At 49.4% G+C, this 143,295-nt stretch overlaps 1 protein-coding gene and 1 long non-coding RNA gene across 2 annotated transcripts; one reads left to right on the forward strand and one right to left on the reverse strand.

Annotated features, from left to right (window-relative positions):
- Positions 1 to 758: 758 nt before the first annotated feature.
- On the reverse strand, positions 759 to 107,904 carry ITGA11 (integrin subunit alpha 11). The gene is made up of 30 exons (XM_017666963.3): positions 107,569 to 107,904; positions 79,278 to 79,389; positions 58,860 to 58,960; positions 56,571 to 56,662; positions 53,981 to 54,095; positions 51,271 to 51,398; positions 50,069 to 50,217; positions 45,566 to 45,710; positions 44,939 to 45,104; positions 43,539 to 43,609; positions 34,855 to 34,999; positions 30,711 to 30,859; positions 27,017 to 27,157; positions 26,559 to 26,762; positions 25,735 to 25,865; positions 24,679 to 24,845; positions 23,222 to 23,364; positions 22,331 to 22,441; positions 18,957 to 19,042; positions 17,922 to 18,129; positions 14,907 to 15,005; positions 13,194 to 13,270; positions 11,436 to 11,525; positions 10,492 to 10,582; positions 9,771 to 9,884; positions 9,479 to 9,565; positions 8,000 to 8,110; positions 7,794 to 7,889; positions 4,359 to 4,472; positions 759 to 3,728 (listed from the first exon to the last, which is right to left on the reverse strand). The coding sequence occupies exons 1-30, from the start codon at positions 107,618 to 107,620 to the stop codon at positions 3,657 to 3,659; spliced, it is 3,567 nt and encodes a 1,188-aa protein (XP_017522452.3). The 5' UTR covers positions 107,621 to 107,904; the 3' UTR covers positions 759 to 3,656.
- Positions 27,167 to 30,846, forward strand: LOC140843197 (uncharacterized). Its single transcript, XR_012120757.1, has 3 exons — positions 27,167 to 28,055; positions 30,339 to 30,487; positions 30,726 to 30,846. It is a non-coding gene; the product is annotated as an uncharacterized lncRNA (long non-coding RNA).
- Positions 107,905 to 143,295: the final 35,391 nt, after the last annotated feature.

A 143,295-nucleotide genomic window follows, 5' to 3' on the forward strand; every position in this document is an offset into this window, starting at 1 on the left:
TGAGGTCTGGGGTGGAACTTAGTCTGTGGTCCTGATCAAGGTGGCTCTGGGATCCCAGTTTGAGAAGCTCAGCTCAGGATAGATAATTGCTTTACGAAGCACAACTTGTGCTTGGAGCTGGCATGCCCATACCATCTACTGCCAGAAAGCAGCAGCGCACTTGTCTGGACTTCTCCCTGTTCGTTCTCAGTTGGCCAGAACTGAGGGACACCGTAATTGATGTCCACTTTCCCGTGGGACACCGAGCCATGCCTTAAGGGTCTGAGGCCGCCCTTGGATCTACCCGAGGTCTGCCCCTCAGCGTCTCTGTCTTCTCTGAGGACCTGCCCCCATCCCACATTAAGTCTCACTGCGTCAGAATCAACAGAGAAACCTAGAACATCTTGCACTTCTCATTTCACAACTCCTCATTGGAACACTTTCCTTCTATTAGACAATGAGTGTAGAATTTAAGAATTTCTGACAGTTCATGGACCAAATTCTAAAATTGTCTTCTGTTGGTAATTTGGTTTATAAGAGAGACCTTGCTGTAGGCATGCTTTTCTCCTATGCATTGATTTGCTGCAGACTTGCTGAAGTACCATGCGGCCACCTGCCAGTTGAAGCAGCTTGTTTAGTGTCTAGGATGGGATGTTAATGCTTTTAAAAGACTAAACCATTTTTAAGTTAGTTACACTTCATGTTAACATACTGAGTTCAGTCCTTAGCTCCATTATAATCATTCTTATATACCAGTTAGAAATTGCTAGTAACATCCATCTATGAACCACAGTATGAGTTTTAATGTTGATTTGGTGTTGCATTTTGGGCTCCTTACCACTAAGTGCCACAATGGCTTCAGAGACAGCTGTTCCTCTCTCAGACAATAAATAGTAAATGTGCCCAACTCTTTGAGGGCGTCTTGGGCTCTGAGGACCCTGGAGAACTGGGTGAAACCAGAGGCAAATATGACCCTGGAGACTTGCTAGAACAAGAAAGTCTTCCAAACTCCAGGCTGGAGTCAAGTTAACTTGAGCAACATTATGATGATGGCACAGTTCTCGTTACTGTTAACCTCTTATTTGTTTGTTTTCTAACCAATTATTCACCCACATGTTGACCTCTACTCTCAGCACATTAGAGTCACCAGGGGTGGGTCCTTGCATAGGTATCTTTTAAAGCCCCCAGGTGATTATAAGGTGCAGCTAGGCCTGAGAAACAGCTCTAGCAGGAGGCTTTGCTCCCTATAACACACTGCTTCTCTGCTTGCCCTACTGGGCATTCTTAAGGCCAGTCTTGAAAATTTGTACCTCAGAGCAAATAAATTCAAAAAGGGAGAATTGATAAGAAAAAGATGAGATGAGAGAGACACAATGAGAGGGCCGAAGGCCTTGAAAATACAAGCCTCCTATTTTTTCTACCTTTTGACCATTTAGTTATTCTTGGTGTAGGGCTGGGGGAGGCCATGGAGGGACTGTGGTGTCTTGGGGATAAAGGCTGCCTTTGAGGGTCCAGAGGGGCAATGCAGCAATCATGGGGCTGTATCTGACCTGCAGATATATTTTGTTTGGTCTGCAGTATGGTTGCACATGGCAATTAAAAAAAAATGTGAATGCCATTCTCTGCAAGCCAGATTTCACATAAAAGCGTTTTTTAAAGCATTGATGGTTTGACAGGTGACTTGGTGCTAAATCAAACACTGCACTTTGAGTGTGGGTTCATCAATTCTCTTTCAGCCAAGTTACTCCATTCATGAACGTAATGACTAAACGAAACATGGTTTAAAACTTTTCTGATTTTGGTTTCAGCATTTGAGAAAAAGATGTTCCCATCCAGAGTTACTGTATATTAAATCCTTCTGCTCCTTCACTGAGGCCTTCCAAGGCTGGGCTAGAATGATAGTCTGGCTTGAGAGAGAGCAATCCTGGGATTAGTCTGGATTTTGCTGTGGAATGTAGGGTTATCTCTTAATTTCTTTGGTTCTGAGTGTCCTCATCTCTGGGGAACAAGATCAAATAATTACTAAGATTCTACTTCCGGCTTCTTGGGATAGAATGGGGACAACTTCGTTTAAGAGCAGCCTGTGTGTAAAGGTGAGGAAACTTGAAGTCGGGGTGTAGAAGGTCAGCACTGAAATTCTAGCCTGGAGAAGTCAGGGAGGCCTGAGAGAGAAGAGCTGGAAGTAAGAGGGAGAAGCCACAGTGACACAAGGGTTCCAACCATGCAAACTGGCCAAAGATAGAACGGGTGGTCTTGGAAGGAAGGGAGTGCTCCGTTACTGGAGATGTGCACCCCAGTCCGGGCGGCTACTTGGAGGGCCTATTGGAGGGAGCAAAGGGCAGGCAAGTCCCTTCCCAATATTCAGATAATGGGAGGGAACCAGGGAGCCCCTCTTCCATCTCCTGTCCTTCAAAGAAAACAGTGTGGCTGGCTAGGTGACTCTCTGCCCACAGAATGGGTTATCAGCACTTTGGTTGTTTTTAAGCACCGTATTTTTTTTTTTAATTTCTTAAAAATATTTACGACAGTAAAGGTCGTATTGGACGGGGACAAATGCCATTGACATATCCCCCTTTCACTGCTACCTCAAAACAAGGTTAAGGCATAAATTACTCCAATGGGCACCAGGCATCCCTCTTGTCCTCGGGGCTCTACCCCTGGACTTGTCCCATGGGCCAGCTGGTCAGCTCTTCGCCACCGAGGTTGCACAGGCCCAGGGGTCCCTGCACCAGCTTTATTCACTTCATGTCAGAGAGGACCCCTTGGCGCTGCAGAGCCTGCCATGCACTAGTGGGCGGATGGGAGGCTGTGTGCGTAGGCTCACGCGTGTGCAGGGAGGCTGTGGTGCAGGGAGGGAGAATCCCCACCCCTGCCTTGCTGCCCACCCTGCATCCAGGCCGGCGGGTCATGGCAGGCTGCTGGGAAGGCCACCTGGGAATGCTGAGCCCCGGGGTTTGCATCATCCCCATGATCTCGCAAGGTACCCGGGAACAAAAGTGGCGTGGAGGGGTGGCAGCGGGGGCTGCGGAGGGGCCTGTGCCGGTGGAGGTCAGCGTGAGCTGCCTCCCCAGCTGGTGGTGGCGCCCCGTATTAGTATCCTGGGTCCCACTGTCCATCTGTCAGATCTCCACGCCCCAGAGCCTTTCCTCACACCTAGGCAGCAGCTCACCACCTAACCCTGAGGTCGGGTTCACTCAGGTGGGCGTGACTCAGGGCCTTCGGCAGCAGGGGTGGGAGGACAGGACGGAATTCTGCGGGCCCACTGGGTCCTGTTGAAACTAGAGGCCTGGGGTGTGCAGAGTGGGTTTGCATTTGCAGTCTTCCTCTCTGGGGTTCTTCTGAGGGTAGGGATTCCTAGCACCTTAGTGGCTGGGGCAGCAAACCTCCCCACAGAACCTGGGGAAGGCTTTGGGCTGTGCCTTGGAGGGGCTGCCCCTTTAAATCCCTAGGGTTCTGTGTTGGAGGTGTCTTCGCCTCCCAGTAGAGCAGTCCCTCCTAAAACTGGTCTGAGTTCCCTTCAGAGGGAGCAGGCTCTGTCCATCTCTCAGGAGATGAGATCAAGTGCAAAGCGAGCTGGCGGTCCTCTCCACGCCAGCTCGGTGGGCCGTGGGCTGGGGCCTGCACCCTGCCTGGCCCTGCCTCCTGGCCCCCATCAGCTCGCAGCCTCCTCTGGAGCTTCACTCCAGCGCTTTGGGGGTGGAATCCAGGCTGGGCTCCCTCCTGCGCTGGGCACTTTTAAAGAAGCCAAGCTGTGGGGAGGCAAGGGGAGAAGTCTTAGGGGTGGGCAGGGTGGACAAGGCCCGGCTTCCCTCCCTGCTCTCCCCAAACCAACCCTCCTAAAGCTTCCCTCTGAAGCCTTCCCTGAATACCCCGACTAATCTGCGGACCCTCAGAACTCCCTTGGTGGGCCACACAATGGACCACTTAGGTTACGGGGCTGGAATGGAATTGATGGAGCCTGTGTCAGGGGGCCAGAAGTGTGCTGTGTGACCCTGCCCCAGCCAGTACCACTCTCTGGGCCTCCCTCACCTCAGGTTGAGACCAGGGATTCTAACCTGAGGCTCAGAGACAAAGAGGGCTTTGGTGGGGGTGTTGTTAACATCCTGACCTTGCTGGAGAAATTTCATGGTTGTCTGTACTTGTTCTTTTTCTGATAATTAGCCATAGGCCGAGTGCCCTCTGGTGGTCCTAGTCAATAGGCCTGCTGTGGTGAGGGTGCTCAGGTAGCAGGTCAGTTTCGGAGAGGAGGCTGGGTGGGTGCCAGCTCCCCTGGGGAGGAGAATGTGGGGACTGGCCCCAGAGCCCAGAGGCTGGAACCCCCAGCCTGGGCCAACCAGCCAGGCTGCTGCTCCCCAGCCCCATCCTTTAGGGGCCCTCACCTTCCACAGTGCCAGGACCAGCAGGGCCAGCAGCAGGAGGCCCCCCAGTGTGCTGCCCAGGATGATCCAGATGGGGATCTGTGAGTCTTCCTGCTTGGAGATCTCAAATGTGATCTGCACGGGGAGGGAGGGGGCCAGGTCAGCAGCACTACTGTCCTGGGGCCCGGGGGGCAGCCCGAGGAAGGACACAGCTGGCACCTGGTGGGAGAGCTGCATCCCTTCCCCAGGGAGATGTTGGAGGGACGGGCGGTGCCCAGCCTCAGAGCTCCCGGCCCCTGCACAGGGGACACCTGAGTTAAGCCCCCCAGGCGACCCTGCCTCCTCTTGTGAGCCACTTTCTGTCTTTGGCTTCAGGCCGCCCCATGCTCCCTGCACGAGGCCCACACTCCCTGCACGCTCCTCCTGCCGGGGCAGACTGTTCTTTCTTGTTTCCTCTGATGTGACCTCATTGTCTCCCAGACTTCGAACTGCTGGTGTTCTCTCTTTGCACCTCTTTATCCACAGTCACTCCCTGGTAACTCAGGACTTACCCCACAGGCTTGGTGGGCATGGTGCCCAGGGCCTACAGTACTTTTTAGGAGCCCATGAAAATGTTCTAACTTCTTTTAAAATTAGGAGAAAAAAATGAATACAGTCTTGCCTGGACTATATTTGTCTTTATACAGACATGGTCCTAAAATAATAATTGAACATTTTTTTGGAGGAAAGGTCCCCAGAGGTAAAAGCGCGCAGGCTGTGGAAGTTCCGATGCATCCCTGGACAGACTCAGTCGTAGGGCTCTCACCGTCCCCACGCCGACTGCCCCCCTGTGCCTGCCTTCTCCCTGGGCTTCCCACTGAATTGCAGACTCATATCCAACTGCCCAATTGGCCTGCCTGGCATATTTAGGAGGCTCCAAGACAAATCTTGATCCCACTCCTCCCTCTCAAACCTGTTCCTTCGAAGTCTTCCCCATCAGGGCAAATGGCGGCAGTGTCCTTCCCTGCCGCACTCAGGCCAAGACACCTTGTCTTTGTCACTGGGTTCTTGATTTCACACCCATGGGCACTCCAGCGGAGTCTGTCTCTCTGCCTTAGAAAGGCCAGAATGTGGCCACCCCTCCCACCCCCAGGGCGATCTCCTTGGACTGAGCACCCTCATTTCCATCTGGATTGCTGACTGACTGCCTCGCCCCACAGTCAGTTCTTGGCTTGGCAGCCGGAGAAGGCAGATTCACACGCCGTCCTGTTCAGAGCCCCTGTGTCTTCCCATGTCGCTCAGAGACAAAAATAGAGTCCTTGCCCCGGCCTGCAAGGTCCCTCGCCCGCTGGCCCTGCTTACCTCGCTGCTCTCATCTCCCGCTCTTCCCTGGCTCTCTGTGCCCCAGCTTGCCAGCATCTGGCCTCCAACATGCCAAGCACATGCCTGGTCATAGGGCCCTTGCATCACTGTTCAATCTGCCAGCAGGGCTTTCCCCCCAGATAGCCATGTAACACCCCAGTGTTCCTCTTAATCTCTGTCTGATGTCGCTTTATTGGAGAGACTTTTCTCAATCTCCCTGCATAACTTAGCACCCCTGAGTCTCCACCCATTATGTGCCGTGTTTTTCTGGGCAGATCTTATCACCACTTGACATTGTATATCTTTCTGTTTATTGCTTTTCTTCCCATCTAGAATGTCAGCTCCAGGACATCCTACCAGGGGCTTTATCTGTTTTGTTCATGGCTCTGTCCTCAGTGCCTGGAGCAGTGCCTGGGGACAGTAGGAGCTCAGCCAGTGAGTTGACTGACTGAACAAATGAACCGCTGGGGCAGCATGGTAGAGTCCTGGCTCTGCCACTGGCCCACTGCTCGCTTGAGGCAAGGCACTGCTACCCTTCTGCTTTATCTCACATAGCCTCAGTTTCCAAATCTGAAAAACAGGGGTTGGGTGTAAACCTCAGAGTGCTGCCAGGAGCGGGGAAGATGACACTGAAGTGTCTGTTACAGGACCAGGCATGTAGTTAGGCCCACCATGGGGCAGGTCCCACACGTACTCTCTTCCCATCCACGAGGGCTGCGACTTGCTCTCCTTCCCACCCTTGGCACCCAGCACAGAGCCAAGCCAACAAGGGCTTATGTTTTGGGTTGCTGGGGTTCCAAAAGTGAGGTATCTAGGGAGTATAAGAGGGATTTTTCTGGTGGTAGTGGGGGAGTAAAAGACCCATGTAGAAAGAGGGGTAGTTTGTGCATGTGTGTGGGTGCCTGTGCCGTGCATGCCTCTTCTCTCTTGGTTGCCTGGAGAGTTGCAACGTACTTCGCAAGAGTCAGTTCAAGTGGACTGTCTCCAGAAAGCTTTCCCTAGACATTCCTTCCTCTGACTACCCTCCAACCCCAGCAGCTGTGCTCACCCCAGATCACACCCATGCTTTGTTTTCCTCATCCCCTCGTCTGCCCAGTTCATCTCTGGGTGGCCTGAGTGACAGGAGGAAAACACACTGAATGAATGAGCAAATAAAACTGCTTCTTAGGAGGGTTCCGGAGGGCTGTTCTGGGCTCCTGCACCTGCTGTCCCTCTGTCTGTTTTCCCACCACCCTGTTCGTGGTTGATATTTGTGGGTTTTATTAAGGTCGGGCTCCCTGACCAGGCCTGTTTGCTCTCCAGTGTCTCCTGGGGTGGGGCTGGCGTTAACTGGGCGTGTAGTACAGGAAAGCTCGTTGGGAGCCCAGGCTGAGGTTTGGGGACATGACCAGCGGAGGGCAGCAGTGGTCCATGCCAGAGGTGCCTGTCTCTTTCCAGGGGACTGGACTTTTCTTGGAGACCCAACTTCTCATTTTCCCAGGAGAGCACCGCATGGAGCCTCACCCCTTTCCTGGACCACGATTCAAGCCAATCTGATCTGCTAAAGTCTGGTTTTACCCAATTCAAAAAGAGTCTCAGTACACGGACATCTCCTATCCCTTGATCTTTACAAATTCAGTTCACACCAGACTTCTAAAGCACATGCCATGTGCATTCCATTAGATTTGTGGTGTGAATGGATGGGGAGGAGAGGGGTGGGGTGGGGACTCTAGGCTGCCAGCCTGCCTAAGATGCAGCCCCACTGCTGGCAGAGCCAATCAGTGAGCCACCCCAAGTCCTGTGGGCTGGTGCTCCAGGTTGTTTCCTTTAGTGCAGAATACTCAGGCTCCCCTCCTTCCTCTGCCTCCGTGGGGCTGCTTTGCTGCAGAGCCTGGGGCCCCCAGCCCTGGGCAAATGCCTGCTTCTGGCCGCCTCCCCACTTCTGCCCCGAATGCCTATTTGTCTTGCTTTGTCCTCTCCTCTGATGCTGAACTAAGTGCAGGCAGACCTGTCCATCTCTCTCCTGCAGGATCACATGGGCAGAAGGTGTAGGGAGACTCTAGGGGAGGGGAAGGGGCAGCCCCTTCCCAGGCTGGCTGGCCCAAGGCCGGGTCTGCGGGGTTCCCAGGGGCTCACCTGGCGGCTGGGATCCTCTTCGTGGAAGATGAAAGGACTATGGAACTGCCTCTGCAAGGCTGCATTGATAGTGACTTTCATCAGCTTGTACTTGAGCTGTACAATGAGAGGCCTTGTCAGAGGCCGGCCCCTCCCCAGGCGGGAGACTCCCCACACTCACCCCTTTCCCTTTCCTCCTTCCAGCCTAGCCCAGGTGCTCTACTTACTGCTTTTAGGGACCTCAGCCACAGGTTCCCCAGCAGGTGGAAACTGATTTCCTGGTTGGGGGCCAGCCTCACGTTGCAGTTAATGGAGACTACATCAGAGTTGCTGTGGTTCTAAAAGAGAAGGAGGGTCTCGGGGGTGAGCACCCGGGCTCTGGGGAGCAGGGGGAGGCAGCTAGCCTAGCCGTGACCTGAGAGGTAAGCAGGGGCTTGGGCCTCCAGAGAGATGGCTCAGCTGCACTTCTTTAGCAAGTGGGATGAGCAGGGAACAGGAGAGAGGTGGGGAGTGGGGGACACATGGCTTGGGGCAGCCAGGGGGTGGCTGGAGGACAAGGTAAGGACAAGGTATATCTGATGCTCCTTTTGAAGTTGTGCATAGTTGGGTATATTCCAGGAACAGAACTTTGGTTAACATTAGGGAACCTATAAATGTTATCACCATACAGACAGATTAAAGGGGAAAGTGGTATGATTACTGCAACAGATGCAGAGAAAGCATTTTAGGAAATCCAGCTTCTGTTTATGATAAAAACTCCAAGGGAACTTCCTGTATCTAAATAAAGGGTGTTTATAAAACACCTATGGCAAGTGTCATATTTAATAATGAAAAATTAAAAATTATTCCTTTAAAGTCAGGATCAAGACAAGACTGTCATCATTTCTATTTACCATTAACCTGGTCTTAACCAGAGAAATAAAATGAGAAAAACAATTTTTAAGGATTGAATGCGAAAGCTAATACTATTATTGTTTGCAGGTGATACCATCTTAATAGAAAACCCAAACAGATCGTGGAATAATTACAAGTTACTAGGGAAAAGGTATTTGTGTCACTCTTCGGAGCCAGGCGTTGAGTGGAGTGCTCCTACCTCAGTAAAGCACTCAGAAGGTGCTTTGTGTGAGGCACTTGTTTGGGGAAATAAAACTGAAACAGCTAAGATTTTTGTCTGGGTACGGGGAGTGAAAGCACGCTTGGCACCTGTCATCTGGGGACTGAGCAGCCGTGGGCACATGAGCCCGGCAAGTAGCAGGTGTCCCAGGGAGGCGTTGGGAGGTGAAGCTGAGCCGCCCTTCTTTCCGGGGCAGGGGGGCCCCAGCGGACAGGCATGTGGTTCCGCCTCTGTAGGCCGCTCCTCCGGCTCCTTCCCCCTCCCCATCCCTCTCCTGGCTCTGCCCGGCCCAGGTGCACACCCACTGTCCCTGTTCCTTTACTGGGGGCCATCTGCTCCCACTGTCACTCTGCTGACACCTCCCGCAGGCTTGTTCCCTGGCCTCACTCTTGTGTCTCCTGCCAGATGCTTTGCTTGCTAAGGGCAACAAGTATCTTTTCCTCATGCTGTTACCTCTTGGTTTGAGGGTGGGCACCTATAGGTGCATGATAACTTCTTACTGACAAATACTGTCTGAGGAGAGGAAAGGCCCCTGGAACTAGGGCAGTGCTTGTCCTCCCAGTGCCCATGGCCGTGCTACGGGGACCCTCACCAGATGTGGGGCTCGGCGCAAGTCCTCCTCCACTGGGGCATGCCGGTACTCGGTGCTGTTCCCCCAGATGTTACAGGACGTGTTCACCTGCGTAAGGGACAAACACAGCCGGCCGCGCAAGAGCACGGGTGCCCTCAGCTCCTAGGGACTCCTTCCTCCTCTCCCCAGGGAAAGCCTGGTGGCCCCGGCCCTGGGCAAAGGAGCCAAGGTCTGAGGATCGGGTACATACCCAGGGGAATGTGGGTCTCTTTCTGGCCCCCTTCCCTAGGCCAGCTCTTGAGGGCGCGGGTACCTGCTCGGTGAGGAAGTCCCTCAGCATCAGCAGGCGGTTGCCACCCCTGGTGGCGATGGGAATGGTGATCTTCACTGTCACCCCGTGGATGGGGAACAAGCCCAAGTTTTGGATCTGTGGCCGGAGAGGGGAGGTGTCAGTACACCCAGCAGCAGTTGGGGGTGTGGAGGACAAGGTCCAAAGGGACAATCTCCCAGCCAGGCCTGGGAACTTCAGGGCCCCTGGCATGTTCCTTGTAGGAGCTCTAAGGCTCTGCCGAATCATGGCTGGGGTGCTGCGCAGTGACATTTTGTAAAAGCTCTGAAGGAAGGTGGGCTCCTGGGAGCAGAGGACCAGTCAGTGGGGGCAGGAGCAGGAGGGCAAGGTCACTTCCATCTTCAACCTCCTGTGGCTGTGGGGATTTTGTGGCCTGGTGCTGGAGCACCCTGGACTTCTTTATGGGAGAGAATAAACCCCAGTGCATTTAGACCAAAAAAACACAAATTATAGGCAGCCACACTTTATCTTCACTGATACATCTTCCCAGTCCAGCCCTTATTTTCTGCATGAGGACTGAAAGGCCCAGAGATGGGAAGGGACTTGCCTGAAGTCACACAATGAGTGGGTGATGGGGGTGAAGCTGAACCCCAGGCACTAGTAATGATTCCAGATTCCTCCCCTCCCAAGTGCGGGAGCCACAGCCGTGTCCGTCCCTCTCTGCCTGGCTCCCCTCCAGCCTTACCTTGAAAACACAGTTGAAGGGAGGCCCAATGCTGTCTTGCCTCTCCAGTGAGCTACTGGGCTTGACCTCATAGTGGCTCGGGCTGCTGCTCCTGCAGGGACAGAGGACAGGGCCACCGTGAGCTCAGTCAGTGTTGGCCAAATGGATGAATGAATGAAAGAGGGTGTGGGCATGTGCCTGTCTCCCACTAGACCATAGAAATAGGTTTCCTCTTGTGTCCATTGGGAGTGCTGTGTTGGGAAGGATTCTGAGGCTCAGCAGGCATGGATGCTGAGATCAGTCAGCAGCATCTGCCTCCGGTGCGGGGTGGGCACGAATAAGAGGCAGTTCTTTGGCACTCCAGCCCTAGCTTCTGCCCAGGGGCATGGCCTCTTTGGAGCATGAATCTGTCCCCTATGCACCATTCCAGTCTCCACTGGTGGCCGTGGAGGGCCTGAACTTTCTGTGTGTTGGCTGTTACATCCTGACTTTTCCAATTGCCTGGGAGCTCTTAGAGGACAGATGGGGGGGCCAGTGGCATACCAAGGGGAGTGGACGCTGGCAACAGCCTGCCAAGTGTGGAGTCTCACTGGCACTGTTTAGAACTGCTGGTGCAAGGTGGTAATGAAAAGCAGATGGACTTTCAGTAGGTTTTTATTACTATTCTAAAATTCTCTCCAGACCAGGTCCCCACTTATTGCCTGGACCTGGGGTGGATGCCTCCGGATGTCTGGCTCTCCCCGTCCGGCCTGCTGGGAGCTCCGTATTTGATACCACTTCCCCACCACAGACGAGGGGGCTGCACCCTGACCCCGCAGGGACACACTTGGCTCCATCTCACGTGCCCTCAGCCCGGGACCCGGCCACCGGGACCTCCAGCTCTGATGGGGCCCGAGAAGGCGCCCATCCTGCTGGTGCATCACCCCTCCCATGCCTCCCCCCTGGGGCCCAGGGCCACAGCCCACCTGGTGAAGAGGATGTCAGCCTCATATTTGAGGTGGAAGCGCAGGAGGGCCGTGTTATCTCCCTTGGTGCTCTCGTCCTCGTCACTGTCACTGCGAGGAGAGCCAGGCAGTGGTCAGGAGGGGCCGGCCTGCCCTCTGCCCTGCTCAGCGGGCTCGTCCGGATGGCCCTCTGCAGCAGGAGGGCCCTGGGTCAGACTGACAGGGCACATCCTGGCTCTTCTGGGGCAGCCGCAAGGGGACCTGAGGTGTGTGCTGGGAGGGGGCAGGCCAAGAGGGGCAGGGGGACTGCTGGGGAGTGACCTGAGCTTCCCTGGGGCCTGTCGGGCGCCAGGCGCCTGGGCTGGCTTCGGAGGGGAGGGTGGGGCTGGCTCAGCCACCGACTGCCTGTGTGTCCTCCGTGCTGGCCTCCTCATCCACAGACGGCAGGCCTGTGCTGTGGGCCCGAAGGCAGAAGGCGCCCATGGGAGAAGGGCTACAGCTCCACCCCGGGGAAAGGAGAGTCAGTGAGGGCTTCGCAGTAGCAGAGTTTATTTGCCCCTGAGCGCCCCCCCTGAGCTGACTGTGAGGCGGCTCCCACAGGTTGGCTCAGTGGAGGGAGGTTTGTCAAATACGTTTCCATTTGTATCTGAGACTCTGCCCTACCACGGGCAAATCATTTTAGACATACAAATATATGATGTCTGCTTGTTACACACACTGAGTTTTATTTTCTTTGGAAGACTTACCCAAGATAGGTGATAAGTTAGAAAAGGGATACCGGACAGGCACAGATGCCCCAGCGACCCCCTCAGGACACGCCTAATTCACCCCCTGGGGTCAGAGGCAGGATGATGCAAGTGCATTCATTTTCCCGTGAGAAGAGGACTGATTGTGTCTTCTGGGAGCAGGGAAGAGCATGGGGAGGCCTTAAGATGTCAGTGCATCTTACAAACTTTGTCCCATGTCAAGTTCAAATGAGAAAGTCAGCAAAATGCACAATTTGTTTATAGCCGGGATGATCCCCAGTGCTTCCCGAACCACTGACACGTGTGTGCGCACGTGTGTTGGAATGCTGGTGTTCCAGGGGCCTGCGGGATTTATGTCTCAGTGCGGAGAAGTTCTCAGGAGGCCTCACAAGGCTCCAGAATAGCCAGAGGCCCTCCCAACCCCCAGTGCGTTTACTGCCGACTAGGGGTGACTCACGGTGTCAACCTACAGGAAGGTATCTCAGGAGGGCTGGGAGACAGAAAGACAGACGGACCTGCACAGAATAAGGGAGGGCTTTTAGAAATGGAAAAATGTCTGAAGGGAGACAGGATAACATGACAGAAAGAGCAGGGATAAGGAGTAGGACAACCAGTGCTCAGGTCTCAGATGTATTACTGTTTACATGCTGTGTGTTGGGAAATGCACTCAACCTCTCTGAGCCTTTTTTTTCTTTCCTGTAACTTGGGAGGAAGGGGAAATAGCCCCTGCTTTGCCTATTTTAAGGGTCTGCTGTGAGGAATGACTGAGGTATTTTAGGTACAGTGTTCTGTAAAGTGCTATATAAAGGTAAGGGTGGTATTACATATATTCCAGCTGCCCAAGAATGAAGGACTATGGCTGTGCAGCAGGCAGCAGTTTGGCCCACACTTGGGGACTGTCCCCAGGGTCTCCCAGATAGGGACAGTGTGGCACAGGGCTCGGTGGGGGAGTCAGTGTGGAGAGGTGCGGTCCCCAGCGGCAGAGGAGGACCCGGATGAGTGAGCTGGGAGGGAGGAACCGTGAGGTCCTGACCTGCCCGCTGTAAGCTGGATCTCCAGGTAGTGCGAGAAGACGGATTTGCTGAACTCGAAATCTAGACGAAAAGCCACCTGCAAGGAAGAAGTCACTGGAGCTGGGGTGGCTGGGAATGGTGCATCCGGCCATTGTGTGGACCTGACCTGGCTCACCCCTCCCAGCCGCTGCCCGCTCGTGTGGGCTCTGCTGGCTGGCAACGGGTGGGGGAGGGAAGCTCAGGTGCTGGAGCCACGTGAGCCGAGCTTGGGCGCTGCTGAGGTGACAACAACTCTGATGGGGCTTCCTGGCTGTGGGGCCAGCCCTTCTCTCCCTTCTCCTTTTTTGTTTTTAACTACAGGTAGAAGACAGCAAGTCCAACTTCAGACGCTTGCTGCAGGAATTTCTGGGTGAGGGGCTTGATGGTGGGAAGGGGGCATGGCCATCACCGCATTCCACAGGCTGCAGGAGTCAGCGGCCAGTGGGAAGCCCGCCTCCTCCAGTGCTTGCTCTGCTTGTGGTGGGGACTGTGGCCAGGGGAAGGCTGAGGATTGCCTTGGGCCACCTGGCAGGTGGATATGGCCCCTGCTGCGGTGTCCAGCAGCCCCTGGCCACTCTGATGGCCCAGATCTGGAGGTGGCCCAGATCTGATAGCCCACCCTGGCAGGTGGATATGGCACCTGCTGCGGTGTCCAGCAGCCCCTAGCTGCTCTGATGGCCCAGATCTGGCGCTTCCCCTAGCCTTTGCCCAGGAGCAGGACCTGGGTGCCTTGACTATGGCCCTATGACAGCTGACCCTCTTGGCTGCCCCCGGCGCCCCACACCCCCCACTCCCAGCCACTGGGGGCATTTGCACAGACCCCTTATGCATTTCCAGGGCTGGCCCTTAGGGGGTTTCCCAAGGAGATCTGGGCCCTATTTTCCCAGGCAGCGGCTGCAGGTGGGGTGGGGAAGCTTGTGCCCTGTGCTGCTCCCCTAGGTCTTCACTCTAGAGCTCCTGGGTTTGTTAGCATAGGAAAAAATTACCAACACTTCACTGTGTCCCCTGGGGGAGGTTCCCACAAGGAGCCCGAATCCCCTTTCCCATGTCCTCCCCCACCCCAGCCTTGCAGACCCTGCTCCCAGGAGCAGACTGCTCCTCTCTAGCTGCTGCCTGCCTCAGGCTCCCCTCTGTCTGATTCCTGCTTTACAAGCAGCTTGACTGCGGTTAGGTTTCTCTTGCTTGAGAAACCTCAGGGGCTGCCCACCGCCCAGGGGTGATGGGCAAATGCCCCACAATATGGAGTTTACCACCCTTTCCTGACCAACTGGTTTCTCCCTTCACATACCCTACACTCCCTCACATGCACTTTTAAGCACATGGCAGGTGTTCAAGAGATGTGAAGTTCTTTTCCCCACCTCTCCCTAGCAGAGCACCACGACAGTGGCTGGTTGGAAGCACTTGCCATAAAGGACAGTGGGATAATTGGCCGAGCAGTGGTGGGAGGGTGGTGAGGGGAGAGGACAGGTTTCCCCAGACGTGAAGGGGCCTGGGTGCTCATGGGGCAGGGGCTGCCAGCCCTTGCGGGGGGCTGCCAGCCCTGGGGACAGTCAGGTCATCTGAATGCCATATTCTGAAAGAAAAACCTAACATACTTTAAAGCCACCCTCTGTCCTCTCATCCCTCCCCTGTTGTCCTCTGGGTTCACTCCCAGTACCCACCCTGGCCCCACCCATGCTGCCCTTAGCTTCAACCTTGGCCTTGGCCCGGAAGAAGGGGTAGCTGACGTTGCAGACTTTCCTGTGGAGTTTCCTCTCCTCGTTCACGCACTCGATGCTGCCGTCTGAGTCGTCCTGGGGGCAGGTGGGAGCAGGTGGGCCCTGGTTAGCAGGGCCGAGACCCAGGTCTGGAGGACCCCCTCCTCCCCCAGAAAGCTGAAGTTGCAGCACAGGCCCTTGAGAGCTGGGACCCGGGGGCCCTAGAGGCTCGAGTGTGGCTTGGTTCAGGTGTTGGAAGCATGGCGGGGCCCGCTGCAGGGCTGCATGGGGTGCTGAGGGTAGGCAGTGCCTGCTCTGTCGCTCCCTCTGCAGCAACCCCTGGATGCAGGCCTTGTCATGTGCCTTACAGGTGGCAAGGAGCCAGTCAGAGCCCTAGAGTGCAGCACAGAGCTGGGATGGAAGGTTCCCGTCTCTGGCTGCTCTGCCGCCCTCTGGCTTCGCAGCCCTTTGGCGGACTGTGCATCTTCCCCTCAGAGGGATCGGAAGGGGTCTCTTTGAGTCATGAAGCGAGGTTTCCGGGCCTCGCCTGCTTTGTGACCCAGGATAACAGGGAGCAGCCTGTGCGCCGACCTCCTGGCGGGGACTGGTGGGGGACTCTGCTGAGGCTCTCTTTCGCCTCCCTCCAGGGCAGGGCCGGCGGCCGTCCCTCCACCCGGAGCTCCTCTGGAGCCTCCAGCGGACTTGCAGGCGGGGCTTCCTTCTCTTTTCTTTCTCTGGGGCTCCGCCCCCTTCAAACCCTCCCACGCCTGGTTCAGGGCACTCCACAGCCGCTTTCCACTGAGGAAAGGCGGGCAGTTGAAGGGAGAAACACCACCAGGCTCCTGGGTCTGTCTGGAGTGCAGGCCTGCTGGGCTGGCACAGTGGGCCCTCATCGCAGGTCCTGAGGGAAGGGACTGTCGCCGTGACGCTGCTGGGCAGACCCTGCACTCATTTGCTTGGGATTCATTTTGCTCCTCTCTTAAATGGGGACGATAGTACCTACCTCATCTAGTTGTTACGAGGATTAAGTGATCAGTGTGTATAAATAGAGTGCGGAGTTCAATGCCCAGAACAGTGTAAGCACTCCACACACGGCCCCTATTGTTATGATGATGATTTGTACCTGCTGTGGGCTCTGCCTGGTTGGGCACCACAGGGACACATACCTGTGTACATCTTTGGGCGTGCATATGGATGTGTGGATGTAGAGGCACGTCTGTGTAGGCACTGTGGGTGGTGGTCTGCATGTAGGTGCACGTGTGTGCATGTGCCTGGTTGCATATGTATGGAGCATGTGTGCTTCGCTGGATGTATATGTAGGTTTGCAGGTTTTGCATGTGTATGCACAAAGTATGTTTGTATTTGGCAGAAAGGGGTGCTTTTTCCACTAGTATTTTACTTGGCCAGATTTTGGGGGAGTGGAAGGGAAACTGGAGAGGAGCTGATCTCCAGCTGTGAGCATCTCCTGGGCTGGGGGTGGACAGGGAGCATACTGTGAAGGGGCCAGGTCGCCAGTTAGCCCCACACGCCACCTATCGCGGGTATGGACACAGCCCTTTACAGAACATGTTCCCCACTCCTCTTTGCCTCCCCTCAGTTCCCAAAGCCCTTCTTTGCTGCAGAAACAGAGCCACAATTCCTCCCGCTAGGGTTATGAACAGGCACAGGATTTTAAAGTCTGGGCCAGGGAAGCAGTGAAAAGAGAACCCAGTTTGGGGGCTCAATTTCCCCTAAATACTTAAAACTCAGGCAAACACAGAGTCTCTGGGCAGGAGAAGACCTCAAAGATCTCCAGATGGGCTGCTCCCCTTCACTCAGGACAGCAAAGGGCCTGACAGGGCGACCGACAATGGGGGTTCTGTGGAGGATGTGAGCACAGAAGGGCCCCCCACCTGCCCTGCCCTGCACTCTGCACCCCACCTTGGCACTCTGAGATCCCTGAGGACAGAGACTGTGTCTGGGGGGACCTGGGATCCCCCCCGCAGCCATACATGACAACCATGTCCTAGGTTTACTAATGAACGTGTCTTGAGGGACTTGTATGTGCCCTTGTGCTCTGGGAGTTCGGGGTCACACAGGGCAGCATCAGACACCGACAACTTCCCCAGAGCATACACAGGGCGGCGCCAGAGGGCTGTGCCGGGCTGCAGGGCTGGTGTGGCCTCCTGGGGCTTGGGGAAGGCACCCCAGAGAGCGTGAGCCAGGCACTCTGCTCTGCCATGATGGTGTAGGCCCAGGAGCCGGCTGCCGGGCGGGAATCCCACTCTGCCCCTTACTAGCTGGGTGCTCCTTTTCAGGCAGCTTCACCTCTCTCTGTGCCTCAGTTTCCTCTCCTGCAAATGGTAATTGTGAAGGAACAGGAGGGGGGAGTCCCAGGCAGGGGGCTGTGGTGGGCAGCGCCTTAGTGTGAAGAGCAGGTGTGCTGGGGAACAGGGTGGCCAATGGACTACGGGTGTGGGGAGTGGGGGTGAGGGAAGAGGCAGGTGGTGGGTGGTGGGTGGAGAAGCAGGGACAGGCCTTGAATGCCACAATAAGGAGTTTGGAATTTGTGGTGAGAGCAGGTGGGAATGATGGGAAGCTTTAAAGTGGGGGGTAACTGGTTCTGACAGAAGGAGCCTTTCCAGGAAGCCTGGAAGATGCAGAGGGTGCATGTGCCCTGGTGGGCTCACACCTGGGGGGGAGGCAGTGTGTGTGTGCATGTGCCCTTAACGAAGGCCAGTAGCACAGGCTGATGGACATTCCCGCTCGTGTTCCTGACAGACTGACTCCCCTTTGCTGGCGGCCCTCAGCCATGGCTGCACCCTGAACTCGCCTGGGCGGCTTGAAAACCACACCGGTCCAGGCCCCACGTCAGACCGGAGCATTAGAACCTCCTGGAGAAGTCTGGACACAGGTATTTTTAGGTTCCCAGGTGCTTCTAATGTGCAGACAGCCAGTCTCCCTGTCTGGACCCCTCCTTTCCAGCTTCTGCCCCTCACCTCGGGCAGGCTGGGTAGGTCGCCCAGGTCTTACCTTCTGGATCAAGCTGGCAAACTGCAGATTGGTTGATTGTGAAATATTTAGGACTGTGCTATAGGCGTTCTCGCCCCTGTTCTCCAGCATGGCCTCCACCGCCACCCGCCGGCGCATGCTCTCTATGATGAAAACCGTGGTGTCAAAGGACAGCGTGTATGTGGAGCAGTCCTGCACAGGCTTCCTCAGCACCCTCTGGCAGTACTCCCTGCAGGAAAGAGACCACTGGGGGTCAGGGAGATGGAGTGGCAATGCAGGGGGAGACCTCACTACTCATGTATCACCTCTCTACTCTGCGTGTTCGTTCCCCTTTTGGCTTTGGCTGCCAGGAAGCTCAGGGATAAATGTAGAGGCAATCCCCATTATTAGCCTAGATGGTTAGAATATTTGCTTCTTCATCCTCCCACAAGGTTTGGACGTGCTACTTCTATTTACTGTGTATGTTATGGTATATATGTCTTCTACCTAAATCATCTCATAGTTGGGTGAAAGTTGAGCATAAATTATTTGAAAATATGTTACATAAGTTTAAAATAGGATATTGTTCATTATTTTTCCTTGTGGGCTAGTTTTTTTCCTCCAGGGGACTGTGGGCACCCTGCTCCTCCTCTGCTAGTTTCCTTTGTATTGAGCTCAAGTGGACAGTCAGTGGGCCTTAACGTCCACCTAGTCAGGGGGCTGGAGAACGAGCATCCTGAACTGCCGGTCCCTGGTCTCCACCTTTTACCTGTTTTGTAGTATGGGCTCTAAGGAGGGGATTCCTTTTTCTAAACAAAGTTTGAGGAAGTTGGATTAGCCCAGTCATGTTCATTTTGCACAGCAGGTACCAGAGGCCCAGAGAGGGAAGGGACTTGCCTGAGGTCACACAGGAGTTAGAAACAGAGCCTGGGCTAGACTCAGGCTTCAAGTTCAGTGTCTGATCCATACTGCCTATGAGGAGAATATTCAGGAAATAATCCAGGGCCCTGGGAACCTCAGATCCACCAGCAGGGAAGGAAAAGGAGTCAGGGGAGGAGTAGGGAGACGCCAACTCACATGGCTGTGGGCAGGTCACTGTGCGCATCCAGCAGGAGGTCGGGGACACAGTGCTCGTCCTCACTGCAGCCATTCCAGAAGGGCACCTGGGCCAGGGAGAGCCAGGAGTGGGTGGCTGGAGTGGGGACCCACAGCCTCCAGTCCTTCTTTGCTGCAGGACTTTGCTGCCACCACAGCGCACCAGCTCCTTGCTCAACCACGCTAGATGTGGGCTTTGTCCTCTCTGCCCATTTCACAGACACCACACTGCCTTTTCTCACATGTGTGCATAGACGTTCCCTTCTTTAAAATGTGGCTCAAAACTCAGCTTGTTTTGGGTCCTTTTCAGTTCTTGACTGAGCTGATAGCACACAATTCCCATTAACCTAGCAGAACAGTTCCAGCCAACATTTGTTGATCATCTACTGTGTGGGGGGCGAGGTCTTTGGTACCGGGGATATGGGATGAGGAAGACACAGCTTGTGCTCTCAGCTCATGGGGAAGATTGGTGTGTGAACAATTATAGTGTGAAATGTATAAAAAATAAAAAAGAAATCTATGAGGACTAGAAGAGGCAGAAAGGAGGAAACAGTTATTTTGGCCTGTAGATGGGTAAGAAAATGCTTTAGGGAAATGACAGTAGGTCAGAGTTCTGAAGGACAACCAAGTTAGCTGGCTGAACCAGAAGGAGAGGGAGTGTGGGAGGAAGGGTGAACCTGTGCAAAGGTCCTGAGGTATGAAGCAGCATGATGAGCTTGAGAAATGATGGGTAAGGCGTGGAGGACATGGAGAGATGGGTGAGGACAGTTCTTACAGAGCCTTGAGGTTATGCCTGGCAACTGACAGGGCTCATTGACTGTTTCAGGCATTTCAAATATGCTTTAGGCACACTTCAACCCAGATATTGAAGGCTCCCTTTGGCTGCTATGAACTGGAAGAATCAAGGCTGGAGTCAGGGAGCCCATCGAGGAGGCTGCTGCAACACTGACGCAAGAACAACAATGGTATTGATGTGGGAGTGGGTGTGGACAGAACAGGTTAGGGACCTGAGAGGTGGGATCAATGGACCTGGGCTGTGTCAGGGCTAAGGGAGCAAAGGGTCCAGGATGTTGCCCAAATTTCTTTCTTAGCATCTGGAAGAATGGCCTCACCATTCACTTACACTGAGTTCACTTTTGGGGCATGTTGAGTTCAAAGTGCCTGGAGCCCAGCCCGAGGCAAAATGCTCAGCTGGCAGTTGGGTATTCAAGTCTGGAGCTTGGTAGCAACTGTCCCTACTGAGAGTACAGCTCAACCCCAGGGGAAGGGAGGCAGGTGTCACAAAGGCCATGCATTTCTGACATTCATCAGTTTTTCTCAAAACTGAGCTCCCAGCCTCACTCATCCACTGCTTGTATTTTAGACATGTTTCTTTCCAGCACGCCCCTCAGCTTCCCATCACAGGGTGGATGGCAGCTGGAAGCAGGCACACAGCAGCCAGCAAAGAAGGCAGCAGAGCCACGTAAAGCAGGGCAAAGAGATGGTCAGTGAAGGGACAGAGTCCAAGACACGTTGGTAGCCTTCGCTGTGGGCTAGCCCCGTGTCCATCCTGGTGATTGCAAGTCTCCAAAACTCCCCCCACCCCAACCCTTGTCCAGCATACTGTTTAAGAAATGTGAAAACTGTATCATAATCTTCAGAAAAATTTCTATCCAGATGATTAAAACATTTAATTTAACGTGACAGCTGCTGTTACACTCAATTCTATATGGAACAGGTCATCCCACTAAGAAGTGGAATATTGCCGCCCTAGGACAGTGCTGGGCGCTGAGTAGGTGCTGAATAACAATTTGTAGAGGAATAATGGGAAAGAATGTTTCTAACTTGCTGAGGGATAAAAGCCCAGATTTTTAGGAATTTGGCTGCTATTCAAAGTCCTCAACACTATGCCCTAGACTGTCTTTTTCAGCTCAATTTCTCACCTCTTCTTTACACACCCCTTCACCCTGCTTTTTCCCACTTCCGTACCTTGGTCAGCAATCCTTGGAATCAAGACACAACCTCCCCATCTCTGGCTGAATGCTGTCTCTGCTTTAAGGGCCAACCAAAAGCTGCCTCCTCCAGGAAGTCCCCCATCCTACCACTGATTGCTTGGTGATATTTCCCCTGAGCTTACTCCCGTCTTCCGCCTGGCCTATGACCCCTATCACCACCCTGCTATCTGACATCATGTGTGTCAGGGCAGAGAGCATCTTGAATGTCAACCTCATCATGGGCTTCGGGGTGCCTGCAGAATGAGCCCCACATCCTCATTCATTTGCTGCAGTGGTTTTCTAATTACTGTGATGGGGAAAAAATATTAACGACTAGTGCACCCAGCTTTTCTCCTGTCCTGGCTCACTGACGGGGATTCCAGCTCTGCCAGTCCATTCTTCCCCTTCTCTTGAACCTCATATGACAGCCTCTCTTACCATTCGTGACACAGAATCCAGAGAAAAGAGGGAAGTTGTGAAGGTCAAGGGCTGGGCAGTGGAGTTTGGGAGGTCTGCGAGGGGTTTTCTGGAGGAGCTGAGGGTGATGGCGGGAGTGACTGAGGGCAGAGGGGGTTTCAGAAGGCCTGCTGTTGACTATCCAGTCCTTTTGCGCTGGAGAAATACAAGTCAGAACATAGCTGTGGGATTGCTGTTTTCTGGCAGGATTCTGTATAGTTCTCAGAGACTGGACCTCACAGGTCATGGTCTTAAAAGCACTGTGGTGTATTTTAAAGTTGTATCCTAAACCTTCAGGGTTCAGGTATTATTAGATATTCCATTTTACAGATTTTTCCCACTCTTCAGTATAGCTCAGACAGCACTGACAACTGTCTGCAGCTTTCTCTGAGTGGGCTTTGCATGGAGTCACAGATGCAGGGAGCATCTGAGTGTCGGATACCAGAAAATCCTGATGTCCCTAGAGCCAGGGGTTAGAGAAATATGCTTGGGGGATGGGGTGGGACCACAGCCAATGAGGAAGCAAAGCCCCCTTATTTTGGATATTTAGGAGAAGGCTGGAGGCTTGTCTGTTAATCAGTCAGTCATTCAACAAGCTGCAGACCAATGGGCAAATGAGGAGGACGATTGGGAGGGTGACTGAGATCTAAGGCCCCTTCTGGTCCTGCAAGTCACCGGGATCTGCCCAGTGCTCACCCTACGCTGGGACATGGGAACTTCGAACAGGGGAAGGCCTGATCCTTAACCTCAACATATGGCTCAGCACGGGTCACAGGGGCGGAGGGAAGGGCCCTGGTCTGGGTGTGCTGGGTGTGGTGGGGAAGAGCTCCTCTGTACCGGGCACACTCTGGGTCTGGGCTTCTGGGAGGAGGACAGGGTGGGGGGTGCACTATGTGCCGAGTGGCAGGCCCTGCTGGCTGGGCCTACCGAGACTCTGAGGGCAGTGGGCCAGCCGTCGTCCAGCATGGGGCCGTGGTCGGGGTCCTCCAGGGAATACTCAACTGAGAAGGTCACTGGCTTCACGTAGTCAGCGGTGTCCTGTGTGGGAGGGGATAAAGACCGGGTGAGGGTCGGGGCCATCCGTTTCTGGGCCAAGATCACTGAGGCAGTGTGTGCTGCTCTAAGCAGGGTCAGTCCCGGATGGAGGAGCTGCCTGGGTGGATGGAGGTTCCCAGCGGGGTCTGTAGCTGAGGCGTGCGCCTCGTGGGAAGGGGCCTCTGGCTCTGCACATGTCAATCCAGCCACCTGGGGGTTTCACCAAGCTCCTGCTTGTCCTCCAAGGCCAGGCACCTACACCCCAGCACCTCAGCCTCCAGGGAGCCAGGGAGCACTGGCCACCCGCCCCTTACCCCATCTGCACACTCTGTCCACACCTGTCACTCCCACTCCTCACATGGCCTTTGAACTATTGCACTGTGTCTGTCTGCCTTCCTGAGAAGTCTCAGTCCTAGCACTGTGACAAAGGCTTCACAAATGTGTTGAATCATTGAATGGACAAACATGTGAACATAGTACGGGGTGACTGAGGTTGGTCCATGTATACATGGCAAAGAAGGGGATTTAAAAAACCACCTAAAACCTCCCCCATGGGCCCTAAATCCTGGCCTGAGTGGCTCCTTTGTATTAAGGCAGTGGCTCTCATACTTGAGCTTGCATCAGAATTCCCAGGAGGGCCTATTAAAATGCCGAGCACTAAGTCCCACCTCCTGGAGTTTCTGATTCAGTGAGTCTGGGATGTGGCTTGAAAACGTGCATTTCTAGGAGGTTCCTGGGTGGCAGGGATGCTGCTGGCCCAGAAGGCCATGCTTCCAAGCTCACCAAGACGTGGAAGCTGATCCGCTCACAGTGTTCCTGGCCGGAGGAGAGCAGGACAGCCCTGTTAGTGTATCGGTCCCCGCCCTCATCCAGGTGTGCCCGTGGCGTGTACCGCCTCTCATCCATGGTGATGTTGTACCTGATGCCTAGAGGAGGGAGAGGGCACGATGAAGGTGGAGCCACATTTCCACCCAAAACTGTTTGCCTCTCTTTTAAAATAGCCTCTGGAAAGTCAGCCTCCTTCAGGAAGCCCTCCAGTGTGGCTAGGGAAGAGCAGCTCCTCTCTCCTCATGAGGCCCAGTATGGGTGGAAAGTTCTATGCAGATACAGTCAGAAAGGGGAAAGGAAGGAGCTAAAGAGAAGAGAGGGGCAGAAGGAGGAGACGTGATGAAGAGACAAAGGGAAAGAGAAAGGAAGAAACGGAGGAGAAACAAACGTGCTACAAGAGAGGACGAGGGGTCAGGGCGATGCTCCCATTGAGCCCCTCCTGGAGCCAACGCTCCTTTCCCTCTCTGCCTCCACCTTTCTGGGCCTTGCCCTCTGCTCGGGGACGCCATGAGGTCTGGGCCAGCGCTCTGCAGGGGCCAGTGCCATCACACTGGGGAGCTCTGGCCAGGCTCTGCCTGCCCGCGCCTCAAACCTAAGACTCTGCTCTGGGTTTTAAGGCCTGCAGCCTCCTCCCTTTTGACCACACTCAGCTTTTGCTAAATCCTGGAAAGACTCAGTCTCTTTGCCTGTACCCTAGCTAGCTCTCTGGGTGCAGCAGCTTCTAGAATCTTCCCCTTTCATAGACAGAAACTGGAAGAAGAGCACAGCCCCTAGGCCTGCCTTTGTTCCTCCAGGCGGCTACCCCCATCCCTCTGGTTTGTCCTGCCTCTTGGCTGAGAAGCTCTCTCAAGTCCCAATTTCCTGCGTGGGCCAGCCCGGTCCTGGAACTTCCTGGGGCTGCCTGGGCCCAGGGCTGTCCTGGGAAGGCGTCAGACACCTGGCTGGAAGTGAAGGACCCTCAGAAGGCAACCGCCCTGCCACAGACTCACACCCACTCTGAGCACTGACCACCACTGTCGGGGTCTTCATCTGCCCAAGCCCCTGCTTTTCTGCTCCCCCTTCTGGGTCCGACTCTTCCTCTGCACCCAGACTTCACGGCTTCCACACCCGGTTTGCTCCACCTTTTCCAGTCTCCTGTTCTGATCTAAACTCTGCACCTGACCATTTCCCGTTCCCTGGCCTCTCTGTCATTAGTCACTGCTGCTCACTGGCCCCCACATCCTGGTATGATATTTCGTCTGTGCCCCTTGGGATTACAGCACCAATGGGCATTTAGCAGTCATCAGAGGTGGCTCTAGGTGTGATCTGGCACTTAAAACCCATTTCAGTGCAAGCCCTGGTTTTGAAACAGAGCGATTGCAAAGTTCTCAGGGAACATTGGAACTTGGGGACTGGGGAGGGGTCTGGTTTACCAACTGTCCCCAGTTGGAAATGGGGTGCCAGGAAGACAGGCGTGAAGCAGAGGAAGGCGGCCAGGCAGGTGGCATCTCTGCCGGTGCGTTTGCAATCCCGGTGGAAGATGTTGATCTTGGGTGGCTCAAAGTGGAGGCTGGCATTGATCTGAATCACAGGGCGGGACCTGGAGCAGAGGGGCGAGTAGCTGGGGTGGGCAGGACGCAAGGCTGTCCACGGTGACCCAGGGGAGCCAGATGGGAATGGAACCTGCAAAGCCATCACTGTGAGGCAGGGTGGGGACAGAAAGGGACTCCAGATGTTAAAGGATTGGGCAAAAGGTGCACCGGTGGGTTAAGGGGAAGCTCAGGAACTTCATAGCCCCCAAGACAGCCCTTCATCATTTCCTGGGGGCCGCACTTGCTGCAGAGCAGGCTGACTTCCTTTTACCTCCTCCTCACTGTCAGAGCAGTGGTTCCCCAGCCTGGATGGACATTAGAATAATCTGGAAAGCTTTTAAAAATCCTGTTGCCCAAGCTGCCCTGGCAGGTCAAATCAAATCAGAACCAACACCAACTTGCCTTTAAAGCAGCTTTTCAGATTTTAAAACATTTGCTCATCTCCTGGGGATCTACGGAAATACAGATTCTGCATTTCTAGCAGGGCTTGGATGGTGCGGATGCTGCTCCTGGACCACATTTGGAAGAGCAAGGTGTTAAAGCTCCACAGGCGATTCCAGGGTGTTTGCCAAAGTGCAGAACCGCCCACTGTTCTAGCGATTCCACACCCTCCCACCCTCCCCCACCCCATTCAGGCCTCTGAGGAGATGCGCATTTACGAGAGGCTTTCTGACATTAAATTGCTCTATGATCTTAGAACTCCTCCGAGAAGAGGGATTTGGACTTCAGAATAACTTACAGTGATTCCATAAAAAGGAAGATTGTAATCACGATGGGATAAGAGCAGCGTGAGTTTTGCTGACGATGATTGAAGACAAGGGACAAAGATCCCAAAGGCTATCTGGTAAACCCTGTCTCCATTGTGACGGCGCAAGTCAAGAAGCGTGGGGCACCAACCACAAAATCACAGCGCTGCCGAGGGCGCCCACCGCTAGGTCCACAAGCCCATCCTCGTTAAGGTCCAACTGCCCATGGACGCTGCAGCCGAAGTACTGGAGGCCGGGAGCCAGCTCTGAGGCGGTGATTCTCTGCGGGCAGTGGGAAGGAAAAGCAGGGTGCGGTGCCGTGAGCACAGGACAGGCAGGGCGACCCTCAGCGTAGATACAGTTGGGAGCCGGGAGAGGACCTGTTTGAAAGCAGCAGGAAGCCTCCCCGGCCCAGAGCTATCTCCTCTCCTGGTCTATGTTGGCACCTGAAATTCCTGCCAGTATGCCATTCTTTTGGCTTGAGATACTGTGTCTTCAAAGAGTTTCCTGGTGCGTGTAAATGTTACCCGGCAAGTAGCCCATCAGTGTCTCTAACCATGGTATATTACGCCATCTTACCATTGAAATGTGTAGGCAAAAGTGATGAACCTAAAGGGATGGGACCTGCGCTGGATCACTTTTGAGGTGAGCAAGGTGTCTAGCATGAAGGCTTTGCAGAGGAGAGCAAGCCCAGATAGGAGGGTGCAGGTGGAGGGGGTGTGAGGTTCAGGTCCCTGGGGTTTCGTTGTTAGGGAGATAAAGTTAAGCAGGGAGAGGGAGCCCAAAGGGGTCATGAGAGGGTCCTCAAGACAAATGCAATTATTTCCAAAATTATGGCTGGGGGCAAGTGGAGCTAGCACAGATCAGAATCCTCTCCTGTCCGAGGACCTGGGAGAGAATCCTGAACTGTGTGAGTAAGCGCGAGTGACCAGGACGCCTAGGCCCAGCTCCAGACACGGGCTGGTAGATCGTTACCTGCTTCGGGGTCTTTAGGATGTTGCCTTGGAGACCGTGAAAGATGTAGATGACTCCCCGGTGGTTGTCCTCCAAAGGGGCTCCTACCACCACGTCATTGTAGGAATCCTGATTGAGGTCGCGAACCGAGGTGATGGAGGACCCGAATCGGGCGTTCTGGTAACTGCGGGAATCCTTCAGCGTTCCATTATAAACAAACCGATTCTGCAAAACCAGGGCAGGAGAATGGCAAGCGCCCTCTGGGTCCTGCTCGCGTGTACGGTACCCTCTCCCCACCCTGTTTCCCCAGAATCGCCCTGTCTGGCTACCTAAGCCGGGTGCCGGAGGCCATCCTGTTCTCCCTGGCCTGGCAGCGGGCGTGTACTGGCCCCACCAGTCACCCAGTTTCCCTCCTGGAGACCTGAGTCAGGCAGGGGTGAGGGGCCCCTGGGAAGCTGCCCGGCCCCACGCAGCAGTACCTGGCTCAGGCTGTAGACGTACACCCTGCCTCGCTCTCGGCCCTCGCTGAAGTACATGGGCGCGCCCACCAGCAGGACGTCAGTCACTCCGTCGCCGTCGGTGTCCACCGAGGTGATCTCACTCCCGTAGTAAGAGCCTATCTGCAGCACCGGATGGGGAGAGGGCGGTGGGGCTGGGCTGGTGCTGGGCTGGTGCTGGGCATCCTGGCCTGGCCGCCGCAGGGGGACCAGGCAGGCACCCTTGCACCCAGAATTCTCACGCCCTCCCCCCTCCCTGCACGGAGCAGAGTCCCCTGATCTCTCGGGGCCCTACTGTGCCCTCTTTTCTCCTTCGGTCGTCCTTCCCAGACCCCACGCTTCTTTCTTTCCATTTTTGAATTTTATTGATTGCTATTTTGTTCTGTTTGTGATACATTATAATGGCCAAAAATGAGCAAAAAAAAAAAAGTCTTAAAGAAGAAAATAAGTTTCCCATAGTCAAAACATCGAACTAGAACTACCATAAACATTTTAGTGTATTTTCTTCTACTCTGTTTTCTCTAGAGTGTGTGGCTTGGTTGGTGTGTGTGTATACATGGTTTTATTTTTACAGTCTGGGATCATCCTTTATAATTTATATGCTGATTTTTTAATAAAACACTGGATCATGAGCATTTTCTCCCTGATGTATGATTTTACTATGAAATGATCATTGGTGAGTCTGTAATGTTCTAAATATGCATGTGCCAAGTGTGTTTAATCAATTCTCCATTGTTGGACACTTAGCTCATTGCAGTTTTGAATGTTACAGATAACTCGGGGGTTGGCACCTTGTATGGTGAATCATGGTTTCTTATCAGTATTTGGGTGCTCTGTTCCTCTCCCAGCTTCGGTGCCTGCTCCCCACTTCAGCGAGGGGCCCTCCTCCACTCAGGCACCTGAAAGTCCTCCACGGCTCCTCTCTCCACCTCTCCCACCTGCTGCCTCCCCACGGGTCCTGCCCGGTGTGTGCCAAACCCCTGAGCCCATCTGCTTCCCTCCTCTGCTGCTTCTGCCCCAGGTGAGACACCTTCCAAGGGCCCCTGCCTCCAGCCTGGCCCCGCCACCCACTCCCACGGGCAGCCAGAGTGGCCTCTCACAGCTGACATGCTGCTCCCTTGCTTTTGGGGGGTAAAGTCCAGACTCTTCAGCGTGACCCTGCTGGACCTGACTCCCTCCCTCCCTAGCCTCTGCCCCCCACCTCAGCCTCCCACACGCCTCCTGACATGCCTAGTGATTTTTCTTCTCCCAAAGCCCCAGGCCTGGCTGGGCCTCAGGCTTCACTCTGCACGTCCTTGTCTCTGTATGCCTGACCCCCATCTGCCCAGGTAATGGCCACCATCTCTCAGGTCCCTGCCCTTCCCCACTCTACTCCCTGCAACGGTGTCCCTCCTCGATGCCCTTCAGCCCTGACTCCTCCCAGCAGCCCCTGCTACCTCCACGGGTGCCTCATGAGAGTGGGCGTGGTGCCTGTCATGTCCCCTGCAGGCCTGCGTCTCCTGCCTGGCACACAGGAGGTACTCGGTGACTGTCTACTGGGCAGCGGGTCATTTAGGAAGGGGGAAGGAGCCCTTCCCATGGGCAGGCCTGAGGGACGTGCTTACAGTCTCGCGCTAGGCTGGGTGAGCCTCATGCTGCCTTAGGAGAGATCATTGTCCTCATTTCATAGGGAAGGAACTGAGGCTCAGAATTTGAGTCATTTGCCCAAGGTCCGAAGGCTGGTCATGGGCAAACCGGGCTGGGATTCAGGTCTGTCTGACACCCAAGCCAGGCTTCTCCCTCTCCCAGCCACCGCCTGGCTCAGGATGCTTTCAGGAGAAATCTATCCTCAGGCATTAAAAGCTTTTAACAGAGGGAAAAGATAAAAATACAGAAGAGAGTCATGGGGTAGGGAGGGAAGCCATGTGCCTACATAAAGTAATTAAGAGGTAGACAAAGAGCAAATAAGGGAGGAGGGAGGGAGACATGTGTCTATGTGGCCTCAGCTATGTGGGTCACAGCGATTTGGAATCCACTTAATTTAGCTGCCTTCAGCACTGCGGCTTCTCATTCCGATGTTGGAGGGGGAACATGTCATAAATTCATCAGCAAATTCCCTCCAGCTCTCAAGGTCTAGCCTTGGATTCCCAAAAGAGCTGGCCCTGGGCAGAGCGTGGGCAGGCAGGATGGAGGCTGGGGGACAGAGTAGCGTCCTCGGTGCGCCAGTGCCCTTGAGACAGGAACAGGAATGGTAGGATGATGGCTTTCTGCAGCTAGAGGGGTTTAGGTTAGACCCAGTGAGGAGCTTGTCCTCACGGTGACAGGCCACAGGCAGAGATGCAGGAGATGGGGCTGTTCCCAGGCTCCAGAGAGCTAAGGGCAAGCCAGGAATGACAGTCAGGGCCTGGTTAGGGCCCAGCTCCCACTCAGGGTGCCATGGATGCTAAGTGCTGCCAGGCAGGAGGGGCTGAGGCCTGGTTTTGTGGTTGTCAGAGGTCTGGAGCATAATGTGGAGAGCTCCCTTGTCCCCCAAGTGTTCTAGATACTGAACTTGGCCTAGCCGTGAACCCAACCTATAACCTTGGAGAAGCTATGCGTCTTAGCACCACAGTTTTGCCTGGCTATTGAAACGACTTGGATCAGAATCCTGTCTTCTGGCCTTCTTACCACTGGTGGCTTATCACAGCTTTTCCGTTTGTGCCCATGACCATCCAGCATGAGACTCTCAGCAACACGAGACTCGCAGTCTGGTTGCCCACCACCTCCCAGGTGGGGCAGTGGCCTGGGCGGCTGCACCATCCTGCACTGTTACCTTTCCAGGAAAAGGAAGAAGCTGCGGTCTTGGGCCCCGGGGCTTTGCTGTGGGTGGGAGCGGACCTCCTCCCACCTGCATCAGCATGGAGGTGGCTTGTGGAGCACACCCGTGCCTTCAGGAGCCCTAGGGCCCCTGGCAGCCCAGGTGGGTGAGCTGCAGCTAGAAGCTGCCTCTGGCCCTAAACTCTAGACCTGACCAAAGAGAAGCAGGCAATCAGGGGCAGAGGCCAGGCAAATGCACCAGAAACAAGAGGCCTTAGTGGACCTTTGAAACCATTCCACGTGGTAGGCACTATCTATGGCATGAACTGAAGTTCAGAGAAATTATTTTACCTAAGATTACAAGGCATATATATACAGAACTAGAGCTTCTCAACTGTAAAACCTGTGGTCTTTCCAGTTTACTTCACTTTGTGTCTGACTTCACCACACACAAGCCACATCATTTAAGGACAAGCTTTTCTACGGTGGATGTGATCGGTCATCTTTCCTCATTTTCTTTTATCTATAGATTTGGCCAGTGGGAGAGAAATCAACTGCAAGTGCTTAAACACATTGTCTGTCTCTGAGGAGAGAACTATCTGCCTGCAGCTAAGACCTCATTCTGATGGCCAACACATTGTCTGTAGCTCGGCTCGGGGTCTCTACCAATCCTCTCAGGTGCTCTTGATGCAGCAGGGACCACAGCCTGTCTTTCTGGGGGCAGGACAGTCCAGCTCCAAGGCTGGCGTGAGGGAGGAGGGAGGTGTATGCTCCCAAGCAGGAAAGATGTTGTAGTCCAGGGACAGTCTCCTGAGGGGGAAGGACAAACCCTAGAGTTCCCTCTAGCCCAGCCTTGCCCGTCTGTCCCTCTGCCCCCACCTCCAGCCTCCCCCTCCGTTACCTGCTCACCCCGCAGGGCCTGGTGGATGGTGAGACTCCGGTTGTTGTGCATGGTGAACAAGATGGCTTTGCCTGTGTGGTTGAACCGGGGTGCTCCAGCCACATACACCCACCCCTGCCTGGAGGACACGACCGACGTAACTGTGTACCCTGCCACAGGAGGAAACAGGCTGGTATCGGGCCCCACGTCCTCAGCAGGCCTTGCCAGGGGCCCAGAGCCCGCTGAGCTGTGCCTGAGGCCGGGGCAGGGAGTAGTTCAGGGCAGGCCGTGCAGATGTGAAAGTCTAAGGCAGTAATTCCCAGGCTTAGCTGGGGAGGCCTGAAAGAGGCAGGGCTCAGGAGGGGAGTTTAGATGGTGGGGACTCCCTGCACCCTATGCCCTGCTGCAGGGAATCCAGGAAGCCAGGTGGGGCCCCTAAAAGGCGTCGGTGACCTGGAGTGCAGGCATCCCCTCCTTTGCTCCTCCAGGGCGAGTGTATCAGGGAACAGGGAGGTGGGAGAGGGTGAATCATAACCATGCTTCATTTCATATTGGGAGGCTTTGCGCTTGATCCCACCAATTTTCTCTCTCAGGGACGGGACCAGCCAATGTCCTCTTCATTACCATGACTCCCTGCGATGTGGGCCGCAGAAAACTACAGTGTTGGCTGTGCAGATATAAGGGCTGGCTCCACTTGGCATCTGCACGGGGTTCCCAGGGGCTCTTGCAGCCCCAAAGCCCCGCAGACTCAAAAGAGGGAGCCTAGGCTCCTCGCAGTTCCACGTAACACCACGAAGACGGGAATAAAACCCAGGGCCTTTTTGGAAAGGCCACCAATTCATGTCCTTGGGATGGCTCTTCCTGGTCGCTGTGATTCTTGAGGTGCCCACCCAGCACTGGAGGGGGTGAGTGTACAGTGTCTTCTGAAAGTGAGCCCAGGTGTGTAAGGCTGAGTCTCACTTTCTGCAAGATGATCTCAGATACTGGATCCCAGTTTTCAGATGTGTGTCAGGCCTTATTTGCTGTCCCCAGTCTGTTTCTGGGGAACAGATGTTTCCTCTGCCTTGTTTGCGTATGTGCGTGTGTGCGTTTGTGTGTGTGTGTGTGGCGGGGGTAACAGTGTCACTCGGGCCCCATGAGTTGCTTCCACACGAGTGGCTGCAGGGTGTGTCGATGAGCTGACTCATCTACAGGGGCATGGGTGCAGGAGGGTGGACTGCTCTCATTCCAGACATATTTTTGACTCTTGGAGATGTATTCTGGGAAAAGGTCGGGAAGGCCAGGATATTGCCTGGGAGCTGCCAACATGGTGGTGCATTTAGGCAACCAAACTACATGAGGATAGGGCGGGACAAGCCTTGTGGTGTGGAGCAATGATTCCTTCTGAGCTGAGCCCTCAGGGGCACTCCTGAAAAGCTCTCAGTTGGCCCTTGGCTTTTGGGTTTCCTCAGAAGGAGGAAGGGCTTGGGGGCCGATGTCCTGGGGGCAGGTGTGGGCTGACTCTCAAAGCTCCGAGCGTTGAGAACCTCTGGCTTCCCACTGTCTGTTGGCTGTGGCCCCAGTTCCCCTGCAGTTTTTTGGTTACTAGGCAAGGCCATCCTGAAAGCTGGACCAGCCTCCCCGAGAGCCTGACAAGGGACAGAAGGCCTGACAAGGGGACAGAAGTCCATACGGCTCCAGCGGTGCGGAGGTGGAGTGCTTGGCCTCCTGGTCTCCTTCCTCCAACCCCCCCAGCCCCAACCTTCCACCTCCCTTGAGGCAATAGTGAGGAATCTTCCAGAGATCCTAGATGCTGCCCTCACTGGATGAGCCACAGAGGGAGGAGGAAGAGAAGACACTCCCTCAAGACCCCTACCCAGGGTGGTGACTGGTGACAGCAGCACCACGGGCCTCCTGAAGCTCCTTCAGCCTGGCTTCACCCGACCGGGGTCTTCTGGGAGGAGGAGGGTGGCTCTGCTGGACTGGGGTGGGGATATTCATCCTGCTGCCTCCCCCAGCCCCCACTCAGACACCCTCACCATCTCCCTGCCGCCAGTGTGAAGTATCTCAACCCCCGTAACCTGGCGTTCAGGGCTTCCTGCTGCAGCCTGCCCTGGCCTGACGTCCTCTTCCCTGTGCTAAGCTCCCCTGTGCCCCAGCCATGCCTGTCTGCTTCCAGTGTCCTGAGCTTTCCTAGGCTTCTTGCACTTCTCTTCTTTGCTTGCGCTTTCCTGGCTTATTCCATTCCCCTTGTCCTAGAGACCTGGCAGAGGCCCCGCTCCTGCACAGCGGCTGCCAGCGTGGGCCAGCCCACTGGGGCACAGCCTCTCACAGCATTTCCCCCACTCACTCAGTTCCGGGACCCTGAGGATATCTCTCTGTTATTTAACACGTTGTGGTACCTGCGTGGTATGCCCCTCTCTTGGTGACCTCACTTTTGGCAGAGTGCTGCGCACATGTGAGGATTTGAGCTAAACGGGTGCTAACCTTTGTTTTTCTGGCATCACCTCTAGTATTTGAGCCCTTGCTAAGGCAGCAGGGAGTCCAGTCTCTCCCTCCTCCATTTGTGCTTGTATCTGAGCTCTTACCTCCCTTGTGTTATAATTTACATCTGGGCACATTTCTGTCCCCTCTGGCTGGCAAGCAGCTTGAGGCAGGGACTGTGGCCTGCTCACCACTGCGCTGTCTGTGCAGTCCAGGTTTAACAGCTGTCGAGTGACACAGACCCCAGGACTTAGGGCCAGGTCCTCTTGGGGGAACTTTAGGGACCTACATCTCTGGATTGTCCAGAAAGTCTTGATTTCAGCATTCTGTCCTGCTGTCACCTCAAGGTGAGCAGCGTCCTAGGCAGGGCATGTGACTGAAGAGCTAGTGGGCACTGGGGGATGGTGTGGAGATTAGAGAGAAGACAGACGTGTGGACAGATGTTGTCAATTCTTCTTGGCCCAGGCTCACAGAGGAGTGGGGTGTGAGGAGGCATCCATGATGAGTGGCTTCACAGATGGTAAACTTGGTTTGGAAATTCGGAGAGATCCAGAGACCGTGGGAGCCCTGGACATTCACCTCCTGCTAGTCTTTGCTCTGGCTCAACCCTTTCAGGAAGGAACAGGCTCGCACAGATGGGCCTTTGTGTGGGTGGCCAGGGGCACTGTGCTTACGGATCTGGCGGTAGCTGCCATCAACAGGCTAAGGCGTCACAGCTGGAGCCTGTCACCATCAGGTCAGTGACTGGTGCTTATCTTTATATGTCCACTTCCAAAGTGCTTACCGGGAAGCAACCCTGCCTTAATTGGGAATATCAATACTTAAAAATGATACAGGTATTTTCTGCTTTTCTTCCCCTCTCGTTTTTGAAAGTGCCAGTTATGCCTCTTTGCTTTTATGAAAGACCTGCATTGGTATGTGTTTTCACTAACTGAAAGAAAGCTGAAGAGGATTTTCGCTTTTACAAAAAGGTGAAAAGTGAGAATAGCATTCAGTATTTGGTCTGCAGGGAGCCCTGCTAGAGGCGGCACACACGCCAAGCAGAGTGTCCCCGCCAGTCTCCTTCCCCCAGAATCACACTTAGCACCTCAGCATCAAGACACCAGGGCTTTGAACTGTGTGAGCATCGGTGCTCACATCAATTTATTTTGTGCAGCAGTTTGCAAGCTGCGTCCTAGGGCATAAGAAAAGTCTAAGAGAGGTTATTCCTTGGGTCTGGGAACACCCCAACATCTTCCATATACATTAACAGTGATTGCTGCTTCTCCTTGTGCCGTTTCAGCTTGTGGAAGGTGTCATAGCATCGCTGTACTATAGGAGTGTGGGGTCTGTACAGGTTTCTCCTCTACTTTATTTGGCCCTGGGGAAGCAGGCTCAGTGCACTTAAACCCTAGTCAGGGCAGAACGCTCTAAGACCCACCGGCAGCTGACCTAGAGTCTAGAAGCAACCACTGAAGCACTTTTCAGGTTTGGGTGCATTGCTTGTCGTTTATTCCACCTATTTACTGAGAGCCTATGATGTGCCGGGCACGGTGTTGGTGTGGTAGGTGCCAGGCTGCAGAGGCACTTGTCCCTGCCCTGGGCTTCCATCAGTACAGATATGCACAGGCAGGTGCCTCATCACATGTGTGGGAGGGTTCTGGATCCCCTGGGCCCCCTCCTTGCCCACCACCCGTCAGACACCCTCTGCTCTGGCTCTTACCTAGATACGCGCCGTGGTTCTTGAGCTCCTCAGGGAATTCCTTCAGGTAGGACTCTCGCAGAGGAATGACCTTCCCGCCGCTGGTCTCCTTCAACACGGCTCCATTCCAGTCATAGGCGCCAACGGCTCCCAGCAGAACCCCGTCCTGTTAAAGGGGAGGGGACACACATCAGCTCACGTCCTCCGGGTGTCTGTTGCTGGGAAGCCACACCAGGTCCTTGTGCCATGAGGCATCTGCCAGCCACCTTGGGTTGAATATCAACCCTCCCTGGGTTCAGTATTCAACAACCTAACTCCCGGCCAGGATTCTTGGCTTTTGAGTGGGCTGAGGACCCTCTTATCCATCCGATCCCTTAGCACAAAATGGGTCAGGCTGATCCCAAGGATGGGATCTTAAGAATGATGGGATCTTCTAGAAACAAACTCCAAATCCAGGACCAAGGAGCCAATTCCTTTTTGGGCTTCCAAACCCCTCTAGGATTCTCTTGTCACTGTCTCTTCCCTCTGACATTCCTCCGAGCTGTTCCCCTGCACTTGGCCTCCTTCCCCAGTCCTTTGCAGTGTCTGAGTTATTTCCCTGGGTGTAAATCCCACTTCTTTATTTCTTCAGTAGAAAATCACTGAGTATCTACTTTGTGCCAGGCACTCACTTGGTGCTGGGATACTGTCCCTGTCCTCACGGAGCTCAAAGGTATTAAACAAATAAGCAAATAAACATAAGAGTTACAAACTTCTAAGTGCAACGAGGGATGTGATAAAATTGCAGTGAGGTTTAATTTAGATTGAGATGGGGATCAGGAAAAGCACTTGAGTTGGGTGGGGACAACTTGTGCAAAGGCCCTGAGGCTGGAGAGAGTTTAGAACCTTTGGTGTCAGACGTGGAGGCTGTTGGATGAAGCTGAAGCCATGCGTGAGGGGACAGAGTGGCTCAGTGAGGCAGGATAGATGAGCCGTGGCCATACTGTGACGGCCAATCCCCCAGGACACAAGCTCGTCTTTAGTTGCAAGTGGTTAACGGTAAGTGGGTGCTGAGCGCTCTGGCTCCCCGAGGAAAGTCTCCATGTCCCTGACTCCAGTGTCCTTTCCTGAGGACCAGGTCCACTCCCGCTCTGGGCGGCCCCTGCTCCCGGTCGACCACTACCTTGCCTCCTTGCACAACCCACAAAACTAGTGGGTGCAGGAAGGTAAACTGCTAGCACTTAGAAGAGGGTAAGAAGTGACTAGGGGCAGTGAGAGCCTGAGGAGGGTGGTCAAAGCAGAGAGGCGCCTCCCTCCTGGGTTACCCTGGGGTGCAGACCGCACCCCAACCGTGGGCTGTTAGAGCATTAGCTGGTGAGATCCCCTTTCTCCCACTGAGCTTCCTGAAGCCCGGCTGCTGGTGGGATCTGAGGTTCTCCCATCACTAGGGGCCCAAGGCCCCCAATCTGCCTCACTCCCAAAGCCATGGTGGCAATGGGAAGATGTGATTCTGGCCTCGGGACACTCAAGAGCCGTGACTGAGCACTCGGGGTGGGGTTGGGGGGCGCCGTGCCCTGCTCTCCTTGGTGGTGGGGAGCAGGCACGACTGCCAATCTTAAACTGAGCTGACTTTTCTCCTTTACAATGTGTCACTGTAAAAAGTAAAGTCAATCTTATACAGGGTTAAAAAGTCCTAATATCCTAGAGGTGGATCTGACTGTAAATAAGCTGCTCCTGGGAAGGTCTGATGTGCTTGGGTTGCTGAATGTCATCCTTCCTAATTAGCTTTCTTTCTCTTCATCTGTACGAGCCTCAGCCTGGGAAGGTTTGACAATCTGCTGGGCCAGGATCGGGGCCAGCACCTCAAACACGTGCTGCCTACAATGTCACTGTCAGAGTTCCTCACACTTGGGGCATGTGTGCTCCATTCTTTGAGGAGTAGCTTCTCCTGCAGCTGCCCATTTGTGTGAGGCCAGCAGGACAGATGTTCATTATCTGCACTTGACAAATGAGCATCTGAGGTTCAGAGAGGGAAAGGGACTTGCCCAAGATCACACAGCGAGTCACGGGCAGGGCTGGGACTTCGGTCAGAGAGGTGGGTTGGCCAGAGGAGAAAAATCCCCATCTGCTTCCCTGAAGCTCCTGGATTCTGCTTCTGATTTTCCATGTGAGCACCTTCTGAGAGCAATGTGACGGTCAGGCCTCACCTCTGCCTTCCTTTCCTTCTCTCCACCAACTTTGCAACTGCAGGCTTCTTCGCTTCATGGAGAGGCCTTTGAAGATGGAATTTTGACTTTGTAGATGACCAAAAGCCTTTATGATGTGCCAAGGATTGGCTCAGCTGAGGTGCCTGGGATCCAACCGGAGCAGACCCGATGCCCACTCACCACACAGGGGGTTTGGGAAGTCCTCTGGGACTTCTGGATTTGGTAACTCTGGGCCAGCTGATGGCTCATGGGCTCTCACCTAATGCCATTTCACCCTGGCAGCAGCTGTAAGCTTGAGCTCCCAAAGGGGGGCCCTTTCCTGAGGGGAATATATTGGGGGTCAAGGGGAGCCCCTCTGAGGATGGGGTGCACACTAAGGAGAGGGTTGGCTGCGAGGGCGAGCGAAGGACACCAGAGAAAATCTCACTGTGTCACAATTTTTTCCTAGCTGGGGGAGTCCAGACATTTTGAGTTTGGAAAAAATCTGGAAAGCAGGGTAAAACAAGGGCCAAAGCCTTGACAGAGGAAGCTAGGCATGCAGGCCCCGCTGGCTGCAAACGCAGGGCGTTCCAAGGAAGAGCCCCATCCCACGCTCCGGGCCCGGCACCAGCTCCTTATTTATGGCCGCCTTTTCCTATGAAAAGCTCCCACCAAGACGTAACCAGGGTGAGCCTGGGTGGCCTTTCACAGATGGGCACAAGGTCACACAGCTTGCCACGAGCTGACTTCCTGGTGCTTTGCAGAGGCGAGAATGTGGTCCTGGTAGCTCACAGAAGGTCCGAGGCTAAGTCTATGCCCTCCCCGAGGATGACCTGTACCAACCAGTCCTTGCCCGGGCACAGCACCCACCGCCAGCCCCCTGCTCAGCTCTCAGCTGCCTTTGACCTGGCCTCCCAGCAGTTTTACCTTCCAAGCTGAGCTGAATGCTCCCTGGACATGTGACCTCATCTCCGCAGACTCTGTGCTCTAGCCAGCCCACGTCCCCAGCCAGGGTCAGGCCACATCCTCAGCGCTGCAAGCAGCACAGTCTAGGGCAGTGGCTCCCAAGTGGGGGAGGTTTAGCCCCCAGGCATATTTGGCAATGCCTAGAAACAGTTTTGGCTATCACAGCTGGGAAGGTGTTGGGGGTGCTGTGACATCCGATGGGTGGTGGCCTGGACACGTACTGTGCCCAGGATAGCCCCACAGCAAAGAATTACCGGTCCCAACTGTCAACAGGGCAGAGGTGGAGAATCCCGGGCCTGGTGGTCAGAGCAGGAACTCTGGAGCCAGACATCGCTGAGCTCTAGTTCCAGTTCTCAAGCATCTAGCTGGGTGACCTTGGGCAAGTTCCTCTCTGTCTGTCTGTCTGTCTGTCTGTCTCTGTCTCTCAGCCTCAGGTTCCTCAGCTGTACACAGGTTGTGTACATTAGCTTGTGAGCATTAGCATTTTAAATTTTTAGCATGATGCTTGGCAGCTAATAAGGGCTTGACACATAATAACTCTTTTCATTCATTAAGTTACCCACAAAGCACTCTTGGGGAGGCAGGAGTCAAAAATCAGATCTCACAGTCAAGTCAATGCTACAGATGAGTGATTGTAGCGGCCTGTGAGGAGTGCTCTGACGGAGGCAGGGACAGCCTGTTCTGGGGCCCGCAGGCGGGGGCACTGATAGAGAGGTAGGCGGGCACATGGTGGAGATAGAAAAGGATTTTAAGGAAACTCGATTTATTAGTGAGTCTCAAAATGCACACCTCCAGTTCCAAGCCTCAAGATTCAATTCCACAAATACTTTTCAAAGACAGAGGTTCAGAGGGGTTAAATGATTTGTCTGAGGCCACACAACCAAGCAGTATGTTCCCCTTGCCTGGAATGCCAGATAACAGCAATTCTTCTCGGCACTGGAGCAGCGGGGCTGCGGAGGCAGCTGGAGGTGGCCCTGGTGGTCCTGTGCATTTGTGTGTGGGGAGACCGCCGAGAGGGCATCGAGCACTTCCTCCTCCTCCAGGCTGCTCCATGGCTACCTAGTGCCTGCGTGTCCACATCAGAGTGACTGTAGAGGGGGCAGGACTCTGCTCCCAAGAGCCTCTTCTAAGGCAAATATATCACTAAGAGGATGGATTATGCTTTAATGAGTTGCTGGGATTCTGTCATTAGAAGACATGTTTTCAACAAGCCTAAAGTGGATCCTGAGGAAGGGATGAATTCCAGGATGTTTGGATGAGGTTGGGCAGGGAAGACCCAGAAATGTGTCCTCAACCTTTTAGTGAGGGGAGCCCCTCACCGCGTGTGGTGCTGGAGCCGGGCGAGGCACTCATTCCTGCTCAGGTGCTTGGGAGTCTCTGCTTAGACAGCCCAGGAGCAAGGCCCAGGGGAGTCACCACTGGGCATTGGGCACCAGGGTACAGCCTGAGGACATGGGGCTGCACACAGGAGGACCCCAGTGAACAGGAAATGATTCCTGCTACCAGGAGTCAACTTGCAAACAATCTGGAACAGCATGCCAGCAGACCTTGGCCTCCAAGTCCTGTAGCCAGCCCTGACTACTTGCCCTAGCTTGCCAGTGGGAGAGTCCACCCTTTAGGGCTACAGGGGCTCAGGAGGCATTTACAGACTAGATATCAGCCCCTCATGCCACCAGTATGGATTAGTTTCTTTCACTTTTGATTGAATCAGATATGCAAAACTAGTTCAGATGCTTAGGAAAGATTACAGCTTTAAAGCTTCAACAGCTAAGAACAGGGAGCTAATAGCCTATTCTTGGATAATAGCCAATAGCCTTAGCTAGCCAGTCCACGACCCCAGGAGGGGCCCAGGCTGAAGAGACAGGAGGGTGGCTGGGGCAGCTGGTACAGCGGTCAGAAGCTGCCCGACCTTGGCCTGTTTCTCACATAACTGAGGGCTGGTCCTGCTGGGTTATCACGTGTAGGTTAAAGGAGAAACGATCTCTTTCCATCTTGGCTGAGTCACCGAGGTTTTTGTGTAGACGGGATCCACTCTCATAAAACTGCTTCCCTCTGCAAACTTTTGGTATTGGGGGAGATTTACGGACTGCGGCGTAGAAGGTCCACGTGAAATTCTGCTGCTGAGCCCCTGAGTGGGAGCATTCCCTGCAGCTCCATCCGTCATCAACGGGAATCAGTTCTTTATAGTCCTCTTGCTCCCTCCACATCCTCCCCTGGTGGCCCATGGTGATTATAGACCCTTAGAATCTACACCCCTTTGAGGAGTATGGATCCTTTTTTCCAAGTCTCTGGCAGATTCTTCTAGATTATCCAGTCTGATAGGAGTTCACAACCTTAGCAGGCAGCCAGCACTAACAGAAGCCACTCCAGCTATTAGTGACCTTGGCATTCATTTTCAAATGCTAATGGAATCATTGGCTTAAAAATCCATTCTGGAATTTGACCATAGCTGGGATCCTGAGGGTAATTTCCAGGACATTCTCTTTCTGCCTTCTGCAAATTGTGACAGGAGTTGCCAGGGTTGGCTCCAGCTCCGGGTGGCCCCAGTGGCTCTGACCTTTGGCCACGAGCCTGGGACGCAATGCCTGTGTCCTGGCAATGCCATCAGCCTGGGACACAATGCCTGTGTCCTGGGGTCTCCTCTCCTGCCTCCGCTTCCTCCTTCCTCTTGTTGCTTTTATCCTTCCTAACCCGACGGCTGGTTTCCTTGCTAGGTGGACGGCAACAGACCAGGTGATGAGTCGCCGGACCTTTTCTCTGCTATTGGAGAACATACTGCTGGGTCCTTTCCCCAGCACTAGAGACCTTTCCTTCTGACATAACTAGCAGGCAGAAGGTTTCTTCCACACATTTGCAGAAAGTAGCTCTCTGAGGCCATCTGTGGAGCACGTCTGGAGGAGAGAGAGCCTGGGTGCTCGCCAGGCTCAGGACCTGCTCTGGTCAAAGCAGGAAGGCTGGACCCACCTGGCTGCAGCTCCCAGAGAGGTCCGACTGTCCCTGAGAGCTGCAGCGCTGCACTCTCAGGGACAGACAGCTGTGGCCAATTACTATGGCATCAGTGGCTGGCATTGAAAAACTTCCGTCTTTAAAATAGCAACCCAATGGCCAGTCACAGTGCCAGATGGCCCGCCATCATTGCACCATTCTTTTGGATTTAGGTCTTGTTTTTAAAGTATTCAGGAGTTCCAGATTCGGATGTCATCATCATCTCTTTAGAAGTCCAATCAGCTAAAAACTTCCAGATGCCTGTCCCTTGAAAATGAGACTCAAGGGCGATAGAAGAACCAGGGTCTGTATCTGCAGGATGGGGAGAGGCACCCTGGTCTCTCCAATTAGGGGAACAGAGGAAGAGCTGGTATGGTGAAGAGCTGAATGGGGGCAGTGCATACCTTTCCTAAATGAGAAGCAGGGGTTCTGGGCTCCTGGTTTCCCCTGTGCAGCTGGGGAACCCGTTGATCCTGCAAAGACTCATCTTGCTTGACACACTGAGCTGCTTGGACCATTTTCAGATCTCACCTCAAGCACCCCCAAATACCTGAAGCTCATCCTCAATTCCCCTTCACTTCAGATTCCCTGGTTCCGGGGGAGACATGGGACGTTCATGCTCACTGTCCCCGACATCAGGGCTGGTCCCTGGTGTGTGCTCAGATTTCTCTGTGTTGTGCACATAACTTCCTCCGTTCTCATGCTTGCTGCCATCCACGGCTGCAGAAATCTTCGTCATTCAAGGGTCTGACCCCCAGCCTGGGCCCTACCACCTTTAAGACCCTGATCACATGCGGCCTTGATTAGCTTCCGGTGGACGCATGTGGCCCCCTTCCTGGGCAGGGGGTCTTCTCGGGGGCTCCATGGACGGGCCCCTCCTGAAGCGGAATACTTTTACCCAGGAGAAATCCAGAGTTTTGTTCCTCCTACTCTCTCAACGCTGAGGTCTGTGGTTCCGGATCATTTGCAAGTTCCCTCCTGAATTCAAGACTGATTTCTGGTCCCTTTTTGTATCTTAGTTGCATATGACAAGTGCCCGTTGAATTTATTGATGCATAAAATTAAGATTCCCTTCTTGCATTCTCTAATGAGGCCTGATCCCAGGGTCATGCCCTACATGACTTGCCACGTGACCCTCGTCTCTCCTGTGCCTGGCTCCTTACCCTCAGACTGAGCTCTTGAGGGCAGAGATCTGGCCTCTTCCTCTCCTGGGAGCTAGCATGGGGCCCAGTACAGAGAAGACTGGCCGATCTGACTACCTAAAATGGGACGGCTACTACTGCCTGCCAGCCTCGCAGGGCTGCTCTGAGCGTGAAATGAGGCACAGGAATTTCCTGGAAGAATTTCACGAGCCCTGTACACGTAACATGACTCTTATGGGCAGCCACATGTATGTCTTGCTGTGTTCAAGTGGGCATGAGGTTGTCCAGATGCAGCTCAGGAAGAGCCGAGTGTGCATCGGGTTTCCGTCCATTTGCCCGCTGCATGCTGTGCATGGGACCCTCACCCACCCCCACATCGGGATCTCTGACGCAGACCCCTTTGAATTTCACTCTCTCTCATAGAACAGCTGCTTGGTGTGGGAGAGGAGGTGAGACTAATCTTTCTCTCACTTCTGTTACTTCAGCAAGTCACTAAAATTTTCTGTGGCCCTGTTTATTTATCTGGAAACTGTGAACAAGGATTCCTGCCCGGTTTACCTCACGGAGGAGTTGGGAAAATTTAGTGGGATGGTGAAGGTGATATATACATAGGATAGACTAACCTGCCCTTCCTGGCACATTTGGAGGCTTGAGTCCACCTCCACGGAGCCAGGCCGGGCAGAGAACACTTAGGGCACTTGTCTGTCCAACGCTCGCCCACAGGGCATGTGCTGACTTCCCACCCACGCAGGCTTCCGCCATGTGGTGCGCCCAGGCAGGCCTCTACAGTTCAGCAGCGTTTCGTAGATCGAGAGTCCTCTGCCCCTTTCTCAATCCTGTGAGGCTTCTGCCTCACTTTGGGAAACAGGACCAGGAGGTGTGAGTGGAGGGAGTGACAGCCTGAGGCCTTGGGCGTGTGCGCCCCAGACACGACTCGCTGCTTGGGACACCATGTGCCCACCAAGGACCTCTGCAGTCTGATGCCGTGTCCACACAGAGAAGGGCCTATGAGGGCCACCTGCCCACATACATCTGGCGCATCTGGACTCCTTCTCAACGTCAATGCTGGGCTACACTCTGCACCACAGGCGCCTCGGGCTTGGGCACGGTTAGAGCACGTGCAATCGGTTTTGCCTGTTGCTGTAGTTTTTACACTAGGCTCTGCAGACTGAATGGAACCCTTAGTCCCGGGGGGATGTGTCCCCATCAGCACCTGCCCAGGGAAGGTGGGTTTCTTATTTGTAGCCCACTCCCAACTGTAAAGGGCTCAAAACAACTTATTAAAAGTCAAACATCTTGACTTTCCTTTTCCAGCCACAGAAAACAGGAGGCCAAGAGACCCCTAAGAAAGAGGGAAAGGGGGCTGAGAGGGAGCTCAGGAAAGGTGGGATACTGACCAACAGAGGGAAGCAGAGGGGGCGGGAGGGCGGCCCCGGGGCCTGCGTACCTCCACCACGTGGGAGGAAAAGCCCGTCTGTGACATCTCCAGCCCGAAGGAGGTCTCATTCTTGTTGGTGCCTGAAACGGAAAGGGACAGAAAGATGCCAGCCTCATGCCTGTTTGCTTACTACCAGATACACCTGCAGCTCAGTCTGCAGTGCCTGTGACCCAGGGGACACCGTCAGGGTGGTGAGAGGGACCCCAAGTCAGAGCCCAGCGGCCATCAGCCTCAGCTGCCCTGAGCGGCAGGCAGCCTGCACGGGGAGGCGCCAGGCCCTTTCCAGGTGGTCGCATGGGCTTATCATTAGTAGCCACTCGCTGCTGAAAGGGCTTGGGGTGAGTTACATCACTGGGCATGTGCACCATAGAGTCTGGAAATAGGGGAAAGATTAAGGGAAGTTCCTGGAAAGAAATAGCCTAGATTCTTGGCAAGAAATGGAATGCCCCACTTTGCTCATTCCTATTATTCACCAGATTTGGTTCTAGATGCCTCTGGATGATTCCTAAACTTTAAACTGACTCTCAGGAGGGAGACACCACACGTTTGAGCAAGTCCCATGTGTGCTGGTAGCCCCTCCCCACCGAGGGCCCCCCTGAACCTGGCAGCCGGGCCACGGTTCTCAATGCTCAAGGCAACTGATTCTAGGAGAAATACACTGAAGTGAATATTTAAGTTCTTGTCTGAGCATCAGAACTCAAGTTCATACATTCTGTTCCTTCTTCCTTGTTTATAAGGGCCACTTTTGTCTCTTTTCTTGTGTCTGTAGCTCAGACACTGCCTTTTCTCCCCATTTACAATTGTCCTACGCAGCAAAGCCCAGTATTGGCAGGGCCCCGCGATAGCCGTGCACGGTGCAAACAAGATCTGTGCACATCAGAACTGGAGCCTGAGCCATGAGAGGGGCCGCCTGAAGGAAGCCAGCACATGTGGTTCAGTGGAGCAGGAGGCGGGGGGAGTGACCGTCTCCGGCTCAGAAGTCAGGCCCCTGGGTCCAAACTCAGGTTGCCAGAGAAAATATAAGATATCCAGTTAGATCCAAAGTTCAGGCAAACTGAATAATTTTCACATATACATCTGTCAAAAACATGGTATTTGATATTTGTAAATTTGGCGACCCTGGTTCAAACCCCAACTCCTTCCCGAGCTGTGGAAAGTCACTTAGCTCCTCCAAGCATCTGCTTCCTCAGTGGTCAAAGGAGGAGAAGATCAACAGAGCCATCTTCCGGGGCTGTTTGCAAAGTGCACAGCCTCACGTCTGGCACAGAGCTGCTCAAGTGTGGGCATCCAAGGATGGCTCCTGCTAGACCATTCCATGTTGCAGGGTTGGATTTTGCTCCATGGGGTTCACCCGATGTCACCTGATATGAATACAGGGGCGTGGACCCCTCTGGGTAGGTACTGCTCACCTTCCAAGCTGAAGATCCTGTCCCCCAGGGCATCAACAATGTCCTTCAGGGCTGCCTCATCGGTGACATTGAAGAAGTGCTTGTCATCAGGGTCGCTGGCGATGTATTTGATTTCATTTAGAAAAGTTTCTGGATTGATCCCCCTGCGGTTGTAGTAGCCCAGGACCTGCCAGGGAACAGGGGGCAGGGGCGACAAAACAGGACATAGCACAGACTTCCCCACACATGCATGGCCCTGATCCCAGGGCCCCAGGGCAGCTGGCGCCACTGTTTTGGTAGCTGTGAGGACAACTCATGCTTCCATTTGACTTTGAGACAGGCCATCTTGTAGGGGCCAGGGGAGGCCCCTGCTCTAAGTTGGGGCTCTCGGGCCAGGAGGCTTGGGGGTGTTTCCTGGTTTCCTCAGGTTTCAGAACCTCCCTGGCAATGGAGACAAAGAACCCATCACTGTCGTGGGTTGGTCTGGGCAGTGCAGGAAGAAAAAACTCTCAACTTGCTCTTCAGGAGAGGATGCAACAAGGAGAGGCCTATCTGAGGGCCTGGATAGCTTGAGTGCCATCCAGGAGTCCTTGGGAGCGTGGGGGCAAAGCCTCTGGAAGGCAGCTGGGACAGGAGTGCAGAACTCACGGCCACAGCGTATCTGGTCACGTTGTCCCTCTCGCTTTGCTGGATCACCTTCTCCAGGTCAGGGGTGTCGTGGGACTCGCCATCCGTGATGACGATCATCACCTTCTTGGCGCCTTTCCTTCCACCCTTCTGGAAAGCCTCTGAGCTGGAGCCAGAGCACAGGGCTAGGGTCACAGAGGGAGGTGGGGATGGGGCAGCCCCAGGAGCCAGGGCCATAGCCCTTGGCAGCCCTACCAGTGCTGGGACCTCCAGCCAAAGGACAGCTGAGCTGAGGTGCCCAGGTCACTCATTCACCTGCTGCCCAGATGGGTCTTGTATCTGTTTGTCTTTAAAAAGGCCCTCTAGGGTCCTGACCATATTGTTGTGGGCAGGCAGAGAGATGGGGTGGCCTGGGAGGAGAGTTCGGGGTCAGATGGGGACTGTAGAGGCTGTAAGTGAGCAGTTCAAAAACCCAGCTCCACATTAGAGTCTCCTGGGGAGTTACCAAAAAATGTGATGTCCAGGCCCCACCTGGTCTCATGAAATCAGAATCCCTGGGCTGTGGCTGCGCGTTGGTGTTTTTAAAAGTTCTAATGAACCCCCGAGTTGAGAACCCCTTCCGTAAGTACTGGAAAGGTGATCAGTCAGAGTAATTCAACACCCAAACAATAGTAATCCATAAAATACGTGTGCTGAAGCCTGACTTGTCCCATGAGGACTACTTTGATTCTATTTTGGGAACTATTTAATATCAAATTCTATGACAAATACTCCTCTCTCTCACTTTCTATTTTGTTTCCAGTGCCTGCTGAAGGCACTTGGCCTGCCTCTTGGGCAACCCAGCGAGGGGACGAGTGTGGGGCCTGGCACGCTGACCCGAGACACTCTGGAGAGGTTCTCGCAGCTGGCAACCTGTCTCTCAAGCACAGAACTGGTTCTTGAACCATCACTGGCTCTTGGTACCTCTGTGGCCTATCTTTCTTTAGACTGGGTGGTTTTGAGAAAGACAGACATGGTCTGGCCCAGGAGTCTGGCCCAGCAGGTAGAATTTTCCAATAAGGATCTAAAAATAAATGTTACCCTTAGATTTTGTGGTGACTCCTCACGGGTCTGATCCACAGGTTTAAACTCCACCTGCCAGGTTAAAGCTCGTCTCTGGGCCACATGGCTTTGTGTAGCAGGGTATCTCTTGCTACATGGCGAGCTGAGGAGCTGACATGCATGGTTTTTTAGAGGAATTCACAAATCCTGAAATAAGTTAGTTCAGAGCATCTTCAAGCTACCAGTTAAGAGAAATAGACTACGTGCCATTCTCCAAGCTCAATGATATTGTGGATAGCTGACTTAAACAACCCTCTAATTTTAGTGTGAGCCATGACTGGAGGAGGGCAGGGGCATGCATGCCATGACCAGAACAGATACTGAGCTAAAGCCCGATGCAGCGGGGGAGAACTCTGCCAGTCCCTCAAAGGAGAGTCTAGATGTTTCTATGCTTCATTGGAGGGTCAAGCCCAGGAACAAAACTCTATGCAAAAAAGTGTGGCAGGGGGAAAACAGGTTTTATTTATATGGAGCCAAGAAAAATATCAGGATCAGATTTCCATATAGTGGAATAGTGTGAATATCTGTTTGAACCTGTAATATTGACATGAATATTGTCATGAATCATCACATTTAAAACTGTGCAGAAAGACTTGGATTTGTTTCTTTGTACATCAGATTATAAGTTACTTGAGAGTGCTGAGAGCTTTATGTCTCTATGCTAACAGAAGTTTCCATGAAGCTGGAAGCCAGAGTGATCCTGTGGAAAAGTAGGTCACGTCATGTCTCTTATCTGCTCGAAACCAGCCCCGGCTCCCATTTCTCTGTGATCCTGACATTGGCCCACCAAACCCTTGCGATCTGGTCATGGTATCCCTCTGAGCCTTCCACTTCCTCACTCCCCTCCACCCACACTGGACTCTGCACTCCTCCTGGAACCACGTGGCACCCTTTGTCCGAGCTGCCCCCTCTGCCTGGAACGCTCCCCGCAGGGATCTGCTTGGCCAACTCCCTCACCTCATTCCAGCCTCCACTCTAGTGTCAGCTCCTGGTGAAGCCTGCCCTGCCTACTCTGTTAATGCTGATTGAATACCTGCCTTCTCCAACCTGCTTGACCACCTTTATGATGCTCTATATCCCACCCCCGCTACCCCCTGCTGTAGCATTTATCCCCTTCTGGCATACTGTGTTATTTGTGTTTTTGTTTATAGCCTCTGCCTCTAGAATATCAGCTTCATGAGGCCAGGACATTGATCTGTTTTGTTCACTGATTTATCTCGAGTGCCTAAAACAGTGTGAAACACATAGTAGGTGCTCAATAAGAAGTGTTGAGTGAATTAAGGTGGACTCACATCATTGTCCCTGCAGCCCCTCATCAAGCCAATATGTGGCTGCGAGATTCACCCTCACGCGCACATCTGATGATAACATTCTTGTGCCCAAGAACCTTCAGTGGCCACCCACACTGGTTTCAGCTACAGCCTTATCACCCTCACAGTGTGGCTCCAAGCCCTCTTTCCAGATGCATGTCTCAGTCCCTCCCAACATGAACCCCATATCATGGTCAAAAGCACTGTAGCTCTGAACATGAACATTCTTTGACTTCCTCTCCTCTGCCTGTGTCAGGGCTGAATGTCTTCTGTGGAATGTTCTCTCTACCTCTCCCTGATCGAATCCTTGGGTCTTCCCAGGACAGGTCAAATGCCACCCCCTCTTGGCAGTCCTCCCTGGCCTCTTGCTTGAAGCCCCCCTCCCATTCTCACTGAGTGAGGCTGATGCTTGTCAGACCTCCCCAGGTGGGTGGGAGTCTACAAGTTTTCACCTCTGTAGCCCCTAAAGTCCATGGCCTGGATCTTTGTACTTTAGTAGGTGCACAGAAAAAACTGCATTATAAATAACCAAGTGAGAAGAAAAAACCTTTTACCTTAAAAGGCACTAGCTATAACTTGGGACTTGACAGACTGGGAAGATCAGATTTCAAACTTCACTTGGGGTGTCAATTGCATACCTCAGTGGTGCTCGTGAGTCGCAAACGGTTCAAACTACTTAGTGGGTTACATGCTTATAGCTGACCTAGGATTGGTGGACTGTGAAACACGGATGCAATAGAGACTGCATCCCCGTGTGAGTCAGTTAGCTTCACACTGAGGAAGTGACAGCTTCCTCCCTTGCCCTGGTCAATTTGCAAGGGGTCTCAGGGGTTCACTTCAGTGATGGCAAAACAGCACAATGGCCTTTTCCTTGTGAGAACGAGTAAAAGCCACCTTTACAAGGAGGGACGCTCATTTAGGAAAAAAGCTTGAGCAACTTTTATCCGCAAACAAATAAAGTAGTGAAGCAGCAACATAATCATAAAGAATTGTGAGGTTGGAAAAAAGTCATTCGAAATCATGTTTCTACTAAAAAGCTCCCACATTGTAGAATTCCGTTAACACACCGACTAACTCTGTATGTGCTGGAATTACAAGAGAATGGTACTGTGGTCTCAATGGACACAGCAGAGCTCATATTTGTAGGTGTAAAATTTACACATTTAAAGTCTAAACACCTTGGCTGTGGTCATCTTAGGGGTTTAGGCCTCCACTTGCAAGATCTTGGGGAATCACCTCTGAAATTACCCACTGATGGCAGCACAATGTTCTGAGCAGTGGCAGCGCCACTGAAATAAGCACCGGCCATCTGTGTGGACGACGTCTGGAGATAATATTCAGTATCATTGCGAGTGAGCTCTGGTGCGATTTTTAAGGAACCAGCCTTGTAAGGTTGTCAGGTTAGATTTCATTCATCAGATGTTAGATTTGACTCTGTTCCTCACACTCCACCGCTGATCACTACTCCACTGGAAGAAGCTGCCCTCATGGAAGCCACATTCTCTGTGGCAGAGGGCATTTCCCAAAGGTGGCTGCAGCCGTACCCCCATCCCAGTGCTCTTCGGCAGGGCAACCTGGCCATTCCTCCACCAAGAGGCAGAATAAACCTTCTCCTCCCCTTGAATCTGGGCCGGCCTTAGTGACTTGCTCGAGCAATGGCATATGGCAGGTTTGTTCGGGTATGTTGGGGGCCAGGCCATGGGCAGCCAGAGTTCCTGCCCGAGTGTCTTGGAGACTTGCTCTTGGGTGGCTCCCTCTCAGGGCCCAGCCGCTACACCACGAGAAAGCCAAGCCACGTGGCCACGTGTGGGCGCCCAGGTGGCCGCCCCCAGCCGAGCTCCCAGCCAGTAGCGAGGTCAACCACCAGCCGAGCGTGCCTCTTTGGACATCCAGTCAAACCCTCAGATGGCAGCAGCCCCAGCGGACACCAGACGGCAACCGTGTGACAGACCCCAAGAGAGAACCAAACAGTTGAGCCCAGCCAACCTCCACAACTTTAAGGGATTAATTAATTATTATCTTAAGGTACAAAATTCTTAGATAGTTTGTTACCCAGCAATATATAACTAGAATAGTTATCTGAAGATTTTAAAAAATTATTATTTTTTATTACCGAGCAAATTCGATGCCAAATGCTGTCCGGGTCTCTGTTCCTCCTCTCTGCTCAATGTGGCTGGCAGCTTCCACCACGTCTTTTACAGACCTGTAGTCATTCAGGTGAAATTCATGTACCACGTCTTCTCCATACTGAACAACTCCAACCTGTGAGTTAGAGGGGAGGGCAACAGGACATCTTGACCCCTGAAACACGGGCCTTTGGGGGTGAGGCTCCCTGGAGTCATTGCTCTGTCTGTGACTGTATATATAGGAGTTGGGAGGGCTGGGGACCTTCACAAGAGAGGGTGACTAAGCTGCAGAGTTCCAGGAATGCACGGCTGGCTTGCTGAGACAAGTGAGAGGTGCATCTCCAGAGAGCAGACTGTGATGTAAAGAAAGGCCTGACAGATTAAGTTTCTTGAGCATAGAACTGAAGCCCAAAATATTAGGAACAGCATGGGTGGGGGCCATGGCACTTTTCACCAAACTCCGGGGCTACGGTTCCTTAAAATTTGAAAGAGAAGAGCTTCTTTTATTTCTGAGGTTCATAAAATATAGACAATATTAACAGCCTCAAAATGAACAAAAAACCTTGAAGAACTACAGTAGGACTAGAATGATGAAACGTTACGGTTGGATGGGCCCAAAGAGTTTATTTGGTGCCCTTCTAATGCTGGATTTTCACCCATGATATCCAGAAATGATCTCCCAGGGGGGAAGTCAGTATTGTGGGAGAAAATGTACTCCCTGTTTAACAACTCTGTTGTTACAGAATCATTTCTTAGATTGACTTGCAACCTGCCACCTTGCAAGTTCTGTTCATTGGTCCTTCTTTGGCCAAATGCTGTGGGATGGGCCTTCCCCGTCTTCGCTGGAGCTGTGACCTCCTCCCGTCTTCTCCCCAGGTCACTGTGTCTCACTCAACAGGGCTCTGATGCCTGCTCACCTTTTCCTGTCTTCCTCCTCACTCTTTACCTGGTTTAAGCTTTTCTTACTAGGGGGTGTCTATCCCAGAACACAGCATGTGGCCTGTGAGGTGAGGCCTCCCCCAAACTGCCCCTTGAAGAGCCCAGCAGAGATGGGTGTCCCGGGCCGCAGGGCACTGGGCTGGCCCTTACTGACACTGTCTCAGCATATGACATGGTGCTTCTCCTACCTCAAGGCAGCATCTTCTGTGGGTTTGGGGGGCCCAGTAAGGAGGGTCCCAGGGACACTCACCTGAATCTGCCCAGGGCCAATATAAAATTTCTTCAGGATGTTGATGAGAAAGTGCTGAACCTCCACCCAGGGGTAGATGCTGTTGGAGCCATCCAGGACAATGATGATGTCCATGTAGGTCTGGCACCCTGGGAAGTTGGGACACGGTCATGGCTTCAAGGAACCAGTGTCTACAAGTATGTGGTTCTCCAAGGGACAATGGAAGGACGCTGTTTTATGTGTGTAATTTCCTGGGCTGGGAAGCCATCTTTGGGCTGGGCATTTATTTGGGAAACATGAATGATGAGCCCAGACAGAAACTCTGGCTTGGCTCACCTGTTCTGTGCTAGCTGTTCGAACAAAGCTTAAATTAGCCTGATTGTCTCTCCTCTTCATCAGCGACTGAGAACCATCAGCTGGCCACTGTGTCTGAGGCAGCCATCCTGCCCAAATCAACATCCCATTACCATTTGTTCTGCTGAGATGAGCAGGTTAGCGTTTACCTCCCTTTCAGAAGGGTCCTATGGTGTGATGACTAGGAATGTGGAATGCGCATCAGACTGCTTGACTCCAGGCTTTGCTGAGCACTAACTGCGTGACCTTGGGCAAGTCACACAGCCACTCAGCATTGGTTTTCTCTTCTGTAAAATAGGTGTGATGACAGCAGAGGATTACCATGAAGAATTAAGGAGATGATGCAGCTAAAGGGCTGTGCACAAAGTAAGTGCTCAAGGAATCTTTGCTGATCTTATTTTGATTTTTTTTTAAGCAAACCACTTTGTTAATGTGTCATTAACAACAGCATGGCAATCTCTTGTCCCTTTATATCTGCTCTGAGCATAAAGGTTTCTCTATATTATTATATTAACACCAAATTAAAATGAGTAATACAAACCAACCTAAGAAAACTAATAAAACATTGATATCATAACAACTGCAAAAATCTTTTAAAATCTAAGTAATTTATTTCTGTTTGTGATTGGTTAGGGCTACTTTGAAATAACACATGATATATACCATACTATATTATATCACACTGAAATATTAGGCATCTGCTTATTTTTACTGGAGAATTTTCGCACTGCTATAAATTCTACTTAATAGCAATATAGCAGGACCTGCTGTGTGTTAACCAATAACTTCTGCATCACGAAGGTGCAGAATGTTGAATTCAGTGTTCACCAGAGAAAGGGAGTGGTGGCTCTGAGCCCGGTGCCTGTCAGAGGCTTTGTGATTGGAAGAGCTTTTTAAAAGCACTTAGATGTTCACAGAGTCATCTCTGCTTTTTGGGAGAAGTTGTGCAGACATTCTTGTCTCACCTGCATGCCATGTATGGCATGATGGGCCTGTACTCCCTGGCCAACAGCGCCTGATAGCTTTGTCCTTTTTCATCATGGATTAGCTCAACACATGTGTGCTGAGCGCCTGCTGTGTACTGAGGCCCTGAGGGGTCTGGGCGGCCATGCAGGTGACCAAGACAAGAGGTCCTTGAGTAAGGGAACTTTCTCATCTAGTGGTAGGCTTCTTCAATTTCTAAGCCACTTTTATGATTAGAATGCATTTAGTATTCTGATCTCTTTCGTGCCATTTCAAATTTTTCTTTTTAAGACACTTTGGGAAGGAACTTGCTTTGGGTCTGTGATTCTGAAGCATGACTGAACACTCCGTTAAACACACACACACACGCACACGCACATGCACACGCACACGCACACGCACACGCACACGCACACACTCTGAGGCTTACCCCAGACCTACTGAATTAGAACCTTGGCAGAGGGTGCTCTGGAATCTGTATCAGCTCCCAGGGTACTGCTGCTGGTCAGCAGGTGAGGAGGCCCCCCCCACAGAAGGTTCCGGGAGGCTCAGATGGTCACGCCACGGCCCAGAAGAAACAGCAGCCCTTGGCGGTGACCGATGTCAGGCTTCCTCCCGGCCCTGCCTTTCCCTCTGCCATTTTGTGAGAATAGAATCAACATTTCTTCATCACCTAAAAGGACCACTTGCAGCCCCTCCTGGACTGCTGCTCCTTCCTCCTTCCTCGAGCACCCCTGTTCCATCCCTGACTGGGCCCTGTTGTTTGAAAAGAGGCTGCTGCCAGCCAGAGGTGCTAATCCCCTCATCCTCAGTAAAATGGGCAGCAGCTGCTTGGTGATGGTATTTAGCCCAGAGGAAATAGCGAGGCTGGTGCCAAGCAGTCTGGGCTTGGGAGGCAAGGTCTGAGCATCACTTCCCCCATATTTTCTTGGTGGGTGGGGAGTAAGTAGGAGATTGTGCATTCCGTGGGACTCTGGGCAAGCTGAGCAGAGCCTCCCGATGTCCAGGAATACTGAGCACATGGACTATTGCCGGGGATATTCCTGTTCTTGGCCCTTCACCTACAGGGCAGCTGCATTGGGTAAGATCAGAGGGCACCATTCATACTGCAGTCTGAACGAACAATTCAGCCCCCAGAGTCATGCAGTGCACAGCTTGCCTGCTCTACGTGGTGGTCCAGCAACAACATCTTCCTTACGCAGGGTGGGTTTGCCGTGAGCCTGCCTGGCTGCCAGGATTGTAGCTCATCTGCCTCCTCCCCCATCACTCTGGGTTATGACCCCCGACAGATTACCCAGAGAGCTGAATGAGCTAGAGTCCAAGTGCTGCTTTGTAGCCGCAGGTTAGGGATGATCAGGGCTTGGAGCGTCCCACGGACTGTCTGCCCAGCCTGAGTCTGCAGATTTGGACTTACGTTGGAGAGCTGGGGCCACGGTCTTGGAGAACCTGAAGTTTGAGTTGACTCTTGAACACATCCCTGTGGTGTAGTAGGAACTCCCACACTCATGGGACCAGAGCGGGCTGCAGGCCTGTGAAGTGCAGCACAGATGCCCCCCCAGTCAGCGGAGGGCCTCAGGAAGGGTCAAGGCCTGATAGCCTTTCAGCCCAGCCCCCAACTGCCATGCCCCAGATAGACATCCTCTATCTGAATATTAGTACACCAAGGATTTAGAAGGTCTTCTTTGCATCTAACTGAACTCTCTCTTGCTGTAACATGTGCCAATTCCCTTGGTTTCACGTGGAGAGAAGAAAAATGAATCTTAGAGTCCTCCGATGTTGTATTTGAAAGGGTGCCATTCTGCATCCCGTCATCTAGGTCTGAGATTCTCCTTCACCCTAGCTGCCCACCTCACCCACCACACAGGATCTAGAAAAGCCTTTTCATCCGTGGGAGTGGACCTTCAAGGTCACAAGAAAGGACTCTCTGAAGAGGTCACTTGAAGGTCCTCACTTGGCAAACTCCTGGCCTAGGTCCCGACAGCATGTCCGTTGCTCTCACTGGGGAAATTAAAAAAGAATGTCTCTACTCTTTCTATGAAATTTGCTACCAAAAACATTGATGTCAGCTTGTCCTTTACTGGGCGATGAGTTCTCCTCAGTCAGGATCGTTACAAATGAAAGCTCAGCTACATGCCTCCATTTTTGTCCTGTTGCCAGGAAACCCAGGACTAAAAGTTATGCTGTTATTTCCTTTGTTTTGGAAGAGGTAATTATTCCACTTCCAACCTCTTTCTCTAACTGGCTTTCTTTTTTAACTCAGATTTTAGAAGTTTCATTTTATATGTATCCTTTATTGAAGCTGCTATAAATTAAATCTGGAAGTAGGGGTAAAAATGAAGAATGGGAGAGTGGGTAGTGGATGATGGATGGGTGGATGGGCGATGGGTTGATAGAAAGATCACGGATGGATGAAGGATGATGGATGGGTGAGCAGATAGATGATGGATGGATAAATGATGGATGGGTGGATGTACGGATGGATAGGTGGGTGGATGGGTAGGAAGATGATGGATGGATGGATGGACGGGTGGGTGGATAGATACAGGAATATACGGATGGAAGGATGGATGATTAGATGGGAGAATGAGGGGGTGGATCAATACAGAGATGGATGGATGGATGAATTAACAACAGTTGCTATTTATAAACTAGGGACTTAACCTGCCCAGAGGTCCCAGAGGTGAATCACACCATCCCTTTTGGGCCTTTATCCCACCTCGCGAAGCAGGTGAAACCAGGTTAGTAGAAATGTGACAAGAAGCCTCAGAGGGAAAAGGGAGCGCCCCCGAGAGGTCCATGTGTAGATAGGGCTGGGGGCTTGTCTGGGTGGGACGATGAACGGCTGCGGGCTGACTGTACATTGAGGCATCTCAGGACCTTCCTGGCAGAGCCACTATGCTCTGCTCAAGCTCCCGAGCACCCCAGTCAGGTCATTGCTCTGGTGTCTGGTGCTCCACACCCCTGAGGTCTCATCTGTCAGCAGAAGTGGACTGATGGACAAGATGAAGAGTGACACAAGCCATGCCCCATCTTAAAGTGAGTGGTGAATTGTATTGCATTTTCTGGGGGAATTTTGATCTGAAATCCTCTGATTTGATCTGATCCCCGAAAGGATCCTGGTTTGACCCCGTAGCGTTTCCCAAGCTATGGTGGCTCATTTGAACTTGGCGGCAAGATGGCCAATCCATTGCACTGCCCGCCCTCACCCACGGTGGGCAAAGCTTGCCTAAGCCGCCCAGGCGGGGCGCAGAGGCCTCCACGCACAGCCTGCTGCTGCCTTTCTGTCTCTGTATCATGTTCACTCATTTCTTATGGTCTCTTTCCCAACCAGGACATAGGCTCCAGGGGGCAGGGGGTCTGTGGACCACTGAGCCCCAGAGCCCAGCACTGGGCTCAGTACATTGCAAGTGCTCAAAAAATCTATCGTTTAATTGGATGTATGTTTCTAACACATCAGCCCAAGTACCCCCTCCTTTTTCTTCCTTGCTAAGACTGGTCTTTGCTTTAAAATAAAACAGCAGCCTCCTCTTGGAGGCCTTCCCATCTAATCCTGCACAGTCCAGGTGGCCTGTCATTTTGTGGCCCTTCCCTTGGTTGTAGTAAATCTGTGTTCACACATTTATGGCTTCTCTTCAAAGTCTTAGGGTGTGTGACGTGTCCTGTTTCTTTGATCAAACCCCAAGCAGAGCGTTGGCCTCCACCTCAGAAATCTGGCTCTCCAAAGAAAGGGGCAGGCCCACCACTGGACTGCTGGCTTTCCCTATTTATGCCATCTGCACATAAAAAGGTCAATATATTTTCCTGCCTAGATCATCCCCCCCCAAATATTTAGGGTGCAGCAGGCAGAACGGCACAGGCAGGAAGCTGCTCCCTGCATGTGTGTGTGTGGACAGCCAGCCTGGGTGACAGAAGGCATGTGGTGCCATGCCTCTTCCTGCCCCAAGCAGAGAGTCCGTGAGGCAGGAGGGGCCAGGCTCAGGGGGCAGGTGAGCTGTGGCTCTTACCAGGAAGCTGTTGTCCTTGGGGTTGGAGGCCAGGCTCAGGCCAAGGCGCATGTTGTCTTTCCGCTCAGACACGTTGGACAGGGTGACCCTTCCTGTGGTGGGAGGGAGAAGCTCAGCCTGCAGTCTCTTGCTGCCGGCCCTCTGCCCAGAGCCTGCTGCTGTCACCCGCCACCAGAGAGGCCAGTGGCAGGATGGGGCTGGGCAGAGTCCCTCCCGATTCCTCCTGCCCCTTTGGGCCCCTTGCCTGCATGTTGTTCCAGCCCTTCATGGTTTACTAAGGCCTTATCCAGATACAGTCTCATCATTTCCTCACCATCCCTGTGAGATGAGCAAACTGAGTCTCAGAGAGGCCAAGCAATCTGCCCAAGGCCACACAGTGAGCACAGGACAGAGCATTCCATCTCCATCTCCACAGGCCTTCCTCCTCCAGGCAATCTGTTATCAAAACTTACCAGTCCCGTGTCCTACCCTCTCAGGGCCTGGCTCTCTGCTTATCTGATAAACTGACATGATAATGATTCTCTCTCACAGGAGCAAAGAGCCAACTTAACAGGAGCGGTACACATGCAGCCTCCTCCAGCGGAGCAAGCTTATTCCCACCTCAGGGCCTCGCTCGCCTGCTGGAATGCTCTGGCGCTGCCCGGCTCCTTGCCATCGGGCCTTTGTTACCTGCGTGGAGAGATCCTCCCTGGCCACCTCTCTGATGTGGGCCCCTCTCCGCTCCTCCCACTCAGCCTCCCTTGTCACAGCGCCCCAGTTCATTGCACTCCAATCCTGAGATTATCCTGCTTTCTCACTGGCTCCCTCATCGCCCTTCCCAGCAGAGTCCCTGGCTTCTTGTTCCCTGCTGGGTCCCATCCCTAGTAAGTAGCACAGTGCTTAGCGCATGTTAGGTGCTCATTAAAGGCTGGGGGACATACTCGACTTGGCATGGGTCATAGGGACTTGCAGCTCACTCTCCTTACTGTACACAGGGGCCAGTGGAGGCTCAGAGAGAGGTTGTGAGCTCCCTATGGACACACAGCAAAGAAACTGTGCCATTCGAAGGAGAAATCCAGCCTGGCCTATTTTGGAAGCCTGGGCCCTCAGCGTGGTGACGCCTGGGATCTGTGAGCCTCCAGCCAGGCTCCTGCCTCTCTTACATTGTCCCCTCATTGAGGTCTGGGCCCTGGCTGTACCGGGGTTTGAACTTCTCACCCGTGGTGCTGAGGCAGATGAGGACAGCGGGAGCGCCCAGCACCATGTAATAGGGCAGCTGGCAGCTCTGGGCCCTGTGCTCTGGGCTTTTTCTTTGATGTGGGCCTTTTCATCCATCTGCTTATCTCTTGAATCTCTGCCCTCTTCCCCCACTGAGTCCCTGTGCTTCCCATATCTTCCCAGGGAGCCCCAGCCCACTGCTTTAGGAAGAGGGGGCGGGGGAACACCCAGGGTTCTTGTCCTTGGGGAGGCCAGTCCTCAGGCCAAGGCCCCGAACTGCAGCTTCTCTAAGTAGAATTTTGCTCCATTCTGGGAGCCAAGTGCTGGTGCTTGGTATTTGGTGCTTTGGAAAAAGTATAAGTGCTTTTGAGGAGTAGTGTACGTGCCTCTGTGGACACACACACATGTACATACACACACACACGTAGATTTTATAAGCACTGAAAGATCCTTGAGGCTGTTCTCAGCATCTCTCCGATGCCTGAAAGCTCTTCAATGAGGAACAAAGCCTGCATTTTAGGAAAGCAGTGCTGTGCAGTGGCTGAGGGGTGACTGTGGACCGCCTGCTTAGAACCGTGGCCTCGCTACTTATCAAGTGGGTGACCCCAGGCAGGTCCCCTCCCCTCCACATGCTGTCATTCCTTCCTTTATTAAAATGGTTAAATCTCATATAATTATGGGAATTAAATGAGCCAAAATACCTAAAAGTGCTTAAACCAGTGCCTGGCATGTAGTGAGGTTATACAAGATACAGGATTGTTAGCCATTGTTATTATGTCAAAATCAGAAAGAAGGCAGGAAATGTTTATCTCCTGCTGGGAGAGGAAACCCCTTATTAGGGGCAGTAGCTGAATCAGAAAGAGCAATGGCTTGGGACCTAGAGGCCTGGGCATGAGTCTTGGATGGCCCCTTATAAGCTGCACAGCTATGGGAAGTGGCACCCTCTGTCTGGCCTCAGCTTCCTCATCTTTTAAATGGGGCAGTGACATCAGCTGTGAAGAGCCAGGACACCGTGGGCATGGACATGCTGCAGAGCCTGTCTGGCCCTAACCAATGGCTGGCCTCCTCGTGGGAAGCCAGTGGCCCAGTTACCCAGGTTGAGCTTGGTGCAGTTCCCATGGGTCACCGGACACTTGTACACGTCTCCTGTCTTCTGGTGGCCATTGGTTTCCAGTGGAGCGCCCACAACCAGCCTGGGAAAGAAAAGAATGTAGGTGAAGATATTGGGGGAGGTGCTCCGTCTTGGCGGAGGATGGAACCTAGAGGGTAGTGCTGAGGAGAAGATGGGGTATGGGGGAAATACCGGAGGAGCGGCCATGTGCAGAGTCTCAGACTCAGACCTTCACCTCCCTGGGGGTGGGAACTGGGCTTCCAGAATGAAGTCGTGGGACCTGCGGCCAACTTCAGGCCCTTGCCAGCATCTGGCAACTCAGAGATGAGAGCACCTGTGCAAATGGGATGAGGCAGTCCTGGGGAGAGGGGGGCAGGGCAGACATCACGGAGGAGCTACGCCTGAGCTGTGTCTTCATGGATGGACTTGAGTTTGTTGAATGGTGGGAGGACGGTAACCGTGGTCATTCAGGCGGAGGAACGGTGATTTCGGAGCCCTCTGTTACTACCTGGGGTGGGAAAGGTGCTCATTCCTCATCTTACATGACAGTCTTTCTGCTGGCGGCCCAGGGGCTGAGGCGTGTCGTATCACGGTCATTCACAGCTGTCGCCTGAGCCACAGCAAGGACTTGTTCAGGGAGGACGAGGCAGCCAGCCAGTGGGGCTAAGGAATGACCAGAGTCAGCTGCCCAGCTGCGGCTTCTGCCTTCCGCCTACGCCTTTGTGATCTTATTTGGAAAGAAGGGTCTTTGCAGTTGAAATTAAGAATCATGGGATGAAGTCACCCTGGATTACTCAGTGAGCCCCAGAGCCAATGATAAGCACCCTTATAAGAGACACAGAAGGGAGAGGTGCAGATTGAAGCGAAGGCCATGGGAAGACAGAGGCAGAGCCAGGAAGGATGCAGCCACAAGCCAAAGGATGCCCGGGGCCGCCAGAAGCTGGAAGAGGCAAGGGAGGATCTTCACCTCGGTCCTTTATAGGGGGCACAGCCCCACTGACACCTTGACCTTGGACCTCTGGCCTACACAACTGAAAGAGAATGAATTTCTGCTTTTGTAAGCCATCTAGTTTGTGCTAATTTGTTATGTGCCCATTGGAAATGAATATTCTTGCCTACACGTACATGTATTGCTACAGAATAATAACCTGGCCCAGCCCTGCCTGCAGTGCTGCCTCCCTGGAGACCAGGGAGACCACCCCCACCCTGCCAAGCCCCCTCCATGCCTCATCTCCAGCTCAGCAAAGGGCAACACCATTGGGGGTGGCCCAGAGCGGCCCAGGGCAGTTGCTGGAACTCCAGTGCTGATGTGAAGTGAAACCCTGAAAGGGGACCAGCTCTCCCTCCCGTGCCTACCTGCTCACTCTGCCAGTGCCACCTGCCTCTGGTACATCTGGAACTCGCTTGGGTGGCAGTCCTGCTCTCAACCAGAACTGCCTCCTCTGCTCAGGCCTTAGTGTTAACAGTGATTCAAGAATGGAGAGCTCCCAGGGAGCTGTGCTGCAATGGCAGGAGGTGCGGCAGCACACACAGCCCTAGAGGTCTCCATGCCCTAAGGGACAGAGAATAGACAATGATGGAGCTTGAGGCACCAGGACAGGTGAGAGACTGGAGTGAGGAGAACTTTCTGGAGCTGCCACTTCTCATCCCCAACAACACTGCCCAAAGAAGCAGCAATTACTCGGTAGAGAGGGGTCGGGCCTGGAGGTTCAGGCCACACAGGACTTCAGCAGCTTCTTGCGGTCAAATGTCCCCTCCCCCTGCGCTTACCCACCTCTTGGTGCTGTCAGGAAAGAGTGAGGTCTGAAGTGGGAGTGAACAGAGCTCTGTTTGAAATTAGTCTATGAAATAAGAGCCGAGGTCTCTCCCCTGGGGACCAGATAATGACAGATTCTAAATATATCCACTTATTAAACTGCCTATTTTTGACCTGCCGGAATTAATTGGACCCATAAAATCTGTTTGTCTAGACGATGTGATTTTTGGCCACTTAATTCTGTGAGTGATTGTGTGGTCAAGGCTGTTCCTTCTATGCAGCCAAAAATAAAATAATAAAATAAAATAAAACAGAGAGAGAGGTCCATAAGGGAGGCTTGGGCTCCAAGCTTGCTTTTCTGGCTGCTCTGATTTTCAAGGTCACCCTGATTTCAAGTCTCCCAGAGGGATGTTCTCCCCAGGATACCACTGCCTGGCAGTGAGTGCCTTCTGGAAAGTGCCTTTGAAAAACACCCTGCAGGGCGCCTCTGAAAGAATCAGGCACAGCAAGTTCTAGATTAGGGAAACCATGACCTTCTAGAAAGACAATCTCCATGTGTCTTCTAAAATACACCCCAGCAGTGGACTCCTCACAACACTTCCCATTTGACAGAGTGGAACTCTGAGCCCACAGTGGCCTACCTGGTGGGCCTCCCAACACAGGATGAGATCTTTGGGCTGAAATCCCAGGGCTGGGTCTGCATCCTGGTTCTGTCACCAGCTTGCTATGTGGCTTTGAGGAACCATTGACCTTTCCAGAACCTGGTTTTCCTGGCTGTGAAATGGGATCATAATTCTTGGGTCACTGTGGGAAGTCACAGTCGTCAAAGGCATTGAGAGACAGAAGGGGTTGTATCTAGGTAAGCTATGCACAAAGACCGGTGGCTTTCCGGAAGTCATGTGTTCTGCCATGGGCCAGCCTGTGGCAATACGGCAGTAAGTCCCCCGAGTCATGTGGCACCAAGTTTACCTGAAGACTAAGCTTTGTCCTTCTCAAAGAGCAAGGCAGCCCCCTCTTTGTCATCTCCACTCTCCCGGACCTGGTCTCGGGGGGTCCTTGGTACTGCACGAGGTACAGTAGGACAGGGCTTACTGTCCCCCCATACTACAGATGAGAAGCTGGGGCTCCTAGGAGGGAGCTCACCCAGGCCCTGTGTCCATCTGTGGAGGACCTGGGACTAGCTTTCTCGACACTCTTCTTAGTGTTGCCCCAAATATTTCTTTGCCACGGAGGGAGCGCCTAGGCCAATCCTCTGCCACTCTTGAGTCTCGGCAGTACATGTGCCTGTCGGGCTTGAGGTTTTGAGGCTATGATTCAGTCTCACTACAAGAACATAACTGCCAAAGCGCAGGGAAATTGCGTCACCACCAAGCCCAGCCAAATTGCTCCTGGGGTGTGGAAGCCTCTGCGACCTCAGCCTTATATAGCCAGCTGCAGCCTTCGGGCCTGGTGGGCCTTTTGGGGGCCAGACATTGATCCTTCTGGTCTGGGCACCAGATAGCATGGCCAACCCCAAAGTTCATGGCAAGCATCAGACCCTTTCCACGGGCACTCACTGGCTGTGGGCACTCAACATTCATCCTGTGGAGGCACGGGCATCAGGGCTGCTATGAATGGGAAATAGGTGGTGAACTTTAGCCACAGCCTTGCAGAACCCTCCCTGGCTGGCCTTGCCATGGGAAGGGGCTTACCAAGGAGATGACCACCTGAGGAAGGCGGGACTTGGCCCTGCTGAGTGCCAGCAGGATACAGGCTATGAGAAGGGACCCCTGGCTCCTGACCTCACACCCTTTCCAACATGGTCCCATGGGGACTCATACTGACTTCTGTTTATCTTTGGCTCCATCCTTCAAGGCAATTTTAGTCTCGGAACCTTTTAATATGCAGGCTCTGATCAGACAAAAAAAGCAACATGTACCTCCAATGTGTGTTAATTTATATGTAAATTACACCAGTGTACAATAGTCAAGCTGTGTATTACATATGAGTAATTCTGTTTTTTCAGATAAAATAACCGAAGTAGAACTTGAATCATTTTATTTCTGTGCCCCAGTGCACTGTCCTGTACATCCCCAGTGTTGTGTACACACCCATCCATTTAAGATCCAGCACAAATTCTCACCTGCTCCAGGACGCCCTCCCTGATTACTCTAGGCTTTCCCACAGAAATTGGCATATGATCTCTGCTGCCTGCTGTGGCCAGTGTTTTAGTGTCGTAATTCCCCGAGGGCTGAGAGGTCCTTGTCTGCCCTGCTGCACTAGCATAGGGTGGTCTGAAAGGCCCTTGGTAAAGGAAAACCCACCAGCTGCTCTGACCTTCTGCTGGACAGTCTATAGCAGCAGCTTCAGGAGCTTCCGGCTTCACCTCAAACCCAAAAGAAGCCCCCAGATTCAGTGACTGGAAAGGGTTGCTGAGAAATGGAGCATTTTCTGTACATAGAGGTTCCATGGAGTAACCCAGCTTCCACGTAAAGTCCATGTTGCTGGCTTGCTTGGTCTCCATTTCCCTCTTCCCAACAGTCCTCCTTTCTGTTTGGGGGATCCAGGGAATGTGGCTCCATTCCCAGTTCTAGAGACCAAGCACATACCTCAGGCTTGGCCAGTTTTTCCCCCTGGCTGCGGTGATGGAGTCAGGGCAGGCAATGAATTAAGCCACCCTGGTGAGAGTGAATCTCAGGACTTTTGCTTGGGGCTCAGGGACCAAGGTAGTTCCTTCTCCCTGGATGCCACAGTAAGTAGATGCAGGCACTAGAACTGCTGGCAGCTATCTTGTGATGATGAGAGGGGTGAGCTGGTGCACCGAGTAGGGAGGGCTGAAAAAAGCAACAAGAGAAGGACCTGAAGTCCTAATGGTACTGTGAACTCCTGGATCAAACTATACCTGAAGCTCGCACTGCTGTTGGACTTCTCAGAGATATAAGCAATAACTGCTTTTTACTGTATAAGCCTGTTTGAGTTTAATCTTCACGTATTTATAACTGAAAACATACTAACTAGAGTGTGTAAAGAAAAAAAGGCACATAGTTAAAATTACCCTTAGAAATTCCATTTATTTCCATGTTCCCAGAGGAACACAGCCTCAATGACTAATAAGAGAGGGGCAGATTTATGTCTGTCAGCTCATGCTCCATCTGGGGCATATATTGCATGATTGGTGGGTGGACTCACTGACATTATGTACATTATTTCTCTCTGGTTGTTTAATTAAACACATAAAACTGCCCCCTGGCCCAGCCTAGTGGAAACAGAAATCCTTTTGTTCTGTGTGCATCCCACTTACAACAGCTACTTGGACAGGGAACCCTGTACTTTAGATGTTTCTGGGTACCTAGTAACTGGCCTCACAGACCATCCAAGCTGGGAGGAAACATGGAGGTTCCTTCAGCCAGCCTCATCAAGTCCCGGTGAGGCACTGGAGGCCTGGAGCGGGTGGTGCTCTGAGTCCTCAGGGCAGATGGCAGCAGAGCTGGACTGTGCACAGTGTCCTGACTCTCAGGGCAGCACTCCTCCCCAGCCACAGAGGCAGAAGGCCTGGAGGCAGGGGCTGGGGCTCTAGGTCCAGCTCAGCCTTTACCTGGCTGTGTCTGGGGAGGTATGTGTGAACAGCTTAGCTGCTCAGCAGATGGGCGGAGGTCACAGGACACAAAAAGCTCATCTGATACTTGGGGAAAACAGAGGGAACTTCTGATTGAGAGACACGCCCCTGGGGAGGTCCCGAGCCCAGAGGTCATCACAGACTGCTGAAGAAAGGCAAGATGTGGGTTTCATTCTTCCCTGGCTAGCCTCCTTGCCCCGCTGCCAGACCAGGACCTCACATCCCAGGAAATCCAGTTATTCCTGATTTATCTTTTCATTTCAATGAACTGCTTTTGATTCAATTGAATTGCATTTGATTTGGATCACCCAGATACTTTGAGGCTGGAAGGGCAGTTAGTATCTGAGGCTCAGAAGCTGGATGTGAACAAGCCTGCAAAGAGACACTGGTCAGTCTCAGAGCTGAGACTCCAAGTCCAGTGCTCTTTCTGCCATTGTGAATGGCCAGGAGGTTTAGAAAGTCCAGTTCTGGGGGCTGGGCAGTGCCCAGAATGGGGCTAGGGCAGCCGCTCAGAGCCAGGGAGCCTGTGCCCCGGGGGCCCCTTGTCTCCTCCCCTCTCATCCCATTCTTTTCCTCACCTGTTCCTCTCTCCCAGCACCCCTCCTCCACTCAAACCCGCTCCAGGCCCTTTATTCCAGGTTTCTACTGGCTTTGTTTTTCTTCCTTGAAATCAGATAGGGGCATCAAGGAGGGGGGCTGCTTGTGGGGCAGAGAACTCAAGGGAACAGAGAGACTATTCCTTTCGCGAGGCTTGTTTTCTCCTGCTCTCCATGGAAAATGTGATTTCCTCCAGCCAGTGTGAGTGCGGTGGCTAATGTGTTCAAGACGGGGCTGGGAAGTGCTGAGCGCAGCAAATCTGAGTGCAGGGGTGTGTGTAGGGGGGTGGGGGGCCCCTGGGACTGTACAGCACCTGGGACCTTACAAGTCTGCCCGGTTAGGGAGGCTTGTGGTTCATTAGGCTCAGATGCTTGGCAAGGTCTGGACTCCTGGGGCCAGGACAATGGGGTACCCCTTTGTTTGCCATCCCTACTCTCCCTGCCTCCATAAAGCTTCTGTGTATATTTTAAATAAACACATATGATATGATGGATAATTTTTTGTGTCAACTTGACCTGGGGTGTCCAGATATTTGGTCAAACATTATTCTGGGTGTGTCTGTGAGGGTGTTTTTGGATGACTGCAAGATTAACATTTAAATTGGAAGACTGAGTAAAACAGACTGCCCTCCCTAATGTGGGTGGGCCCCATCAAATCAGCTGAAGGCCTGAATAGAACAAACAGGCTGACCCTCCCCTGAATAAGAGTGAATCCTTCCTAACCGACTGCTTTTAAATTGGGATATTTCTTCTTTTTCTCACCTTTGGAGTCAAATGGAAACATAAGCTCCTCGTAGGTCTCCAGTCTGCTGACTCACCCTGCAGACCTTGGGACTTGCCAGCCTCCATAATCACATGAGCCAATTCCTCATAAAAAAATTTCTTTGCGTAGAACTTACTATGCTTTAGGCTTTGCAGATATTCATGTTGCTAATGATCCACACCCTCATTCAGTCACTGAATCATAAAGCTCCTACTAATGCATCAAGCACTAGGGGCTTCAGGGAGACAGGCAGGTCAATAGGCCATCACAACATGGCAGCGGTTCTCCAAGTGGCTCACAGACCCGCAGCAGCATCCTCCCCTGGTTAGAAATGCAGCGTCTTAGGTCCTACCCCAGACCAACAGAATCAGAAACCGCAAGTGGAGTCCAGTACCTATTGTAACAAGCCCCCAGAGGATGCTGATGCATGCTTAAGTTTAAGAAACAACGTAACAGTGATAGAAATGTTTATGTGGGGGAAGCAGAGGCATGGTGACCTGCAACCCTTGCTGGGCTCAAAGCCCCAAATCCATTCCAGTAAAATCCACACTCTTCCCCATGCTTCCAAGGCTCTCTGTCACCCGACTGCTGCTCACCTCCTTTTTCTAGGACTGCTATGAATGCTGCACGGTTGGCCCATCATTTAGGGCTCAGCTTCCAACAGGACCCTCAAGGGGCCTTTCCTGACCATCTGTCTCTCCCAGCTCCCCACCCTGCCTTGGCTTCCTCATAGCACTTCACACACTCTGATGCTGTCTTCTTTATTTACCTGTAATAATCCTGATCTTCCAGCGGAATGAGAGCTGCAAGGGAGCTAGAACCTTGCTGGCTAGGTTTGTAGCTCGAACATCCCAGCACCCAGAACACTGCCTTGCACAGAGTAGGTCCCTAAAATACAGTCGTTGAATGAATTAGCTCTCACCTGGCTTAGCTTAGGGACGACGGGAATCCGATAGCCTGCAATTTGGAACCACTCTCTGCAGACCCTCTTTTGTCTTCTAACATTTACTAACCCAATTGTGAGGGTAGAACAAGCCCTATTAGTGGAACCAACAGACTCTATGCTGTGGCCTGAGACAAGGCTATTAACTGCCCTGGGCCTCAGTGTTCTCATCTATGAAATGGGACTGAACATACCCAGGCTACTTAGCACCCAGTTTCAAGAGGTGGTGGTCCCAGACCTTGCTAGTCATCAGAATCCCCTGGAGAGTTACAAATGCAGTTTGCTGGGGCCCTTGTCTGGAAGGTTCTAATTCAGTCAGTCAAGGACAGGGACTGGGAATCTATTTTTAGAAATTCCCAGATGTGCTGGCAGGCTATGAGGCCCCGTGGACATGCCAAAAAGCACGTGTATCCCAGGAATTTTCACTACATGTGGAATCATAAGCACAGCAACCTCTTGACTCTCCAGGAATGGTGCAGGATTTAGTTTTTTTAAAAAACTGTTTTATTTCTTTGCTCACAAGAAAATGCATAAGAAAAGAAATACCTACTTTAACAACATAAGTTTACATTACACTACATTACAACAGGCTTGTTGTGTAATGCTTACAGTGCAGAACTGTGTACAGTGAAATGTGCAAGGCGTCTCCCTTCCTTTCTCAGCCCAGCCCTCTATAGATAACTGCCATTAGCAACAGGGGTGCAGAAAACCTTCCAGGCATTTATGTAGGGAATTTAAAAAATGGAGTCATTATACACACATGGTTCTGTGGTATGCTTTTTTCACTTCATGATTTTATACTCAACCACCTTTCCATGTCAGTACATATCAATACTACACTTAGACCTGGTCACTGGGGCCCCTGCCCTTAGTCCTGCTTTGACCCTTCTCTAGCTGTGTCCCTTCCTCTGGGGCGAAGAGTCCTATGGGTCAAGGGGACAGGCCACCTAGAGCCCATGTCCCCCGAGTCTTGGTACTGGGGATACCTGAACTCCCTCCCGAATAGCCCAGAACGGGCCTTTCCCTGGATCTGTTTTCTGACGGTGGATCACACCACCAACAGAGCCAGCCAAGGAGTAGCTGCTCGCTGCAGGTGTGGACAGAGCTTGGAAGTACAGGCTGGGATGTCCACGTGGGTGAAGCCCTCCAACTACCAAGAACGAAGAGTAGGTGGGGAGAAAAGATGATGGGCTGCAGACCAGATGTTCCACTTGTTTTCTCGATGCAGGCCCTTCTGATGTCGGGGGTGGGACCCCTATTCATGGCTAATAAAACTCTGCCTCATCTTTATACTGGTCACACCGTTCCATTTTTCTTTTTAGCCATTCTCCTACTGATGGATTTTTTAATTCTTTCATTCCTTTTCCTAGTGATAGATGTTTAGGTGCTTTAACACATTTTCCCACTGCCCAGGCTTTGATCAAAACTGATGAGTGAAAAAGCAGCTGTGCCCAAAAAGCTACGCATAGCAATGCAGGCAGTGGGTGCAAAGCCCGTGCGTGTTGCTGTGCAGGAATGGCCCTGAAGCCAGGCCCTGTTGTCTGGGGCATGGAGCCTGCTGACAGGCATCATCACAGCTGTTGATTTCATAAGCTGGCTCTTTGCTTTGTTCCTGGAAACTTTTGGGTCCACCTTGGCTTACATCCAAGCAGCATTCTTTCCTAGGTTGCAGAAGTACTTAGAACAGAAGAGGGATGAATGAGGGAAGGTTATTGCAAAGGACATTCTCAACCCATTTGAAGAGAAAATGAGAACCTGGTCCACTGATCATGAAGAACAGAGCCAGCTTGTGCCCTTTAGCTCAAAGCCAGCCTCTCCCCTCTCACATCCTGATGCCAGGCTCCTGGGCCCCTGTCCTTTTTTCACCACACCTGACACTTTCCTTCCTACTTCTGCATGTGCAGTTCCCTCATCCCCAACTTTCAAATGGGCTCTATTTCATCCATCTTTCCATGCCTCTTCCTCCAGGAAGTTCTCCTTGGTCCCTCCACTGAAAGCTTTCTCTCAATTCCCTTTGAGATGCTTTGTTTGCACCTCTCTTGCCTGTTTTTTTCTCTCCTTTAGATAATTTGTCTTTAGATAGCAGAGAGAGACCTTGATCCATCTTTAAATCCTCTTCAGTGCTGGTCAAAGTATTTTGAACACAGTCAAGTTTCAGTAATTGTTTGTTGAGTGACTATATGAGTGGACAGATGGAGAACCCACTCATTTTGCAAAGACAAGCTGAGTCTTCACTCTGCTTCTTGGAGTGTGGCTGGGAGCAGAACTGGGCTGAGCTTTTCTGGGTCCCATCTGCAGATGGACCATCAACCTTGGGGTGTCCTTGCCTGGCTTTCCCCAGGAAGGTCTGGTCTCCCACCCAGAGAGGCTGGGCACACAGCACCAAAATCCCCCCTTCTCTTCAAAATGTCTGATAAACTTGCTTGTTTCTCCAAGTCATGTTCAGAGTTTTGTTTTTTACCCCCAGTTTTATAACAACTCTTTTCCTCTAAAAATGAAACACAAACTTAGCAATAGTTCATTGGATAGATATTTCTTAGCGGAATGCGTGCCAGTCTGGCACGTGCCTCAGTGATTGCTTTGTAGCAAGGAAATAAGCCTTGGAATTCCCTGCTTTCCATCCTGGGCAGGCCTGTTCCCTTTGGTTCATAATTAGGATGGTGATACTTTCCTATAGCAGGCGTGTCCAAGAGCTCACTGCATGGTGTCCATGGCCAGGGGAGGTGACCACACCAGGGGGAGTTGCTCTCACCTGGCTGGAGAAGAAAGCAAAGCCCAGGGAATGTCAGGATTTTCTGGATAGAGGCTGAGGCAGAAACGGGACCCTCATTATTTTGCCTGTGCCCACTGCTTTTTCCACCAGCCACATGGCTCGGGAAACATGGAAAAAGAGAAGGCCTGGAGGTGAAAGGACAGATACTTTTTGGTCTTGGGCCTGTTGATGTGTTTATGATTAACTTTGATCTACTCCCAGATGGGCTAAGTGACCTGGGTGAGCCCCCTGCCTTCTCTGGGCCTCAGTCTCCTCATCTCTAAATGAAAGGCTTGGACAAGCTCAGTTCAAACAGATAGCTCTTGAGTGCTTACTGAGTGCTGGGTGCTGTGGACTGAAAGACGAATGAGGCATGGTCCACAGCTTTGGTGTGGTGGGGGCTGAGATGATTTCAGTGTGGAGGATGACACTACCAGACAGGCTACCAGACTTGCTTAGCCATCTTGGAAGCCTGGATGGAGCTGTGCAAGGTGAATGGGTGTCACCCAGCTGAATAGGGACTGGAGGGCGTGGGGAGGAATGACAGTGGAGGCCTGGTGTGTATTCTCACGCCCCTTCCGTGGTGAAGGTTGGCCTGGTGGGCTCAAGACAGACAAGTCCCTGCCTTTCCAGAGCCGAGGTGCAGTAATCCTCAGCCAGGCTCATGCCATTCAACTCCCTTCCTCTTCCCCACCCGTGCCTCCCTGATGACCCAAATTACCCCCCACCTCCCCTCATTTATCCAGAGAACTCTGCCTGAACTGGACTGAAGTGCAGACAGATGGTTTCATACCTACATGACTGACAATCATTGCCTTGTCCCCCAATCAGGTTCCCCCACCTGGTTTCTAGGGTCTCTAAATTCCTATCATTGGGTACCTGTTTGGATGCAGACTTTGTGGGTCACTCTCCACCTAAGCCCGGAAGGGAGCTAACCTATGAATCCATGAGGACTCATAGGCCCCACAAAAAAGTTAAATCAATGGTTCCAAAAACTGGCTGGGCATTAGACTTATCTGGGGATGTTTTAAAGCATAGATTACTACGTCTGCAGAATCAGATTTTCTAAGTCTTGGACTGGGCTGAGGAATCCGTATTCTTTCTTTAGCTTTCACAGGCAATTCTGTTCTGCCAGCTTTGGGAATCCCTGGATTATATTATCAGGTTGATCATCGTGCTTTGAAATGATGGAAAGCAGGCCACATGGGAATTGGTGGCAAGATGCTCAATCAAGAAACAGTTAATAAACACTGCGTCATGCATGCATCTGCTTTAAATGAATTCACTGCCTTCACTTTATATGAACAAGCAAATAAAATAATGCATGCCTGAATGGATGTCTTGGGGCAGTTTATTATGTGTCAGGAATTGTACTGGGTGCTTCCTCTGACATTAATAGACTTAATTCTCAGAACAACTTTGTGAGAGAGACAGCAGTCCAATTCTGAAGCTGCGGAAACTGTAACAAAGAGAAGCTAAGTGACTTACTCAAGTCACCAGCTGCTCTTTGGCCTCACTCTCCTTCCTGGTCCTCTCCCTGTCTCTGGGCATAGGAGCACGGGGTGCACAAAAGCCAGCCCTGTGTTCCATCAGGGAGCCCCGAGGTGCATCAAGGAGCCGCTAGCTGTGCAGAATCCTTTGAAATGCTTTTCATGTGGATCAAAGCTCAGATTTATTTCCCTCCAATCCTTTCTGGATGATGAGCAATGGCTCTTCTTATATAATCATTCTTATTTCAAGAAACCATAAGGAAGCAAAGAAGCTGTGGACTCACTTGAACCTCTGAGGGATGAAGCCTGTTATTACATTTTTGGAAATATCCTCCTCCTTGAGTTACACAATTATTGGCCCAGTGGTTAGGGATAGACGAAGGGATGGCATGGACAGCAAGGTGACCAGGGTTGGGCCAGACCACTGTCCACCAGCCACCTGCCCTGTGTCTGACTTGGCTTTAGCTGGGCTCCTCCAGGTTTTGCAGGGGAAAGACAAGGATTGCAAATCTCAACCTCTCCCACATGGTGCCATTGATCCCAGGCCCTTTATAACAAGAACATCAAGCTTTGAGCTTCTCTGAGATTTACCTCGGGTCACACCCAGGCTTCTAGAACCATTCTCCTCTTTCTCTAGCCCTGTGCAAGCACTGAAAACACAAAGATGAATACTAGGCCAGCCTCACCCTTGGGGGCTCACAGTCCACTTTCCCTCATTTCTTTCTTTCAGCTTTCATTCATTTCATTTGTCCTCTTTCCTTTTCCATTTTTCTACAACTTTCTCTCCCTGTGTTATTGGCTCAGGGTGACTCATCACAGCTAAACCAGGAAAAAATGATTCAAGAAGGGACATGGGGAGGATTTAGGAATTCAACAAAAACCTCATCAAGATGGTCTTGTGTCAATAGCAAGCCTTTGCCATTGGCCCTGTGTCTGAGTATTGCAGCTGCATGGAGGAGAAGAACCATTTGAAAGAGTCTGAAATCTTGATAAGCCCTTGATTCTTTGAGAAATAGTCAAGAAAAGTTAGAAGGAAGTATTCTATCCAAGCCTGGAAAAGACAAGTGTTAGGCTAAGTAATGTTTAATTATAGTTAAGATTAGTGAGGAAAGCATACACAGCACATTGATTTGTTTTTATAATCGAATATAACCCTAAAACATGTTTATTCAAATTTGTGGTTTTTCAATAAGGAGTTCTGTTTTTCATATTCTGTAGTTTAAATTTTATAGCCTAAACTGATTGGAAGCACATGCTGCCCTGAGTTAGTGACGTCCATGCATGCAAAGCTTAGATGGATGGAGAGGCGCCATTCCCGGGCAGCCTTGCTCCCCCTAGTGTCAGTTATGATAATTGCAGATAAAAGTGCCACGCAGCAATTGAAAACCGAGTACCGATTATGAAAACTCAAACCTATGAAATTATAGAAAGTCATTCTCAAGATGGAGTGGGTTTTAGCATTTGTTTCTTCTCCACTTCGCGTGAGGAACTCCCCTTCCCTCTCCTGCTCTGGAACCAGGAAGGGCACTGGGGCCACAGAACGAACAGCATCGGCATCAGGCAAGGGAGGGAGGCAGAAGAGCCCGCTGGCTGCTGGCAGGAGGGGGCGGCGGGTGGAGAAGATGCTGACTTGGCAAATCCCTCTGGCTTCCCTGAACTGACTCAAATTAAAGCTATTTTCCTCCGTGGAGGTTGGTAACCAGGAAACTTTCCTTTCCATGTTTCCATGACTGAGATTTTACCCTCAAAGCATGCACTGTTGGCCCCGCCTCCCAGAGCTCAGCACTAAGGTCATTCTAGGGCTCTGTCCCAGGCTGACCAGTCGATATGTGTGTCAGAAGTTACCTGGGCCCTCACTGACATACTCTTCAAGCCCCGGGCCTTTCCTGTATTGTTCTGGCATTAAAAAAGTAGGAAAAAGAAAGAGAGAGAGAGAGAGGATGAGAGGGGCTAGGTGAGAAGGGGAAAGCTCTGGAGATGCGAGGAGGCTTGGGAATCCTTTGCAGGCTGCAGCTCAAACGCAGGCACTGCCCCAGAATCCCTCTGCAGGCTCTCCTGGGCAGCTTTCAATGCCACTTGGTGTGTTTGAGGGTCTGAGGTGTCCCAGCTCCTGCCCGGGAAGACAGCTCTCTGGATTTCCATTCTTTCAGCCCTCTGTGGCTCACTTTCTCCTCACCCATGTGCTGCCTGCCAGGGTCTGCTTGGAGGCTTGGCCAGGCGCCCTGGGCCACGATTTCCCCACGACTAGTTTTCTTTTTCTCCTTCTCCCTCTCTTTCCTGCACTGGGTGGTTTCATCCCATCTGGGGCTTTGCTCCTGTAGTGATTTAGCCTTTCACCAGAATGAGTCATAGTGCCGGTTTTATTTGTTCCAAGAAAATAGCAGAGGGCATTTTTGCACTGCAGTGTTGGGAGCCTGCTCTGGGGTCCTGAGCCAGGAAAAGAGCTTAGGATGTTCCTCAGTGAGAATTCCACAGCAACAAAGGCACTGTCCCTGATGAGGAGAGATGGACTTGGGTAAGATCTGTTATTCTGCCCAAACAACATTCTCCAGGGGCCTTTGCCTTGAAACATCTCCCTGGCCAGCATAGGCCAGCATAGGGAACTAACTTACCCAGCATCTACCCATTGTCCACACTTCACCATCTCCTATTTCTTCCTCATAAGAACCCTTTGGAGTTTTCATCACGTCCATTTTACAGATGAAAAAACTATGGTCAGGTAAGTGGATGTCACGGGCTAAGTTCCCATGGCTTGGAAAGGGTCTGAACAGGGAAGGTTTCCCAGGTGTGTGTGGCTCCGAAGCCCAGATTTTCCTACGGTAAGGAGCCACTCCAGTGTGCCTTCGTGCACCTGTGGAGGCAGAGGGTCTGTGCCTACCCCGAGGCACTGCTCTAGTCCTGAGGAAAAGGGTCACAAACCAGAGGCTGGGGAAGCCAGGAGTTGGGAAAAGGGAGAATGGCAGGGCCTGAAGGCACCCCCTTGGGCCTAGGCAGGACACTAATTTGTGTGGATTTATTCCTCATGGATTATCTTTCGAGCCAACCCCAAGTTCTATCATCAGTGGGCCTCTGGGTTTAGATATGGAAGAGCTTAATGGAAAGGCACACTTGTTATCTGGGAAGGTTGGTACACAACAGCATTGTTAAAGAACTAATGCATTACCCACATTAGGGTTCAATTTAGGAATGCTTTGTAGCACCAGTTCTTTCCCATGAGGCCTCTGTGGTTAGCAAAAGTGACCAGAAGTCAACTCAGCACACCTTTCTGCTCATCTACATCATCCCCCAAGCACCCATTCCAATGCCTTTCTTCAATAAAGCTCCCCCAGAATTTCTTCCCCCAGGCAAAGGAATTTCTTCTTGCAAACTCTGGCTGAGTTTTTGCTGTTCTGAGTTTTTGTGATTCCAACACAAGGCAGGAAGTGATATGCGCCATCAGAGAGAGGACTTGGGGAGGGTAATGCCGTTTTAGGCTAGGGGAAAGATCCAGAGAGCCTTCATGGAGAAAGTGGCCTTACAAAGATGAGCATAATTAACACCAGGTCATATTTTGTGTTGCATTGTTTTTTAATTATTTCAAGGACATTAGTGTTACCTCCTCAATTGGTCTGGGAGTTATTTGAGAGTGAAACCATGTCTTATATGGATATTTTGCGCAGTCTAGTGAAATGTATTAAGAGAAGCTTAATAAAGGAATATTGGTCAAAACAAGTTCAATCTTGAAAAAGCCAATTCCATTTAATCTCTAACCCTACATACCACATAAAGAACACAGATGTTGGGCATTTTATGTTTGGGTTGGTTGAGAGAAGTTCAAATCATTAATTCAGTCTTTCAAAGTAGGTTCTTTTGAGCATCTACTAATTGACAGGGATTGTACCCTGATTTTAGGAAGGAAGATCATGCAATAGGCAATTACTATCCAGTTTGATTAATGTTATGAAAAGGAAAATACAGAATTCAATGGGGGCAACGAAGCTAGTGATGGAAAGGGATGGACACAGAAGGTTTCTCAGAGGAAGTGACATCTAAGTTGATAAAAGAATATGAAAGAGGACTTTCAATCCCAACTATAAACAAAGATGAGAACTAGATAAACTATATGAAACAACTATTTTCAGGCACTGGACAACAACTGGCAGAGAACTCAATACCTGGGAAAAGGGAAGCATAGGGGCTAAACCCACATTCACTGCAGATCTCTCTAGTAGGGCATGTTCCTTGCACAGAGAAATAGATTCCAGAGAACAGCAGTCTTGCAGGTTGGAGGAAACAGGGATTGGAACTGGAGCTGCAAAAATGACTAGGAGTTGGTGGAGGCAGGCAGAAAGGAGAGAGCCACAGAGAAAGAGGCCCTGAAACTCAGCTAAAATTTTTCCTCAGGGTCCTGGGCTGACTCCTAAGCTATGCATGTGCAGCATGAGACTCTGGAAAATCTATCAGAGAAGAGCAACTGGTGGCAAAGATTTTAGAGGCCGCCCAGTGTTTGGGAGATGCTGGAGTTCACGCTCAGTCAAAATAGAGAAACTTTAGTGAATACTGTGGGCTTTCAGTTGAGACCCCAGAAAATCCATGCCCTGGGAGTGAAGACTGCTCTCTAGAGCAAGGGTAAAACTAGATGGTACCTTCCCTAACCAAGTGGCAGTAAGATCTAGGTGGTTTCACCAGTATTTTAATTGCCTATCAGAATAAAATGTAGCAATCTTTAAAGGAAGGAAGCATAATCTTAGCTTTTATGGTGTACCATTCACAATGTTCAGCACAGAATAAAAAAAAATTACTGAAGAGGCAAAAAATCAGGGAAAAGTGACTGAGAACCATAAGATAAAATAGTCACTAGAAGCAGACTCAGAGATGATCCAGATAGTGGAGTTAGCCAAGAAGGACTTCAAAATAACTATGATTAATATGTTAAAAAAAAAAGAGTAAAAGAAGGACAAATGGGAGAAAGATAGATTATTTTAATAGAATTAGAGTCTGTAGAAAGAGAATCAAATGGAATTCAGGAACTGCAAAATAAAATACCTATAATTAATATATTGGATGTGCAGCTGTGTCATATAACTCACGTACGTAGAAACAAAATTCCTGAGAATATATTAATGAATAGAATCCAACATATATATCACATATATATATGAATACATAGTGACCAAGTAAAATTTATACCAGGAATGTAAAGTTGGCTTAATACTCAAAATCAATCAATGAGTCTAATTAACCATATTAATAGAATAAAGAGCCATATAACATCTCAATTTGCAGAAAAAGCATCTGGTAAAATTCAATAACTATTCACACACACACACACACACACATGCTGCTCAGAAAACTAGGCATAGAAGAAAACTTCCTTAATTTGAGGATATCTATAAAAAGTTAACTTCTTATTTAATTCTAAACTATGTAAAGTTTTCCCTCTAATAAGGGACATAATAAAAGCATGTTTAGTATCCTAACTTCTAGTCAACTTTGTACTGAAGGTCCTGGCTACTGTAAAAGAGAAGAAAAAGAAATAAAAGCTATGAATATTGGAAAAGAAGAAATAAAACTCACTATTCCAGATTATCTGCTTATAGACATAGTAAATTCAAGAGTCTATATTCAAACTATTAGAAATAATAAATTAATTTAGTAAAATTGCTGTTTAAATATACAGAAAATTAATTGTATTTTCCTATATTAGCTAAAAGATTGGACAGTGAAATTAGCATAAAATACCTAGGAATTTAATGTGATAAAAAATATGCAAGAATTTTACACAAAAATTTCAAAGCAGTATTGAGAGAAAAAAATTTTTAAACTAAATAAATGGGAAAAAACTCTAAATAAACTGAGGGATATAGATGTTCATGGATTAGAAGACTCAGTATTATTAAGGTTTCTTTTCTTCCAAGATTTATCTATAAACTCAACGTAATCCCAGAAATCCCAGCATTTAATTAGGAGAAATTGGCAAGCTGAATCTAAAATTCATAAGGAAATATAAAGGATCTAGCATAGCCAAAACTTGTAAAAGGAGAACAGAAATGGAGAGCTCAAACTACGTGACTTCAAGTCTTTAAAACCAAGGCAAGTTTAGATTAATAGATAAATGGGATAGAGTAGAAGCTAGACACAGACCCACACATATATGGTCACCTGATTTTTGACAAATATTATATTACAATTCAGTGGAGAAAAGAGTCTTTTAACAAATGGTGCCTGATCAACTGGTTATGCATATGGAAAAATCCCCAGCAAAACCTTCAACCTTATCTCACACTTCACAAAAATTAATTTGAGGTGAATCATTGACCTAAATGAGGAAACAAAAATATCAAATTTCTAGAAGAAAACAGAGGATGATCTTGGGAAAGGCAATGATTTCTTAAATGGGACACATGCAAAAAAAAATGTTAACAGAAAGATTGATAAATTAGACTTTATTAAAGTTAAGAACTTTTGTTCATAAAAAGATACCATTAAGAGAATGGAAAGGCAAGCCACAGATTGGGGGAAGTTCTTTGCAATGCTTCTTTCTGACAAAGGATTTGCATACAGAATATATATTTTAAAGTCCTATACATCAATAAGAAAAAGATATAACACAACCTAAAAAGTGGGCAAAAGACTCAAATTAGACACTTCACAAAATGGGATACCAAAATGGCCAATAAATTTACAAAAAGTTACTCAACATTAGAGAAACATCATTAGAGAAATGCAAATTAAACTCACAGTGAGATACCACTCCACACCTCCAGAATGGCTAAAATTAAAAAGATTGATAATACCAAGTGTGAGGATGTGGAGCAACTAAATTTCTTGTGTCACCAGAGTGTGTTTAAATTGGTAATCCATTTTGGAAAAAAAATACTCAGCAGATCCTACTAAAGCTAAACATCTATGTCCCCTTTAACTTAGCAATTTTACTCCTGTGTATATACCCAGTAAAAATGAGTGCATATGTCCACCAAAAGACATGTATAAGAATATTAACAGCATCTCTATTATAAAGAGCCAAAAAAACCCCCCAAAAATCAAAAGGAAACAGTTCAAATATCCATCAATAATAACACAGAAGAAATAAATTGTGATATATTGCTACAGTGGAATATTATATCAGTGAAACATGAAGTTTGACACATTCAACAGTATGTTAAACCTCAAAGATATAATGTTGGGTGAAACAGGTTCGGTACAACTGAGTATTTACTGTACAATACGTATTTGAAGTTCAAAACAGGTAAGTCTGTAGTGATCGGGGTCAGAATAGCGATCATCTAGAGGGGCACTGACTGGCCAGGGGGAACAAAGGGGCTCTCTGGGTGGGGGGGGCGCTGGAAACGTTCTGTACCATGTTCTGGAAGGCGATTACAGGGGCATACATATACGTGAAGGCCACTGACCTGCACACTGAAGATGTCTACACTTTATTGTATCAAGTTGTATCTCCATAGAAAGATAATAGATAAGATACTTCTTTATTTAAAAAAAAAAAAGTATGTGAGAGAATTAGCGAGATTGGAATGGTGGGGTAGGGTGAGTGGGGAAGGTAGGAGAGTCTATCAGGGGAGGAGGGAAGAGCACGTGTACAGGAGACCCGGAATAAAACGCAATCGGGCTCCGAGTGTGGAGCACAAGAAAGGAGGTGGGGAGGCGGAAGTAGAGGCTGGGGAGGGTAGGCAGAGGCCAGGCTGAGAAGAGGACAGGGTAGGACATTTCTCGCCAGCGTTGGTGCCGTCGCCTGATTGGGCAAAGCCTCCGGAGGCGGCAGTGCAGACGCCGAACTTCCCACCGCGGGAAGGCAGGCAGGCTTGCCTGCTGTCTGCAAAACCCTTCAGGCGGAGAAGGCAATTTACAGTACCGGGCGTGAGAGATCTTACTGGGTGATGAACTTACTGGGTGATGAACATGTTCTAAAACAGATTTGCAGTGATGGGTGCACATCCGTAAATGTACTTGAACAAGTCATTGAATCGTGCTCTTGAAATGAGTGCATTATACGGTATGTAAACCATAACCCAATAAAGTTATTTTTAAAAATTGGAGGCGGATCCTTCCCTCCTGATTGCGCCCGCCCCAGAGGGGTCCGTGGGGTCTTTCCCGCCCTCTCCCTCCACCCAGTCTTGTGCCGGAGGCCCTTGGTCGCTCCGCTGCCTGCGTTTAAGCTCACGCGCACACCCACATCCAGCCCCCGAAGACCCCGACAGCCCTGGGGCTGATGAGGCGCCCCCAGGCCCTGGGCGGGGACGGGAGGGCTAATACACCGCTCGGGGGCCTGCGCCCGGCCACGACACGTCACCGGAGGAGGGGTGCACATTCCCAGTTCTCAGACCAGAAGACGGAAGGCCTAGGAAAGGGAGGGCTGCAGGTTTCACCGTAGGGGCAGATCCCGTGCGGCCTCTGACCTGCTGGGACAAGAGGCACTGGGAAGGGGCGTCTGCAAGTGAGGGCCAGGCTGGACAGCCGACGGAGGGGCCGGTGGCGGGAGCGGGGGTGGCGCGGCGGCTCTCACTCACCACTTCCTGCCCCCGATGTCATGCTGCTGCACCGTGTAGCCAAAGAAGGCGGCCCTGGAGCCAGGGATGACGCGGGGCTTCCTGGTGTCCATGTTGAAGGTGTCCGTGAACCCTGAGGTGGGGAGAAGAGGGAGTCAGGCAGGTGGAGATCAGGGCCCCGGGGGCGTGATGCGCGCCGCCATCAGGTCACCTACCTGGGAGGGTCTTGACTGTGGGGCGTCAGGGAACTGGCTTCTCACCGCCACCCCCACGCCCGGGGCCCTAGCGGCCATGGCTCCAGCTACTGGCGAACAAATCGCAAAGCTCTGCCGGCTTCAGCTCGGCCCCTGCCTAGCGGGGCCGCTGAGCTGACGCAGAACGAAAGTCCTGCTGTAACTTTCAGCCTGGCCCCCGAGGTCTTCCCCATCGGGGTCGGTCACTGTCTATGACTGGGCTCCACCTGGTGAGGAGCCTCGGTGCTGAGCCGAACGCACTCCTTTGTCATTCTTGTGCCAAATCATAAGAAATAAGAACTGACATTTGCATGGCGGCTGATCTTTCTGGGCCTGCTCACATCTGGCATCACTGACCTTCACGGGATCTCGGGAGCATCAACACGCATCTACATCTACATTTGGCAGAGGGGGTTTCGGCCCAGAGAGGCCAAGAGGCTTGTCTAGCGGTACACAGCGGGTCCGGGGCTGCACTAGGACCCAGATGCTTGCTCTGTGACTCCTTCCCTCTGTGCGGCATTTTTAGGGTGTATCTGGCCTCACTGCATGTCACGACTAGTAGGGCCACCAAACTTGGGACCCATGGGATTTAAGTGGTAGGATCCTACCAGGAGCCAAAACTTTCAGATAAGTGAACACTGTATCTGCAGCACAGAATAGAGCAGATGTAATTTTGTCACCCTTTCATGTGTGGGCACTTTATCCATTTCAAAGAACATTCCCTTCCTTAGCATTCACTCTCCACGACAACCCTGTGAGGTGGATAGCAAATGGAAAGCCAAGGGTCAGAGAGGTGACCTCTGGGGTTCCAGAGCCTGCTGGGGAGGGACTCAGAAGCTGGAGCTTGTAACCTGAGCATCCCACTGCCCTTCCCCTGGGCACTGACCCTCGGGCCTGAGCATTCACGGGTGATGCCCTGGGGCACAGACTTGAATAAGGCACCTTGTCCAGGAACAATTGGTTTCTTACATACTTTTTTTGCTCGGCAAATAGATACAGTGGCCAAAAGTTCCATCATTCAAGTCATAGTATTAGAGTGCTCAGAGGTAAAACTGGAACACCTTAGAGCAGGGATGTTAGATAGGTGTTTCCTCACTTATCCATGTCAGCTGTGTTAGCGCTGCCTGGAGCACTGAGGTAAGAAAGATTCTGAGGTCAAGTCTGGGTCCAGTGGGAAGACCACTGCGATCAATGAGCACTACCTGCCGTGGATGCAGGAGAGGAACTGAGCTGCAGGTGGCTCTGTAGCTGCCAACCCGGTCTTCATGGATCCTAATCAGCCACATGAATTTAGTGTCTGGTTCAGAGAAGGGTGGGGAAGAGGCATACTTAGCTCATTAGTGCCTTATTACAAGGCCCAGACCATGAATGGACTTATCAGCCTGGTTATCAGCAGGCAGCTTTGGGTAAGAGGACCCTGCTTGGGTGATACAGAGGGATCAAGGAGCATTGGTCCTTGGCCAGTGAGGGCATGTCATGGAGGAGAGAGATGCCAGTGTCACCTGTGCAGAGCTGGTAGGTGAACAGAGAGGAGGCAAAGAAGTGGAGTTGTGGATGAGGAACTCACTCTCCAAATCTGTCCCAGTAATGAACATACATACTCACACAGGTGTGCACACAGGCACATGCATGCATATACACGTGTACATCCAGGCACTCACACACATAGATGTGCATGCACACACACACGTGTGCATACACATTTACCCACACATGAACAAACAGGCACAAGCCATGCACATTCCCTGAGGGTGGAGCAACATTTTATCTGGATCCCTGGCACCCCTTGGAGATGCCCCTGATGGTCCCTGTCCTCCCCCTTCTGTATGTGACCCCAGGAGGATGTGGCCCTGAACAAGAGGAAGGCATATTCTGGTTGCCAGAACCCACCCCCCATTTCCAGGTCTGTAAGAGGGTGAGGGTCAGTGAAGACACAGCCATAAATTGTGTCTTTGGAGCCTTCCCACCATCAGCGTTTCTTGTGCAAACACAGGCAGAGGGATCCTTCCAAACTTCTTACTGGAGGCTGTGTTGGAGCTCCACACTGTCCATCAGTTTCCCACTCCACTCACTGTCAAAAGGCAAACTCCTTACTTGCAAGGCCCTGCAAGATCCACCCTGTTCTCTCATCCCCCTCATTTCCTGTCCTCCCCCTCCATCCTTCTGCTCCAGCCACACGGGCCCCCTTGCGGTTCCCAGACAGTGTCAGGCCCATTCCCTGCTGGGCATCTTTGCCCTGGCTGTCACCTCTGCCTGGAACACTCCTTTCCCAGTTATCTGCATGGCTCATCACCTTAAGTCATTAGGGTCTCTGTTTCAGTGCCACTTATCCATCACCAAGCCACCCTGTCACCCTCTATCCCCTTCTTCATAGCACTCATCACAAACATAGTATATACTCGTCTGTGTATTGTCACGTGGCCGATACTCTGTAACATTCTTGTGCTAAGTGCCATGAGACACTGCTACATCCTCACTGTGGGATCTTTAGTGCCCCAATAATGACCTAGCTCTTGGTGAGTGGCCACAGATATTGGTTGACTGAATGGTTAGAGACCAAGATCTACATTTGGCTGGGACTTTCTCTTCCCTCATTGAGGAAAAGGAGGAGGAAAGAGGACTTAGTGAGCACTGATATATTCCACGCACTATTCTGGGTATCTAACTTAATTTTATATGAATCAGTTACGTCTCACACCAGCCCTGGGGGATGGATATTATCATAGCTCTGGGAGGCTAAATAATTTGCCCCCAATCTCTCAGCTGGGAGGAGATTAGGGCAAGTCCATGATCAAATAGCTCAGAGCGCTAGGGTGATATGTTACTGCTGGGAGAGCAGCTTAGAAGAAGGACCCACTAGGAGGAGGAATATTCTTTTCAGAGACGGAGGCCTACCCTCCAGGGCAGAAGACAAAAGTCTTCAGGCTGGAGCATTCAGTTACAAAGTGCTGGTTTCTTCCCCAGAATCACATTTGCTTCTGACCAAACGGAACCACTGGAAAATGGATTTCTTTAAACTGATGTCAAGTCTGACGCTTTTGACTTCGGCTCCTGATATGATCTCTGGCCTGCTCCTCAGATGGCGGATGGCTGTTGTGCTTGGGGAAGGCACTCTTCTCAGAGATTTATGAACCCCAAATACCAACAAAACAAAATAAAGTTGTTTTTGATGTGAATCATCAGGACAATTGCAGAGACAACGGGAGCTTGGTTGGGCATCTTGCCACTTCTTTACCCTTGATATTGGTGACAGAGGGGGAAAACCCCACAGTTTGGGCTGCTTTCCTGTGGACTGTGCCAAAGTTAAAACAGCTGCTGCTCCCTGTCTCAGAATCTTATCTGTCTTTTTAAAAAACACCAGTCAGTTCCAAGAAGGCACTGAAACCACAGTAGGAGCTTGAGCATCACTTGGGGCTCACAGTTCTCAAACCCCATCACTCCAGGCTATGGTGAAGGCCACCGTCTGATCACCAGGCGGGGCAGGCACAGTCCCAAATGCTGAGGCACGATGGCCAATGCATGTCTAGAGCTACCATCAACTCAACAGCTCCACGGGGAGGGCACAGCCTAGCTTAAGGAATGTCTGCTAAATGTCCACACTCTGTTGGTCCATTTCACTGCTTCCCCCCAACCCCAGCCCTGTCCAAAAATCCTCCACACAGCCCCAAGGCCCTCTGCACCTCCCCAGCCTTGTCCCTGAATTTTCCTGTGGCTCCCTGGGGTCCAGCCACCAGTCTCCGCTTTCTGCTTCCCAGATGCACCTTGCTTCCTCCCACCTTGGGTCCTTTGCACATGCTGTTTTCTCTGTCAGAGCCTCTCTGTTGGACTTCTCATCACCTTAAAATCTCAGACAAATGTCACATCCTTTACCTCCTCCTAGGAAGCCTTCCTGGCTCCTGGTCACACCAGGTCTTGCCTAACATCTCAGCTTTCATTTGTCCATAACAGGTGACCGCTGACTCAACCTTGCCTTGTCACAGTCAGCACTCACAGCCATGGGTGTGCTTGTTTGATCACTCCTGTCTTCCTGTCAGGACAGCAGCTCCCCGAGGGCAAGATGGGGCCTGCTTAATCACTGCTGGATCCAGCACTGAGTTCAGGGGTGGGTCCTGAACACTGAAAGGAGAGAGTAGGGACCCTACCAGCTTGGGAGACTGTCCATGGAAACAGCATGGAGAGTCAGTGCAATCCTGTAACCAGGGAGCCATGGCTGCTAGAGAACACAGGACTGCTTGGGGTGGGGCGGTCAGGAAGCTTCTGGAGGTGTGGCCTCAGCTTTGAAGGGGGATGCACAGGAATCGATGAGGGCATCCAAAGGTGGCAGGCATGAATTCCAGGGAATGTGGGGCCAGGGGAGGAGAGGAGGACAGCCTGACTAGGCAGAGGTACCTGGAATTGCATGGTTCCTCCTGCCCTCCTGCCCTCCTGCAGAAGGCTCCTCGAGGGTGAGGCTGTGCATGGAGGAAACATAGCCTTTGAGTTCAGGGAGAGCTTGTTAGAGGCCTGGTTCCAGCATTCATTCACTAATGGGTGGGCCTGGGTCAGTTACTTCTTCCTGGTTCTCAGTTTGCGCATCTATAAAATGGGAATAATAACATCTACCTCGAAGGTTGGGTGACAAGACTGAATGCGGTCACTAACCCGTGGCAGTCCCTGGTACAGGGAAGTGCTCCATAGATCTCGGTAGAATTCAACTGAATCAAGATTCCCCATTCCCCGAGTGCCTCAGTGCCTCTGCTCATCTGTTCACTCTTGCTGGAGGCCTTTCTTTCCCTTCTCCAGTGTCAAGGCCCAGCCCTGATGACACCTTTGCTATCCCAGGGTCCTCCCTCTGGGTTGCTCGTAGCTTCCGTCCTCTCCCCTTGGATTACACCAGTTTCCGCGTCTGCCTTGTTTTCTGATCCAGCTATCCACTGTTCAGGGCAACATCCAGGAGTGGCTTTTGGTCTTTTGTCCTCTGCCCAGAAGATAGAGCGAGACTTGGCTTCTGAGAATCTGTTCTCAGAACCAGTGCCTGTCGGCATCTGCCCACTTAGTGCACCTTCTAGCACTCTGACGGAGGTACTGACAGTCTTCTACTGTTTAGATAACAAGAAGAATTTCAGCGTATGTGTACGGAGCCCTCACTGGGTACCAAGCACTGTTCTAAATTTATGTAATCCTCAAAACAATCTTTTGAAGTTAAGTGTATTATTCTTCTCATGATACAGGCAAGGAAATGGAGACACATGAAGGCAGGCAAGTGACCAAGGTCACACAGCTAGAAAGTGGCAGGGATGTTCTCTGAGGCTTCCTGCCCCATGCTGCCTGCCACTATCAAGCCTCCTCCCCCTTCTCAGCCACTTCTGCTCCTCACTGTAGTGGTCCCACCAAGGCTTGTCTCCTCCTCCCCCCACCCCCACCTTTAAAAACTCACTAATCCCAGGCCCCATGCCCTCACATCCTGCTTGCTAGATGAGGGAATCCCTGATCAGAACAGGTGGAATACAGGGAGGGACTGGGTGTGCCAGAAAGATGCAGCCAGAGTCCCAAGGGCCTTGAAAATCTGCATGAAGTGACAACAAGAGGAAGCCACTCTGTGGCACCTGAGAGGAGCATCTCAGCAGCCCGCCGTCTGCCCAGACTCGGGCTTCTGCTCATTCTTTGGGCCCTGCTCTGGGATGCCGACCACCTGTGTAAGCAAGAGCTTGCATTTCCCTTGGATGGTGGGAGCTGGGATGGGGGAGAGGGAGGCTGAAAGATTACCAAAATTCTCCGGTATTATCTCTCTCTTTCCAGTTTTACTTGGGCCCCAAGAATCTTCACGTCTAAAAGCAAATCACAGACGGTAGTAGTGGGGAGAAAAGACCCTGAAACTGGCCTAAACAAAAAGAAATGGTGAAGTGGACTTCCTGCTGCTATGGGAAACAGAGTGACACCTTCCAAAGTGAGACAGAAATGAGTGTTAGAGGCGTGGCTGTTTTGAATCATCTGCACTGCCATCCCTTCTGCCCAGGCAAATAGCAACAGCATGGTGGTTCATGCGTCAGCCCTGATGCCAGCCCTCTCATCCTTGTGCCCGAGGCCACTGTGTGAATGACAGGCACCTAAGTTTGCAATCCTGGGTTGGGGGCATTGCTGTTGAGGCCTGAGGGCCCTAGTCTAAGTGCCTATGATAGGCCTGTAATGTGCACTGTGAGGCCACTTCAGTCTTGCCCCATGCTGCCTGCCAACACCAAGCCTTCCCCCCTTCTCAGCCACTTACGCTCCTCACTGTAGTGGTCCCACCAAGGCTTGTCTCCTCCTGCCCACTCCTTCTGAAAAACTTACCAGTCCTGGGCCCCATGCCCTCAGAGCCTGCTGGCTAGAGCAGGTAAACCCCTGATCACAGAAGCTTCTATTTAGTTGAGGGAAGAGGTGGTCCCAGCTTGGGGTGCCCTTGGACTCTGGGGAGAAGGGGAGACCCTGCCCTGGGAGCCTGCTGTACTCATAGGAGACCAGGTAACCATGCACTTCCCCAGGAAGCGCTCCGGAGGGTGAGGGTCTGGCCCTGCCCTTGGGTGCCCCCTGGTGGGTGGGGGAAGTGTGCAGTCCGTTTCCTGTGGGTAGCTTGGTGACAGGGAAATCACACTGGCCTGTGAGCTTATCTTGGGCAGCACCTCCTGCACCTGCCCTTGTGCAGGCGTTTAGTGAATTTTTAAGTGTCAGGGTTACACCTGTGTGCCGAGTGGAGTGAATTCCATACACCTCCCCATCCCAAGACTCCAGGTTTCATTTATCTCTTCATTCCCACTATGGGGTTTGGAACACAGCAGGCGCTCAGTTAACTAAAGAAGCAAATTCAGACTGTACTGGGGCTTGTGGGGGAACATGGGGTAGGGGAGAGCCTAGTAAACATAATGCCCTTCATGTAATTGTAGATTAATAATAAAAAATAAAAAAAACAAACAAAAAACAAACAAAAAACAAACAAAAAAAAAACAAAGCTACACAATTTCAGAGAATGACAGGCAGGGCATGTGGTAAGTACTTTAAAAGCTTGTTAATACTGCTGAATTTTATTAATATCCTTTTCTTTTTGAAAAATCATATGATTAAATTTTAAGTGGTATTAGAGATTTAAAAAAAAAAAGAGGCCAATTCAGCTCTGCCTAACAACAAAAACAAACACTGTTAAGGTCCCCGCTTGACTTTGGGCTGGGCCGTATGAGGCAGAGATGATGATTCCTAGCTGAGGTCCTAGGGTATCCTGTCTTCTGCTGCTCACTTGCACTCTGCCATCGGTGTGACAGCTGTTCGCTCAGGCTAGCCCACTGATCGCAGGGCAAGAATGAGAGACATTTGGAGCTGAGCTGCCCTAGCCAAGCCCGGTGGAGACCAGCCGTCCCCCAGCTGCGTGAGGAAGCCCTGGGGGACTGGCAGAATCACTCAGCTGAGCTGAGCTTAGGTCACCCAGCTGACCCCAGACATGTGAACTAAGCAATTATTGTGTGTCACTCAGATTTGGGGGTATTTGTTATACAGCATTATTATAGCAATTGGTTACTGATTTGGTCTCACTTTTAAATGATGGACGGGCAGGGAACAGGAAGAAAAATAGAGTGATTAGACAAAGCCATAAGGAGAAGGAGGCTGAAGATCTTTGGGGACTCATGGTTTCTGGGGTAGCAACTCAATCATTCTCTTCTCAAGAGCTCTTGGAGAAGCCCAGTGTGAGGTGGGGCTAGGCCTGAACCCGGCCTGCCAGGGAGCTTCATGACCTCTCCTACCTAAGCCATGCACAAAACCTTAGAGCTGGGCAGTCCTGCCTCGTCAGGACACAGAATGACATACGCAGGGACAGCAGACATACAGACAGAACTCCTGCATTGATTCTGGGCTTCAGAGTAGGTTCTGGGCAGCGACAGAGCTTCCATAGCTCATGGGCACCCCCCTGTGCCTCATTTTCTCTTCTTGCAATTGCCAGGGGACATAAACCCCAACCTCCAGACAATTTACCACTGGGTCAAAGGTGGTATGCAGCAAAATATGTTATCAGAGAAAAGGTAACTTATCAGGATTTTACTTTTAAGAGCAAGTAGGGATCTTAGAGATCAAAGAGTCTAGCCATCTACAAATGTTGTTCTTCTGCAGTAAATCTCAAATTTTTTGAACATCATATATACATAAAAAGCAGAGACAAGAAGTTGAGGTTGGGGTTAGTGGTAGGGAACAAGGAGTAGCTCCCTACTCGCAGTTACAGTCCTAAGACACGTCCTTGGAACCTGAGGGTATCCTGGAACAGAGTTTGAGAATCACTTTATGGGTTTATGACCCTTGTTGTTTTAAGTGAGAACAAAGGCTAGGAGATGGGTGGGGCTTCGTCCAAGTTCACCAGATTTTCTTAATGTCCATCTTTATTCACCACTACTCTTTCTGTATAACCCTCCTCTTTAGCCCTTCAATTCAATAAAAGTCTATTTGAGTCTATGATGCTGGGTTCCGTGCTGAGTAGTGTGGGGACACCAAATCAGATAAAACATGGCTTGTCCGCAGGTAGTGTCTACAGCCACTTGGGTGGGCCAGCAGACATGTCTGCAAGCTACTAGAGCCCTAAGTGAAGCCAAGAGAAAGATGGACTAGGGTAAGTTGATCTGGGTTCTAATCATCGGCTTTGTTACTAATTTGACTGTGTGTTCATGCTTCTCTTGGCCTCAGTTTCCCCATCTGTACAACTAGAGGGTTCTGCTCTTTGCCACTTAAGGCCCAGACCCTGCACATGTCAGTAAGATTCTCTTGGGCAAACACACAGCCAGCTTCCAGTTGTAGGCACGCGAGCATCTGTCTTGAGTCTTTGCAAACAATTTAGAATTGGAGGCCAGGCAGTGTGGGGGAATACAAGCTCATCTAAATGATGGCCAGATCCAAGCACATTTGGAAAGGGAACTCTCCAGGCAAAAAGGATCCTATTTTGCATACCCAGGCCAAAGGGAAGGACTGCAGAAAACTGCCACCTGAAGCTCTGCAGTATCCAGACCCAGCTCATTCTCTCCTTGCCTGAACCGTGGAGACCTGGCCCTGGCGCCCTGCTTCCTTGGCTGCAGCCTCTGGGCACACCCAGATATCAGAGGGACAGATGCTTTGGTGGGGGTCCAGGCAATGTGGTCACCTTTCCAAGAAAGCCCATCCCTGCCCCTTTGCTGGACGGTACTGCTCAAGTCTCAGCAGGGAGATTTAGAGCTGGTGGGCAGGGGGAGCCATGGCTTCTTTCAGACCTCATTTCAAAAGTTGTAGAGGCCAGGCTGTGTGCCCTGACCCCTTGAGTATACGGCCATGTGGCCTTGGTGACCAAAGCTTGTCTCTCCCTAGGATCTGATAGGAATGGGAGTGATGGCCCTTTGGTGGAGAGACTTGGCTGAAGGGCCACTGTTGTGGTGAAAGGCCAAAGCATGGACTCCTGGCTTTGGGATAGCAGGCTTGACTCAGAGAAGGGACATGGGACACAGAGCCCTCCTGCTGAGAGCTAGGACTGCCAGGGTAAGTAGAACGGGTTGGGCATCAGGAGCCTGAGTTCTCCCCTGGTTCCACCACTGACTGACTGAACCTTGAATCAAACACCCTCTGGGCCTCAGTCTCCCCTTGCAGAAGTGAGGAAGCTGGAGCAGGTGGTCTAGAAACCTTGACAGTCAGGGTGTTCTGAGTCTGCGTGCCCCTCCTCTGGATTCATTCCAAATCCATCTCCCTTTGGAGCACTGGGGTTCCCCAAGAGGGCGCAGATCTGTCTGCGGGTTTATCAGATTGGCTTCCTGGACTGGGGCCATTCCCCCTGCCCCTCCCACACAAGGGTCCAACACAAGTGCCCCTCAGCTTCAAGCCACTTACGAAAGTGAGGTGTAGCATCCTCCCGCCTGCTCCATCATGGCTCAGCACTAAGCACAGACACGATCATGGTGGGGGCGGCACCTCGGGCCCTGAAGCCCTCCTGGTGCTTTAGACCTTGCCCGAACCTGGGTCTCCCCAGGAGAGGGACAAGTCCCTTCTCTTCACTCTTGCAAAAGACCACCCTGTTTTCCAGCTTCTCTCATCACCCGTCGGCAGCTTATTCTTCACAAAATGCCTACCCTTCTGGATGTGACTTCCTGTCTCTCTGCTAATTGGTCATTATCCCACCACCTTTTCCTCTGAAAGGAGCAGATGGAACCTTGCTCTGGATGGAGTCTCAAATCCTTGGCTCCCCCAGCCTCATGTAGGTCAAGACACGGCCCACTGGGGGAGCCTGGCATGTGTGTGTGTGTGTGTGTGTGTGTGTGTGTGTGTGTGTGTGTGTGCATGGGTGTATACACACACGTGTAGCTGGAGAATAAGCCAGAAAGGACAGGACAAGGAGAAGTAATGACAGGCAGGAATGACTGCTCCCGATGGAGTCGAGAGAAAGGACAGAGTTTAGGGGGTGGAGGTGCCTTCAGGCTGAAGGACTGTCTCCATCCCCAGGCTACACAGAGAAGGGACGGGAGAGAGAGTTAGTGCAGAGGCTTCCATGGAAAAGCATCATCCCTCCCCGCGGAGTGAGCACACTACTCGTTTCCTAGGGGAATCTCTCAGGGAAATGATCTAATCTGGGAACCAGCATGTCCCCTGCCCACGCCTACTGAGGCTGCTGGCACTGAGCTGCTCTGAGCACATTGATGACTGTTTTTTGGGCGCTGTGGCCATGGGTCCTCCGTCCCCAGGAGGAACAGCCCCAGATAAATATGTATTTTTAAGTCCTCTTGAATGTTAGATGTGTGAAAAAGAGCACATCAGAATCAGAAACCTTTGTCATACGTACAGTGAGGGGGCCTAGACATTGCCATTAGGTGCGTTCTAGGTTCCACTGAGCTCTGAGTCTTGAGGAAGCCTTCACACGCGTGCAGGCACGTTCACTGGGAAAGAGCTTTCAAAGAGCCCTGAGTTCACTAGGTCTTTACAGGCAATTTCTAATACACTGTGTACACAGAGGGAATGCCTCCACTCCCGCCTAAGCCTCGGCTCCTCGTTTCCTCCACCCACATGCCTTCTCCTGCTGTCTGCCCCTGTTCTGCACCCACCTGTCAGCGGGGCCCGGTGCATGCCCTCACTCACCCTGCCAATTCACCCACCTTGTGCCCACCCTCCTTGACTGTCCTGCCTCCTGGGGTGGAGAGTCCAGGGGACAGGAACCATGCCATGCACTGCACCTGCACCCCCTTAGTTCCTAGTGTTACAAACAGTGGGCACTCAGTAGATCTGAAGTAACTGTAAGCATAAATGGTGGGCCTGGGGCCTCTTTCACCAATGGAAAAATGGACAGTTAGGGAGGTTGTCTGTTGTGCCCAAGGTCTTTGAGCTGGTGCAGTATGTTTGGGCGGGGACCCAGCCCTCCCCTCTCCCTGGGCAGGGCTCTTGTTCCACTTCTTCCCTGAATCTCCCAGTGGGATGCAGCTGCCACTCTCAGAGCAACTACCAGGTGCCAGCAATGGGCCAGGATAGGATTTCATTCAATTCTAACAAGTGGTTAGGGTTTTTAATCCCCACTAAACAGATGAGGAAACAACATCTCCAAAACTGATTTGCCCATGGCCCAGGTGCTAGTGCCCAGGCCTTATCCTATCTGCTTCCCAGGCAACATATCTTTTACCCCTTTTGAGGACCCCATCGAGGCCAGCTGTGCCCGTGAGAGGGCAGGCAGGGCAGCTGAGGGCTCTCCTGGTGGGGTTGGAGAAAAGCCTCCATTCACACCCAGAGATGACACCCTCACCCCTCGGCCCCAGCTGGACCAGAGATAGCTCTGTCTGCGAAGCTTTTGTTCAGGCTGGAGCATTGCAGACTCTATGATAACTTTATATTTGGTGCCCAAGGGAGGCCACTTTAACCAAGCCAAGGGGGTTCTGTCCCTCCCCACCCTTTGGCCTTGCCACAGTGTCTGGAACACAGCAGCTTCTCAATAAAGTCGGCTGAACAAACTCATGAATGAACAAATGAATCAATGAGCACAGACGAGCTTACCAAATTAACTCGATATTCATCCAAGAAGCACCTAAGCTGATAGGACACTGGGCAGACTTTCCTTTCCCCCTACCCTCTGCCTGCTCACCCAGGCTCCATGCCCCCAGGGTACACTCTGGCTGCTGACCGCCCACAGCCTCCTGCCACACCTCTCTCTATCTACCTCTCTCCCTATTTCAGTCTCCCATTGCATCAAAACATTCATCTGCTCTCGATCCTATTCCCTGTGTGTCCCATTTTGTGCCGGATAAACAAATGCCTACTAACATGTGACGTCACCACACCCCTAAACTCTCCAATGCATGCGCAGCTCTACTGGAGGAAGGGTTCTCTAGTCAGAGGCGCTCAGACGTGTGCTGGGCAGCCCTGTGGGGGTGGTGAGGGCCCCACTGCGGGGGCTGTGGAGGAGTCCGAACGCCTGATGGGGCAGGTGGGATGTTGGCCGACATAAAGACACTCCCACCAGCATCCAGAGAGGGGACATGGAAAAAGGAGGCAAGGGGCAGACAAGAACAAGAGCTGCACTTCCTATTTTTTTCTTGAGAAATCAGGAGTTGGCCAGTGTGCTGGTTAAGCAGATGTCAGGCTCATGCAAAACAGGCCTGAAACTTGAAAACAGCAAACAGCAAGCTGAAATTTGTTGTAATTAATAGTGATTTTGCTCCCAGCCTTGGACAGCCATCTCATGCTTTGAGAGAACACATGGATCCCCTCCTTCAGGAAGGTGACTGTTGATGTTATGAAAGCCAGTAGGTTTTCCTGCCTTACATCAGTTATCCTTTCTTTTAGGGAGGGAAAGTGATCCAAATGTTCCTCTTTCCTTAAGCTTTCAAGAGCTGCTATGAAGGACGTCAAAGCCCCCTGGTATTTACAATACCAATAATGATGCTGCGAATCTCTGTTATAAGTTCATTTAAAGTGCAATTAAGTCTCAATCAACTAATCCCCCATCCCCTACCCGCCACCACACACTCCCCAAGCTGCCTGAAAAACTGAAGTCAAGAAATGTGACCCCGAATATGCACTGTAGGATCTGGTTGAGTGTGCTGGGTCTTGGGCTTTGGCCCTTGTCCACTCCCCACAAAGTGTCCCAGGCTCCTGGGAACCCCAGCTCACACTCCAGCTCAGTCCAGACCTGCCTTCTGTGCCCCACGATTTGTCCAGATGCCCACAGAGCATTTGCCCTTTGATGTCTCATCTTATACTTCATATGGCCATAAAGGTGCCCTAGGCTTCCCTTCCCACTGGCTTTTCCCTACACGCCCCCTCCCAGGACTTGGTATCACCACCCACCTGATTGCTCAACTCAGAAGTGTGGAAGCTGGTCCTCAGGATTTTCCTTCACCTCCCATAGCAAATCCTGCAGGTTCTACCCCTTCAGTTCCTTATTTGTGTCCACGCTTCTTTATTTACTCTGACATCACCCAGACCAAGTCATTCTCATACTTTTGTGCCTGGACCTTCTCAAGAGGCTTCTAACTCATCCCTCAATTCTAATTGCTCAGCTCCAAGTTTACCCCAACAGAGCAGCCAAAGTGACCTTTTAAAAATGTCAATCACTCTTCAGGGAGGAGAGTATTGGCCAGGAGCATGAAAATGAAAAAAAAAAAAAATGTCAATCAGTGGAGACTGACGAGAATTAGGCTTGAGATGGATTAATGATTGTACATTGAGCGTTGACCCCCCTATACTGAATTTTATTGTTGTTAACAACCATTTGATCAATAAATATGAGAGATGCCCTCTCAAAAAAAAAAAATGTCAATCAGATCCTGGTACTTTCCTGCTTAATACCCATTGGGGTCCTCCCATTGCATTTACGGTAGATTTCAGACTCTTTCCCAGAGCCCACCAGCCCTGCACGATCTATCTGCTCTTGTGCCATGATCTTTGCCACTTTCTACTGCTGGCCCCAAGGTTTTTGAACTTGCTGTTCCCTTTGCCTGGAGCACTCTTCCCCCAAATCTTTACTCAACTGGTTCCTTCTCAAACTCCAATTTTAATGTCATGGCCTCAGATAAATCTTCCCTGACTGTGCAATGGAGAACAGTTATTCTCCCTCAGAGCATCTTTATTTCTTTTACAATTAAAGACAATTATAGAGGTTATAAGAGCTATTTTCTCACTTGGACACTGTCTCCTTTCCCTCTGGAGTTCAAGTTCCACAAGGGAAGGGACTAACAGTATGCTGGACCCTGCTCACAGAGCTGAGGGGGTGTAATCTTCCCATTCAGGCATTTCATATTGGTGGCTGAAAACTGACCATAGTGGGAGGATTTACACCATGGTAATTGGCAAATTCTGCAAATAAGGGCTCTCTCTGCCACATCCCAAGAGCCAGATTGGTTGTTAAACATTTACCAGTACCCCACTGGGAGGGACTACATCTGTCTCCTCACTTTATCCTCAACATCCAAAACAATGTCTAACACACAATAGGTGCTCAGTACGCATTTTTAAAAGAGACAGAAAAAAAAAATGAATGGAAGCGTGCAGGTCTTCGAGATTCTCATAAATTGACCTGCCAAGAAGTTGTTGAAGAGCAATGTGATTCTCAGGGCTCAGGGAGGGAGAGAATTTAGAGCACTGAATTTGGCTTCAGAAGCCCTGGTTCTAATCTCAGCATGGCTTCTAACTTGTTTTACAACTTTGGACAGGTTTCTTCCGCTTCCTGGACCTGTTTTCTTATCTGTAAAAGGCACACACCAAACTAGATGATGCTCTATGTCTAGGTTCCTGTGTAGGATTTAAGGAAGCCTATTGTAGGGTTTAAGGAAGCCCGTTTACGTATACTGCTACCACTTCCCCGTCTCTTCAGCCCCCGCCCCCACCCCCAACGCCTCTGGACACTGTAAGGCACTACACGACTGTAGAGGGCGCTGCTTACATTGCAGTTGATTGAGCTATGCAGTGCACAGCCTGCCCAGCTGGACGTGGCGGCCCTGCCCATTCTGATCCTGGCCACAGGCCATTTCAAAGAGAGCCAAATTAGACAGTGAGTCCCTCCCTTTCCTGACATACTAACCAGCTTAAAGAGCTCAGACAGTTTGGTTTTGGTTTTCCAACTTCTAAGATTATTTCTTGCTCGTCGTGGGTGTGTGGATCAAGAGCCCTGTGCATCCGGGGTTAGCCCTAGCCCAGGGAGTGTTTAGACAAAGTAAGAGCACGACAAGGCTCAGGATATGCAATTTGTGGCAGGGCTTTCCCTCAGAGAAAAGGAAGCAGGGCAGGAGGACCCGGAGAACTGCTGGGCCTGTCCGCCCCTGGTCTTTGAATGCAAACTAAAAAAAGGAATTGTTGGGGCCCTTCCTTTCCAAGCCTGCAGGGCCCACCCTATAGTGGATACACCCATACCCATCTGAAAAGCTCTCTGTGTGCACAGAGCTCAACAGAGACCTACCAGAACCCATGTGAGCCTGGATACCATTGACTAGGATTGGTGGGACGGGAGAGACAGGGGAGCAGAAGTGTTTTGGTCCCCCAGGTTATGCAGAACCCGTTTGGTTTCTGGTACATGTCAGCACCTCATGGTTTCAAAACTATTCCAAATGTCTACTGCTACTTTTAGGTCCTTAGAAGAGTTAAGGGCTCATGACTCTATCTGCCTTTGCTGGGAAACACAGGCCTGCCTCATGAAGTGGTAAGCTCTCTGTCACTGGAGGGCTGCAGGCCAAGGAAGGCCACTTGCCTGGGATGTTCAGGCTCCAAGTTCCCTCTCGGGCAGAAACTTGGTACTGAGGCCTCCTGAGAGGCCCCCGAGGCCAGGACTCCCCATGGACCCGCCATGCACTGAGTTCATCTGTGCTCTAGATGAAGTCGTTTGAAAAGAGAGTGTCTGTTGTCAATCTTTCTCATGTTACGTGCGGCTTTATAGTCACAGTCGAGGTTCTGGATCAGGAGCTGCTCACAGAAGCATGGACACATAGCCCTGAAGAGGTTTCGGAATCATGAAAGCCAAATATTTGTTTTAGAAGTGATTGAACAGAAGTCTTAAAAGGGGACATGACTCACTCAGACTTAGTACCAGAGTCTCAAACTGACCCACAGGGGCTCATTGGGGCCTTCTTACCCCAGGCTTGGAGGGCCCAGGTAGTGAGAGATGTCGTAATCCAATCTTGGTGACGATTTCAACACATTCAGGATAACTGGTGGGGCCCTGGCCACGCCTGCCCGTGTCTCTGCCCCTGGCTGGCCTCACTGTCAGCAGAAAGCACATTCCACAGCCGATGTTTGGCTTGTGGTCTGGCCTGGCCCTCTTTCTGGTTTCTTCTGCTCTGAAAGACTTCTAATATCAGGGTCTAGGCTCTCTTTAAGTTTGGGGCATGAATCACTGCTTCTGGGCCTGGAAAGGGGATGGAGGGATAGAAGGCTGATGCTGCAGGCCTCCTTCTGACGCGGGCCCGCATACCTTCTAAGGCATGTGTATGTGCCAGGCTCCCAGTCAAGGCACTTGAGTTGGACTCACTTCTGAGCTCCCAGCCAGCATTCCCAGCTTCCCGAGGGCCACCTCCACCTGGGCCCCATGAGCCCAGCAAAGTCCACACGTTCAGAACTGACTCAGCTTCCCCCTATCACAACTCCTCGGCTGCTGCCCTCTTTCCTAGGGCCAGTGGCACCACCTTGGCCTCTCAGGTGCTTTCCTTCCCTGGTGACCAGGCCCGTCCATCCCGTCCCTCATGGGCTCCTTCCTCCTCTCATCTCACTGTCTGGACTTCAGGCGCCTGTGGCTCACCTGGGTCACTGCAGTGGCTGCCTGACCATTCCACCAGCTCTCAGCTGTGTCCTGTTGTGTCCAACCCCCACCCCCTGGAGTTTCTCAAAATGCAGATGAGAACATGCCACTACCCTCCATCAAAAACCTCCAGTGGCTCCGCACCTGCTGAATCCAAATGCCTTGCTTGGCACTCGGGTCTCCGTGGCCTCAGCCCACTGTCGTCAGACCATTTACCCAGGTACACTCTCTACCCTTCCTGAATTTCTAAATAATCTCTCTCACCTCTCAGATCCCAAGAGCCTTTTATCTGTAGCTCTTATAGCCTTTGTTAATATCTCCCTTGTATTATGGTTATTTATCTGGAGATCTCTTTCTGACTGATCCATAAATTCTTTGAAGAATGGGATATATCTCTTATCTTTTATCTCCCAGAGAACCTAACACAGGGCCTGCCTCATACAGGCTACTAGGTTAAGACTTCTGGAGGGGTGCATGTGCAAAGAAATTTAAGACATCTCTCTTGCTCTTAAATATCTTTCTGTTCTTGGATAGATTACTTCCTACATTCATTTGACATATTTTAATTGAGTACCTACTATGTCTGGCACTGTGTGAGGGCTAGGATACAGAGATTGATAGGAGATATGGTCTGTGCATAGTCCAGTGGGGAAGATGTTCAGACAGTTGGAATACTGTGGGTGGGTGAGGTACAGGGTATCTTGAGATCACACAAGTTGGGTTCCAAGGTCTGACTGAGGGGTTCAAGTGAGGCTTTCAGAAGCAAGTAGGAGAATAAGAAGAAGGCACCTAGGAGAAAGGAGAAGGTAGAATGGGATGTAGGGAACAATACAAGTGAGGGCCAAAGAGAACTGGTATGTTTGAAAAGCTAAGTAGGTCACTCAGGTGGGGACACGGCAGGAGTGTGCAGGTGCCCTGGCCTGCACATGGTGCTGCTTAGAGGTAGGTCTCAGTGCAGGCCAGGGCCAGCCATTCAGCATCTGATGAGCTCTGTCTGGACTTAACCCAATGACATTAGGGAGCCACTGAGGGTTTTAAGCAGGGGAGTGACTACACAACTCAGTTTGTGTTTTAGTGTCACTTTAGCCGCTACTGAGAAAGGTCTGATGGATGGGGGCCAAAGAGACAATGACACCGGAGTCGGGGCTGAGGCCTCAGCCACAGGGGCCCCTGCTTGGCTGCTCGACCAGCCTTCTTCTTCGTGATGGAGCATCCCTTTCTCATCCAGCCCAGCTTTCCCTTTGCCAGGACTCCATCCCAACTCAGGTGCTTCCTTCACCTGAACAGTCAGCAGCCTCAGGAGACCCTAATGGGCTTTAGTTAACCCCTGCTGGACACCTTCCACTTCCCCCAGTCCCCTGGGCTGGCCCATCTGTCTGTGGGCAGTTCTGACCAGGATTCTCAGCCAATAAGTGTCCCTCTAGCATTTCTTTGGTTTTTCTGGGTTGGCCATACAGTGATCAGTAGCTTAAGGCTTTTGCAGGAGACACCGACAGGGCTGCCAACAAATGACCCTCCAACTACCAGCTCTTACCTTTAACCTCTACCTGTGCTCAGCCTCTCAAACTCTGACTTTAAGTTGTGTCTCCAGCCCAGCCTGGCTACAAATTCTGTGCATGTTCAGGCCGGGTTGATGGGATGGGGGTGGGGAGCTGGAAAAACAGAGTCAGGAGAACTAGTTAAATCTGGGCCTCACCAGCAAGTCACTGTCTTGCCCTGGACAGCGCTTTTCTGCTGCTTGATTGGGGATTGGGTTTAGGTTTCATGGGGGAGTCTCAGCCATGTCTCCCATTAGACTCATTGAGGAGCTTTAAAACATACCAGCACAGGGCTCCACCACGGAGAGTAATGAGGTGCTCTGGGTGGGGCCTGGGCAAGAGTCTAGTTTTACACCATCATTCTCCTGTTCATCCAGGATTGAGGACACTGGATTTGCTGATCATCTGCAATTCCATCACAGACCAAGAAAGGAGGCCGAGGTGGGCAGGTGAAAGAACCTGGAGTGACCCCTTATTTAGAAGTGTTAGCTCAGCAGGACCACAGCAGTACAAATACCTATGGCTGCAGAAAGGCCAGCAACTTCAAGTTCTGGCTTATTCCATTTGCCAAGGTGGCTATTCCAGAGCTCAATGTCAAATGCTTAAAGGTACCCCCAAAAATGTCCTCAAAACAATCTTGGGACAGTAATTGCACAGAAGCATCCTCTGAATTCCATGGCTTAAAACTGTTTCACAGCCGTGGTTGTGTGCCTTAAGAATTGTTCCATGGACAGACATGCTCGCTGTATCTATGGACACCAGCACTTCGCATGAGCCATATAGTCTTGTGTGGCATCTGCGCTCTCCCACCCCAATCAAGTTTCTTGAGGCAGAGACTATGTCTTGTCTAATTTGGAGTCCCCAGAACCTGGAGGTACCTGAGATTTGGTGGGTGCTCAGTACATGTTGGCCGAATGGACAAGCCATTCCATTTCTTCATTTACGAAGTGGGATCACGGTGCCTCCTTGCCAGATTACAGGCCTGCGGGGAGAACTACGTGAGAAGAGCTGGGTATCCGACTTGTGAAATTGCTCAGACATCCGCACTCAGAAGGACCCCTTCTTAATTTAATGCTCTTCTGTGGCCATATTGATCCTTATGATTTTTAAACAAGGAGCCTTGCATCCTCACTTTGCAGTGGGTCCTGCGGATGATGTATCTGGTCCCGTGTGTTTGATAAGTGGTATGAACAAATTATCTATGGGACTTCATGAGAGGTCTACAGAGAATGATTTCAATGATCTTGTCTTACCTGCCTGGCAGATATGTAGGAAATCTACCATTAGAACCTTATTCCTCTGACTGAAGCATTATTTGCTCCTTAAATTTGTCTGATGGGTATAGCAAATTAGGTTCCTAACCTCATCTTTGACCAGAAGGGCTGCCCCTGAGTTCCTGTATGGTCTTGGGAAAAATCACAGGAAAATCACTCAGCCTTTAAGAACCTCAGTTACCTATGTATCTAATGGACATCCCAACCTTAGCAGGGCCTCTGGCCTTTCCTGGCCCATCCTGACTCATAGAACAAACATATGGGAGTGCAGTTTGCAGGCTGTTGGGAGTTGTACCCACTGGCTCATTTCATGATTTTTCCAAGGCCTTCCTGAGGCCCAGTCCTCCTGATTTGCAAAGAATTGGGCCTTGGAAATCTGTAGAGTCAGGATTTCTGGTAGCCTGGCCAAGCTGGGGTGATATTGCTGGAGAAAGAAAGTTGTCAGACCCAGAGGTGGAGCCAGGAATCCCTTCTCTGTGTCATCCTATTTGAAATCCCAGAACACGTTGCTATAGTAACTTGCCTAACTTGCCCTACGTACCACGTGGAAAAAACCTCTGCCTGCCTTAGAGCAGCATCACCCAAGCCAGAGACTGGGTTCTATGTTATAGGATGAGGCCTCCCATCATCCACAAGAGTCAAAGTAGGGCACCTCTGACTGGCAGTGAAGTAGTGGGCTAAGTGGTTGGACCATGCCAGGCAGGTCCCCCTGCCTCAGTTATTTGGTCTGCGAACTGGTCCTGGTGCCTAAAGTTCCACCATCAGCTCCTTGTTCCCTGGGCTCAAGGCACAGCCGAATAAAATGCAAATTCCTTCCATTAGGACACATGAAGATGTTGTTACTCATTAGCACTGCACGGCATGAAATAACTCATTAAGAGCTCAGAGCAGGTTTTGAGTAGGGGAACGGGAGCAGAGGAATGCCCAGCGTGGGCCCTGAGGATGGGCTGGAGAGGGAGCCCTAGGGCAGTCTAAGTGGTCCAGAATATTGGGCTTGGGGGCAGGTGGTAGAGTCCTCTGAGCCACAGTCTTGTGAGGGAGAGGGGCGCCCACATTACAAGGGGCCATGGGGGGCAGGGAGGACCACGTCTCACCAAGCCCGCATCTTGACTGAGGAAGCACCAACTAGGTGAGTCTGAAGGAGGGAGTGGCCACTCCTGGGCTGGCGCCCCTGTGAAGGGCTGTAGAATGCAGACTTCATTTCCTGTGAAGACAGCTCCTTCAGCAAGGGTATCATTTGTTTTTCTACATCCTCCAGGCCCTTTGCCTGGAAAGATATCATTCATGGATCAAGAGCAGTGGCTTTGGGCTCAGACAAATCCTGTCACTACCCTCACTCTATCAGCATCATCTTGGACCAGCCATTTAACCTCTTAGGTGCAACCTGGCAACCTCATGCAGCCATAGTGAGGCCTAACTGAGGTGCACAAAAGTGCTTGACACAGTGGCTGCCACAGATCAAATAAGCAGTGAGAAGGGCATAATCTGTTAATTGAGGGTTACTGGGGGCCATGTGCTATTCTAAGTGGTGGTTTGAATGAACCACATACAGATCATCTAACCCACTTGTCAGTCTGTGAAGTCATTTTTCTCCCCATTTTACAGTTGAGGAAAACGAGGCCCGGAGAGGCTTATTCAGGGTCACCCAAGTAGAAAGGATTTGAATGGAGGCAGCGGACCTCTTGGACCACGCATGCTCTGATTGTGACTGCTGCTCAGTAAAGGTGTATGTAGGCAAAGGAGGAAATGAGGGCCAGAGGCAGGGAGGGGGTGTGACCACACTGACATTTTCCTCCAGGTGGGATTTATTCATCTTGTGACTCAGGTCATAAGTACACAGTATGAAAACCCTTCATGGAAATTTCTTGTGGTTATTTATTTTGGGTTTACAAGTTGGCCAACTCCAGTCTCTTTCCTCCCCTCCTTCCGTCACTGGTAACAAACTTCTGGGCTTTCAACTAAGAATTTGTAGTTAGGATTTACATAACAGGGGTTGAGGATGGTCCCTGCCTCGACCACCCCTCCCTATAGTAAGCACTCACTTCTGAGGGCATATGGCAATTTCTGGAGCACATGATTGTTTGGGGAAAAGTAGTTTCAAATGGCTGTGAATCCTTGATGGTAGCCCACAGTTTGGTGGTGGTGGTGGTGGGGTGAGGGGCATTAAGTGATGAGGACCAGCATAGATACCATGTTTGAAATGTGTTAGTGTGTGTTTTGAGCTTATTTTGTAGCTGGCCCTTCCTGAGTCTGCCAGAGGCCATTGCTACCTGGGGAGGATTATGATGGATACTTTTTTTTGCAATTACAGTAGAACAATGTTCAACTTTGACTCTCAAAGTAAGATCTTGGAGCCTATAGTGAGAAAATAATCTCCAAAGTCAGGCATTGTGGAGAAAAAAAGAGAGCTTTTTGAGTTTTCCAAACTCCCTTCTATGTAGCGAGAGCAAGCCAGTACAGAGGGAACATACCTCAACAAAATAAAAGCCATATATAACAACAAACCCACAGCTAACATCATAGTTAGTGGTGAAAAGCTAAAAGCTTTTTCTTTACAATCAGTAATAAGACAAGGATGTCTATTCTTTCCATTTTTATTCAACATACTAGTGGAAGTCCTAGCCACAGCAATCAGATAAGCAAAAGAAATAAAGGGCATCCAAATTGGTAAGGAAGAAGTAAAACTGTCACTATTTGCAGATGACATGATACTATATATAGAAAACCCTAAACACTCCACCAAAAAGCAATTAGAACTAATAAATGAATTCAGTAAAGTTGTCGAATACACATTAATACACAGAGATCTGTTGCATTTCAATACACCAATAATGAACTAGCAGAAAGAGAAACTAAGAAAACAATCCTATCAATTGTATCAATTGTATTGAAAAGAATAAAAAATCTAGGAATAAATCTAACCAAGGAGGTGAAAGACTTGTACTCTGAAAACTGTAAGACACTGATAAAAGAAAGTAAAGATGACACAAATAAATGGAAAGTTATACCATGCTCATGGGTTAGAAGAATTAATGTTGTTAAAATGGCCATCTTACCAAAGCAATTCATAGAATCCAAAGCAATGCAATCCTTATGAAAATACCAGTAGCATTTTTCACAGAACTTGAACGAATAATCCTAAAATTTGTATGGAACCACAAAAGACCACATAGCCAAAGTAATCTTGAGAAAGAAGAACAAAACTGGAGGTATTATATTCCCAGATTTCAAACTATATTATAAAGCTTCAGTAATCAAAACAGTATGGTACTGGTACAAAAACAGACACACAGATCAATGGGATAGAATAGGAAGCCCAGAAATAAACCCACAGCTTATGTGGGTTTATTGGCATATAAGAGACAAGGCAAAGGAGACAAGAATATACAATGGGGAAAAGACAGTCTTCTCAATAAATGGTGTTGAGAAAACTGGACAGCTGTATGCAAAAGAATGAAAGTGGACCACTTTCTTATACCATATACAAAAATATATTAAAGACCTAAATATAATACCTGAAGCCATAAAATTCCTAAAAGAAAATACAGGCAGTAAACTCTTGGATATAAGTCTTAGCAATATTTTTTTGGATCTGTTTCCTCAGGCATGGGCCACAAAATCAAAAACAAACAAACAAACTAACTAAAAAGCTTTTGCATAGCAAAGGAAACCATCAACAAAATGACAAGGGGGATGGGAGAATATATTTGTAATGATATATCCAATAAGGGGTTAATATCCAAGATATATAAAAGATTCAACACCAAAAAAAAACCCAATCTGATTAAAAAATGGGCAGAGGACCTAAGAGAAACACTTTTCCAAAGAAAACACACAGATGGCCAACAGATACAAGACGTTCAACATTATTAATCAACAAGAAAATGCAAATCAAAACCACAATGAGGTATCACCTCACACCTGTCACAATGGCTAGTATCAAAAAGATGAGAAACAAAGCATTGGCGAAAATGTGGAGAATATGAAACCCTTATGTACTATTGGCGGGAATGTAAATTGGTGCAGCCACTGTGGAAAATGTATGGCAGTTCCTCCAAAAAGTAAAAATAGAAATACCATATGACCCAGCAATTCTACGTCCATGTATTTACCTAAAGAAAACAAAAACACTAATTTGAAAAGATACATGCACTCCTTTGTTCATTGTTGCATTATTTGCAATAGTGGAATAACCTAAGTGTTAATATATGGAAGTAACCTAAGTGTCTATCAATAGATGAATGGAAAAAGAAGATGAGGTATATATACACAATGGAATATTACTCAGCCATAAAAAAGAATGAAATCCTGCCATTTGCAACAACATGGATGGACCTAGAGGGTTTATGCTAAGTGACATAAGATAGAAAAAGACAAATGCCATATGATTTCACTTATATATTGGAATCTAAAAAACAAAACAAACAAACAAACAAAATAAAACATAAACAGACTAAAAAATACAGAGAACAAACTGGTGTTGGCCAGAGGAGGGGGGAAGTGGGGCAATGGACAAAACAAGTGAAGAGGATTAAGATTTATTTTCCAGTTAAAAAATAAATAAGTCACAGGGATGTAAATACAGCAGAGAGAATGCCATAATATTTTAATAACTTTGTATGGTGACAGAGGGTAACTACACTTAACTACATTTATTGTAGTAAGCATTTCTTAATGTATATAAATGGTGAATCACTGTGTTGTACACCTGAAAGTAATATAATATTGTATGTCAACTATACCTCAATTAAAAAATAATTCTACCATAAAAAAAAAGAGCCAGTTGGGCCAACACAGGAGAGAGTTTTGTCCTAAGTAACGAAGGGAGAGGATGGAAGGGAAGCTTCCCAATGCTGGAGGAAGCTTCCACTACAGGAGGGGAAAGAAAGAGGTTCAGAGAGGGCAAAATTAAGGTCTGTGTGGGTGGGTGGGGAACAATGAGAATGGCAAGGAGATAGACATCTCATCTCTGGGGGGGTCCATTGTGGGGTAGGGATGGAGGTATGGCAGGCAAGCAGGAAGAGGGTAGCACTCTATTCCCATCTCTTAAGGGCCTCAGAGCCTGCATATGGAAGGGTCCAAAATCTCCTCTTCTGATGGTAGCTTAAAGGTGTGGCTGACAAGCTCCCAGAAGGGCAGGCAGTAGGGAAGGCAAAATGACGAATTTCATCAACTTTCCTGCTCTTCCAAAGCTGGAAGGCAAAACTTGGATCTCTTTAGTCTTTACACACCCATGGTGCCTAGTACTGTGCTTTTTCCATACAAGGTTTTTCTGCTGAGTAAGGTGCCCCCACAAGGACACACAAGTTCTCATTACAATCAAGCCTGGACCAGGTCTTTGGGGAGAGTGGCTTGGAAAGTTTAGCTTTCTTAGGGCCTTGGCACGTATGTCTCCTCTGAGCTTGCAACACCCCAGCACTTGCTCTAGACTTCTCTTAGGGACTTGAATTTGAAAGGTACATCTCTGTGCATCCTTAAGTCCCTTACTGAATGGTCAATACTTTGAGCACTGACGATGATGATGATTATGGAAATGAAAGACAACTCATTGAGTGTTCAATATGTGCCTGGAACTTTCTAAGCACTTTATATATATTTGCTCATTTAATCTTTAGTTAACTCTATAAATTCTATTACTATCATCCCCATTGTGCAGGTGAGAAAACTGAGGCAAAGAATTGCTTAGTAACTTTCCAAGGGCACAGAGTCCTAACTGGCAGAGCCCAGACCTATCCCAGGCAGTGAGACCCCAAGACCTTCGTCCCCAATCTGTATGATCTCCCTGTGTGTCTTTATGAGGCCAGGCAGCTAACAGGTGCTCGGTAAAGGCTTGGTTTAAAGAATCCTCACCTCATCAACCCTTATTACAGATGTGTTAACGATAGGAAAGTTCTGATGGATCTGTTCTCTCTGAATGTCAGCTACAAAAGTCTTTGATCTTGTCTACTTGGTTTTGGTTTTTTTTTTCCTGGCTTTCTTGATAGTTTTGCCTACCCCATCACCCTGCCCAGGCTGCTGCAGAAGTTCTGGAAAGATCAAGGCTCTGACCTCATAATGGTCTCAATGAGGACTCACTCCCAACTTGGCCTGCGACAAGTCCCCTGCCCAGCCAAAACGTGCCCAGCCAAAATGTGCCTTCACCAGTAGGCAAACATCCTGGTAATTCTCACACTGAATCCATGCAATGCACAGATGAGAGATTAACATCAATCCTGCTCTAGAGCCAGGGGAATGGATCCAATGACCCTGTGACCCTTTCAATCTTGAGTCCAAACTGACCAGTCACCTTTGTGGTTTTAAAATATTCACGTTTTTGTTCTTTAACTAGTTCCAGGAAATTAACTTCTAACATATGAACAGTCCTACTTTAAGGCCTGTCCTCCACTCTGTATACTCCTTCAAGGCCCAGTTCAGCCAGTATCTCCTCCAGGAAGCCTCCCTTGCTTATCTGAGCGGGACTGAACTCCTCTTGTTTGGACTGCGGCCATTAGTTTCTCTGTGCTGTTCATTCCCTAGTGCCTCTGTTTAGCTTTCCCTGGTGTTGCCTTAAGTCTCAGCTCTAGGCAGAGCCCAGATTGCACACACACTTGGGTCCCACCCCCAATTTCTTTTAAGCAGATGGCATTCCAACATGATTGATATGTTTAATGAATCCCATATTTCAAGGACCCAAACTGACCAGACATAACTCACGGGTGGTTTTCTCCATAGGAAGGGAGCTCTGAGTCACAAATCCTGTCCCTGTCCCTCACCCTACTCCCCTACCCTGCTATCACCCCTGCTTGAGTATTAACAACCATTGCTTCAGCTCTATGGTGCGCCAAGCCCTGTGTTAAGGACTTTTCTTGCAGGGTCTCACTTAATCATCCTGATAACTTCATGAACTCAGAATTTCTATCTCCATTCCACAGGAGATGAAACCTGTTGGAGAGATTGCATAGCCTGCCCAAGGTTGGACAGCTAGTGGACAGCAGAGTCAGAATGAGGGGCCAGGTCTGATTTCAAAGACTTTGCTCTTAGTTGCCTGAGGTCTCTAGCCCCTAAGGCAGCCACTCTATCTCAGGGTCTGGTGGGATGGTTCCACCTGCCTGGGGTCACACAGGAGCACATTCCCTTTTCCTGTGGCTGGATCCCCTAGTAATCTGAAGACAGCTCCCGGAGTTGTCTCCCCTCCTGTCTAAATGACCTAGAGTGGGCTTCGCCTCCTCCTGCAGCTGGTTTCTAGACGGACACCTGCCTGGTCACTGCTCTTCCCTTACTCTCCAACTCAACAGCTTAATGCCTCAATGTTTGTTTTGTGACTCTAGGATCTGAACTGAACCCTACCAGCCAGAGGCCCTTTCAACTACAGGCCCTCCCAGATGCTCTGCTATAGACCCACAGCATGGAGCACTTGTTTCCGTGGTAACCCGGGCTGAGGTGAGCGAGCACAGGCTGCGGGGGGCGGGGGGTGTCTCCACGCCTCTCTCTCTCTCTGCCCTCGCGTCTGACCCTCAGTACCGGCCCGGCCAGCCCCTGACTGGAGCCCACGCTGAAGCAAAGGCCGGGCGGCCAGTCCCCAGACGGGCGCTGGTCCCCTCCGGAGCACTCCGCAGGGCCGAGGAGAAGCCCGAAGTTTTCGCGGTCAGTGGAAGATCGCCACTGACCGCCGCCGCCCCTGCGTGGCGGGTTGGGCCGGGGCTCCCGGTGTGGAAAAGCTCGGGCCGGGTGATCGGGTGCGGAGAGCCCAAAGCTGGACTCTCGCTCCGGTAGGGGGGGGGCGCCCTGCCGCCCAGAAGCCCCCACCGCGCCCTGACACCTGGAGGGCATTAGGTGAAGTCGCGCGTTTGGGCGACGGCAGCTCCCCCCGGATTACTGAATAATTGCATAATTCCGAGCGCGCGTTGGGGGTGATGCCCCGTCCCTACCCGGAGTGTCAGGTAACGTTTCCGGGGCCCCGGACTGCTGAGCTGCGCCTGCCACCTCGGCCCGGCCAGCAAAGGCTCGGCCAGCCCTGGGGCTTGGCTCCGTCCCCTGCCGGAGGGTCTCTGGGCAGCTTTCGGCAACCGGGTCTCCCCCAGACCTCCCGGGCCGCGGCGCCCGGCTCTCCAAACTTCAGGGCGCCCCCTCCGCGCCAGGCAGGAGGGCCGCCGACGCAGCGCCAGCTCCGCACTCCGGTGCCCTTCCCAGCCCCGGCCGCGCGCCCTCCGCGCTCCCGGGACGCCCGAATGGCCCCGGCAGCGGCGCAGGAACCCCGACGTGGCCCTTGGCAGTAGCCAGAGAGCCCATCGGGGCCACCGGTCCAAAGTGCTTTTCAGTTCGAGCCTCTTCAGCTCTTCCCGAACTCGCTAAACTCTGGCCCTAAGTCGCCTCCGTGCGCCTCGCTCTTTGGCCGAACTTGACGGAGCCGCGACACTGCGTGCAGCCGCTTCTCGGGGGACCAATGTCCCTAAGAGCGGCCAGGGTCCGACCCAGCCGGGCGCACCCCGGCCTGCTCCTGGCAGCTGGACCCGAGGCCCCGGAGGGCCAGGGAAGGGCCCCCAGGGGAAAGGGGGGGGCACGGGCGACACGTACCTGGCCACAGGCTGAGCGCCCAGGCCACCAGGAGGCCCCTGGGCAGCCCCATGGCCCGCGGCGCGGCGGCGGGAGCCGGGTGCGGAGCGGCGGCGGGCGGCGGCGAGCCAGAGCGGCAGCCTCCTCGGCGCGGCGCCTCGAGCCTGCACTGCGCGCGGTCGCGGGCTCCCTGACAGCCCGGCTCCCTCGGAGGAAGTGGGAGGGCTCGAGCGGCGGGGAGGGGCGCCCGCCGCCTGCCCGGCTCCACGCCAGCCTCAGCCCCTCTGCCACCTGGGCGGGCTGCATGCTGCGGCCTCGCCGCCGTCTCCGGGATCTGTTCTCCCCGCACCCCACCTCTGCCTTAGGAGAAAATCCCGGAGAACGGCTCCTGGGCAGCACCTCACCCGTGCAGCGCCTCCCTCCACGTGCCCACCACCAAAGTCAGAGTCTGTTCAGGAACAGTCATTTGTACTCCTGTTTCCCAGAGATAGGAGCTTCGCAAAGCTCAGAGGGTCATCTCAGGTGACCCGGGACACTGGCCGTGACTCAGGCCTCCTCTGACCAAGGGGAGTGGATGTCCTTCAAACGTCCATTCAGAGACATCCCCCTGTCTCCCTGCACCCTGGAGCTTGGGAGGCAAGGACCACAGTGCTTCTTCTGACTTGGAATAAATAAAGCCCCCTCCACCTTCACTCTGTCCGCCCCCACACCTGAGTCATCCCACAGCATCCAGGAGGAACTGCCCTTTTTTATCCTAAGAGTGAAGCTCTTCTTTGGAACCCAGCTATCTTTCTTTCCAGCTTTTCTAACCACTGGCAATTAAATTCAACGCACATTTGTTACACAAGCTTTTAAGTTAGGGCCTAGACCAGAAGCCGTGGGTGTGGAAGCCGGCTTTTGCGGAAGGGGAGAGAGCTGAGGTACAGGGTAGGATGTGGGATGAAAGCTAGAGCAGAGGTCCCACAGAACTTTCTCTGGAAAACTTCCCCTCAGCACCCCTCCACCCCCCGTCCTATCCTCACCGGGTCAGATTCCCACGTACATGCTCATTCTCTCTCTCTCATTTTTCTTCATTGTATTTAGTAGAGAAACTACACATCATTTGGTATAATCATTAGACTAACTTTTCTCTCCTTGTCTAGCCTGAAAACACCATGAGGGTAGAAATCTCTGTTTGGATCACAGCTGGTCACTCAGTGCCCAGCACCCAGCAACAGAGCAAGTAGGTGGACGGATGGATAGGTGATCAGCACAGGGGATGGGTAGGGGAACACAGTGTGGAGTGTTCTGTCTGGGAGGGATTGGAGGGCTTCCCAGAGGAGGTGACATTCAGTCTGGGTCCTGCAGGATGAGGTAGGTTTTGAGAAGGCCCAGGTTCATACAAGGATGGTAGTGGGCATTGTGCCTGCCCCTACCACCCCCCCGCCCGACCCCAGCAGTGCTGTCTCCTTGCTAGCTACCCTGTATCCTCTGGTATCCTCACCTCTCCCACTCAGCCACAGACTTCGGGGTGGGGGGGCAGCTGTATGTGTGTGTGTAGGGGGAAGGCACGTGATTTAGGCTGAAATGAATCAGTGTACTGCTATCCCCTGGCTGTGGTCTAAGGAAGGGCAGAGTGACAAAGGAAGAAACTTTTTTGGGAAATAAGCTTTCTTGCTCTTCTGAAAAAGCCCTTAGAGTGGATTAACTAACTAACTATCTCTCTCCTACCCCCAAATACCCTCCCAGGCTGACGTAAAGGATCATGTAGTTGATTGGGGTCAGGGTGGAGAACAGAGATCTGGCCTTGGACTGAAGCAGATGCTGGATGACAGAATGGAGAAACTAAGTCCAGGAGGGTCTTCTTGAACCCCCTCAGCTTGCTCCCCTGAGGGCTTTCAGTAACGTGCCAATGAGTCCCCTTTATTGTCTGAGTGATTTGAATCAGGGTGCTTTGAGCTTAGAGCATCCTAACTGACAACAGCTATCCCAGGGGCTGCAAATCACTTCCTGCCTACAGGAAATCATGCTCTCCCTAGTGGTTCTCAAACTTCAGGTGCATGGGAGGGAGTTACCTTGAATACTTATGAAGAATGCAAATTCCCTGAAGATCTGGGAGTCCCGATGGCACCGTAGGCACTCTGGTGTGTGGGGGAGCTTGAAGTCTGAGCTAGGAGACTGCACACTGCTTGCAGAAGGGGCTGGTGCCTGGGTGAGCTGCTGCTGGTCTTCAAGTAGCAATGCTACTGTTCATTAGCTCACACTGTCCTCATCAGGAGTATGGGGGTGCTGAGTACAGTATGTGTGCCTTCCTGTAATCTGGGAGGTGGGACAGGGAAGGGTGCCTCATTTATTCTTTCAGCAGGTACTTGAGTGGCTCTTGTGCCTCTGTGTTCTGCAATACCCACAAGAGAAGCCCCCACTTGAGCTGAGAAGATGAGCCGTAAGGTCATATTTTTTTACATAACCATTGTGTATTATTTAATCATTCATTTAAATCATTTATTATTTAGTGATGGTTAAACATTATTTAAATCACATGAGGTAGCTGAGTATAGGTGACAAATGCGTGGTCCCGGTTCAGTTTGGAGAAGCTCAGAGAATTGGATGAAGGGCTTAATGGAAGCTGGAATTTGCAGTGAGCAGTAATAATAAAAATAATAATCCTTTACATGTACATAGCATACTTATTTTTTATTGAGATGTAATTCCCATAACATAGAAGTAGCCATGCAATTAAGCAGTTTAATATATTCACAAGGTCATGCAACAACCACCACTAATTTCAGAGCATCTTTCATCCCCCAGAAGAGAAACTCTGCAATCATTAGCAGCCATGCCCCGTGCCCTCACCCAAGCCCCTGGCAACAACCACTCTTCCACTTTCTCTTTGTATTTGTCTATTTGGGACATTTCATGTAAATGGAATCATACACCACGTAGCCTTTTGTATCTGGCTTCTATCACTTAACATAATGTTTACTAGGTTTATCCATAATGTAGCAGGTATCAGCATTTTATTCCTTTTTATTGCCAAATAACATTCCACTGTGTGGATATACCACATTTTGCTTATCCACTCATCAAGTGGTGAATATTTGATTGTTTCCACTTTTTGGTTATTATCAATGATGCATCTATGAACATTTGTGTACAAGTTTTATGTGAACACGTATTTTCAGTTCTCTTGGATGTATACCTAGGAATGAAATTTCTGGGTCATATGGTAACTGCATGTTTAAGCATTTGAGAAATTGCTAAACTGTCCGCCCAGTGCCTGCACCATTTCACATTCCCACCAGCAATGTATAAGGGCTATCCATGGTATTATACTAATTTTGGAATCTCTTTAACACCTAAGACCTCATTTAATATTCACAAGAGACCTGCAAGGAATTATTTTCAGTTTTTAAATGAAGAAATGGTATTGGTAGGAAGTCTTTCAGTTGTAAGTAACAGAAACTCTACACAAACTGACTGAAGCAGAAAAGGGTGTGTACAAGCTCATGTAAACAGGAAGTGCCAAGTTGATTTGTGACTGATATAGCTGGATCAGGAGACTCAAATGAGGCTCTTGGCTTTTTCTCTGTTTCTTCTCTCAGTTTTGCCGCACTCTGCTGTCCTTTTCTACAGCAGACAGGATTCCTCTGCCTGCTAGAAAGATGTGGCCAGAAGGCCCAGGCTTATCCTTTATAGATGTTAAAGGGAGAGAGACAGCCTTCCTGCCTGATGCAGCAGACGAGCCCAGGGTTTTGCTTCCTGCCCACCCCTGAAGCCATCAGTATCTGGAGAATATGGTGCTGGAATTTGCCTAGTCTGGGGCACACGCCCAGCCCTGAGCAGTCAGGAAGAGAAGGGCATTATGACTGACACCCCCACCAAGGCCACGTTTTATAGGAGAGGAGTTCCTAAAACAAACAGAAAAAGGGGATGACAAAGCACACTAGATAGATAAAATCCATAGTTGCTAAGCCCACTTTAGAAACCCTGTTTTCCGGGTTGCTGGACTTTTGACGTCAAAAGAGGGGCAATCCCTGGCCAGCTGGGACAGATAGGTTCCCCTTTGTCTGTCTCTCCTGGACCCTCTGCCTCATTTTCTTCAACTTTCTTCTCCAACAATCCTCTCCCCACCCCCGCACCTCCCGGCCCAGGTAGAGCTCTCTCCCACCCTCTGTTTCTTTCTCTCCACCCTGTTCTTTGCTCCCAGGTGTCCCCCTCCAGGGCAGCCACTCTCCAAGTCAGTACTGGGGGAGGTCCACTTTGAGGCAGACCCTGGCTCCAGGGCTCCTCTCTGCCCCTGTGGCCACCCCACCTCACCTCCCAATCTGGCCTCCCTGTGCCTTGTCTGTTGGTCTGTACTTAGGAAATACAAACTTTTTTTTTTAAAGATTAACTTAAGCAAACATACAGTTATTGGGAAGGCACATCTGCCAAAAAAATGATATAAGAAATTCCAAAGCCAAAAAAAAAGGAGAAAAGAAAGCTACAAGATGGTTTTTGTTATCTGCTGTTTGAATGATGAGTGCCATTGATCTGGGCCAATATTGTGGATGCTGGGAGGTGACTGCATTTGTGACACACACATGGCCTCAGAGGGCTTCCCTTGGTCTCCATTATCATGGTCGGTCTCGTGCGTGCCAACAGAGTAAAGGAAGTGAGCTTTGAATAAACATGTTTACACCCGGGGCTTGTGTCTGCCCCAGCCCCTTTCCACTTGAAGTAGAGAGTCCAGTCCAAAATCTTGGGGTGGGATGGATACTCCCTTCTTCCAAATGCTGTGTCTGAGCCTGAGTCTCAGTCGTATTGCCAAGGTCAGTAACTGGGATTTCTACTAGGGTCAAGCCCTGGACACAACCTATAATGTATCCAGGAAGTTATTTTCTGATTTCCATTTCTCAAGCCACAAGTATGTACAACATTTGCAGTAAAGATATCAAAGGGAAGGACTGTGGCCACAGCACAAACAGACGTGCAGGGTGGATGAAGAAACATCCTTTTGAAGAAAAAGTACATCAAAGGGAACAGGAGAACACGAATTGCCTTAAAAGTCTGGAGGTAGCTGTCACCATGCTAGTTCCCTCAACATTTCCACATTTCTGATGCAGCTTACGTGAGCTAAACCCTTGACACTGGGCCAGAGTGGGAAGGCAACATCAGAAACAACTGTCATGGAGACAACAGAAGGAAGAGTGACAACCTGCAACTGAGCACTTAGTATGGACCAAAGGCAACGCCTGCTTCCTTCCCTTTAGCCGTCAGCACAGCCCTCGTGGCTTCCAGGACTTTCATCGTGCCCCTGGCTAGGCTGAGATGTCAGAGAAAAGCCATGAGAGTTAGGGGCCTGGATGGAGTGCACCTGTGTGAAGATGGGCTTACGAGAGCTCTCAGCAAGCAGAGTCATGACATTAAGCAGAGACGTGGAGTGGAGAAAGGCATTCCCACACAAGGGAATGCTGCTCCGCAAGGGAACAGGGACTGAGCCTTTCAGTAAGTGTCCTCTTTAGCACCATGCTGGAGATGGGGCGACAAAGCAGACGTGGGTCATGCCTCCTCATGAAGTGCCTTATCCAGGAGAAGAGGCAAACATACGATAATAATCAAAAGAACATGCCATTTATTACCTGCTTATTGCACGGGAAACTTTTCTTACAGTGTTTCCCTTGATCCTCATAGAAAGCCTATGAAGGGTATAATTACTGTCTGCCTGTCTTGCCTGATCCCAGATTCCTGGTACCTTGGCTTCATTGCTTTTCAGCGCTGCATGGTAGCTGGGACTGTGGTAAGTGCTGTTATGGACGTGACTAAATGCCAGGGAAACAGAGGAGTGTCAGGGAAGGATGTCAAGTCTGACTGGGGCCTCGGAAGCAGGAGTTTTTTAGAGGGGAAGTGAGGAAGGTCATTCTAAGCAGAGGAAGCTGCAAACACACATGGGTCTGTGCAAAAGAGCAAGACTTCTGGCTGTGCCCAGGAAATGGTGAGCCGTCAGAGGTCGCAGAAGTGTAGACCAGAGGAAACCCAAGTTTCAGGTTCAAGGGACCCTCAGCGGTGGGCTCCCTCTGCTGTATCTGGGAAGAGAAAGTTTTCCTCACATCTGCTCCTGAGTTAACCCCTCGGGAGCCACTTCTTTGGTCTGAGGCTGGTCAACTTCAAGTCTTTCTGTCATCACAGGAGGCGATGTGCAGGGACGAGCCCTCTCTGTGGGCTTCCAGTGGGTGTGGTTGGGTCAAAAATGTAGGCCCATGCATGCACACAGTTGCGTACAGACATGTACATCCATACCAACAATAAATCATCATCTTCTGTTTGGCAAGTCCAAATTCACATCCATGTTGAGGAGAAACGTTTCTCCAAGCAAACCTCCACTGTGCAGACCGCCCTGTGCACTGCGGAGGCAGCATTTCCTATTATTTCTCAGAGCAGCACTGGCTCCTCATGGTTCTTTCCCCCCTGTTCTGATGAAACCTAAGGGTTATGAGTCATTGTGTCAACGTTCCAAATGCCAGAGACAGAGCCCCTGAAGGACACTCCTTGGCTATAAAAAAGGCCCAGATAAAGCTCTTACATTTTTATCCCTTTCTTTACTTTAGGGGCTAATCAAATTCCAAGGAGGTAAATCCAAGCATTCTTTTGGAGGGGGAATAATTTTGGGTCACATTGTAGGGGATTTTTAATTGGCCTTCATTTGATAGTTAATGATAAACCTTCAGAGGTTTTTGAGTGAGACAGGGTAAGAGGGTGGAGGTCTGTATGCAAACAAACCAGGGGGGCAAAATTGTCTCACTGATTACTTTTCAGACACCCATTCCTGCTCCCCCCAGACACTGTGCGCTTTCACGTGCACTGGCAGAGTTTCCATAATGAGGCCATCTGCTTCTGGCCTTGGCCTTGAAGGGTGCTACTCCCTTTCCTTACTAGCCCTTCACTCCCCAGCCCTGTTGCCTACTAGGCTAGGTCTGTGCCCTCACTGCCCTTCGAAGCCTGTGTAATGGGTCTTCCCCCTGCCTTCTGTATTTTGTTTCCCGCCTCTCTCCACAACAAACCATGTTCTCTTGTCCATTGGCGAGTACTCAGCATGCCCAGAATATGAATGACAGGACCAAGAATCATCCCTGGGCATCCCTGAGCCTGGCCTAGATCCTGCGCTGTGCTCCACACCGTCGTGTGCAAGCCCACAGTATGCAGAGGACCCTTCTATCCCCAGTGAGTGGTTGGCCTTGCAGTCCCCACCAATACTCTAATCTATTCCCTCAGCACCCCCTGTTCCTGTGAATGCTGGATCCTGTGACTTCCACCCACAAGCCGGAAGGTGCTCTATGGCCCCTGGAGCTCTCTCAGAAGGCTGGGGTTGCTGGGGAACTAGTGGGAACAGTCCTCAACCAATTTAGCTGATGGATGTATAACCCAGCTCCCGCAACCCCTCCTATAGATGGCATGTTTGTATCCCCCACAGTTCATATGTTGAATCCTAACCCTTCGGGTGCTAGTATTACATGGTGGGGCTTTGGAAGGTGATTAGGTCATTAGGGTGGAGTCCTCATTAATGGGATCAGTGACATTATAAAACAGACTTGGGAGAAGGTCCTTATCTCTCCCACCATGTGAGGTCACAGCGAGAAGGTGCTGTCTTCTGAAAGCAGGCCCCACCGGAGGCTGAACATGCCAACACCTTCATCTTGGACTTCCCTCCAGAGCCTCCAGAACTGCGAGAGATATACTTCTGTTTGTAAGCCACCCAGTCTGGAGTGTTTTTGGAGTAGAAGCCCGAATGCACTAAGACATCCCTCGTGAGGGACGGCTCTGAGCTAGACTCTAGTTTCCTTGGGAGTCCCCTGAAGCCAGGCCCCAGTTGTCTGCAATGGCCACCTGCTCACTGCTGCACCCTGTAATGATTTCCTTCCCTTCTCTGTCTCCCTCATTCCATTGACAGTGCTTCCTGGATCATCTCCCCCTCCACAAATAATTTGCACTTAAATCCTTGCATCAGGGTCTACTAGGAGAACCCGACGTAAAGCAGATGCGTCAGAGAGGTGAAGCCACTGGCCCCAAGTTCTGTAGCTAGAGAGTGGCCAAGTCAGCATTTGAACCCAGGGGAATGTGGGTGGAGCACCAAGAGTGCCTCCAAACCAGTCTAATTACATTGCCGCCAGACTTTTCCACATCTGTCCAAGCACCTGGAATGTCTGGGAATGCTAGAAATTCTGCTGTTGAGTTTCTGGCTCCAGGTATACACTTCGAAAAAGAAAATTCCCCTTGGGAAGTAGATTAACCTATTAAACTAATGTAAGCCATTCACCCATAGTATGAACTTATTTACCACATCATTTTTCCCCCCCAAGCTCCCTGAACAGAGTAGGAGTTTTAATAGGGAAGAGAAAAGGATATGATTTTGCAGGGAATGTGGGGGCAGGAGCACGAGCCCTCATGCAGTTGGAGGCCCCAGGAGGAGAAAGCAACCCTCAGAAAGACAGCAGAGAGGGTGATGAAAATTCCATGTCCTGCTGTCCCATTGAGCTAGGATAAAGTTAGGATAAATTTCCCCAGCCCTCTGGGATGACGCCCTCAGCCTGGAAGGGTATACAGGGATTTCTGATCATCACGAGTTCAGAAGCATAACTTCACAAGTGTAGCTGATCTTGGAAGTCGAAGAGGAGAGCTTGGGGAGCAGAGCATAAGACAAATGATAAAATCCTTCATGACAGTATGACCGCTGATGAAACCCACTATCTAATCTCCACCTCTGGCCAGCCTTGCCAAATCCACTGACTAGGATTGTAAAAGGATGCTCCTTCCTTCTACCTCCCCTTCTGCCCCAGGCTGGAAGGGTTGGCCTTGTCTCTGTGATCAGATGTCTGTTAGGCAGGACAGCCACCCGCGGGACCAGCGGGTGCTTGCTTAGAGACTTCTTGTCTGCGCTTATGTCTGCAAAGACCGACATCCTGCCTTGCCGGGAAGGTTGTTCCCAGACTGGCCCAGCTGCTGCTGCTCAGCCTCAAGCATGTAGCAGAAACAAACATCTCCCAAGCCATCTGCAGCTGGGGGCAGAGGCCAAGCAGTCGTGGGCGGGGATGGACAGAGAGTGTGGAAGTTTTGGTTGATATTTGGGTAACAAATGCTTCTGTGAGCATTTTTTTCTGTACTGAGCATTATTGAGAAAAAGGTGGGTGCAGGGGCTGGCTTGAGACCCCTTAAAAACTTCCTCCTCAGTGAATGCCAATAATTATGCATCATATGGAAGACTGTTGCAAGGGAAATGCAGAGGGCAGCTCTCTTAGTCCTGGTAGAGCTTCCAAACTGGCTCTGCAAAGGACTGGGGGCCCCTGAAGTTGCTTATGGGGCAGCGGGGGTAAGGAGTGTACTGGTTAAACACTCTGGGATCTGGGCTCAGAGACATTTGGGTCAGATTCCCAGCCTGGCCCTTCATCAGCTGGGGGACTTGCCACTTTCATCACTTATAAAATGAAAAGGATAATACAAGCTCTTATAGACCGCTTAACAAGATGCCAGACACAGTTCTAAGCATTTGACGTAGATTAACTCATTGAATAATCACAATAGCTCTATGAAGTTGGCGCTATCATTATTCCCATTTACAGATGAGGAGGCTGAGACACAAAGGGGGCCACAACTTGTTCAAGGACACTCAACTGGTAAGTGGTGGAGTCCAAAGATGGCCTCAGGCAATCTGGTTTTAGTGCCCTCAACTGCTATGCCTTTGGGGTTATTGCAAGGAATAAATGAAATGTAGCGTGTTAAGAGCGTGGCATGGTGCCTGTCACACGACAGGCTCCAATAAATGTTAGCTTTTATTATTAACAACATATGAAATGGCATAAAACTGACTAGTTGAGCTATCTGCACCACTTGATATTCTTAACAATACTTAACATTTGTTTAGCTCTGTGTATAATTCAAAGGGCTTTCCCAACTTTGTCTCCTATAACCCTTCCTGAAGCCCTGTGAGGGCAGTGGGCAGTTGAGAGTGGGCATGACTATTGGATAAACAAGAGCATGGAGGCCCAAAGGTCAGAGACTTGCATAAGGTCCCACACTAGCTCTCCAGCCATACCATCCTTCAGCAAGCCTGTGTTGATATCCCATAGACTGAATTACGCCCCATGTGGGCTGAAAAAAATTCCAGAGCCATCAGCATGTGTTCCTTTAGGATGTTTAACTCAGATTCTATTTACAACCAACATTTTTATACCAACTGTATAAACTGTGATACAACAATAACAATTTATTTGTTGTTTAGGCTCTACCTTTTTATAATTGGGATCTGAAAGGATTACAATCAACACAGATACTAGAAACCCACAAAACCAAAAATAAAACCAACCAAACAACCAACCAACCAAAAAACAATAGAAGACCAAGATTTAAATAACAGAACTAATATTTGTACAGTATTTTCCATTTTATAGACATGTGATCTCATTTTAACCTCCGAACAATCTACTGCTGGACATATTTGTGCCGTAAAACATGGGCTGAGGAGAGCTAATATAATGGACAGTCATCTGACTATGGTCAAATCTCCTTGTTGAATTTTACCAGCATGTTTTTGCCAATTAGTGAATAAGTTGTGTTGATGTGTTGATCTCTATCTCTATGTCTCAGTAAGACCCTGGAGCTAGAATGCTTAGTTTTAAATCTCAGCCCTTGCATTTACTAATTCTGTGACTTTGGGCAAGTTACTTAAGCTCTTGGTGTTTCAGAATTCTCATCTATGAAGTGAGATTACCTAACTCATGTGACTATGGTGAGGATTAAATGAGCTAACACATGTAAAGTGTTTGGAAAAGTACCTGGTGCATAGTAAGTAGTATTTGCTTATATGAAAATAAAACCCAAAGAATCTTCTATATGTATCTCTCCTTATAGTTCTGTCAAGTTTTACTTTATAGATTTTGAGGCTATCATCAGATGCATACACATTTAGAATTGTCATGTCTTCTTAGTGACTTGAACCCTTCATTGTTACAGTCTCTATCTTTAATAATGCTCTTTGCCTTAACATTTACTTTGATATTAACATAGTTACACTGGCTTTCTTTTGGTTAGTGTATGCATGGAATATCATTTTCCATTCTTCTGCTTCCAACCTTTCTGTATCTTTATGTTTAGACCTATCTCATGTAAGAGAGAGGGGGTGGGGGACAAATAAAAAAATAGCTACACTCAAATGTGGTGACAGATTGAGAAGAAAGTTGATTGAGAACAATTGATTGCAAAAGAAGAAGATAAGGGTGCTAAGAACAAGAAGAATTATATCACTTGTGATGCTTTGTCTATAAGCACTAGAAATTGGACCCAAGTGGACTTACATAATGACTGAACATATTATCCCTCACTAAATAATAAGGCTAGAGGTGGAATAACCTCAGACAGAGGTCATCACGACTGTAGCTACTGCTCTCTCTCCTCCCTCTCATCTTTAGGATGGTACAAGATGGCACCTGAAGTTCCATTAAGCTCATCCAGTCATGGAAGCATCCGGAGGGAGAACAGGATGTCCCCTTGCATGTTTCCTCATGTTTCACTGGGCAGGATTGGGTCATATGCCCTCTCTTATACAAACCACTGGCAAAGAGAATAAAATTAGCCCAGTGGATTAGAGTAGTTGTGATTTGTTCCTGGCTGGGAATGTGACCATCTTCCCTTGAGTCCTGTATGGGAGAGGCCAATTCCTCAATGAAATTAGGGCTCTATTAGGGAGGAAGAAGGAAGGAGCAGAATGGTTTTGGTGCAAAGAGCCAGCATTGCCCATAGAGGGCACTGGAAGTAGAGGTGGGATGTAACAAAAGACAAACCACCTATTCCACAATTCCCCTGGAATTGTCTTTCACATACACATTCTAATATGTTCTTCCCAATAACCCTGTAAACCAATGTAATAGCTAACATTATTGAATGTTCATATACTTGAACCCATTTAAACCTTAAGACGGCCCAATGAGGTAGGATAGGATCAACTATGATCTTATTTTATAATGGCAAAACTGAGTCACAGGGTGTTGGGTGCTTGTACAAGGTTATATAGTTAGTGGATTTAAGCCCAGGTCATCTGGTTCCAAAGCAATGATTTTACCCTCTTGGATAAACTATCTCTACCAGGGTAAATTGAAATTATTATTCTGGTTTTTCAGATGAGGAAACTGAGGTTCAGAAATGTGAGGTTCCTTCATCCACTTACTTGCTTAACAAAACTTTATTAAGTTTATAAATATTACTGGTGCTATGCTAGATTCTAGGGATGCAATTCTGAATAACACACTGCCCTTGACTTTATAATGTTACAGACTAATGGGATAGTAATTATTGAATGCTTACTGTGAGCAAGAAGACAGTCAAGGATGGACAAAGAGTACAGACTATGATTTATAACATACAAAGAATGGAGAAAGAAGAAAAAGGAGGAAAAAAAAAGAGAGAACCATTAGGTTATATTTGTAATAGCACACAAAGTGAGTTAAATTAGCCTGTTAGATAGTAAAGATAGTAAGGGAATTACCCTTGAACCTTTGGTAACCATGAATCTAAAGCCTGCAATGGCAATAAGTACATACCTATTGATAATCACTCTAAATGTAAATGGTCTGAATGCACCAATCAAAAGACATAGAGTCACTGAATGGATTAAAAAACAAGACCCATCAATATGCTGCCTACAAGAGACTCACTTCAAACCCAAAGACATACACAGACCAAAAGTAAAGGGATGGAAAAAGATATTTCATGAAGTAACAGGAAGAAAAAAGCAGAAGTTGCAGTACTTGTATGAGACAAAATAGGCATCAAAACAAAGAAAGTAACAAGAGACAAAGAAGGACATTACATAATGATAAAGGGCTCAGTCCAACAAGAGGATATAACTGTTATAAATATCTATGCACCCAACACAGTATCACCTACATATGTGAAACAAATACTAACAGAATTAAAGGGGGAAACAGAATGCAGTTCATTCATTTCAGGTGACTTCAACACACCACTCACTCCAAAGGACAGATCAACCAGACAGAAAATAAGTAAAGAGACAGAGGCACTGACCAACATATTAGAAAAGATGGACCTAATGGACATCTACAGAACACTCTAACCAAAAGCAATAGGATACACATTCTTCTCAAGTGCACATGGAACATTTTTAAGAATAGATCATATACTAGGCCACAAGAAGAACCTCAGTAAATTCAAAAAGATTGAAATTGTACCAACCAGCTTCTCAGATCAAAAAGGCATGAAACTAGAAATAAATTACACAAAGAAAATGAAAGAGCCCACAAATACATGGAGGCTTAATAACATGCTCCTACATAATCAATGGATGAATGACCGAATAAAAACAGAGATCAAGCAATATATGGAGACAAATGACAACAATGATTCGACAACACAAAATCTGTGGGACGCAGCAAAGGCCGTGCTAAGAGGGAAATATATTGCAATACATGCCTACCACGAAAAAAGTACAATTCCGAATCAACAATCTAAACTCACAATTAATGAAACTAGAAAAGGAAGAACAAATGAGGCACAAAGTCAGTAGAAGGAGGGACATAATAAAGATTAAAGCAGAAATAAATAAAATTGAGAAGAATAAAACAATAGAAAGAATTAATTAAAGCAGAAGCTGATTCTTCAAGAAAATAAACAAAATAGATAAACCCCTAGCCAGACTTATCAAGAAAAAAAGAGAGTCTACACAAATAAACAGAATCAGAAATGAGAAAGGAAAAATCACTACAAACACCACAGAAATACAAAGAATTATGAGAGAATACTATGAAAAATTATATGGTAACAAACTGGATAACCTAGAAGAAATGGACAACTTTCTAGAAAATATAACCTTCCAAGGCTGACCCAGAAAGAAACATAAAATCTGAATAGACAAATTATCAGCAAAGAAATTGAATTAGTAATCAAAAATCTACCTAAGAACAAAACCCCTGGACCAGATGGTTTCACTGCTGAATTTTATCAAACATTTAGTGAAGACCTAATACCCATCCTCCTGAAAGTTTTCAAAAAGGAGAAGAGGAGTGAATACTTCCAAATTCATTCTACGAGGGCAGCATCACTCTAATACCAAAACCAGGCAAAGACACCACAAAAAAAGAAATTGCAGACCAATATCCCTGATGAACATAGATGCAAAAATACTCAACAAAATATTAGCAAACCGAATTCAAAAATACATCAAAAAGATCATCCATCATGATGGAGTGGGATGCATTCCAGGGATGCAAGAATGGTACAACATTCGAAAATCCATCAACATCATCCACTACATCAACAAAAAGAAGGACAGAAATCACATGATCATCTCCATAGATGCTAAAAAAGCGTTTGACAAAATTCAACATCCATTCATGATAAAAACTCTCAACAAAATGGGTACAGAGGATCAAACGAATATTCATATTTGACCTGATTGTTTATAGGTCATAATGCGTGATCAAAACCGAAAGTTTCTGTGATGAATGCCCTTGTATGGTTCACCATGTAAGAATTTATTCACTATGTAAGAATTCGTTCACCATGTAACAACTTGTTCGTTATGCTTCAGAAGATTGGAGACTGACGAGAATTAGACTTGAGATGGATTAATGATTGTACATTGAGCATTGACCCCCCTATCCTGAATTTTATTGTTGTTAACAACCATTTGATCAATAAATATGAGAGATGCCCTCTCAAAAAAAAAAATGGGTACAGAGGACAAGTACCTCAACATAATAAAGGCCATATATGACAAACCCACAGCCAACATTATACTTAACAGCGAGAAGCTGAAAACTATTCCTTTAAGATCAGGAACAAGACAAGGATGCCCACTCTCCACACTTTTATTCAGCCTAGTTCTGGAGGTCCTAGCCACGGCAACCAGACAATACAAAGTAATAACAGGCATCCAGATTGGAAAGGAAGAAGTCAAACTGTCCCTGTTTGCAGATGACATGATATTGTACATAAAAAACCCTAAAGAATTCACTCCAAAACTACTAGATCTAATATCTGAATTCAGCAAAGTTGCGGGATACAAAATTAACACATAGAAATCTGTGGCATTCCTATACGCTACTGATGAACTAACAGAAAGAGAAATCAGGAAAACAATTCCATTCAGAATTGAATCAAAAAGAATAAAATACTTAGGAATAAACCTAACCAAGGAAGTGAAAGACCTATACCCTGAAAACTACAAGACACTCTTAAGAGAAATTAAAGAGGACACTAATAAATAGAAATTCATCCCATGCTCTTGGCTAGGAAGAATTAATACTGTCAAAAAGGCCATCCTGCCTAAAGCAATCTACAGATTCAATGCAATCCCTATCAAAATACCTACAGCATTCTTCAATGAACTAGAGCAAATAATTCTAAAATTCACATGGAATGACAAAACACTCTGAATAGCCAAAGCAATCCTGAGAAGAAAGAATAAAGCAGGCGAAATTATGCTCCCTGACTTCAAGCTCTACTACAAAGCCACAGTAATCAAGACAATTTGGTACTGGCACAAGAACAGAGCCATAGGTAAATGGAATAGAATAGAGAGTCCAGATATAAACTCAAGCATATATAGTCAATTAATATACAATAAAGGAGCCATGGATATACAATGGGGAAATGACAGCCTCTTCAACAGCTGGTGTTGGCAAAACTGGACAGATACATGTAAGAGAATGAAACTGGATTATTGTCTAACCCCATACACCAAAGTAAACTCAAAATGGATAAAAAACCTGAATGTAAGTCATGAAACTATAAAACTCTTAGTAAAACATATAGGCAAAAATCTACTGGACATAAACATGAGCAACTTCTTTATGAACATATCTCTCTGGGCAAGGGAAACAAAAGCAAAATTGAACAAGTAGGACTATATCAAACTAAAAAGCTTCTGTACAGCAAAGGATACCATCAGTAAAACAAAAAGGCATCCTACAGTGTGGGAGAGTATATTCATAAATGACATATCTGATAAGGGGTTGACATCCAAATCATATAAAGAGCTCATGCACCTCAACAAACAAAAAACAAATAAGCCAATTAAAAAATGGGCAGAGGAGCTGAACAGACACTTCTTCAAAGAAGAAATTCAGATGGCCAGCAGGCACATGAAGAGATGCTCCACATTGCTAATCATCAGAGAAATGCAAATTAAAACCACAATGAGACATCACCTCACACCTGTTAGGATGGCCAACATCCAAAAGGCAAACAACAACAAATGTTGGTGAGGATGTGGAGAAAGGGGAACCCTGCTACACTGCTGGTGGGAATGTAAACTAGTTCAACCATTGTAGAAAGCAGTATGGAGGTTCCTCAAAAAGCTCAAAATAGAATATCATTTGACCCAGGAATTCCACTCCTAGGAATTTACCCTAAGAATGCAGCAGCCCAGTTTGAAAAAGACATATGCACCCCTATGTTTATTGCAGCTCTATTTACAATTGCCAAGAAATGGAAGCAACCTAAGTGTCCATCAGTAGATGAATGGATAAAGAAGATGTGGTGCATATACACAATGGGATATTATTCAGCCATAAGAAGAAAACAAATCCTACCATTTGCAACAACATGGATGGAGCTAGAGGGTATTATGCTTAGTGAAATAAGCCAGGCAGAGAAAGACAAGTATCATATGATTTCACTTATCTGTGGAGTATACGAACAAAGAAAAAACTAAAGGAACAAAACAGCAGCAGACTCACAGAGCCCAAGAATAGACCAACAGTTACCAAGGGGAAAGGGACTGGGGAGGATGGGTGGGAAGGGAGGGATATGTGGGAAAAGGGGTATTATGATTAGTACACATAATGTAAGTGGGTGGACTCGGGAAAGGCAGTGTATACAGAGAAGACAAGTAATGATTCTATAGCACCTTACTACGCTGATTGACAGTGACTGTAATAGGGTATGTGGGGGGGACTTGACAATGGGGGGAGTCTAATAACCATAGTGTTGTTCAAGTAATTGTACATTAATGATACAAAAAAAAAAAACAAAAGTCAAGGCTGTAGGCTCTAGTGCCAGATGCTAGGGTTCAAGTCCCACCTTCGTGGCTCATTAGTTGTATGACCTTGGACAAGTCTCTGTTTTGATCACTTCCTCTTCACCCCACTGATGAGGGGAAGACTTCTGCACTAGGGTTATAGGGATGGCTAATACACAGCACCCAACACTAGACAGATGAACTCAACAGTGATTTATTAGTCACCTATACGCACAGCCTGGGAGGGGGACACCACACACCATGTGGGGTCATATGGGGATTTCACTCAGGAGCAGAGTGAGCAACTGGGGACTGTGGGAGCAAGTTTCTGAGTATCAAGAGGGTGTTGTGCCTCCTAGTGGTGGGCTTGTTTGAATAATTCACAGGACTGGCAGGGAAATCAAACCTGCTATTCAAGGATAATCAAGAATTGCACCTGGCTCATCTGATAAGAAGAGGTTTGGCTAGAGAAACTTATTCATGTGGAGTGGGGAGGGTAACTTGCCATCAGGCCATTTGGACCCCTCCTAATTTCACCAGATAACAAGGCAGCACATTACTATTGAATTTAATTTCAGGCATTATACCACGTTTAACCTTTTTTCACCTATGTTTCTTCATCTGTAAAATAGGAGCAACAGTGCTTAATTCATTGATTATTTGTGAGTTTTGAATGAGACAATGTGGGTCAGGCATTTAATTCAGGAACTGGCACATGGTGAGTATAGAGGGTGCCAAGTGCCAAGCCTGAGCTGAGTGACTTGCATAAGGTTGCATGGCTGGTAAGCAGTGAACCCAGATTTAACCAACTGTCTTTTGTTTCCAGATGCTGGGAACTTTCTACAATGCTGAAATGAGGCCTTGTTCATTGGAAAAATACCAGTTTGTTTATCCATTCGTTCATTTAAATACACATGCATCCATCCATTTACTAGTTCATTCATTCAACAAATATTTATTGAGTATATGGTACTGGTACCAGGAAGATGGCTTTTAGAAGTTCACATTCTGATGGAGGAGATAGTCATGACACAGTGCAGTACCATGTGATGGGTGCTGCACCACAAGAGGTCAGTGCCAAGGATAAACCAAGGGAAGAACCCCTGGAGGTGGGATGTGGGCCATAAAAACCCTGGGAATTTTCCCTGAAGCAGCCCATAGAAATATCTCCTCTTCCTTCCACTACAACCACTGGGGCCGTTGACTCCTATGTTCACACTAGAAAGGAGTTTCCCATTGAGGAAATGTCTTAGAAGACAATTCACAGACTTTGAATAAACCAAGACTTTCTCTGGGCCAGAGGAGACACTTTCTGTCTCCCAAACTGTAACTGTCCCTCACTGGTGGTGTGATCTTGCAGGTCCTTTCCCCTTGCTGGGCTTCAGTTTCTTCATGTGTAGAACAAGGGTGTGGGGCTGGGTGGTCTGGGAGGTTCCCTCCAGCTCTCCCTGGGGATATGTTTTTAAACACTGTCTCATGAGACTCCTGCACGGAACCACCACTGTTCCCTGAAATGGCCCCTACTTGCCCATCACCACCCCATAAAAACACCACATGCATCCTTCTGGTCTACACTGCACTGCTCTGGGCAGGAACTGGCTTCTTCGGATAATTGCTTCCAGGAGGAGAGTAGCACGAAGCAAGGGCAACGCAAACAACAAAACCCAGTAAGAAGAAGAGGCTGTTGCTTGTCCCTTTCTCTGTCTTTGGAGGCTGACACACTTCATTTCGGCAGCTTGACTTTTCCCCATGGGGGCCCCTCGTCTTTAAACTAGACTGTGCCATGGCTTGGCAGCTGTATTTTTTTATTCCATGCTTGGTGTGCCACAGGATTTCAGAAAGGAGAGCCAGCTTTGCCATTTTCTCCAAACCTCCTTGTTGCCCAAAGATCTGGGAGGGGTCCTTCCAAGGCTGGACAGGAAGATGGAAATCCAGCACCATCCAGTACTACCCAGGCCGGCCTGACCACACCCTGTAGGTAGGTGGCAGGCAGGCAGCTGGCCTGGCAGTGGGGGGAGGACACAGAGAACGAAGCACAGAATATTCCTCCTTCTCCAACGAGGTGTGTAATCTGTGAAGGAGATCTGGTGCTGAGCTCTCTTGATCCTGCGCGTCTGCAGTCTGGCTGGGGTCAGAGCTTTGCAGGGGTAATACTGTAGGGCTTTCCCCTGCCCTGTGTTCTCTCTTCTTCCTGGAGGAAAAACAGGTTCTTTTCATCAATGAAAGTACCCGAGTTCTACCTTCAAACCTGGGGCATCAAGAGGAAAATTGTGCAAGCCTGGCACTGCCACTGGGAAGTCGTGTAACCTTGGACCAACTGCTTTACCTCTCTGAATCTCAGTTCCCTCCTTCGGGAAAGGAGAGGATGGTGTTAGATTATCCAAAAGGTCACTTCAGGTTATAAATTATATGAAGGGTTTCGGAACATGGTCTCTAGAATCAGACCCAGTTGGAATCCCACTACCACTTACCAATAGGGGACTGTGAGTAAGGGAGTTCACCTCTCTTAACTTCAGGGTTGGCTTGAGAATTAGATGAGTCAGTGCACGCGAGACTGAAGCACAGGGCCTAATGCAAAGGAAATGTGCTGTAAATAACTTCTGAGCTGTCAAGAGGACGAAGGTGACGTGCCGGAGTGCCCGGCTCTGCTCAGCTCTCTTGTACTTGCTCTTCTCGGGGCAGAACCTGGAGGTGAATGCAGTGAAGTGTTTGGGAGCAAAAAGTGGCTCTTCAGTCTCCAAGGCTGGTATTTCTTCCTCAGGCACCCAGGGCAATATCTGGCTGGCCACCAGAGGGCCAGAGGCTAGACATTAGGTGGCTACTGCTGCTGCGAGGCAGGGAGCCAAAAGAGGCCAGCTGACACCCCACAAGCAGCAGTGGACGCCAGAAGGAGGGGCAGAGTGCATTTTCTGGTCATCTATGATTGGGAAGAAGCTCATGATTCCACCTCCAATCACACTGGCCTTGTCCCCCTGTTACGTTCCATGCTACCCTCTTGTGAAGTGGAAGGTGATGGCATGCACAGTGAGACACGAGTACCGTAGGGGAAGAGGACGCTTGGAAGGACAGAAGGGTGCTGGGGGACACTTGACCCTTCTTGACCACAAATCAGAGACTTCTCCTGGCCATGCTGCTCACAGTGGCCATGGCGACAACCTGCCAAGTCAGCCCTGGCCCCTGGAACCTTCTGTGAACTGTATTGTCAGTGGGCTCATTTAACTGCTGTGACGGTGTCACCATCTGTGGCTGTGAGCTGGCTTCCTCTCTCTAGGCCTTAGACTCCTCTTTTGTGAAGTGATGGAGACTTCTTTTTCCTGCATGATGGCACACTAGACACCAGGAATGACTCTACCAAGTGAAATAATGGACAATGCTGTATAAAGAAGAAAAAAATATTTTTAACCACACCACTGAATTGGTATAAAGGTAAGGAAGCACAGATAAGGTGAAAGCAAAAGTCCTTGCTGTCAAAGTTCTCTTCTAAAGTGTGAGTTTCTGTCAAAATTTGGGGATCTTGAGCTTCTGTTTTATGGTTTTAGAGAAGCAGGGAACAGAACAGGAAGTCTAGGGGCCACCCAAGGTGAAAAAAATCCATGAAATCTTTTTGCATAAAGCTAGGACATCCCTGAAAAGCTTTATCTTCAGTGTAAGTGAATAAGAAAGACAAAAGAGAGTAAAGCATGGAACTAATCTTAAAAATTCTTGAGAATATTTTCATGACCTTGGGGTAGGCAATGTTTTCTTAAACAGGACACAAACAGCACTAACTTTAAGAGAAAAAATGATACGTCAAACCATATCAACATTAGAACTTCTGTCCATCCAAAAGCACCGATTGAACCATTTAAACCAATGAGAGTAAGTTTGGACCCCTACTTCACATACACAAAAATTAATTCAAAGTGGATCATAGATGTAAATGTAAGTTAAAACTGTAAAACCCTTAGAAGAAAATATGGGTGTAATCTGCATGATTTTGAGTCAAGAAATGATTTATTAGACACACTCAAAGAGAAGATTGGTAAGTTGTTTTTTACCAAGATTAAAAACTTTGAGCTTCAAGAAGGTCAAAGACAATTCTCAGAATGGGAGAAAATTTTTGCAAATCATAAATATGATAAAAACTTGTATCCAGAATATATGAAGAGCTATCACAACTCATTCATTGTAATAAAGACAAATAGCCCAATTAAAAATGAGCAAAGGATTTGAACAGACATTTCTCCAAAGAAGATATATAAATGGTGAGTAAAACACAGGAAAAGATGTTCAACATCATTAGTCATTAGAGAAATGCAAATCAAAATCACAAAGAGATGCCACTTCATACCCACTGGAATAATAATAAAAATAGACAATAACAAGTGTTGACAAGGATGTGGAGAAATTGGGGTTCGCATATATTGTTAATGGGAATACAAAATGAAATGGTGTATCCACCATGCAGAAGAGTTTGGTAGTTCCTCATGGTATTACCATTTGAGCCAGTAATTCTACTCTTAGGGATCTATCCAAGATAAATGAAAACAAATATCCACACAAAACTTATACACGGAGGATCATAGCAGCATTATTTATAATAGCCAAAAAAAAAATGGCAGGAAAATATGTTATTCAAGTGATGAATGGATAAATTAAGCTTAGTATAGCCATGCAATGGAATATTATTTGGCAACAAAAAAGGAACAGAGTGCTGACGTACTGCAACATGGATGAATCCTGAAAACATTATGTTAAGGGAAAGAAGCTAGTTATAAATGACTACATATTTTATGCTTACACTTATATGGAATGTTCAGAATAAGCAGATTTATAGGGAAAAAAAGTTGATTAGTATTGCCTATGGCTAAGGTAGGGGCACGGGAAGTAGAGGGAGATTAGAGAATGATTAGTAAAGGGTAAAAATTTCTTTTGGGGATGATGAAAATGTTCTTAGATTAGATTATGGTGATAGTTTTAAAACTCTATAGACTAAAAACGATTGACTTGTACACTTGAAACAGGTGAAGTTTATGGTAGGTAAATTGTATTGCGATCAAGTCATTTAAAACAAATACAGTTTGATACAACTTCACCCCCACCAGAATGTTAAAATGAAAAGACAAAATATCAATTAATAGGAAGGGCAGGGAGCATCGAAAATTGTCTTAAATTGCTGGTGGGAATGTACATTGGTACAATTGCTTCAGAAAATTGTTGGGCAGTATCTCCTGAAGTTGAACATATAGGTACTTCATGATTTGGCAATTCCACTCCAGAATATATTCCCAAAAGACATGTACCAGATTTTATCTACGTCATTCCTAAAAACCCGGAGCTAGAAAGTACTGAGTGCTCATGCACATGAGAATGGATCAGTAAATTGTGGTAGATTCACACAACATAATACTAAGCTGCAGTGAGAATGGTTGATCTACAATTACTCATAACAATATAAATAAATCTTACAAGTGTAGTGCTGAGTGAAGAAGTCAGACCTCAGAGAGTAAACAGTGTATGATTTCGTTTGAATGAAGTTCAAAAACAGGTGGAATAAATTAGTACTTGATTAGTTGGAGGAATTTGGGTCAGTGCTTATCTCTAGAGGGTAGAACTGGTGGGGGCACAAGGATATTTTGAGGATGTTATTGTTCAGTTTCTTGATTGGGGTGCTGATTCAATGTGTGTGTTTGATCTGTGACAGTTCAGTGGGCTACTGACTTATATATACTTTTCTAATGTATGTTATACATCAATAAAAAAGGTTTGGAAAAAAACAAAAAAAATTTAGGCATGAATTTAGGAGATGGACTAACCTTTTATGGATAAATCATAAAAATTTATTGAAAGTCATTAAAGAAGACCAAAATAAATAGAAAGATAGACCATGTTCTCAGATGACAGAGCAAAGTCATCATGATGTCAGGTCTCCTTACGTGGGAATGTAAACTCAGTATGATTCCAGTTAAAATCCAAACAGTAATTTTCTTTTTAGAACTTAACAAGCTAATTCTCAAATGTATACGGAAGAACAAAATAGTCAAGAATAGCCAAGACACTCTGATTTTTAAAACCTTAACAAACCAGCTGGTAGACTCATCATGCCAGATATAAGGATTTATCATAATAATATGATAATTAAGACAGTGTGATATTATCATAGGGATGAAACAGAATACAGAGCCCAGAAATAAACCTTCAGGTATGTAGAAACCTGATTTATGACAGACTGGACATTGCAGATCTGCAGTGCTGGGATAATTGGTTATCCATATAGAATCAAATGAAATTAGATTCCTACCTTATACAATGCACAAAACTCAATTCCAGATGGAATAAAGACTTAAATATAAAAGGAAAAACTATAAAACTATTGGAAGGTAATATAGAGAATATCATTATGACCTCAGAATAGGGAAATTTTTCTTTAATAAGACACAATAAGTACAAACCCTAAAGACAAATAAACCTAACTACATAAAACTTAAGAAAAAAGGTAAGAATATTTGTTCATAAATATAAACAAAAAAACAAACCACAAACAGGCAGAAGATAATTGCAACACTTAATACTAACAAAGGAATGAATATCATCCAGAATATAGAAATATGAATCAATAAAAAAAGACAGACAATTGAAAAAATAGGCAAAAAATGTAAACAGGGATATCCTAGATGAAAAAACATACATGGCTGTAAGTATAAATAAAAAGCATCAATATCAGTAGTAATCAGAGAAATGTGAGTTAAAATAAGATACACACCCATAAGATAGGCAAAAAAGTAAAAAGTTTGACAATATCAAGTATTGGTAAGAATACGGTGCAAGAAACTCTTGCACACTGGTGAAAGTATAAATTGATGAAACCACTTGGAAAACAGTTTACTGTTACCTAGTAGAACTGGACATGCACAAATCCTACAACTCTTAAAGACATTTTTGCACGTGTACACCAGAGAACATGTTAAGAAATGTTCATAGCAGAACTCTGCAATAGCCCCAAATTGGAAACTCAGATGTCTGTCAAAGAAGATTCAGATCCATTGCCTATTTTTAATTGGGTTATTTGTCTTTACTAATTGGGATTGCTCTTTTTATATGCTAGATTTGAGTTCTTTGTCAAATACATAGTTTGCAAAAATTTTTCTCCCAAGTGTAGGTTGTCTTTTCACTTTCTTGATGGTATTCTATGAAACACAGAAAGGTTTAATTTTAATTATGTTCAGTTTATTTATTTATTTTGTTGCCTGTACTTTTGGTACCACATCTAAGAAATTGTTTTCTAACCGAAGGTCATGAAGATCTACATGTTTTCTTCTAAGAGTTTTATAGTTTTACCTCTTACAAGTAGGTCTTTGATCCATTTTCTAGTTAATTTTTGAGTATGGTGTGAGGCAGTTGTCCAACTTCATTCTTTTGTATGTGGAAATTCATTTTTTTAAAAATAAGTGTTCCCTTATTTAAAAATGAACACAGGATTTGAGTAGACACATCTCCAAGGAAGATATATCAATGGCCAATAAGCAAATGAAAAGATGCTAAACATCATTAGTCATTAGGGAAATGCAAATCAAAGATATACCCACTAGGATGGTTATAATCAATAACAAGTGTTGGGATGTAAAGAAATTGGAAAACATACGTTGTTTGTGGTAAAATGATGCAGATGCTTTGAAAGACAGTTTGGCAGTTCTCAAATAATTAAACATGGAGTTGCCATTTGACACAGAAATTCTACTTTTAGGTATATATCAAAGAGAACTGAAAACATATGTTCACACAAAAACTTGTACATGAATGTTCACAGCAGCATTATTTATTTATAATGGCCATAAAGTAGAAAGAACACAAATATCCATCACCACCTAATGGACAGATAAATAAAATGTGGTGTATCCACATAATGAAATATTATTTGGCCATAAAAAGGAATGAAGCACTGTTTATGTTACAACATGGGTGAGCCTTGAAAACATTACACTTAGTGAAAGAAGCCAGTCATAAAACATCACTTATTGTATGATTCCATTTATATAAAACATCCAGAATGTGATATCCAGAAAATAAAAATGCCATTTATATAGAACATCTGGAATAAAACAATAAAATATTTATAGAAAACATTCCTTGTATATAAAATATCCAGAGACAGAAAGTAGATTAATAGTTTTCTAGGGGTCTTGGGTAGGAAAAAATGAAAAGTGACTACTAATGGGTACCAGGTTTCTTTTTGGGGTGATACAAATGTTCTGCAGTTAGATGATGGTGATGGTTGCACAACCACGTATATTTGCTGAAACCTACAGCATTCTTAAGTTTAATTTTATGGTCTGTGAAGTTTAACTCAATAATATAAAAATACTGTTAGGTGGTAAAACTCTTTTCAAAAGTAAAGGCTGGTTCCAAATCAGATGTGATTCTCTTTAGTGTGTGTGTTGGGGGTATCATTATAAGAAATGGGGGTGGGTAGTTCTAGCGTATTGGTAATGTTTCATTTCTTAATTTGGGCAATGCATGCATGGTGTTTATTTTTATGACTCTATAACCTAAATACTTATCTCTTGTGCACTCTTGTATGCATGATATATGTTACAATTAGTAATAATAAAGTGAGGGAGCTGGATGAGAGGATCCCTGACAGTCCTCCTTGCCCAGAGGGTCTCAGCTCTGTGCGAGTGACAGAGTAGAAGCCCAGATGGGTGGCGCTCTGGAACTGAGGAGCATGGACCTGTCCGTGGTGTGGAGAGGAGATCTCCCAGGCTGACCCTGAGGGTGGCCTCTGGGGGTGGTGGGCTGGCCATCCCTGGAGGGCCCCAGAGGGGTGCTCATCACATTGACTCTCAGCCAGGCACACCAGACCCCTGTGGCTGCCAGCCCCATGGGGCTTCTGCCCAGAGACTCCACCTTAGTGGGGAGGGAAAGGTTCACATGGGTAAAGCACATGAATCTCAAGGATAAACCTAAATCCTACACTGTTACTTTATAAATGGAACTCCTTAGTCATGCGGGGGGCCCACATTCTCTTCCTGAAGGGGGACCGAATGGGACCTCTCATCTCCAGTAGGGTGTGGCTCAGTGTGCCCACAGGGAAGGCAGAGCAACCCTGCCTCTCACACCTGGAAGGCCTTGCCGGTGTGGCTGGAATCCTCACAGTCCACTGATGCAACTCCCTGTATCTCTCACATCTCAGGGATGATGTGTCTTGCATCCGGCCAATACATATGTATCAGGTGCTACTATGAACCAGAGGGAATACGGCACTGAACAGAACAGAGCTTCCAGCCTAACCATGCAGGCAGGCCATAGCCGCCTAACCACACAGTGAAAAATCGAATGACAAATTGTGACAAATACAGCAGAAACTTAGGAATCCCAGACCCTAGAGGAGTGTCTGGCACAGATGTGTTGATGAATAAATGAATGAATGGAGAGGCCATGAAATGAATTTGTTCTGCCTTGGAAATGTCGCCAGTCCATAGGTCAGGGCCGCCTCTCCCTGTATTTTGAGGGACAACCACTGTCGGTCTGGGCATGTCACCTTTCTCCGTTCCTCTGTGATTGGCCAGCACCTTCCCATCTCATCTACACATTCTTTCTTCAGGCCTTTCCAACAGGATCTGGTTTCGTCTTGCTGACATGGGAGCCAGCTGTCTCTGAAAGTGACTTTGCTTATTACTGCCCTGTTGTAAGTTCTCGGGCAGCATGTCCCTGAGGCCACCAGCACCCACACCACTTAGGCAGCTCTCCCAAAGCAGCCGAGGGTGGTCGTTAGAGCTCATCACATCCCGTCGCGGGGAAAGACTCTGGGAGCTGGGAGGTGTCACTTTCTCTATGTAGCTGGCAGGAGCCCCTTGCAGTGCCATCCAGATCTGCCAGAGAGCAGGCATCCTGGGCCTCAGGTGGTGAGGAGCCATCAATCTGCAGAGAGGACAGCCAGGTGAGGTCCTTGAGATACTCAGTGACCAGAGAGTGGGAAGGCAAGGAGGCAGGAAAGAAAAGGAGGACATTCTACAGGCAGCCAGCCAGGGAAACTTTCGCGGCACTGGATGGAAGGAGCCCCCTTACTCTGCTACTATGAGAACAGACGGCTGTGCTCAGGAATTCGGGACCCGCTTAGTGGAGGGACCAGGCTGACTGCTGTCTGCCTGCTTGTCATCAGCACAGAGTCTCCCCCTTCCTTTCAAAACACAGATGAAAGCAGTACCCACAGAGAGTGATACGCATCTAGGATTTACAGGAGATGGTCACTTGCGTGACACTTGGCATGTAGTGAGTAAGCCTCAGTGAGTGTTAGTTACTGCACTAATAGTTCCACCTCCATGCACTAATAGGTATTATTATTATTATTATCCTGGTTCAGAGAAGGGAGAGAGGGCTGGACAGCCTGGCATAAGCCTCATGGAGCAGGCAAAATGACTCCCTTTAAAGAAGAGTGAAAATGAGATGTATGGCAAAGATGGGGTAAACTGAGGCAGTGGGAAGGGAGGAGGGGGTGGAGGCAGTAGCTGGGGGTGAGGAGCACTCCAGGCTAGAGCACAGAGATGGAGCTGGGAGTCCTGAGGGGTGAGGAAGGATAGTTGGTGACCTAAAGGGCTTGAGTGTGGACCTTGAATGTCCACAGAGCTCTCAGCACCTCAGCAGAGGGCAAGGGGCCAAGTGACCTGCTGAAGGGCTCCTTGTGTCTCCCCTCACTTCCTGAGGTCACCCATTCACGTGGATGAGTCACAGGTATTTACTATTTTGGAAAGATCGTCATGTAGAGAATAAGGAAGATGCAAGTTCACGTCCAGTTCTGCCTCTAACTGGACAGTGACGTCACCGAGCTGATCGCTCCCTTCTTGGGACCTCAGTTTCCTCATCTGTCAGGTGCGGGTGGGGGAAACACCTGATCTCTAAGGTTCCTGCTACTTTGTAATCTCACAAAAAACTACCCTTACCTCTAACCTTGCTACTCCTGTTTCAAAGATTTTAGGGTTTAAATCTCCAGGTTCTTCATCTGGCTTGAGGTCACGGAGAGGTCAGTCAGCTGTGAGCCGACCCTTGCGGTCTTGCTTACTTTGAAGTCTGAACACTAACAAGGCCACTGTTGTCTCTGGGTCTGAATTTCAGGACTAAAAATTCTTTAAAAACTTCTTAAAATGCAAATTGGCTCCTGATGGGCCCACAGGCAGCGATGAGGCGGTAGAGGAAACATTGGTCTTAGAGTTGGTCTTAGAGTGGCTGTAGTGTTGGCTCAGCTGGTCACCATCCACTTGATCTTAATCAGATATTTAACCTCTCTGAGCCTCCAGTTTCACGTCTCTAAAATAGGGTTAGGGGGTCCTTTTCTCAGCAGGCGAAGGGCTAATGGGATGTCATCACCCTCAATACAGTCTTACCTCATTTTTCTTCTCACTGTTGAACTTGGCCATCACAACAGTCCTGTGAGCCAAAGCAGATACTCTTGTCTGCATTTCTAGAGTGAGAAACTGAGGTTCAGCAAGGGGAAGTGAATTGTCCAAAGCCTCACAGAACTAGGGCTAGAAATTAACTTCCTGTCCCCTTTGTACAGTTATGTCGTACAAACAGACCTGCATTTTCATGACCACTGGGAACGGAGACTTAGAATTCGCCATCGTTGCCTTGTAGACCAGGTGAGGCCAGGCTGATCTCTGCAGTGGCTTGCAAATGGACTGTTCTCTGACATTGGCATTGCGGAGGCAACCCTGGCAGGGCCTTCCTGGTTGCAGCTCTCCATCCTGGGCTAGGAGTGAGAGCCCCTCCCCCAATTGATGACCATGGCACAGGAAGGCAAGACGGGGCCGTGTGGTTGTTGACCACAATCACCAGCAGGCCCCTGATTCCAGTAGCCATCGCGGAAGCTGCAACCCAGGCCTGTAATTTCCAGACTGGGCCTGGACCAAGAGCAACCCCACTGTTGAATCAGTCACTCAATCAGTCCTACTGTATTATTTCTTTGCTCCTGGGGCTCCTGGCTAAGCAGCTCGGCCTCCAGGAAGTGGTGCACAGGAGCCTGCCTTCCTACTGGCACCCCTGGGGCCCTGGCCTTCGCACTGTCTCTGTCCTGCTCCTCAGGGTTCTCTCGCCTGGAGGAATCCATGCCCCTCACTCCTCTCCCTTCACCCACCAGCCTCCCTCATCAATTGCAAACCTTTCTGGCTCCATCCCACTGGCTGAATCATGCATTTTTTCTCCCCAAAGGGCCCCATCTGGGGTTTCTGCCAGACAATATGACAATTTGTGCAGATAACTGCAGGGGACTTTCCCACAGAAAATGGGAAAATGGCCCAGAAATTAGAAAACTTGCCTCCCGTTCCACCCACTCACCATTCTGCAAAATGCCTGAGCTAAGCCAAAGAGATGGCTCTTATGGGGACAAAGCGGGGACTTCTTGCTACCTCCAGGTGCCTATTATGTTCTTAGGTGGGCCAACAAGCAGAGCATCCCTTCCTGGACCTCAGTGCCCTGCAGAAGAGGCTGGGAGCCTAGGCTGACGAAGGTCTGGTGTTCTTGAAAGACCTTGGCATTTGTCACCATCATCTCTGATGGCGATGGCTCTGGACCATGCAGTCTCCTCCCAGCAGGGCTTGTTTCTTCCCTGCAAGGCCCCTTTCATCTCTTTCCCATAAGGAAGCCAGAGACCCCTTTCTGAAATGTTAATGCATTATGACTCCACTGTGCCTCCCTCTTTCAAACCCAGCAATGGCTCCCTACTGCTTTCGAGGAATTGTCACTATCATGTCTCCAAAGCCCTGCCTGGTCCACCTGCTTATCTTCCAGTTTCTCTTGGGCCTTGTTCCACCTCCATGGCTGCCTAGGCCATACTAGCCTGCCTTCAATTCCCCAAGGCTGCACCACCTCCCACCACAGGACCCTTGTACATGCTGTTCCTTCACTGTCTGTTTCCCGACAGCGCCTGCTTATCCTCAAGCCTCAGTCCATGTATCCCCAGGCCCAGCTCAGTCCCAGTCATTCCATGGGCCCCTCAAAGCACCATGGACCCCCCATCACAGCAGAGTCATGCTGCAACTGTACAGATGTCTTTGTGGTTACTTGCTTAATGTCTGTCTCATCCACAAGAGCAGGGAGCTTGTCTGCTTTTGCTCACTTCTGTGTCCCCAGTGCCAAGTACCCTGCCTTGCACAAGACAAGGGCCCAGTCAATATTTGTAGAGTGGGGGGAGTAAATGCTGAATCTTCCTGGTGCTAAACTCCTATGGTCCAGGGCTCCTGATGGGGGTGTCAAAAGGCTCAGAGAAAAAGACATGGCCAAGTCGAAGATGGTGGGTGGTTCACTCTGTTTGTAAGCATGAGAAAGACACTTATGTGCATCCTCAGAATGTGTGTGTGTGTGTGTATGTGTGTATATTCATAGCCAATGTAGTTATGTGTAGGCATAATGCCATGGCTCAAACTCCAGAGGGTCAAGAGCCTCAGACTGGACATTAGAGTCACAAGAATTTAAAACACAGACCTTGAGGTCAGACAGGCCTGGGTGGGAACCCTAGTTTCATCACTGAATAAGCCATTTAACATTTTGGAGTTTTAGTTTCCTTCCTTGGAAAACAGATGATGATTTCTACCACATAGGATTATGGTCAAAATAAAATGTAATATTTCATTTAATGTACTTAGCACTGTTGTTGGCACACAGCAGGAGCATAATTGCTTGTAGCTATTAACATCACTAAGCCCTATATTTGGCTCTTCTTCTATGGACAAACTTTGGTTTTGACCCAGATAGGTCTTGATCAATAATCAAGACTGTATCATATCCCTCAGAAGCAAATTCACTGCCCGGAACATTAGTGAAAACCACAAAGCTTAATGAAGATTATAAGGAGGGATGAATGAAAATGGGGTTGCATGTTACACTCCGCAATGGAACAATGAAAGCCTCTGGACATCCTTCTCATCAGGGGTGCCCTCCCCAAAGTTCCCTGTGTCCTGATGCACAGAGCTACTCTTCCTCCACCCTTTCTCCACACAGCTCTTAACTACTGTGTCCAGCACTTCAGCTCTGGCCCAATCTTGCATTCACCACAAAGGAAAATACAAGCTCACAGTTTTCCAGACCTGCCTTCCCCAGCAGTGATTCAATAGCAGTGACCACATTTTGTTATGTATGTTTTCTCCTTGGGGGTTTAGTCCACTCTTAACTCCAGCTGCTGGTCATGATTCCTCTTTCTAGCCTTACGGAGTATTTTCCCCAAGAGGAAATTATAGGAAATATAATTTTCTTCAAATGTTAAGCAAATCATGAGCTCATTCCGCTGCAGAGTCTGTGATCAAGCTCATTCTTATGCTGAGCTGAAATCTGTCTCCCTGTAACTTCAACCACCTGGAGCAGTTTCTCTGAAGTCCACATGCCCCTTCACAGGGCAAGTCCCCAAGTACATCTGCTGCCTTTAAGAAGCACACCTCAGTTCGTTCTGGTCCCCAGCCTTGGCAAGAGTTCCGCATCATGCTTTTGCATTTGTTCTTGGCTGTGTGTCTGTCTGTCCTTCCAACTTTCATCTGTGTCCTTTTCCAATTATGGCTCACAGAGTGTCTGGTGCCACTATTCTGGGTCTCTTAGCCAGCTCCCCTTAACTTCCTTCACATCAGGTCCTATCTGAACACACTCGGCTGAATTTTCATTTGCTGCAGTAAACTCTAAGATACAGTCCCTCAGAATGAGACGTGAGAGCCACTTGCCTCTAACTTGTCTAGGAGATGATTTAAAATGAAGACCCTGGCCTTCATCCCAGACCTACTGAAAACCAAGCGTCTGGGGAAAGGGTCCAGAAATAGTGTTTTAAACAAACTTCCCAGGAATTATGTTGCGCAGTTAAAATGGTAAACCACAGCTCTAAGGAAACTGGAGACGCACCTAGTAAAACTGGGACCCCTTGCACATTCTATTGCTCTTATTCCCCAAGTGGATTTGTCTAAAAAAGGATGGAATTCTTGACAGGATTGGTGGTGAGGGAAGAGAAGCAGGTTTTCTTTCTTTAATGGCAGGAGGTTGTTTACCATGTAATAGAATGTTCCTTTCCTGGGGCTTTAGTAACGTCATTCCTGGAGCTACTGGGGTTTCCAAAAATGCTCCGGAAGACGAATTGAGCTGGTTCCAAATCCACTGGCCATTTGCTCAGCCATACTCTGCATTTATTTATATTCAATAATATTAACTGAGTTCCTACCTCATGCATGGCTCTGAGGATACTTTGGTGAACAAAACAGGTAAACAACCTGCCCCTGTAGAGCTTACTTTCTAGTGGAAAAGAAATACTTCCACAGGGACAAGAAGGAGGAAGGAGATATTAGCCGCAGGCAAGTGATGCCATCTCTCCTTTAGGGAAATAAAATGCAATGAGATATTGGGTTGAGATGTAACAGACAAAAGTAAGTGATGAAGAGGTCATAAAGGACATGTCCAAGGCTAGAGGAGGGATGGGGGACATGAGGGATTCTGACGGTGCTTAGGGACTGTGTCAAGATGAGACTGGATCTCATGTCAGAGTAGAGGGGGTCAGGACATATGCAGTAGACTGACAGCCTACAGACAGGTAGTAGCGATAGCTGGTGGGTTTGGAAAGACAGAGGGGAAAGTAAATGTCAGGGTGAGCCTGATATTTAGGAAAATGAGATATAAAGATGGGTATAAAGGGAGATGAGGTTTCAGTGTGGGTCCAGACAACCTGGACAGGGCTGGGGAGCCTCCAGGCAGATAATTTCTAAGTTTGGCTCATCGTCATGTTTCTGCACCCATCAAACACTGTGCACTGGCCCCTCTCCTGCCACGAGAGAGTGGAGGGCCTGGCTCTGAGGCTCACCACAGATACAAGTGAAACATGCATTTTGAACACCTGACAGGGCAAAGATGCCACATACAGACTCACACTCACACATGCACACATTTTTGCTTGACTTGCTGACACAGGTTTAATCTGAATCACTTCAAGTAGAGCAATATTTTTACTTAGTCGCTAATGGTGATGGACTAAAGTTAGAAGAGTGGAAAGGCAGTGTTGGTGTGCATGTAGGCAAACACCACATTTTTACATCGCCTCTATTTGACCGGCCTCGGTTGGTATATTTTACTTTCCGATTAGTGCCTATTTCATAAACAACTGCTAAATCTCATCTTGACATTGCTCTGTTACCCATAAACATTTTACAAATTGAAATAATCTCCCTTGTACCTTAAACTTGCATAGGAGTGTGTGCAGACTTTTGACTAATCGAAAATTGAAATATTTTAACATAAGATTTTACCCCTACAGAAATCAGTGACCTTGAGATGGACATCAAGTCCATTTCAACACCATTTGCTTTTCTTTGCCATGTGCTTTGTGCTATATTCAGATTTCATAATGTTAATTATTTGGTAATGCTTACAGCTAGTAGAGTTAGATATTTATTTTGCTAATGAGAATTGCCACATATTCATACTTATATATGCACAGTTACTGCCTTCCTTTGTTATGCTGAGATTGGTAAGTATGGGGCGGGGGTTCGGTCAGGGCCACAAAAGCTGCTGATGGGGGTTGGTTGGGAATCTGACGCGTAGAAGTTAAAAGAGGGAAAAATCTGCTGCTTTCTGACATCTGAGCAGAAGATCTGTGACAATCTCATTTCAGCTCAGCTCTTTCCACTTCTCCCAGTCGGCAATCAAACTTTTCACGGTGAGTTAGTAATAATAGTATCAACAAAGGAGAGAGCTCTTCAAATAGCACCAAACTGGCATTTGTCCTCCACAAGAGTGGAAAACACATTTTTGAGGTCAGATTTTTTGTAGTTGGGAAGTCATTTAACCAAAGCAGCTGGCCTAGTGATGTGTCATTTTGACAATACAATTTTATGTTCATTATATTTCCACCCTCTAGTCTTTCCCTTTATCTTTTGATAAATACTTATCTTGCACCACTGCATCCCAGGAACTGTCCTAGCTCCTCAGTGGGCATGAGGATTAGCCCTGTCCCTCCTGGAGCTTAGCTCTGGTGTCGGAACAGGCCTGGAGAGCAGAGAGGCTTTGCGGTGCCTGAAGGGCTGGGAGTGGGTCCTGAGCCCTCTGTACACTGCCTGGGCGCTCAGCCTTCCCTCCACCCTCCCAGGAGACACTGCTGGGCTGATGCCATCCTCACTCACAGAGAGGGAGATTATGAGTGTGCAGGCCTCCTGCAGGCTCCAGGCTGCTGAGAAGTGACAGGTGTGGCAGAGAGCTGTGTCCGGCGCTGTCTGCTCCCAAAGACCGGACACTGCTGCTTCTGTCACCCACTCTCTCTCCTCAGGAGCATTTCCCCCATGTGAACCCCCACGGTCCTGTGGGCAGCAGAGGAGAACAATCTACCTTGGGTGTGGCCAACATCCCGTGGAGCCTCAGACACTAAAGTCACACGCGTCTGTATGTGTCTAAGGCAGCGTGCTGACGCCCCAGCTCTGCTTCCTTCCCCAGGCTCTCCAGAACACGGCCTCCCAGTGCCCACCTGCCTTGGGTTTCTCTGGTCACCCAGCTCTGCTCTAAGCTGATTCCGGCTGTGTGCTGAGCAGTGTGATGGGCACTGGAGACACAGAAACAGCTGAACCAGTGTGCACAGTGTGCATGGAACAGACACATGGTGGCTTGATGGGGCAAGAGCAGAGGCCCGAGGAGACCTCAGAGGGAGATATGCCCAGACTTGCACTGACACCATCTTCTCTGTCAGGAAGCTCCTCCAGGGCAGACCCACTGTGGTACCTCAGTGCCTAGCACAGAGCCTGGCACATAGTAGGTGCCCACTAAATATTTGTTGATTAAATGACTAAATACAGCCAGGCATTAATGTGGGTGACGCTACTGGTCTTGCCATTCTGCGTGTCCTGGGTTATGTGCCAAAGCTGTAGCTCTCCCTTCAGAGGAGGCTCTGGAAATGTGCCACACTGCCACTGGTTCAAGTCTGAGGATCTTAGACTTGACACCAAAAAGATGACCCATAAAAGGAAAAGTTTTTAAGTTGGACCTCAGTAAAATTAAAAACATTCATTCTGAAAAATACCTTTTCACCCTGTGGATGAACAATAAGCTACAGATGGAGGGAACATATTTGCAAACCACGTAACTGACAAAAGGACTGGTATTTAGAGTATCTAAAGAGTTCCCAAACCTCAACAGTAAAAACCCAGACAACCCAATTAGGCTAAGGGAAAAGGTATGCACAGACATGTCACCGGAGAGGACAGACAGATGATCATCATCTTAACCATTAAGGTTGTGCAAATTAAACCTACAGTGAGATATCACCACTCCCAGGGTGGCTAAAATAAAAAAATGGTGCCAGTGAGGAAAGACTGGATCACTCATATTTTGCTGGTGGGAATATAAAATGGTACGGCCACTCTGGGAAACAGTTCAGCAGTTTCTTAAGAAACCAAGCATGTTACTACCACAGGACCCAGCAATTACATGCCTGGCCACTTGTTCCAGAGAATTGAATGCTTATGTTCACATAAAACCTGCCCGTGAATCTTAAGAAATTGTATTTGGAATAGCCAAAAGCCGGACCCAACTCATAAGAGTGAATGGTTAAACAAACTGTGGTACATCCACACCATGGGATGCTATTTAGCAATAAAAGGGAATAAAGTATTGATACATGAAACAACTGTGCCAAATCTCAGAAAATTATGCTGAATGAAAAAAGTCAGTCCCTAAAGGGTACACACTCACACTGTATGGTTCCATTTATACAACATTCTTTAAATGACAAAATGATAGAAATAGAGAACATGTGGCTCTCCAGGGGTTGCCGGAGATTAAGGAGG

The sequence above is a fragment of the Manis javanica genome, chromosome 8 (genome assembly GCF_040802235.1).
Source record: "Manis javanica isolate MJ-LG chromosome 8, MJ_LKY, whole genome shotgun sequence".
In the NCBI taxonomy this organism is placed as follows: domain Eukaryota; kingdom Metazoa; phylum Chordata; class Mammalia; order Pholidota; family Manidae; genus Manis; species Manis javanica.

Coding starts and splice junctions, on each gene's coding strand:
- ITGA11 (XM_017666963.3), bottom strand. CDS start 107,620: ATGGGGCTGCCCAGGGGCCTCCTGGTGGCCTGGGCGCTCAGCCTGTGG. Junction 23,365..24,678: donor TTTCCAACTGGGGACAGTTG/GTAAACCAGACC, acceptor TCCCTCCTCTAG/GCATCAGGTACAACATCACC. Junction 15,006..17,921: donor TTGCCAGCTTGATCCAGAAG/GTAAGACCTGGG, acceptor ACCTGCCCCCAG/GACGACTCAGACGGCAGCAT.